Source organism: Stegastes partitus, unplaced genomic scaffold, assembly GCF_000690725.1.
Source record: "Stegastes partitus isolate 25-593 unplaced genomic scaffold, Stegastes_partitus-1.0.2 Scaffold20, whole genome shotgun sequence".
In the NCBI taxonomy this organism is placed as follows: domain Eukaryota; kingdom Metazoa; phylum Chordata; class Actinopteri; family Pomacentridae; genus Stegastes; species Stegastes partitus.
The window spans coordinates 1,161,871-1,304,937 of NW_007577751.1; the positions used below are offsets into that span (position 1 = coordinate 1,161,871).

At 39.9% G+C, this 143,067-nt stretch overlaps 8 protein-coding genes across 10 annotated transcripts; 6 read left to right on the forward strand and 2 right to left on the reverse strand.

The window, feature by feature from the left end:
- Window positions 1-366: 366 nt before the first annotated feature.
- racgap1 (Rac GTPase activating protein 1) lies at window positions 367-9,290 on the reverse strand. The gene is made up of 17 exons (XM_008293558.1): window positions 9,168-9,290; window positions 8,684-8,791; window positions 8,372-8,574; window positions 8,096-8,238; window positions 7,748-7,817; window positions 7,594-7,647; window positions 7,410-7,487; window positions 7,053-7,170; window positions 5,888-6,030; window positions 5,338-5,502; window positions 5,130-5,225; window positions 3,991-4,189; window positions 3,491-3,596; window positions 3,005-3,137; window positions 1,818-1,944; window positions 1,588-1,687; window positions 367-1,345 (listed from the first exon to the last, which is right to left on the reverse strand). Exons 2-17 carry the CDS (start codon window positions 8,766-8,768, stop codon window positions 1,270-1,272), a joined length of 1,896 nt encoding a protein of 631 aa, XP_008291780.1. The 5' UTR covers window positions 8,769-8,791; window positions 9,168-9,290; the 3' UTR covers window positions 367-1,269.
- Window positions 9,291-12,451: 3,161 nt separating this feature from the next.
- Window positions 12,452-38,982, forward strand: LOC103366188 (inactive dipeptidyl peptidase 10; the record flags this gene model as incomplete). The annotated part of the gene is given in 27 exon segments (XM_074465730.1): window positions 12,452-12,497; window positions 12,500-12,566; window positions 12,568-12,622; window positions 18,774-18,888; window positions 20,327-20,422; window positions 20,577-20,671; window positions 23,761-23,832; window positions 29,062-29,114; window positions 29,699-29,780; window positions 30,262-30,382; window positions 30,490-30,644; window positions 31,731-31,828; window positions 32,012-32,135; window positions 32,526-32,567; window positions 32,676-32,780; window positions 33,467-33,558; window positions 34,366-34,413; window positions 36,132-36,250; window positions 36,370-36,417; window positions 36,693-36,791; window positions 37,097-37,163; window positions 37,303-37,497; window positions 37,591-37,645; window positions 37,728-37,827; window positions 37,937-37,995; window positions 38,601-38,673; window positions 38,765-38,982. Coding segments are annotated over 27 exon segments (2,499 nt in total), but the record flags the coding sequence as incomplete, so codon positions are not given.
- A 2,244-nt stretch (window positions 38,983-41,226) lies between these two features.
- Window positions 41,227-54,502, forward strand: cs (citrate synthase). The gene is made up of 11 exons (XM_008293562.1): window positions 41,227-41,389; window positions 44,647-44,697; window positions 44,975-45,082; window positions 46,324-46,389; window positions 47,058-47,189; window positions 48,156-48,344; window positions 48,589-48,788; window positions 49,816-49,945; window positions 51,151-51,252; window positions 52,095-52,304; window positions 52,401-54,502. Exons 1-11 carry the CDS (start codon window positions 41,339-41,341, stop codon window positions 52,569-52,571), a joined length of 1,410 nt encoding a protein of 469 aa, XP_008291784.1. The 5' UTR covers window positions 41,227-41,338; the 3' UTR covers window positions 52,572-54,502.
- A 727-nt stretch (window positions 54,503-55,229) lies between these two features.
- coq10a (coenzyme Q10A) lies at window positions 55,230-61,606 on the reverse strand. The gene is made up of 5 exons (XM_008293568.1): window positions 61,024-61,606; window positions 59,184-59,333; window positions 58,891-59,083; window positions 58,602-58,703; window positions 55,230-57,728 (listed from the first exon to the last, which is right to left on the reverse strand). The coding sequence occupies exons 1-5, from the start codon at window positions 61,158-61,160 to the stop codon at window positions 57,561-57,563; spliced, it is 750 nt and encodes a 249-aa protein (XP_008291790.1). The 5' UTR covers window positions 61,161-61,606; the 3' UTR covers window positions 55,230-57,560.
- A 1,597-nt stretch (window positions 61,607-63,203) lies between these two features.
- ankrd52a (ankyrin repeat domain 52a) lies at window positions 63,204-86,063 on the forward strand. Of its 2 annotated transcripts, XM_008293581.1 has the most exons (28): window positions 63,204-63,396; window positions 63,986-64,069; window positions 64,194-64,272; window positions 64,482-64,552; window positions 64,749-64,949; window positions 65,040-65,127; window positions 65,371-65,513; window positions 65,705-65,917; window positions 66,626-66,704; window positions 66,813-66,927; window positions 67,130-67,212; window positions 67,321-67,438; window positions 67,554-67,622; window positions 67,765-67,905; window positions 68,356-68,418; window positions 70,123-70,234; window positions 70,440-70,511; window positions 70,606-70,807; window positions 70,931-71,018; window positions 71,153-71,270; window positions 72,221-72,440; window positions 72,547-72,634; window positions 72,765-72,848; window positions 73,337-73,482; window positions 73,695-73,777; window positions 74,033-74,115; window positions 74,577-74,668; window positions 76,170-86,063. In XM_008293581.1, exons 1-28 carry the CDS (start codon window positions 63,370-63,372, stop codon window positions 76,439-76,441), a joined length of 3,234 nt encoding a protein of 1,077 aa, XP_008291803.1. In that variant the 5' UTR covers window positions 63,204-63,369; the 3' UTR covers window positions 76,442-86,063. The 2 variants fall into 2 exon arrangements, with proteins under 2 accessions (XP_008291803.1, XP_008291813.1); XM_008293591.1 differs by lacking the exon at window positions 70,440-70,511.
- Window positions 86,064-87,289: 1,226 nt separating this feature from the next.
- Window positions 87,290-92,082, forward strand: rnf41 (ring finger protein 41). The gene is made up of 7 exons (XM_008293602.1): window positions 87,290-87,396; window positions 88,299-88,396; window positions 88,946-89,055; window positions 89,151-89,422; window positions 89,660-89,795; window positions 90,372-90,475; window positions 90,558-92,082. Exons 3-7 carry the CDS (start codon window positions 88,966-88,968, stop codon window positions 90,910-90,912), a joined length of 957 nt encoding a protein of 318 aa, XP_008291824.1. The 5' UTR covers window positions 87,290-87,396; window positions 88,299-88,396; window positions 88,946-88,965; the 3' UTR covers window positions 90,913-92,082.
- A 2,031-nt stretch (window positions 92,083-94,113) lies between these two features.
- dgkaa (diacylglycerol kinase, alpha a) lies at window positions 94,114-112,638 on the forward strand. 2 transcript variants are annotated; one of them, XM_008293623.1, is made up of 24 exons: window positions 94,114-94,252; window positions 101,004-101,107; window positions 101,477-101,553; window positions 102,783-102,912; window positions 103,107-103,181; window positions 103,269-103,318; window positions 103,410-103,484; window positions 103,814-103,930; window positions 104,970-105,087; window positions 105,271-105,359; window positions 105,474-105,593; window positions 105,912-106,010; window positions 106,490-106,570; window positions 106,690-106,763; window positions 106,843-106,917; window positions 107,070-107,155; window positions 107,244-107,327; window positions 107,502-107,662; window positions 107,754-107,818; window positions 108,208-108,298; window positions 108,408-108,594; window positions 111,080-111,197; window positions 111,413-111,473; window positions 111,606-112,638. In XM_008293623.1, the coding sequence occupies exons 2-24, from the start codon at window positions 101,032-101,034 to the stop codon at window positions 111,684-111,686; spliced, it is 2,190 nt and encodes a 729-aa protein (XP_008291845.1). In that variant the 5' UTR covers window positions 94,114-94,252; window positions 101,004-101,031; the 3' UTR covers window positions 111,687-112,638. The 2 variants fall into 2 exon arrangements, with proteins under 2 accessions (XP_008291845.1, XP_008291835.1); XM_008293613.1 differs by lacking the exon at window positions 94,114-94,252 and having other exon boundaries at window positions 100,261-101,107.
- Window positions 112,639-113,982: 1,344 nt separating this feature from the next.
- On the forward strand, window positions 113,983-125,180 carry tamalin (trafficking regulator and scaffold protein tamalin). Its single transcript, XM_008293635.1, has 8 exons — window positions 113,983-114,323; window positions 116,131-116,183; window positions 117,283-117,337; window positions 119,525-119,627; window positions 120,805-120,898; window positions 122,356-122,422; window positions 123,152-123,218; window positions 124,219-125,180. Exons 1-8 carry the CDS (start codon window positions 114,126-114,128, stop codon window positions 124,698-124,700), a joined length of 1,119 nt encoding a protein of 372 aa, XP_008291857.1. The 5' UTR covers window positions 113,983-114,125; the 3' UTR covers window positions 124,701-125,180.
- The last annotated feature ends 17,887 nt before the right edge of the window (window positions 125,181-143,067 follow it).

The window sequence follows — 143,067 nt, forward strand, 5'->3', positions numbered from 1 at the left end:
TTTTATGGAATGATCTATCAGTAAAACTATTGTTTCATATAGTTGAAATCATATTAATGGTTATTGCCAGTGCATACAATCATCTTCATGTAAACACACCTGTCATGAACATCCCATCTCCATTATCTATCCCACATGTGAAAGTGGCATTAATACTTGGGACTCACCTGTGAGAACTGCAAACCCCCTTAAAGAATCTAAAGCAAGTCCAGTTGCCTTTGACTTGGCAGTTTTACAACAGAGTTGATTTTTTAGATTACTGCTCATAAATTAATGCAGTTCTGAGGTCAAAGAGTATCAAGACTGAGCATTAAGATTCAGGAAGTAAAACCTCATGAAGCATTTCACAGACAGGACAGGAGACACTTTTGTAAATGTTAGAAATGTATTTTATAAGTTACATGAATTTCAGAGAGAGTATTTGTGTACAAAAATTGTGCTAATAGTTAATGGAATAATGCCACGGAAACTGAACTGGCTGATATTACAAAGTAACTGCCTTTTGCATGGGAGTGCTCATAAGCAACTTCCTACAGTACAAACAATACACAGAGCAATTATCATGGGAGGAGCAAAATAATCTGGCAACGCAAAGATAACAACCGGTTAAGCTCGCAGACGATCACTGAGAAGATGCTGCCAATGAAAAAGGTCTTCTTTGTGGTCTTTCAAAGTTAAAGTATGAAAGGTTAAGGAGCTTGTACAATTCTAAACATTTACATCACAAAATCACTGGGGAATCAAGACAATCCAACTCAAATAGAAACAGAAATAAAATACAAACATCAAAACTAAAAGCTACAAGCAGCCACACATTCAATTACAACCTAGAGTGAAATGCCAAACAATCGATTCTTCAACTTCTGAGTGACACATGAGCTGAAAAACTCTTAAAAGAAATGATTACGTGCAGAAGCAGGTCAAAATAAAACTGCATATACAGTACATATTTTCATCTATAAGCACACTTCTCAAAACGAGTGAATATAAAGTACATTCTCATGATCTGAAATGAGAATGACAAGTTAAGCATTTAGTAAAAGCAAAGGTTCTAAAGACACGTGTGCATAGACAGAAAAAGTTACTATTTGGTTAAAAAACATACCATTTTACAAACATGCAAAATCATCAAAATGCAGCTCTTACCATTGTAAAATATTATTAAGTATAAAGACTAAAATGGAAGCATTCATAGCTATTATCAAATGCTATGCATAAATGCAAAAATGTTTGGGTTGTTATTGAAGGATTAAGTGTAGCTGCTTTGTACTATTTGAGGAGCGGTGAAGAAAAGAACTTTCCTTGGCGAGAAAATCCGACCGCTGATTTGCTTTTGCTCCCAAATCTGCAACAACCAGAGCACATAATGAAATTATTAATTAGGAGTCGCAGTCAGTAAAACAGAGTCAATGAAGGATAATGGGATATTGCACAGGAGATTAAGTCCTATGAAAAATGTTCAAAGGAGCCAGCATTTGAGGAAAATAAAACGCATTACAGCTTTCTTTGCCTTCTCCATTCAATGACTGATTATAAAAACAATGCTAACGCTGTGCAGGAGGGGGGGCTGTGCTTGTGTGTGTTTACCTGGGGGTCAGAGTGGACTTCATGCGCTGAGATAGGGAGCTGGAGGAGGGAGTTTTATTGAGCTGGTGCTCTGGAGTGGTCAGAGGTCCCAGCATGCTCGCTGCAAAATTACAAAACAGTCAACATTACGATCTCGGGCTCCTGTGAAATGTCAGGCAGTGAACAAATGTGCTCATACGCATACATAGAAACACTGCAGCCACAACAAAGACAGTTTAGAGAGGCCGTACCTCTCTCTGGGGTGGCATAGCAGTTTGCGTTCTCGATGATCAAATGGTTCAAGTTGGGCTGCTCGTTCTCCGCCATCACAAACTGTCCCCAGTAATCCACCGGCAGAGCCAGCAGACGCTCCACAACCTGAACACAGAGGGATTAGAAAAAATGCAAAAAGATCAGAGTTGTTTCAGCGTATTGCCTCATCTTCTTCCACCAGTGCTACGCTGGTTAGGTTCGCCTTGAGCAACACAGAGGGGGATTACTTAAAAACAGAAGATGGCATTATGATGATTTACTGCCGTGTAAAATGACACAGTAAAGAGATTTTTGGTGGCCTTTAACTGTTGTGGGATTCAGTGTCTCAGATTACGCTTATTTACACAATTTGAATACATTTGCTGCTCGACATTGTGCTTCTGATCTGTTCACAAAAATGTGTCAGAATTTGGGAAAAATAATTCCTTAATACATTTCTACATATTAACACCTACTTTTCACGCTTTGTCTTATTGTGTGATAAAACAAAATTACATTCATAATCCCTGCCATTTAATTGAATCTAAGGCAGCTTAAAATGTATTTATGAGTTGCATTTTTTTTCACCAATAGCCAATATTTACATTACTTAGATTATGCAATTCTCTCTACGTAATAGTTTTACCTTCTGGTGGCAGATGTCTGCCATTCCTGTGCTGGATTAAACACCCACATGAGGGATTCGCAGGAAAACTGCGTTACTGTGTAATTTTATTCTACAAATATCAGCCTCAATGTTTTCATTAGTTAATTAGTTATTTCACACTTAAAATATTCAACTGGCAAAGCACAGAGAGAGGGCTTTTATTGTCAAGTAATCACAGAGAATGAAATGTATAGCACAGTTGCAGAAAAATGTGACTACCCCAGAGCAATTCCATTTTATTTGCTGATGCCTGCAGAATACAGACGTCCAAATGAGCCAACTGTATTGTCATAGACATGAGTATTTTGGTCATTTTTCTGTTAGTGGATCAGTTGTAAATATTGCAGGAACAAGTAGGTTTTACGTGCGGCACACCTTTAACTCCTAAGATAACAATTCCAGATATACAGTTTCTCCTCTTTAGTATTTCTGATGAAGTAGCTGCTCAACCAGTGTTTTCTGCCAACAGAGTATTAGGACCTGTATGCACAAGAGCCATGACAAATTGTTCAGGCCTACCTTAGGCTGTCGTTTGGTGTCCTGTAGGATTGTCATGGGCTCTGGGTTGGGAACTGCATGACCCACAATAGTTGGACCAAAAACACGGGCCAGGTTATTGATGTCCATCTTAGTGTCCAAACTGTCAGCGACTCTGAAAGATTTTATTGGATTCAATTATGTGCATCTGATGTATATGAACTCAAACACAGACAATCTGAGGTATATTTTAAGGTAGAGACTGATAGCTGAATATCAAATCAATTGTTTCCCTGTCTACAAATCTGGAAATCAGATATAATTAGGCTGATTACAAAATTCTTAGCACACTTTTGCCTAAAGCAATTTTTCCCAATTAAATTCAGACAAAAAGTTCAGTTACAGAGAGAATAGAACATTCTGTGTGTATCAGCAAATCCCTTCAGAGAATTTGAAGTACGAATATGCAAGGCATCAAAGATCAAATAGGTATATAGCCAATATAACTAGAAGATTGTACGTGCTAACCTCTGAAGGTGAAGGACTAAGAAAGCCAGCGTGTCTCTGTTGGGCTGTGGCAGGTCACCAATGGTTTGGTACATCAGAGCTATGCTGTTATCGTCATCTGAAACCTCTGCGGGGGAATAAAGAAAACACTTCTGTCAGCACAGCCTGAGAAATAGGATGTGTGTGTTTATAAGCACCTTGAAATAAAGTGTACCTGACTCCAGTAACAAAGACTAAAAAAAAAAAAAGGCCAACAGGCTAAAAGATCAATCTCTTTTTTGGTTTCAGGCAACTTCCTACTAGAGGTTTTAATCACTGCTCAGAACACATTGCAAAAACAAAGCAGTGGCACTTATGAAACCTGCCTTTAATGGCTGTGTTGGGTACATTTCTGGTCTCTATTAGGAAGTTACAATGCAGTTATTTCAAGGTCTGCTATAAATTTATTTTATTAATGTGCTGTTACTTTTGCTGTGGCGCTCTGCACATTACACTGAACACACACAGACACAAACACACACCGGCTGCGTCCATGAAGGGACGGTTGAGGCGGAAGGTGAGAAGAGGCTCCTTGAGGTTCCTCAGGAAGTCTTTGAGGAGGCCAGTGATGGCGTGGATGTCGTCCACCTTGCTGAGCACAGGAACAGTTTTGCTGCGGAGAAACTTCTCTTTCAGCTCCTTCACTGTGCGGTCAGCACCAGACAGACGGTAGAGTCCAGCCTTATGGAAAAATAAAACATTACAAATAATTACTTTTTAATTATTCTTTGAACTTAGACCAATTAGGGACACAACAAACAATAGTAATTTTCAGTTAATCCTCTGGTTGTGTTTACAACTCATAGATTTTATAGTGAACAGTAGTATTTAAATTTATCACAGGCCAGGGTAATACATTTGAAATGATAGTTATTTTGTGTCAGCAGTACAGGAGCCATACATCACTATTATACTATGAGAAGAGACAAAGATGTAGCACTTTTATGGTTTAAGACTTAAGATGCTGACCACGGACCAACATCTCCAGTTTAATTTCAACCAGCGGTCTTTGCTAGCTCTCTCCCTTACATTTTGTCATCTCTTCACCACTACTACATTATTAAAGGCATAACACCCCCATCCCCCCACCCCCGACCCAACAATATTCATTAAAAAAAAAAAAAAGAAGAAGCAGAATATGACAAAAAGCACTGAATACTAAGAAGCTGCAAGCAACAAAAATGTGGCATTTTCCTCCCATCGCCAAATGGTCCACACAACAATATTCGACAGGATGATATTTGTCAGGTTAAGAGTCATGAGGACAAAGCATATCTCATACAAAAGCAACAGCTGAAAAGGCTAATTTGTTGTAGATGGAAAAAAGCCAACAGCAACTGCAGAAAAGAATGCTACGGAAGGGAAGAGAGAAAGTGAGAGAGGATCAAAACAGAAAGCAACAGACAGAAGAGACAGCAGCACAGTCATACAGCAATCAACAGATTTGGAGTCCTTCCACAGTCCAATTACACATTTAATCTCCTGGGAACAGATTGTAAAATCTTAGTTACAGCTCTCTGTCTTGGCTTAAAGGGAAGACATTAAAAATAACTACTGAGATGAGAGGCTTTACGGTTGTTCAAATTTCTGCACGCTATTAAGACAGCAAAGCACTACTCACCTCATGCAAGCCCCTTTGCTCAATCTCACTGACACAGTGGACCACAAGAGGGGGAATCATGGGTGACATGTCAGGGACGTAGTCAGCAAGGACACCCTAGAAATAAATCGGAAATGGGGTAAACTGTCAGCGCTGTGATAAAGTTTGAGTAAATGCAAACATTTGTCTGGACATCAAGAACGCAATTAGTGATAATGTAATCACACACCTCCCCAATTCTGACTGGTGTGCCACCCAGGTTGGGGATGCACGGCAGAGGACAACGCTCTCGACATTCGGGGTGCGAGACAACCCTGCAGTCACGGCACTTCAGTGAAATCTTGCCAAACTTGATCCTCTTCCCACAGGGCACGCAGGATTCAGGCTTAATGACCTATAAAAGACATTGGACAGGAGGCCATAAAGCTTTGGATGTTCACAGCTAAACCAAGAAATTACACTTTGCTAAATGCCCTGCATAAATAGGGCTCCAAACAAGCAATCAAGAATTTTGGCACTGGTGCCAAAAGATTTCTGTACAGACAACAAAACAAGTCCATGAAAGTGTTCAGATTTAATCCTGAGAAAATATAAAGAAACTTCCAAGTTTCATGAAATTGTCATCATCCTCTTCATTGTATGAAAACAACAACAGCATAACAGCAAAGAAAAACATTCAAGCTAAAGATAACTAGAAGTCTTCATAAACCCAAAAAGAAAAGAGGCTTTTCTTGTCAAATCAAGTCAATGCAGTTCTGTCACGCACATGTCATGCTTACAGTTTTAGAGACGAACTCATGAAGACGGACACCGCCGTTGCTCTGCGGAGTGCTGGGCTCAGCTTTCATCTGTCCCTCAGGGTTGCTCGGCTGCTTGAAGACATCCTCAGACTTGACAGATTCAGAGTCCCACTCCATAGCAGCTGAACAGGAGAGATAGACAATAAACACCAGTTTGTTACAAACCACGAATATTCTGCATGATGGAGGAAAATGAACTGTTGAATCACAGCTTCCACACATTGAAGTTTATTCAAGACATCCATCAGGGCAATTACTTTTCACTAAACTATGTTTTGATGAACACTTCAAAATATGAACAAGATCATTTAAGTTAAGCTGTTACTCCCGACCCAATAAAGCCATGTAAAAAGACAAGGTTTCTGCATAATTAAATTAGCTTTTAAGAGGACACAGAATGCAATTTCCTATCCCTTTCATGATTATAGTGCAGGGTTTTTCCTTCATGGAGGAATTTCTGGCACCCCCCCAAAGAGGCTTTAGCTAGCCCCTGAGGAAAAGAACTGAGAATAAAAATAGCAAATCAATTTTATAACCAGTTTTGTTAGTTGGGATTTCATTCACTCAAACATAATACACATTTTTATTCATCAACTGGTCAGAAATAACAAGAAAATGCAAAGATATAGCTTGAATAAGGCTACATAGACTCAGCACCGTGACTGTACACAGAGCCACCATGCTCACTGTTGTGTGTTGTTTCCCTCTCAAAGGCCTATTCAAAGCCAGGGAAAAATGTGTAGCAACCAAGTATGAAAGCATGATAGACTAGTAGGAGGAGAGGGCTGAAAATTACATTATATTACATTTTCTCTATGTACTGAGCAACAATATACAACAATGCTTCCTAACAATGGACTCAAATGAGCTGCAGAACATAGATGGATGAATAAATCAAAGAAAAATCATTATTTACTTAGAAGTTTTTTGTGAAAACTAAGACATCATTGAATGTCTTAGCTGGTGAAGCTAAGAATAGTGGCAATGCTGAAAATAAAACTGACTACCACTTTTAGCTGAAGTCTACAATTACTCCCACAACCTTAAATTGGATACACCATTTTAATAAGACTGTGGTGAGCAAGGGGTTAGATAGATGAACCACTGATACTGGACACATATTGCCTCAAAACAGAAATCTTACTGGTCTTTCTCCTGCTGCGAGTCCAATAAGGAACAGTCTCAATGGTAGAAACTGCTTCAACAGGTCCTCCATTCACAGGAACAGTCACTGTGGTCTTCGTCACAAGGGTTTCATTTGCCTGTCACAACAATAAAATTAGTCTTGAGTCCTTTTTAGATATTCATTTATTTTCATCTTTAGTCAGCCCTAAGATCTGGTGGCAACAAAAACTTACTTTTTTTGTTGCCAAAGGTGACAGGCTAGTTGCTATACCATTTAGAGTGAGTGACTGTGGTCATGTGCAACGATGGCACATGTTACAGTTATTAAAAAGTAATAACATCCAGACTGAAGCAAAAACAAACAAGCCAGTCCTACCTTCTCCGAAGTTCTGCCTGTTGATCGAGACCTTTTGGAGGCAAGCGGAGGACCGTCAACATGATTTCTTGAAGAACGCTAAAATCAAAACAGAAGACATGAAATTCATACTTCCAGTGAAGATAAAGCAATTTTTTTACTTCCCAGTATTTACACAAAAAACGGGTGCATGTACTTAACGCACCCTTTTTTCACGTTTCTTGAGTCGTACTGTTCTAACAGTGGAGGAGTCCCAATCCTGTCACAAATCAAGCACATTAAAATTAGATTCAGAATTAACTTTACAGTATAATAATGGTACTTTAACACTAGATGATGCTGAAAAGGGAAGTACTTACAAGAGAGTCATCTGTTTTGTCATAGCTGATATCTGACAAGATGGAGGCAGACTCATCTATCGTCATCAGTCTATCAAGAGTGACAAAAAAATACGTTAGGCTCACCAAGTTGTTTCTAATGTCTGGAGTTTATTCACTTTTGTCTCTAAGAAGTACATTTCTGCAAAGTGAAAATGCAGGTAAAAGTTAAGAGTGATTTGAAACGGTGACTGTGTGTGATTAAGTTTACAGATATCACATCTGACCCTCAAGTGTCCTTCAAGGTCCCACATAGATAACCACCAGTAACACTGGTCATAAACAGAACTGTAATGCACCATAAGCATTTTGCATTTGTAAGTGTCTTACCTTCGGCTGGTGTTCAGGTTGGCTGTTGCCTGACAGTTTGTGTTCAGGAAGGCCAAAGCTGAGCGCTGCTCTGCACTCAACTGGATGCTGTTGGTGGAACCCTCACTGGTCAGGAGATCCCGCATCAACTGAATTTGACGATCCTGTATAAAAAAAAATAAAATAAAATAAAATAAAATATCCAAGCAAATCACAAATAAGAACCAAGTGAAAGAACTTGGCAAACTAAATCAGCATCAAACAGGGGATGGCATTTTAGTCAATCATTCAACATACCAGTTTGTCGCAGTCAGCCTCCGCTTTTTGTCTGCGCCGGATCTCCACATCTACTTGGTTCCGGGCATGTTTCAGTTTGACCTCCAGGGCACCTCGCTCTGTCTCTGTGTTTCTGAGCACCTCTTTGCAGGATCCCAGGTCCTGCTCAGCCCTCAGCCACTTGCGACGGCAGTCCTCAAAGTTCTGTACCATCTGAATGAAGTCTGGGAAAAAGGTCACACGTGTTAATGCGGCAGAGAACAGTATAGAGACCTAAATCATCAACGTGTCAAATAACAGAAAATCTGCAACCAAGACCTATGAGCTACTCACTGGGTTCAATGCTCTCGTTGAGAACGTCAACTTGCATTCTCAGCTTATCATGTAAGCCCTGGAGGCTCAGCACCGCAGACTCCATGGTGTCCTACAGTTGAAGACCCTCTGAAAAGAAACACAGTGTAGGTTAACTGCGGTATAGTCATAAGGCTCTTCATGCTTTAGATTGTGCTGTTGTTTGGTTGTATTTTGATGTAGCTAATAATTAGCAAAAACAGCACATCGAAGAAGCATTGTTGTATTCATAGGTTCACTTAAATATCCGTTCTTTCTAAGTTTGGTTCATCTGTTCAGATCTGCTCCTTTTGTTTTTCTCCTGACGCCACCTCGTTAGCTTGTTGCTAAAATTACACTCACTTTGACTGTAAAACAGAGAAGTAACACACGGCAGTCACATTAGGTCAAACTGTAGCTGCTAACGTTAACTCTTGTTAATTTTTCTTTGTTAGCAACCGTTAACTAACAACAGTCAGCTACGTACCTGGAGAAGCGTTGTGCGGGGAAGCCTTTCGGTTATTTCTAGTTAGAACAATGTTTTCTATAAATTCCTTTTTCTGATTTTTAACAGCCAACTTCCTGCACCTTTGTCCACATCCTCGCGCAGCCCCCGCTACACTGAGCGCGTTGCATTTCAAATTTCGCCGCTGGCCAATCAGAGAAGAGCACCGCGACGACGAAAAAACTCTTCAAAATAAAACCTCTGTAACGGCAACAAATCCCACAAGCGTTCTCAAAAACACACAGAGATAATCTTTTTTTTTTTTTTTTTTTTAAATGAATGGCAAAACAAAATACACAATCGAAAAATAAGATAACAGTAAAAGAAAAAAATTGATTTTAAATAACTACAGACTTAGCCAGAATAAAATCAATAGACTTCCAGTTACAAACTTTCAAAATAAAGTCCATACTTGTGAAGAAACGGTTACTTATTGGAGTTTGTAAGTGGAAAAATAACGACTGTTGAGAGTTTAGCGGTGAATGTCATCATACAGCAGCGGCACTAAAGAAGTGCCAAAAACTGTAACTGTCCTCGTTATAGTAGTAAATGCAGGTATTGTCTATTAACAGCCATGACAACACTGTGAATCCCAACTTACTCACTGTACTTAAGACACAAGACACAGATCTTTTCCTAACTATCAGATTGAATCCTTTCCTTGGATGTTAATTTCCTTGTTAATCTTGATTAATTAGCTTTAAAATCACGTAGCTGGTGGAAAGAAATCAAAATAAGTGGTTTCGAGGTATGTCGATATATTATGTTGACAGTACAAACTAAGCCTCTGTGTCGTTTTATAGGAATATACACATACAACCGGTTTTCCCCACTGTTAACAGAGTGCCTTGTGGAGAGTAATCCATTAATTAACACTTTTTCTGTAACACCTTAAAGTATAAGAGTAGGACTTTTGAAGGCCTACTGATATGGGGTAAGATGCCCACCATGAACATCAATGATCTCCAGTCTGCTATCCTTGCCAATGTCAGATACATAATAAGTTCTGTGCACACACCTTTTCAGCTCTGCCCGCAAATTTTCTACAGGATTGAGATCAGGACTTTGTGATGGCCACTCCAAAACACTGACTTTGTTGTCCTGAAGCCACTTTGTAGTTAATCTGGTGGTATGCTTAGTGTCATTGTCCATTTGGAAGACCTGTTTGTGCCCAAGTTTTAACTTCCTTGCTGATGTCTTGAGATATTGCTTCAATATTGCCACATAATGTTCTTTCCTCATGATACCCTACAAATGTGCAATACCATGATGTGCAATATTTTTCTGTATATATAACTTATCTGATTTTTTATACTTAAATCTCCTCTATTTTTTCATTTTTTGCTCTTTATTTTTGTACTTATTATGTATGGCACTGAAGGAGCTGCTCTTAATCTCATTGTACTTGTGTATAGTGACAATAAAGGCATTCTATTCTTCTATACCATCTATTTTGTGAAGTGCACCAGTCCATCCTGCAGCAAAACACCCCAACAACATGATGCTGCCACCCCCGTACTTCACAGATGGGATGGTGTTCTCAGGCTTACAAGCTTCCCCCTTTATTCTCCAAACGTAACGATGGTCATAATGGCCAAACAGCTCAGTTTTGGTTTCATCAGACCACAGACCATGTCTCCAAAAATGAAAATCTTTGTCCCTGTGTGTATTTGCAAACTGTAATCTGCTTTTTTATGTTGCTTTTGGAGTAATGTCTTCTTCCTCTCTGAGTAGCCGTTCAGCCCATGACAGGACTCGTTTCACTGTGGAATGACACTCTCTTACCAGCTTCAGCCAGCATCTTCACAACGTCTTTTGCTTTTGTTCTGGGGTTGATACGCACACTTCCACCAAAACACTTCATCTCTGGGACACAGAACCCGTCTCCTTCCTGAGCTTCCTGAGGGACATGATGGCTGGACATTCCCATGGTTTTCATACTTGCGTATGATTGTTTGAACAGATGAATGTGGAACCTTCAGGCATCTGGAAACTGTACCAAAGGATGAACCAGACTTGTGGAGGTCCACAATTCTCTTCCTGATATCTTGGCTGATTTCTTCAGATTTTCCATGTTGTCACAAAAGGAAGCAGTGTGTTTGAGGTGTGCCTTAAAATACCTCCACAGGTGTGCCTCCAATTGACTCAAATGTTGTCCAAAGCCATTACATCATCATCTCGGCTTTCCCAAATAGTTTGAAGGCATAGTCATCTTAGTGTGTGCAAACTTCTGACTTTGAAGAAAGTAATACAAAAATCCTCTAAAAATGATCTCTCTCATTATTCTGGCATTTAACAAATAGAAATAATTTTGGCAATCCTAACTTAAGTGAAACAAGAAAAGTTTAGTCTGAGTTAATGTCAGACAGTGAGAAAAAAAGGATTATATGTCTTATATGGTGTATGTAAAGTTTTTGTTATAACTGTTTATGTCATTTTCACAGTTTGTGAAGACAAAATAAAAATAATCAAATTTTGCTCCAAGCTTTGGAGGATGATCGTGCACAAATTTGTTTTCAGTTTTTCTCTAATCTTGGATTTTTGGTGAGATATTGAATCGTTGGGACTTTAATTGAAATACTGTAAAACCACACGAGAAGTTTAGAGGGATAATCAATAGCTGTTGACAACTCACAGTGATCTGAAATATGACCCTGACTACATAATGCTTTTTGTGACAGGGCAGAAGAAGCAATAAAAGGTTGTAAACCACTGATTTAACTATGTGTTGATTTAAAAAAAAAAAAAAAAAAAGCTTGTTCAGTTAGCCATTATGTAAGCTCTTCACCTTGAAAGCGACTGAAGCTGTCAAATAAATGTAGTGGAATTGAGAACATGGAAATAATCAAGTAAAGTACAGGTACCTCAAAATTGTACAGTATTTGAGTGTTGAGTAATTCCTCCTATTAGGCTTTAAGTGTACTACAACAACCTGTAAAATCTCATTATAAACAGCGATCATGTGGAATAAAACATGCAGGTGCAGAATATTGAATTACGACTCTGCAAGCTACACGTGTTCCTTTCAGTTAAACTGGCTTTTCATCATATACTACATATTCTGTTGCGGTATAATTCCTCATTTTTGACTGGGAAAATGCTGAAACAGCTGGTCGTATATCTATACTCATACAACACCTTGTCATGATTAATTTCTGACTTAATCAATAACCTATAAACAGGTTGGAATTGGGCGAGTGAATGAAGGAGAGTCGCCCAGCCAGAGAGAGAGAGAGAGAGAGAGAGAGAGAGAGAGAGAGAGAGAGAGAGAGAGCGTCCAGCCCACTGAGGACAAACTTGCAAGAAGCAGAGCAGCAGAAAAAGCTCCGCAAGACAACAGTGCAGCTGCTCGGCGGCTTCTGAAGCTACACAGGCAGCACAGCTTGTTGCGGATTACCATGATTGCCACAACTCAACAAAACATGACCACGGAGCTGGTATGTGTTATTTTTATTTATTTTTTCATTGTTTCATCCCTACTTTTTTTTCTTTTTTTTCTCAGATTCAGAGCAGATGTGTATTATCCGTGTGAGGTGTGAGGGGGGTTTTCCGATTTGGTGTTTTAGTCTGTTCGCCCATTCACACTTTGCCTCGTCAATACCTCTCTCCTGGACGGGCTTGACTCAGTGCACTGCGGTGCAGCTTGAACTAACTCGACGTCCAGTCTTGATCACTCTTTACATTTCTGCTTCTTTTTGTCCCATGCACACTTTTGCTGCATACCATTTGCACCAGTAACAAAGCTCATTTCCCCCCTCCCTCTCCTCTCCCAGTGTTCAGATTTGAGAATTTGTCCCAGCTTGCTGTCCCCTCCAGCATGAACCTACACAGTGACAAAGGGGCTGCCTGCACTGTATGATTGATTAGCCCTCTGCTGCATAGGTGTATTGTAAATGAGCAGAGATTATGAACCTCCATCTACAGCCCTTACTGGTGGTGACACATGCTGATAGTTAAATATCCACAGGGCTGTCTAAATTGTGATTTAACACAGATCTTCTGTTCAGCTGAATGTCTTTTTGCCTCTATTTTTATGCCAGCTTGAGCACATGCTTATTTTCAAATGTTGCATGAATAAGAACTGCTGTACAGTCGCTGCATTTTACACAAGATTTATTAATATGTTGCTCCGCTTGAATTTCTGTGATGGATTGATGTAATCTTACAGATAGTGGTACAGTCTTGCATCAGATTAATCATCACACTTTTATTTTAATCAGATTTATGGGTCATAGCAACCATGCAAAACTTTCCCCTGCTTAATCAGTCACTGCCCAGATTTTTATTGTATTTTTTTATTTATTTATTTTTTTAACTCTGGCGCTTTTCTTTCTCTTCAGTGCACTGCAACAATTTCAACCCTTGTCAAGTCACATAATTGACATATCAAACTGTCAGCCTTCTTGGGAAAGAGTTTCAATCATGCGATCCTGGAGGAGAAAGTGTTGGAGAGACTAGATTAAGCAGTTAAATTAGGACTAATTGAATTGTGCTTTGAGCATAACAATGTTTGACATTCAGTGACCCCCTCGTCGTTAGGTCTTTTACTTTCACGATGATGTGATGAAATCTTGAGGAAACTTGTCTAAAAGGATCTGTGTGATTATCCTGCAGCACTATTGTCTCCTTGAAAGGGCCACACAAGCCTGTGAGGCTCATAGAAGATTCATTATACCTGCAAATGTCGCAACGTCACATGCCACAGTGTAATCAATTTGCTTTACACTGTAAGGCAATTACAAGACAAGTCCTATTTGCTCATTTTCAATAAGAGGCTTTATTGCTGCTTCACTGGGTTCACTTGTGCGTCAAGTCAAGTTGAATTTTATTTAGCTCATTATCACAAAACTACAATCTACATTCTGTGCAGTGTAGGGCCCCCTCTGTTTTTTTGACCCTCGGTTCAGATAAAGAAAAAGTATGTTGTCTCAGTTAGTGCTTAGAGACCGTGGTTGCTACCAGTGTTGTATTTTGTTTGTAATAATATTAGACGTGTAGAAGATGCAAAGTGGAATGCAGAATCACTTTAAATGCTTTGAGATGCCACTTATTGCCACAACCAACTAAGAAAGCAATACCACAATTACATGCCAGAAAAGCATAATGCTTTGGTTCTGGTTCAGTTAATCCCTGGCATTGAGGAAGAAAAGAAACAGTGGTTTAAATAGTTTTTTTCATATGCAATATTGTTTTAATATTCACACTGCTAAATTGACACTCTGGCACAGTGAATTCTTCGAGCGAGCATATTATACGCATATTATTTGCTGGTGGAGTATCAATGTAGAGTCTGAGCATGATGAAAAATGGCATTTGCTTCCCCATATTTTACTCTAACTTTATATCATGCCACCCGAAGCTCTCCCACGTGTGTTTTCCTGATGCTGCTTATTTCCTAAGGCAGGAACTCAGCCACTTTGAGTGGCTGGACATGCTGTGGAAAAGCTCCCTCGTACAGGACCCTTTTGTACAGTAAATTTGTTGCGTGTGATGGGGAGCATGAAAGGAAGATAGGGCAGCCTTGCAGCAGCAGAGGCTAAAGCAGTTGCTCTTTCATTTCACTAAGGCTTTTGCTGCATTGTCTGGCAATAGCCTCCAGGGCAAAAAAAAAAAATCTGCCCAGTTAGTCCCTTATGGCGTTTGTACCACCTACTGTTTTCTTTTTTTTTAAGATTAGAAACATAAAGGGAGAAATACTGGTGCAGTGAGTAGGAGCACAGAAATTCTTCTGGATGTGGTGAAAGATAGCCTGGATATGAATCAATACTGAGCTGTAGTATCTCATTACTACAGCAGTTGGGCCACCATTTATTCTGACCGTGCCAAAGTTACAGTCCGCTCTAATGATGACCTTCATTTTTAATGAGGCAGTGAGAAATATTGACAACGTAATACATACGTGGGTTACTTGCTAATCTATAGTTTCCCTTGTGAGCAATTACAGTGAATCTTTAAAATCGGGAGCCTATAGGTTATATTGAGGGCTGTATGTGTCTGCCAGTAGATCTCCCCCCTTTTTAATGTTTGTAGTCATTCTCATTGATGTCTCTGCCGATGTCATTTGTGTGATAAACATTATCGGCCGATGTTAAAGGGGGTTAGAGTTATGCAAATCCAAAACCAGAATCCCCGAACAGCCTGCTTTGGTTCCCTCATTTCTCTGCATGTGATTTATTGTCGGATGCCTCAAAGACACAGAAGATGGAGTTAAGGAGGTCTCCCGAGCCTAATTTATGAATTCTAAGCACCGCCTGGATTCTGCGCAACCTACTTGTGGTACATGCTGTGCAGATTGAGTAATTGTGTTTGGTGTGACTTGCTTTTTTTAGTGTTCAAACTCAATCAATACAGTTGGGATTGTTTGATTTCCTGTGCAGTGCTTTGAGAAAAAAGGAGCCAGTTAATTGGAATCAGTTTGTGTGGGGTTTAATAAATAGATCCAGTCTGAAATTTTAAGTTGAAATGGTAAAAAAAGGTGGTATTCCACTGAGAGGTGTAATACTGTGCAAGAAACAGTGTTCAACAGAGTTTCTATCTAAAAGTCTCCTTCATGGCTATATTCCCACTATTAATTGTTTCACCCTGCACTCTGTACAACTGTACACCTTATCGATTCTCTCATTTAGTTGAGTGAAAATCCCTCGGCTCCGCTGGCGAATGTAAGAGCTTTCTCAGTTCTGCATGGTTTGCCAAAAAATCCTCTCAGGGGGATCTCTTCACGAGAGTTATCCATAAACATAAAGACCTTTGATTTGCATCCTCGTACCCTTTGCTGTTTGACTGACACCTCATCTAAGTCCTGTGGGATCACGCAGGCTGAATAAAAAAAAAAAACATGGATCACTGAGGAAGGTCTATGTGCGCTTCATTTTTTGAACTTGGCTCAGCAGAAAACCTGCTCGGAGATATCTTTGCTTGTCCATCAGGATGCTGACTGAGATAAACCTGGTCTGTCACAGAACCCAGGCAGCAGTTTGCTCTGCATTAGATTCCCCCACATGCATTGTGACCAGCAGCCAGTCGGCACTAACAGCTCCTCCAGTGTTCACTCTGGGGACTCTGCTCAGCGCATCTGCACCTCATTTGCCAGTGTGACAAAACTCCTTATTCGCCCAAGTGTGGGATTCTCTCTGTCTGTCTTAACAATGATGTGACCTTAATTGGAAGTGTAGCCTGGTGTCTCGGCTCGGGGGAATGATAGGAGCTGTGCATCTCGTTAGGAGGATCTTTGGTCTCACGTTGCTCAAATAATTGCAGCGAGGACTTGCAAATGAAAACACTGTGTACTGGAATCAGTCAAGTGACACATTTAGTGTCTCCTCCCACTATGAGATCCTGGAATCACAATGTAATTTTACTTTATAATAAGTTTTATGATAAGCTCATAATACACAACCATCATTAATCATGGATTGCAATTTTTTTTCCAGCATAAGCCAGTTTGGTATGCTTAAGTCCCTCTGCGGTTGTAGATTTAACCCCTAAAAACTCATCTCTGTGTTACAGTGTTACATATTTATAAGGTTCCTCCTAGAATATATGTGCTTCCTGCCTTAAGATGGCTTAGATGTAACTACACAATTGCTTCCTCTGGAATGCGTGGATTCATAAAGTCCTTGCCGCTCTCTTTTCCCACCCCTCCACCACTCGCTTCATCACAGGGCTAACTCAAAGCCAGACAACCATTCATGCCCATTCACATCTGAGGCCAATTTAGACTCATCGGTTAACCTACCATGCATCTCTTTGGACTGTGGGAGGAAGCTGGAGCGCCATGCAGGCACAGGGAGAACATGCAAACTCTACACAGAAAGAGAGAAATCCAACCAACCAATAGGTTCAAACCGTCCCCAGGTTTTTTCTTGCTGTGGGCACAGTGCTCACCGCTTCACTGTTGCCCTCTGTTTAGGAAGCACTATTCAAAATTCTCTGTTTTTCAAACTTGTAATTGGAAGTGCTAAAGGTGCATGGTGGTTCAGTGCTGACTGTAGCCTGCAGGTTATTTTATCTGATAGAAGCATAATGGTGGTTCCCTGAGAACTGTGCACCGAGAGGACAGGAGAATGAGATAAAACTGAGTGTTAGAAAGGCCAGTAGATACACAGCCTCGGACATCAATCACCCAGCTCTGGCCTGCATTGAAAGTTCAAACATCACTTAAAAGTTGTCCCTGCAGGTGCAACTTGTAGTGCTTTTTAATTTGTTATGATACTGCAGCCAAGAAGATCTATTAAAGATGAGACCTTGGCAGGAGTTCTGTTCTGGCGGACCTTGTATGTCTTGCAGTCATCTCGGGGATAAAGTACACCTGCTCCCTTACATCAAGAAATGAAAACATGTGAAATGTTCTTGAAATTGATACAATTTAAAAAAAAAAATCTGTATCAAAACCACGGCAAAATAAAAATAGATGCACATAGTAGTATAAAGAAATTGAGAAACCCTGCTGCTCCTGGTTTCACTGCAATAGTCTTTAATCTTCACTTCCTGCAGAATTACCCATGTTTCCCTTTTCTAAAATGGGGTTTTAGACATCTTGACTCCAGTTATGTAAGTACATTTTCCCTTTCCAGCACTTTAATACACTCCGGTGCCAGGGAACTTTGAGTCAGATGGTGAAGGGAGGTAAAGAAGTGTATGGCTGTGGAGTAAAAAACACGGCCAATAGCGCAGAATCAAGGACAGCTGGTGTCACCCAGGGAGTACGGAAGAGCTGCAATCTGTTGACGAAGTGGAGCGCGTGTATGCCCTTTTTCCGCTGCCCGCCTCTCCAAGGCCTGGAGGAAGGTGATCGGGCCCGGTGAGGTTTTGAGGGTTAGGCCAAAGGGGTGGGCAGCCATTATGAAGGCTGAGTTTTATGGCTGCTCTGCGACTGAACTCTCACACTCCAGCAGGCGTGTGGCTCCAGCAGTGCCAGCCACTCATTATGAGGGAGCAGAGCACAGCCTGGGAACGGCACGCAATTGTGTTTAATTGTGACTGATACCGATGCAGGCTTATTCCATCAGTTCCCCTTGATTGCATTCTGAGGATGTACAAGGACTTGAGTGGAAACCCAAAGTTTTTCTCTCCTGGTAACTGTGGCACCGGCTGTAATTCATCTTATGTCTATATAGTCCCATCTTCTGCTTTGTTTTTTATTGCCTTGTTAACAATCTCATCCAGAGCTGCTGAGTAAATCTTGATGCTACTTTGAAGATGGAGCTTTCTGTATAAACGCACACTACAGTTTTAGGCTTTCCCTTCTGTTTTGGCAGTACCACATGGCCCATCAGTCACGTAACAGGTGAAATGAGGCGAGGGCGGAGAAAAATGATGGGGCGGCCGAAATTCTTGCCGCAATTAAAGACAGAGCCCCTCGTATGCCACAATTTTACGCAGTTCTTAAATGGAAAATTAGTGTAATCCAGCGAGGTCTCTGTGATGCTGAAGGCTGGTCTCAGTCCCCCAGTGGCCTGCTGTACTGATATGCCTGTGAGGGAGATATTTCTGTGAGTCTGTGGAAATGAAGCTGCACTAATGTCCTCCTCATTGGCTGTGCTCGCGCCGATCACTGTGTTTGTGTGTTTATGTTCTCTTCAATGTCAGGACCTGGGGAGTTCAGATGGTCCCCCGCGGAACTGGAAGGGCATCGGGATTGCCATGGTGGTGATCCTGGCTGTTATGTCTCTGGTTATTCTCTCCGTCATCCTCCTCACGCCTGGTAAGAACGTGGAAGAAGAGAAAGAAAGGACAAGGAGGGCGCAAAGAGCTGGAGGGGAGAAAACACATCAAAGCATGGAGGAGTTGTGATGTGGGAAACTAAAGGAATAGTTTGACATTTTGGGAGATTTGCTTTCTGGTGGTGAGTTAGAGGAGAAAATCGATACAGCTCTAATGTCTGTAGGGTGTATATATGAAGCTACAGTCTAGTAGCTTAGCACAAAGACTGGAAACAGGGGGAAACAGCGAACCAGGCTCTTTCCAGATACAACAAAATCCTCTTCCTAGCTTTACTAATGAACACTTTTTATCCTCTTTGTGCAATCTGTACAAAAACCACAGTGCAAATCCAACAACTTACCATTTTATGGGGTTATGATCTCTGTGACTATTCCTTGGCTCCGAGCAGTTGCCAGGCAACCAGGGGAGAATCATAAAACAGTGACTTCTTGGTTTTACAATTTGGTTTTAGTACAGATTAAACAAACAAGAGATAATGTGCTAATTAATGAGCTATAGAGAAGGTGCTGGTAGATGGATTTTGTTATTGTTGAGCCCTGCCTCCAATCTTTAGCTAAGTTAACTAACTGCAGGCTGCAGCCTTTCATCTAAAGGACTGATTGGAGATCGGTATCAGCTTTAACAGAAGACAAAGGAACTCTTCGCACATCTGTTTTATGAGGCAGGTGTGTAGTGGACGGTGGGCATTTTAAGAAGTTCCCGCACACTGGCAAACATGCAAAAATCTATTCATTTTTTGATGTTTTGGTGCTAGATCTTCATGGGGCAAATAGTTTTTTCTTAAACAGGACATTGGTGTAACTCCATAACCAATCACATTCCCCACAAAGCATAGAATAGTCAAATAGAATATTATTCTACTTAATGATAATTAACATCAACTTACAGAAAGTCAGAAATTTAAAACTCTATATAGGAACAAACATTACTGTACCCCAAAACCGTTTACATTCATTGGGTAAATAACTATAAAGTTAATGCTTAAAGCCTCTGCTGTGGATTAACTATCATAAATAATATTCTTTTACAGCAACTTAGGACTAAAAATCCACAGATTCAAATGCACCAGCAGTATTGTGATAATGAAACAGCTTCATTGGCATCAAAGCCAACTGTATTCTGAAAAATGACCTACATCTCTAAAATCTTTCAGCATGCATATGCATATACGATAAGTCCTGCCATCTAACTCTCCACCAAAAACATATCTTCCAAACTGCTTTTTGCTTAAGGGGAGATATAACATGGGCAGGCATCTTGCAGTTGCTGAAAATGTTACAGAGCTGCATGTATGATGAATTCATACAGGATGAAACAGAAATGTAGGCCAAGCTGCAAAAATGCTCAGATTTTGCATTTCTGTAAACAAAAGGAGCGTTCCTGATCTACTGGTTAACTCTTTTTCTCTGCTTTTAAAGACGAGTCTCACTTGTTACTCCGTTCCCATCTCACCATGGAGGATCTGGAGAGGGAGGAGTTCAAAGTTCATGACCCCTGCGTGGCGTGGCTGAACGGTAAGGATCCGTGTTCGGACTTGTAATTTACTCCTGATTGACAAAGTGCTCATGGCAGCTTAACAACCCTTTAGCGTCACCTGAAACTGCATTTAAGTATTCACTCTAATACCTCTAACAACCTCCTCCCTGAACTGTCTTAAAAAAATGTCAGAAAACGAAGTGGCTCTGCGCACCAGAGAGGGGCATGTCCTGTCTTTCAGCCTCACCAACAACCTAACCGCAACTCTGCTGGACAACAGCTCCCTGGTGAGTAACAGCAACGCAGCTTATGAGCACCGGGGACAGATTTCAGTATTGACCAACTCATATCCACAGACAGCTGGACAAATTGATGGGCGAACAGAGAAGGAGGTGCTTCTAGATTGAGAGAGAGAGAGAGACAGAGAAGCTGTACAGTCCCCCTGTTTCACATCCCACAAAAAAAAGACTTGGCAGAGTGACAGTATCGGCTCATTTCCCCCCCAATCTGGCTGCTCTGTGAGCCCTCAACATGTGCCTTCAAAGAGAATTTTCCAAGCAAGGGCATCATTTTGAACACCGCCTCTGCGCGACACTGACAGACTTATATGGGTCATCGCCGAGGAGCTTAAAGCAGGGTTGTGTTGTCAGGTTGAGAAGTCTCTCCTTGGTGCTGTGATATGGTTTGTCATCTCTGCTACTGTTTCCAGTTCCAGAAAAAAAGAAAAGATATCTTCTTGTATGAACGCCAAGAAGCACAGGGGATTTCCCTAAATAAATTACCTGCGGAGACTATTTTACCTAAATATAGTGTCATCCTTTGAGATTAAGATGCACAGTAAGTAAGTAAAACACAATCCATATCACTTTGCGAATCCAATGTTACAAAGGGCGTCAGAGCTGCGAAAAAAGACTGAATGCGTAAATCAAACTTGAGAAAAAATGGTCAAATAGTAAGAAGAAATAAGGGTTTAATAAATTCCAAGGCAGCAAAGCTTAGATCACTGCGAGTCTTAAACGCTGGGCAGGAGTGCTTGTTCTGATGACCTTCGTGGATCGACTGTATATGGGCCACTCACTTATACATAATGGAGCCAGACTGCCTTGTAATTAGTAATTCTGTCATAAATTTGAGAGGAATTGCATTACAGAGCAGTCGACAGGGTGATAAGAACACTGTAGAGTTTGAGTGTGTAAATGTGCAGCAAAAATTTTGAACTAAATCATCATTTTATGCCACTGCTTCTTGGCTTTAACAAAAATAAATGCATTAAAATTGTCAAAAACAAATTATATGTCTGAGCTTTGGGAGGAGTGCAGTTTGATTCTTTCTCCAACGAGGATTCCAAGTACCTCATGTAGTACCTCTGTAGTGCCGAGGTCATATTTTCATTTAACGAGTATGTCAGTAAGATGCTGAAAATGATAGCTGTCAATGTGCTATGTTACTGTATGGCATTATGTGACATACAGTAACAGTTAACACATGTCCTTAAACTCTAGCAACAAAAGCAAACTGCACAGAGTTGTTGTTGTGTGTCTTAAAATATAAATTAATATAAATTAGCATTTATTTAACAAAAAAAATTAGGAACAAAATGACATCACATGCAGAAAAAAATTAAACACAATGTTACTGAATTACTACTGTCTACATAAGATGAAGCATTTTTCATTTAACCAAATATACATGTGTGGCATTTGTAACAAGCCAAAGTGTTTGAAAATCAGTTCACTGAGTGATAATGATTCTTATTGTAGAGAGACTTTCAGCCTCCACAGTATGGCTAAAATATATGCCCAAAAAAATCATATTGTGATTATTTTAACATTGCGATATGAGTCACAATTGCAGTGGGAGTGGTAATATTTCCAATTCTTCTCCACTGGAAAAAATAGAAATATGAAGATTGTGATTTTTTTAATGACAGGCCTGTGTCCTTTATATTGGTTAGCTCCTGTAGTTTTCACAATGCATGTATCCATTTTGAGATTTTGGTAGTATTTCGATTAATCGTTCGACCCCACTCAACAGATATCCATGCATTCCGGGGTGCGGCTTCCCCCTGACCAATAAGGCAGCTACACCGAAACATTGCTGCAATGAACAGCTGCGACAAATTCAATAGTTAGCCAACCATAATGCTCCATTTATGGTCAATTTTGGCTGTATTCTGAGGTTAATTTTCTTTTATTGACCTCTCCGAGGACCTAAATAGATTCATTATCTTTGATTAAAATGTTTATACTGTGTGGGTTAATACACTGAACAGAAATATACACAACATTCTAATGCTCTTCTTTTCTGATTTAGAGAAAAAGTAAAAAATAGATTTATATTGTTCACCTTGAAAAAGGAATACATTTAGCCACTTGTGCACGAAAAACTCAGCTTTCTGTGTCTTGCTGCACAATTCTGTGTCAGGGGCAAAGAAAAGACCTTCAGTTTTGTTTTGTTATTTAACTGCAGGAATCCATTAAACGTGAGGACTCAACTCAACATCACCAGAGACAGTGGGAAAAGTACATTTTCCAAACACTAACCCTTTACAACACCATATTCTGTTCTGTTTCAGTCAGCTCCTGTTATACTCCAAATATGTCAGAAAACCCTTTTCAGTATGTTTATTACAAAATGCTTCTCTTTCCTATTTGTACAAAACAAAGGAATAATATTGATGCCTAATCTTGAACTTGAGTGTGTTCCACTTCATTTGGAATCACATTAATAATTATTAAGATTAGGACACACCAGTTTGACTTGCTGGATGGAGGCTGCGGGTGTAAGCCTACCATTCGCAGCTCATTTCAGCCAAATTCGTCCCCCTCAGCAACAACCGGCAGGCAGCAACCTGCCACACTGAAAATTTCAAGTTTTGCAGAGGATTTGGATCGTGCAGTAAGACAGCCCTGCTAGCTTTTTTTCTGTGGATTATCCATTTTAATCACAGTGATTGTCTTTCTGCCTGCAAATGTTCCACCAAAACAATTCCACCTGTCACTACATTGAGGGAACTCCAAAGCCGCATCCTTCGCTTAGCTCTGCCCGAGAAGATTGTGATTGGTATAAAGAAATCCAAACAAGCTCGAGCATTTTTCCACCTATAGCAGAATGGTCTGGCTAAGTGACACTAAGGATACACTAACTCCTCCTTCACTCTAACAGGAATGTAAAATGGCCACATTTGCCAGTCAGATATCACAAACAAAAAAAACGTAAAGCCAGACATCATCGGCATAGAAATGAGAAGAAACGCAGCCTAACTGACAGGTAGAGCGCCTTATAAAGAACGTGCAAAGCAGGAGAATGAGACAGGGATTGACCCTCGCAAATAGAATGTTTCTGACAACATGATTTTTTTTTTCTTTTTCTGCAGGATCTGACCATGACTAAATTCCACGTGTCTGCAGACAAGAGGTTTGTCCTGTTGGCGTACAACATTCGACCGGTAAGTTTTCTCTGAATGTCAAGTTGGCTCACATTTGCTCTTGACAGCAGCGTCAAGCATTTTACCCCCAGAAAAAAATCCAGGGCCATAAATTATCCACTAATATCAAAGAGCAGCTATTACGGCTCACAAACCTCCTCCACATGCCCGACAGGCCACTAGTGGCTGTGAAACGACAGTGACGTGCATTCTGATCAGAACCTCAATAAAGCAACGGAGAGAGGGAGCAAGAACATGGAGGAGAAGGTGTGTGTGTGTATGTATATGTGTGTGTGTGTGTGTGTGTGTGTGTGTGTGAGCTCATTTCTGCCACTGCAGCAGTCTTTACCTCTATAACACCGCCCGCCAAACGACTGGGATACCATATGAGGAGTTGAATATTTAAACTGGCTGATGGCGGAAGGTGCGCATGGGGGGGTTGGGGAGGAGGTTGAGGAAAGTTTAGAATGAGTGATCACTGTGAAGCGGATTGCGGTAAGGTGCAAAAGGGGGGAAGGGGAGATCAAGGAGATGGAGAGGTAAAGTTGGAGCTGCAGTAATGAAATCGCCCTGCCAGTTTCGGGGGGGAATTTTAATGAGGAGCTGACGGGAATCACAATCGCAGGTGGTTTCAGATAATCGCCGAGGTAGACGAAACACAGATCTTTCGCTCACTTTGCCTTAACGCCACACCGCTCAGTTCCTCCACCCTCCCACCAGCCGTCTCGCTCTGTAAATACCCGCACCGTTAATAAATAGTTGACTCTCTCTCTCTCCTCAAAGGGCAGGCAGGCTGTGTAATGTGCAAGTAATCGGCGAGGGGAGAAAACAGAATTAGGACGAAATGAAGGTCCTCAGCACATTTGCACCCACATTTTTATTAAAAACGTGGAAGCAGATTTTGCTGCTCTCTTTCACTCTCATTTGTTCAGCCTTTCAGTCTCTTCTATCTCTCTGGCTTTCCTTCAGAGACCTGCTTTTGCTCTAATCACTGCGTATCATATCTCTGTGTGGGGGGGGAACGAATGAGCCTGTTGCTGTGTTACAGCATTCGTCACACATGGTGCATCCATTCTAACTGAATTATTGAGCGGTTAGCATGTATTCAATCAGGCTTCAGATATCTCTGTAGAGAAAGGGGCTCAGATCTCTGCCCAGTTTGTGGGTTGCTTTGGTTCAATTATACTGTGTCATTAGCATACTTTCTTTGATATCAGCATGAATTGTCCGGTCTCATCTGTATGCTCGGAGCGTGTGCACACTCAAGGAAACCTGAGCCAGTGGGGATACCACCTGGCATCATTTGTTTATTTAGAAATGGATATTCGTGTGTGTGCACGGCTGGCAATTTGTGTGCGTGAGGGGGTTGTTCCTCCGTTCTCCCCTTCTTTCAAGCTGCCTCCTTCGCTCTCCTGCTTCATCTTCCTCACTCTCACTCACTTTTTTTCTGTCTATCTCTGGGGGGATTTGTGCTGACTGAGGCAGTTTGCGCCAGGCACCAGCTTTGCTGTTCGGAAGAGGAGCGGCACGCTGCTGAGAGTGGCTGAGAATGCAAGAGGAAAACAGAAAGCAGCGGGGGAAAGACACTCACGATGGAGGGGGTTGAGAAATGGGATATGCACCGTTTGCCCTCAGATACACTGCCCAGTTAAAATCAATCAGAATGATTATCAAAGAATGTCAGAGATGCTGGAAACGAGAGAGCTGCAGTGGAGAGAAATGGATGAGCAGGCTATGTGTAAAGTTAAAAGCCTTCTCAGGATTTTGTATTAGCTCAGGAGGTTTTGTTGTGGGGGGGAGTTGTGCCTGGTGGGTGAAAATAAATGGATTTTGATAAGAGGGTATACATAGAAGTGAGTTAGGGATTTTGCCACAAAGGAACAAGAGAAAGCAGATTTCCTACAGGGAAATGCCTTTCCTTAAAGCCTGTTTGAATTAAGCAGGTTTGCCTTAGAGTTTGTGTTGTGAGCAAAGCAACAAAGAGAGCATATTTCCGAATGAGTGATGGCGAGATAGTTGAGCGGGACTGATGAGCAGAGGCAAACGAGCCAGCGCCTGCCAAGACGGTGTAGTTTAGGGACAAATAAAATGCCAGGGGAGTTGTGTCCGCACTCTGCAGCAAACGATGATGGGTGCCCGTATCAAAGGCAGCGCATTGTGCAGCGGCTAAGAAGCGTCTGTGAACAATGTTGAGAAGGAAGCATGCTATTATCTCTGCATTGTGAATTTCACGTTGTACAATAGATCCCAGTATCTGTGCTCATGCAAAGGCTCTTGTAATCTCTATACATATCCTTTGTCACATTATCCCGCGCTGTCTTCTGAGTGTTTAATCTGTGTGTTGTGCCCCCACCCCCCATTTTGGCAGCATGGAGGGGGTGGGTAGTAAAAGTGTGTGTGTTGGGGGGGTGACAAGCAGAGCGATCTGCAGGATTTATGATATGTTACTGGCAGCCACATTAGAATTCACTCTGCCTCTCCAAGACAGATGCTCTCACTCTGTCTGCCTGTTCATCACACAGACACACACAAACACAATAACGTACAGCCGCTGCCAACGGCTCCATAATGGTAAATCACAAGCAAAATCATTGGGTTCCTAAACAAATCATAAACAGCTGATTGAACATGGTGCTGACGGCGATGCTGCCCTCTTCGGTCTTGAACAGTGATATTCCCTTTAAATCGTCACTGTAAAAAAAAAAACATCCACCACTAGGGGTTCCACAAAAATCGTTTAAAAAACAGTGGATTACTGTTACATTCAAAAACTGTAAAAAGAGTAAAAAATAACTGTAAAAGCATTTTTAAAAATATGTGTTTAATGTTTTTACACACAGTAAAACAGTATAATTTTATGATCAAACATTTCAAAATCACAAACTTTGCTATTAATTTACTATTTGGAAAAAAAAAACTGATTCTTGATGCAGACTTGTTTTTTTTCTGTAGTTGAACATGACAGGTAGACGTTTAATAATTATTTACCTTTTTTCAAATATTTTTACTTTTTCTTTAATATTCGCAAATATTTGGGAATAATGAAAATTATTTTTGCTGCTTTAAATACAGTAAAACTGTGTAAATATAATGCAAACGTTTTAAAAGAACAGATTGCTGTTTTGTTGGCCTGTTTTTTGTTGTTTTGGTCACTATGTAAATTACCACATTTTGTTCTTTTGATTTTACTAGTTATTAGTGTTTATACTTTTTAAAAAAAACAGGAAAAATATATATAACATCGGTAAATTATTCAAAGAATGACAAAAACTTTGTCTTTTATTTTTATTTCTATCTCTTTCTCTCACTGTTTCCTTTCGTGGTTGACCAGTTCTGGCCTTCTTCTGCCTGTTCTTGCTGCTCTTTTTCTGCCGTAAAACAGCTCTTGTCCTGTTCACACTATTTCCCCATCATGCTCAGACTTTACACCGCAATCAGATTTCGATTTCATTTAGATAGCCTTAGAATTTATTTCCCCTCCTTTATCCCCGCAGCTTTAACCCTGTGTCACTCTATCCGTGCATTTTCGAACAACAGACAAACAACACTGTAGAAAAATCCAATTTCACTGCTAAGTGTGCTGTATAGAGGATGTGACATTTAATTTCTTTAGGGACTGGTTTTTCCAGGTGGCTGGAGCTTTCAGAGGCCAGTGGGCAAATACGCTGCTTCCAACCATTTGGTCGAAAAAAGAAAAAAGACAGAATGGTAGAAATCAATGTATTACCTAGAATTCATCAGGTAATGCTCTGATCAATGGCGGTTAACACGCACACAAATACGCACGCACACATTCATTGATTCTGGTCTTCTTCAGCATGTTAATTTAATTATTCAGAGCTGCTGATGCTTGTGTCAAGGTTGCGACACAGCTGCCAGACACAATAGAGCTCAGTGGGAAGGATATTAGCCGTAATGATGCTATTTAATACAAATGTCTGTCTTGGTTTTTGCACTTTTCTTTCTCGTGTCACGTCGGTGGTGTTGTCTCTCCTATTCAATCTCACTGTTATTCACTTGTGATCACAATAGTGACATAATATGGAGGAAATTGCTTCCAGTGGTTTAATGGCTCGTGTAAATTAGGTGTTTAGCATGAAGACGGGGAAAATGTGATTGGCTCTTTAACAATCCAAGCAAAGTTAAAATACTGATAATAACCACATAAATAGACACTTAAAGTATGAGCGACCTTGCTGTTTTGGGTGAAAGGATTCTGGCAGCGCTGAACATTAATCTGTTTAATTTAGTAAAATAAAACACTCAAAGGGGTGGAAGTCAGTTTTTTCAGTTTTGAGGTACTTTACTTGAGTATTTCCACTTTTATGCTAATTTACACTTCCACTCCACCACATTTCAGAGGGAAATAGTTTACTTTCTACTCATCTACATTTATTTATTTGGTTTCACTTACTGGTTGGTTTGAAGATGAATATTTTGCCCACTAAATAATATAGCAAGTGTATAAAATAGAACACATTGTTATGTTGTAGATAAAAGTTTTCTAATCTTTTTGGCTTCCAGCGTTGTAGAGACAGCAGTGTGTAGTCACATTTCAGATGTCTACGAGTTGTTAACAGCTTCACCAGATAGCGTTTTTTCCTTCTAAACTTATCACATGGTTTTATTTCAATAAATGTTCAAATGATCCAATATCCAAGAAGAAATCATGGATTGGAGAAAGCTGAAAACAGATCTGTGTATCAGAACTCTGTTTCCTCTCCCATTAATCATTCGACGACGCTTCAGATTTATCTGCTGCCCCTGTATATTAAACTGTGTGTAACGTAGTTCAAACCTCCAGGAGCTACAGCACTAACTTGCTGCTGATACACTGATGCTTTATTGCTATATAATTATATAGGGAGCAAACCAGGACTTTTACTTCCATACTTTAACATCATTCTGCTGCCTATACTAATCTGCTCTACTACTACTTTTTTTCATTTTTTTACTTGTTATGGTGTTTCTAAGTACTTATGTAAAGCATCAGAATACTTCTACCACCACTGACCACTTGACGCAGTGCTTTGCAGCAATTTAAGAAGTAGCTCAGAGAATGCAAACACAGCCGCCTGTCGCTTATTGCTTAATGATAAGGTCGACCTCAGCAGCGTCCTTCATAACATTTGTTTCATTTGCACTTACCTTTCCTTATACATGTGTAGGAGCATGTGTGAGCACTAAAATATGTGTGTTTACAGCTATGTGCTGCACACCTGTGTGCATGATATCCTCTACCTCTTTCAGGTGTTCTCTCAGTCCTTCACAGCCTCCTATGCTATCTACAATGTGGCTAATGGGTAGGTGGAATCATGAATGCTAATGCATGGGCTGCACTGGGCATGAGCGTTACCAATGCAAGCAGACCTGCGGATTGATAAACTTCCTCTAACGTGTGTCTCATTGATTCAGAACTTCATGTTTCTGTAAGACATGCATTCATTCATCAGTGTTCCTTCCAGGCTCCGTAAACCAACATAAGGTTTGTGCTGTACTTCAGATTTCACTGCTTGAGATTCATATCGGCATTATAAATGGGACAACTCTGTGGTAGCTGTGGATGATCCCTGGTACTTCTGAGGAGTGATTCCGAAAAGGATTTCAGGAAGACTTGCAATATTGATCATTGCTTGCCTTAGAGGGAAATGTTTGCCTGTCCTGAGGAAGATAAAAGTGTGGCTAGACATATGGAAACAAAAATGTTGCACTCTTGCATGAAGCAACCCCGTTCTCTGTTTCGTTTTCCCTCTCTGCATCTTGCTCTTTTGTCCTCACAGTGCAGTAACTCTGTCAAGGGCAGGGCATGGACGGACCTCACAGGGCTTCAAAAGGGACAGACGTCCCTAATGGAGGGCTTACGTCTGGGTTTTTGTGTGTGTTCCAGGGATCTGCAGGAGCTTAACCCTCCGGAGAAGGAGAAGGCAGTGATACAGTATGCTTCCTGGGGACCTCAGGGGAACCAGCTGGTACGTGAGGCGCTTACTCATTTACCGGATCTATGTGTTGTAAGCTGCATCGGCTCAAACTGCCAATACGATAAGCAGATTTTCACACCCCTCACAATCTATAATAATGCCGTCTATGTATGAACGCGTCATCCATTTGACATAATTTACATCATGATAACATCAATGGTACCATGTCATTATGAAATGAACTCCAGCCGCAGTGCCTATAGTTTACTATAATGGGGTTGTTTTACACTCATAATATAATTCATCTACCTCTGCTGTAATGTAATTGGCTTTTGCTGCTATGTCAGTGCTCATCTGCAGCATATTAACTGGCAAGTAAAGATGTATTGGCTCTCACTCGTGTATGTTGGCCAATGATTCATTCATTCTTGGATGGCGTCCGCCGCTCAAATCCGGCAGCCAGCTCTGAAGTCTGCAACCTTGCTGTCTTTGATAATGGATTGGAGCTGTCTTTCTGTGCTGCTCATGCCAGGCCTATGTGTTTGACGGCGATATCTACTACAAGCCCAGTGTGACCAGCAAATCACTGCGCCTCACATCTGCTGACCTGGAGCAGAATGTGATGAACGGGCTCTCTGACTGGACCTATGAAGGTAGGATGTGGTCCAGCTTCACACTCAGGCTGGTTTACAACAATAATCATGAAAAGTAGAGTTAATGCTCTGAGTTTGACAAGACAAACTTTCTGTGTTCTATACAGAGGAGGTCCTCTTGACATACGCTGCCCACTGGTGGTCTATGGATGGTGCCCGGCTTGCATACCTCAGCATCAATAACTCGGCCACACCTGTGATGGAAATCCCTCACTTCTTAGGTGGTCTCTACCCATCCAATGTGCTCTTCCCCTACCCAAAGGTGACAACTAGTTAAAAAACTGTCATGTTTTCAGCTCTGTGAAGCTGCGCTAACATGCTCACAATGACAATGGTAACATGCTGCTGTTTAGCAGATGTAATGTTCATTGTAGCTTAGCATGTTGGCATTTTAACGTTTATCATTTCGCACAAAACTTGACATGATGGGGATGCCTTTAGTTTTGTAGAACAAATTAAAATGATGACCTTGAGATGAAAAATGAAGGAAAAATCTATCCATCCATCCATTGTCTATACACCGCTTAATCCTCACTAGGGTCGCGGCGGGGCTGGAGGCTATCCCAGCTGACTCAGGGCGAAGGCAGGGGACACCCTGGACAGGTCACCAGTCTATCACAGGGCTACACTTAGAGACAGACAACCAAGCACACTCACATTCACACCTATGGACAATTTAGAATCACCAATTAACCTCAACATGTTTTTGGACTTGTGGGAGGAAGCCGGAGAACCCGGGGAGATGGGAATGGGGAGAACATGCAAACTCCATGCAGAAAGATCCTGGTGCCCCCACCGGGACGTGAACCTGCGACCTTCTTGCTGTGAGGAAACAGTGCTACCAACTGCTCCACCATGCAGCAGGAAAAAATCTAATTTCTTACATTTCATCCAGAAAGGAATGCGAATTTCCTTAAAAAATTTAAATAGTCATTAAAATGCAGTCGCTTCATCAGGTTTGCACACTTTATTATGTTGTACGTTTCATTTGAAATCCATAAAATTAGCATTAGAAATCGAAAACTAAATCTCTTTCTTTGTAAAAATATTCAGACCCTTAATTTAATATTGTGTAGCAACTAATTTCGCTGCTGAAAGGGCTGCCCAATTCTAGTTTTGCAAAGCCTGTAAAAACTTCCTCAAGAAGACTCAAAGCTGTAATGACAGCTAAAGCGTCTGAATAGTTTTTGAAGGGACTGTATCTCAGCCTGAACCGAGGTGATTTATGGACCAACTTTGCAGCCACTAGACTCTTGCTGCTAGCATGGCTAAAAAGATTTGCAAGGACTTTATAAGTTTATGAGTTTATTTGATCTTTTTTTTTTTCTTCTCTCCTGCATCTACTCAGGCGGGCTCAAGTATCCCATCAGTCAGTCTGTTTGTGGTGAATCTGTATGGTCCGGCTCACACTCTGGAGATGATGCCTCCTGACTCCCTCAGGGCCAGGTAGTACATCTCAGTGAATGTGAAAACAGAATAAACCTTTAAGGCTTCCGACACCACCTGTCAGAAATGATTACGCACGTGCAAATTTTTCTCCCTTTTGCTGCTTCTTGTTCTTTTTTTCCCCCCCTTTGCATCACTTTCCAATACTTTTCTCGTGTATCATTTTCTGCATCGCCTCTTCAGAGACAGCTACATCTCCATGGTGACTTGGATCAGCAGCACTCGGCTCGCGGTTCGTTGGCTGAACCGAGCTCAGAACCAATCAGTGCTCTGCGTGTGCGAGGCCACCACAGGGGCATGCTCAGAGGTGAGCGGACATCACTTGTTCCACATTAGTAATCTGAGCGGCCTCCGCTGCAGTATACAGCTTTAATAGAATTTGTGCTTCATTTACACAGTGTTGGGAGTTAGGATTGATTTCCTTAAGCTCCCAAATCTCTGCTGGCTGGATTAATATTTAAGGTCATTTGCTGCATGAGAAGAATTTCCAGCGATGTACTGCAGTGTTTTATTGCTGTGGTCCTTCTGTAAATGCTTTCAGATTTCGGTTCAGCATTACTACTATTTTTAATAATTAATAAACATAAGTGATATTTATACATAGCTATTTAAATTCACTTTGGATGGTGATGTAAAATGGTTTGCAAGTAGTGTGACTAATAATTTCTTCTACGTTGTGTGAAATTGAAATCAACAGAAACACAAAATGACCATGGACATAATGCAGAACCAACGGCAGGTATGCATCGCTTGTTTCATAATCTGTTTACAGCTATTTATTAGTTATCTATGTTTTTTCTGATTATTATTTATCACTCCTGACTTTCTTCTGACTTTACTTCAACAGGATGTGCCACTGTTTTCTGCTGACGGCTCGGTTTTCTACACGATCCTGCCGGCAAAACAAGGCGCTCGGGGAGAGTTTCACCACGTTGCGGGTGTTACAGCCCAGGTCAGTTTTTGAACAATTAATTTCTTATAAAAATGGCTGTTGGGGGATGGAGGATGTAACGTAAAAACTGTGTGTGATTACAGATCTCAGCAGCACAGAGGATAAAGTCTGTTTTTCCTGACTATCTCCAGCACCTTTTTAATTAGCAAAGCAATTTGATTGCTTTTACTTCCTCCCGAATTTTACAAACAATTGCCACAACACAATTTTCTCTCAGGAGTCATTTCACTGATTAATAATATTTTTGGTCCTTTTCTGTTCTCGTTTTTGAAGAAATTCATTTCACCAATTTATTCATCCTAAGCGGGGCAATTAAAAATGTTTACTGGTGCTGTTTTGAAAGAACTATGCAGAAGGGAATGACATCTGTTTCTTCTTTTCTCATTTTAATTTAAGAATTAAAGACATGTATTGGGTAGAGAAGTCCCACATCTTTGTGCTCATGTATGTTGCTTTAACTCTCCTGTGTCTCTCTGACTTCAGTCCCAACATCAAAATAAACATAATAATCCAAAAGTACTTTTGCAGAACCATCACTGTCTTTATTCGGTTTAACTTCATGAACCTATCTCCATTTTTGTGCCTGTCCTCTGACACAAACTCACTGTATCGCTGCACCTATTTTTACTCTGTATCTGTGACTGCTTCTACATTTCTCTTCATCTCTGTTTCTCTGTGTAACGCAGCCTGCCATCCCCTCCGTCCCTCCTCGCTTCTTGACATCAGGGAGCTGGGACGTCACCTCACTCTGCGCTCTAGACGAGAAGGCTGGAAAAATGTATGTGAGAGCCACAGTGTGTGGAGCTGACTTAAATCACCCTTTATCAGCTCTCAGCCTCTTACTGCGAAGACACGAATGGCAGCAGGGGTAGAGTTGAATATTGGCCATCATTAAAACGATCATCTCTCGAGAGTAAGGTCTAGATGTGTCAGCTGCCGGAGAGCAAATTCCTTGATTAGGTCAGACTCTGCAGTCGGTGAACAATAGGGACATAATTAAAAATAACTTCAAAAATGCTATTTTAAGATGTAGCATTGAACTTATTTAAAAGGCCAAAGGAAATCACTTTAACTCTGAATGTGAAGAGAACAAATGATTACTTAGACTTGACCAGAGCAGATTATTACTTAAATCTGTCTTTATCCTGCTGGGGGCAAAACCCCCACATGAAACGATTTACTGGGGTGTGACCATCGCAGACAGGCAGGCAAAGTCGATTGTAAATCTAGTCAGTTATCTTCAGTCCCACAGTCCTTGGGGTGATGCTGCTTTCTGCCTCCAGACAAGTAATTCTGTCTTAAAGTATTTATGCAGAGGTGGGTAGTCAACATGACTGATACCATGAGGCACATCGAAAGGACCGAATTCACCATCCCTAATGCTGCTTCGGGAAGTAAAATGATTCGAGGCTGATTTTGTTAACATGCTCAAGTATGTAAATAAGTGTAGATAGATTCTTGTCATGAATAATTGATATCTGGCATAATTAGGATGAAGTTAAGACAAACAAGTATGATGTGCAGTGCTTTGAGCAAGCTGCGAGTTACTTGCTGTGAATGTGTGGTTTGTTTTTCTCGTCCTCAGTTATTTCCTGAGCACAGAAGAATCCAGACAGAGCAGACACCTTTACAGGTACGTCACCTCCGTGTGAAAAATGGCCCCTAAGCTTGTAAGTCATTTTAACATTTAATAGCTCCAGTGGAAATGTATTGTAGATATCTGTAATTCAGCTCCTCCTCGTCAAAACGAGCATTTGAAATATCCACAGTGACAGTCCTCCTGTCCACAGCTGTCACATCGGATATCCAACACATCATTCTTCCTTTCAGATTCTTGACTGACAAATATCCGGTGTGCATTTGTGACAGTGACATAATTCAGTCATTGATATCCACAACTGCATTTCTAAAACCAGTTGTAGATATACAAATGACATTGTTACTTGTCACACTGTATTTTGGATAGTAAAATGAGATACATGAATTTTTTATTTATTTTGCTTTGAATCCCTGACATTAAAAATAAGACAAGCAACAACTGAGCTGAAGATATCTGAAATGAGAGTGTTTTCTCTAAGAATTTAATTGAAATGCATGAAACTGTGAATATCAGAAACTGAGAGACCAATACATACGAATAGCATCTTTTCTTACGGTAAGGATGACGTTGTGAATATCTGAAAGGACAAGCGTGAACAGGGAATCTTCAGTGTTCATTTGGACTAGGAGGAATGAAGAATCAGATATCTGCTACAGCTTTTATTATCTTAACTGTCCATCTCTTATTTTGTCTTATTCAGTTTTCTTGTTTTGGTGTGCATTAAAATCTATTTTTAGAATACAACATTTTTTTATAAGATGTATTTGATTTATTTGAAAAGTGCTATATAAATACATTTTCATGAATTAACTGTTTTATACTTCCTAAAGAATTTAACAAGTACAATCAAAGTTGTAGATATATTGAAATGTAATTTCTGCTGACAAGTAAAGTAATAGTTTCATTTTGTAAGAATATAGTTTTCACAAGGAAAAATTCTGCTATGGATACCTAAAGTGCAGTTACACATAGCACAGGTCATCATCGTGGTGTCAATGTGCAGCTGAGGTTGATTAAAATGTCATTAATGTTGTAGAAATCTGATCATAAACCGTATTTAATTTACCTTTCGCTTGAGGATTATGCTGAATGATAAATCAGGAGATGACCAAAGTTAAGTCGTTAAGATGTTTCATTTAAACCCAAGAATATGTAACTCGTGGAATATTAGGAGAAATGTCAATAGGGTGCATCATCTGGTAACCATGAATATCTGTAAATCCTATAAAGCAATCAGCAATGCATTGATGTGTGAAGCCCAATCAAGCCAAGAGCTCACTTATGACAGAAAACTATCATCTCAGTGGACAAGGTCGGCATGCGTTGCTGTAGCTGAGTCACTTGAGACTGATGGTCCCGCCTGTAATAAACACACTTGTCTGTTCCCTCATCAGCCTCCTAGCTTTCATATCTTTTTATTAGCTTACACAGCTTTAGGCTTCAGGAGATTGTTCGCTAGGAAGAGGGAAGATGGTTTGTTTAAATTTGGTCTGTGATTAGTTCTGTATGAAATTTGTAAGCAGCGAAGTGGAGAGGGACATTTAGAAACTCCACGCCTAACAGAGCAATCTATATAATGACTTTTATGTCTAAACTTATTGAACCCCATTTGTTTCTGAAGAGTCAACTGCCAGAATGGGTCTGTCTCTAGAAACTATCATTTGACCTTATCCTGGAGTAAATCAAGCTCCTTCAGACCGGCCCGTTTCTTTCAAGTGGAGCCAATAACGCCTTTTCTGTTATTTTCCAAGTGTGGACCTGGACGGAGTGTTTCAGCGCCAGTGCATCTCCTGTAACCTGGTAGACGGGTGTCGCTTCTTTAAAGCTCTTTTCAGCCCTAATCAAACCCACTTCACTCTCTACTGCCTCGGTAAATCGCACAGACACCCAGTCGCCCAGACATGTATTCAGACTTGTGAAATAAATGTGAAAGCTCCACATTACTCAGACAGTTGGTTTTATAATGTTGTCATTTGAAAAAATCCCCAGGCCCAGGAATCCCTAAAGTGACAGTTCACAGTACAAAGGACCCCTCCAGTGAGTGTTACATCTGCTTGTCTGACTAATGGTATAATAATATACACACACGCGCACACACACCAGGTTTCTGCAGTTTCCCCTGACAGCCTGCAGAGAGCAATCCATGCAAGTAGACCAGACTGTAGATACTTGTGAACACTGCCCTCTGCCTGTGGCTCTCAGAACGATTTACATGGAGATGATGAGGATTCGATCCACAGGCTTATGCTGCACTGTGTCTGTCTTGAAGTTCGGAATAAAAAAATAACACAGTGGTGTTTTGATTCTTGCAGGATATGTTGTTTTGGAAGACAACAACCTTCTGTCTAAAGCTCTGGAGGATAAGAGTCTCCCTGAGACGTTGTTCAGGACGCTCCCAGCAGACAACCACGGTAAATCAAAGAGAAAACATTTTTGTATGCTTTTACCTTAAGTAGCATTCAGGGATTCATTCACAGTGTCTTATCGCAGAAATAACAATGGAACACTGATAACAAATATCTTAGTCTGGACTCCAGTTAAGTATTAACCAAAGCAGTAATTTATTGTACGTGGTGCTTAGATAATGATTGTAAATCACAGTGAAAGATAATTCTCTGTGGTTCAGGGGATCAAATGTATGTCAGGCACAAGATATAAATGTAGTAGCAATTCTGACCCATCTATAGACAGTTCAAGCCCTGTTTACTTTTCTTAGATCTGCACCTGAAACTATCTCTACCTCAGGGTTACGAGGCCAACCTGCACCCTCTCCTCATCATTGTGTAAGTGTCATTGACCGAGCAGCTGAGGGCTCTTTAAAGTCACCTGCTCTGCGACCTATGATCGTCTAGCCCTTCCTTAACTCCTCCGATCTTAACAACTATCGACGCACGGGCTGATCCTGTTCGTCTTGTCTCACAGTGACGGCATTCCTGGCAGCCAGTCTGTGACGGAGGAATTTGCCCTCGACTGGCCTCAGGTCCTCTCCAGCACACACAGCGTGGCCTTGGCCTGGGTGGACGGCAGGAGCGGGGTTGGCCGCGGGCAGAAGATCACCGCTGTGGATCCACGCAAGCTTGGCTCACTGAGAGTCAAAGATTATCTGGGAGTTGTCGAGTCAGTGCAGTTATGCAACAATAAAAGGCAATATAATATGAGAATAAAGCCTGTTAATTGAAAAACTGAAGGGCTTTTATGATGTTTCCACAGGCTGTTGATGCAACTGCCTTATATTGACGATCGCCGGATGGCCCTCTATGGAAAGGTTACAGCATTTTTTAAATTTAAAAGCTTAATTCATTCCAAAGCTGAAGCACACTTTACCACTTTTCTGTTTCTCATTACAGGCATTTGGTGGTTATTTAACGCTCAAAATGTTAGCTGCAACTGATAAGCTGTTTCAGTGCACAGCTGCAGTGGCACCAATAACTGACTTCAGGCTTTACAGTGAGTTGAGATCATGTCATTAACTATTCATTGAATGAGGATATAAAAATTGTGTCGAAACTCAGAGGCAGTTTGTGTCATAAAATAAAAATTAATCCACTGTTTTCAGGTGCTGCATTCTCAGAGAGGTATCTAGGCCTTCCAGCAAAAGAGGAACACGCTTACTCGGTGAGGTTCTAACGCTAGTGAACTCAGCTTTTCAGGATTTGATGTGTTAACAGCAATAACTGCAGAGGATATACACTCAGCTGCAAGTTAATCATCCAAAACGAATGCACTGTAATCCCACAACCTTGCATTAAGTGTATTTGTTTTTGTTGAAACTGTTTTAGGGAGGTTCTGATTCAACTTTATGGTCACTTTGGTATTTTTAATTTGCAGAGCTGTTCTGTTACACTGAGAGGTGATACTTAGCAGTCCATTCCATTTATATCAATGAAGGCACTAATATAGAGATTTCCAAAGTAATGCATTACAGTAATCAAATTACTTTTCACTGTAATGGAGTAATATAACACATGACTGTTCCTGAATTCACATTACAGTTACTAATCAGTTAGTTATTGCTCTTATTCTGAGGTAACAGAGTCACCTGTCAGTGCCGACTTGATTCTGTTAGACATGCAGCTGTGCCTTGAAGGCATTTTTCTTTCAAGTGCTCTTAGCTGTTTGGATCTGTGGTGATACTTTATTGCAGTGTTCTGATGGACTGCATTAATATTTGCTAAGTGTTCCCTTTAAACCTCTCACATTGTGATGATATATGTTTACAGACTGCATCAGTGCTGGAGGAAGTTAACAAACTAAAAGAAGAGAACTTTCTTATTCTACATGGAACTGCAGATGGTGAGATTTTGTTCAGTTTATCTAGACTTGACTCTTGCATTCATGTCTCTTAAATAATACATATGTCTGTGCATCTGTGTGTGTTCCAAAGCAAGGGTACATTTCCAGCACAGTGCTGAGCTCCTGAGCCGACTGGTGAAGGTGGAGGCCAACTACTCTCTTCAGCTGTACCCAGATGAAGGCCACATCCTGAGAGAGCCCCGCAGCATCCAACACTTCCAGCGGACAGTGGTGAACTACCTCCAAACCTGCCTGAAGCACAGCGCCCTCATAGATATCGTAGAGGATGAAGAGGAGGAAGATGACTGAGCCCCGAGTTCCCCTTCCCTTCTTCTGGAAGGACTCTCTTAGGACTGTAGGCCATCTTATGCATTACCTTGGGTTGGATTACCAGGGCCAAGAGCACAGGAGTGGGGACCAAACACATCATATCACCTCCTGCAACTTCTGGAAAAATTTATGTACTGTATAATGTGTTGCACACAATTATTTCTGCTGTTTTATTGTATGTTCGAGGCTCTGTTTGTTTACAGAATTCACATGACGTGATGTGAACTAGATGGCTACTGATTCTGCCAAAAGTTTACAAAGATTTTAAAACATGCATGTCGTAATGGCTGCATGATGTGGATTAGTTTACATTGCATTTTGTGTGTTTTGCAGGTTTTAAATATCACCCATAAGGGTTAAAAGTGCAAAATCTGCCAACAGCCGGGAACGCACTTGTAGACTTAAAAAAAATACTTAATTGATGCTATGATAAGACTTGGGCCTTACATGTTTAATGATTGCATAAATTGCCTGAAGTTTTCCATACAGGTTTATGAATAAACCAGGACCACCTTTTAGGATGAGGCAGATTCAAGTCTTGTGAAACCAAAACATTTCGGACAGCTCTGATGGAACAGATTCAAATCCCAGACTGGATTAAAATACCATTTAAACTGCCTCTGTTGGTTATTGGCCTGTGCATGCCCTGCACAATCATAAAGATGCCATTGTGAAAGTGGAGTTTAGGTCTTTTTTACAGTGTGTTCCCAGCAAAAATAAAGTTATATGAAGCATAAGGATCATTCTAAATGTGCCAAATACGTTTTGTGGACTTTATCCACTGGTTTTATTTGCATTATGTGATTAAGAATGAGTATGCAACTGAGACTATTTACCACAAGCTCCAATTCAAGAATGGACGTCGACATAGGTGTCTGTGTACTGTATTTGAAAGTGCACAGTGTTTCTGTTTTGATACATCTTGGCATTTTCTTGTGTATTGCAGAATTAAATTATTTCTTTGGACAAACTCTTGAGCCATTATGTTACAGTCCACAAAGCTAGTGGGCCTGCCCATCAAACTATCAACCATGCATGCAGTTGGTTTAAAAGAATGCCATTGACTCCAGACAACCAGCTACTCCTTTTTCCAGAAATCCTTGAAAATAAAGTTTGAACATCTTGTTATACAGCGAAATATTATTTTGTATCCTTGCCTAACCATTAGAGCTGTCGTTGAACAGAGCCATTTGTAGGGATGATGGGGAAAAAAAATCGTGCAAACGCTTCAGCTCTGCAAAAGTACTACTAATGCTTTCACAGCAGTTATTGTTTGAAATTGAGGGTTTTCAAAATCTGAAACTGTTTGCCTTTCCTCAGACAAAGCTTAGAAAAAAAGACAATCCCTCAGTTTACATGTTTAATTTTGCTCGATTCCTGGATATTAATAGGAATTTAATTGTATTATTTGATCTCATAGGCACTCAATAACTGGGCCAAGGTAGCCCAAAATTACTGTTTGACATTATTCAGACTACACAAGATACTTGAAAAACATCTGTCCTGAGGCATTTGTGAGTTTTTGGCTCTGGGAAAGTGGGGAAAACTGTAAAAGTCTCCAAACTATTGTATCTCTTTAACCAAATAACATATTTAGGTAGTCATTTGTGATCTGCTCTTATAACTAACATAAATTTTTTTCACTAAGTCACCCAGAAACGGAGCAGGGCTTCACATTTGCTGTAGATAATTACAAAGACCATGGCCATCATAATTTTTTTGATATCCTAACCAATATGCAAGATGTGCCATTTCAGATGTACATAACATAATGCACCTTTAAATAGTTTGCATCAGATAATAGGCATAATCTTATTTCCGTCAGAGATGGGGTTCTAAAATGTAAGTAATCATGTCTTATTACCATATTTTTACATTGTGGAGACTTCAGTTTCCATTTAGTTTGAGTTCTTTAGCTGTGCTTGTGCAGAGGAAGCATAGAGAGGAGTATAGAGGAGAATCCATCCTGGATTAGTCAAATAACGTTCGTTGGCGCAGAAGTGCCACAATAGTTTCGCTTCAAGTAAACGATCATGAAGCGACTTGATAAATTCTGCTCTTGAACAAACCCTGATCTTCAGCTGTCGTCGTAGAACGAAGGATAACCGCTATCCAATCAGGATGCACCCTATCCCGCTTCAACCAATCATGTTCTTATACGCTATTGTGCCCATCCGGCCCACCGTCCAATCAACACTGCTGGTAGTTACAGGCCCGAATCCCTCTTCAACCTTCTGCTTTCCGGAGGGGCACCTTCAACCAGCTCCGCGGTGCACTGGCAGCGGCTTCCTTAGTTCTAAAGAATAAGTGGAAATAACACTTTGACACAGACACAATGTCGTTTCTTACTGTCAGCAGGCTAGCACCCAAACTCCTCAATTCAAAGGTAAGAGAAGTAGAAACGGCCTTCGATGCCACTTTCTTAGTCGAAGATGTGGACGTTACCTTTAAGCTAAGGTTAGCCGGCTAACGACGTAGTGGCAAGCTAGTTAACGTTTAGCTAGCTTAGCCCTGTCAACCACATTGTGAAATGCAGTTGAGAGTGGCGAAAAATTGCTCAAACTGCATGAAGGATTTTAATAGTACGCTAAATGTATTGTTGTTTTATACGGGAATGGGAAAACGGTGACTTGTATTGTTTGTGAACTTGTCTTGTTAGCTATCGTTAGCTTTGCTCTTTTGCTGGCCTGGTATTGTCACAGCCTGTACATGTTTCTTGAACCAGTAGTGGCCAGACCGTGTTAACTTAGTGTTACGACTTCATCATCCCATTTATTAGTTAATAATTAAGCATTGCAATGTTTCACCGGTCAAAATCACTCATCTTGGCTTTAAACTCCGCTTCAACTTGGTGTTTATTCACCACCCTCGTTGACCTTCACGTGAAGATTTTAGGCAATTGTCTGATGTCTAATTATTTGATAAGGTCCTTAATATGTGCTATGTGGTCCCAATGTTTACAAATAATTTAAATATGTAGAAACGAGCGTTTTAATGTGATTTAGACACCTAGCATCAGCTTCCACCCGCAGTTGGTAGATCTTGCCAAACCAACGTGTGGGGAAAATGGGGACCGATATGAATCCCCATTTTCTAATCACCTGAGGTATGCTTTGGCAAACCTCCTGAAAACTGGCAGGGAGTGATAAAGTCAATTGATATCTTCGCTGGCTGCAATCTTCTAGTGACTATAACCCACTGGCTTACTCCACTGACCTCTCAGCATTGTTTGCTTATACTTAATTACTGTCATATCATCTTCTGTCACCTACTTCTAAAATACTTCTCATAAGTTTTTAGATAGTCCTGTTCACACATATAGTGGGTGACTAAAGGGTTTCTATCCTTCCTTGAACTCGAGGGTATCATGCATGTGTGTATATATATATTTAGTATGTACAGCTAACCTATGTCACACTCACCCTTTCCGTCTTATCATTTGTAGTCTTTGCTCAGGAGATTCATTAGTAAGCTGTATTTTGTAGTTATATAACGTCTTGTGTCTTTGAACTACATCTGAAAGTCATGTGATTTACATTGAGAGTAGAACATTATGAAAGTGGAGTCTTGTGACAACATTGTGTGAGTTTGCTTTCTTCTCAAAAGCAGGTTGCATGTTTTGTTTGCTATAGAGAATGTGTAGTTACTGATCAGTCAATTTCCATATGTTTTTTTTTTTTTTTAAACATGCCCTCTGGGGGTTGACTCCTAGAGTCTTCCTTGCAGAGTAATTTCTCTAGCTGCCCTTTCCCCCAGGCTGGTGGAAGTTGGGAGTGACTGAGTGAAACTGGTGCTCTATATTTAAGACCCTGAGCTGTTACATAATCTTTCTCTCAGCTGTGTAAAGAGTGTGCAGTGACGCAAGATCCTACCTTTTGTTTCGGGAAGCCTTGGCGGTCTTATACGCCCAACGGTTGTGGTTTTGGTTAGGGGATCCCTTTGGGAGTCCCCTGCCCCCCAGACTCCCCTTTCATCCATTGATAATTTTAATAAGGTGACAGAAGTTGTGTTTCGGTGTTGAGCAGTAGACTCGACTTCTCTCCACAGCTATCAGGCCACCAATAAGATTACTATCCTCCCAACACTTTTATAACCTCTGCCAATAGTTTTTTAATCTCTTACATCCACTCATCTTATCCCCATTCCAGCAACAGTTCAAGGCTTAAGAGCCCAGTCACCATTAATTGCACACAAATGGTTGCTTTTGAAGTGTAATTCTCACTTTTAGACTGTTTGTAATTATCTCAGTCATGCAAAAGTGGTCTCAGTTTTTTTGAGTCAAATTCCAGCATATTAATACACAATGACACACATGGAAAACTGTCAACCTGTATCCGTTCATGTAGTGACATATCAGGGATTACAGGGTTTTTCCTGGCTCAGGTTGGGCCTTTGACAGGGCGACTACGCCTGTAGCAATAATAGGTCTGTGTACAGTAAAAGCAATGAGTTTCTTACCTTATTTGACAGAAGCCTTTTTTCATTTTTCCAATCAGTTCATTATCCTTTTATTTGTGACTGTTTGGGTATCTGATATGCTTGAGAAAATGAAGCCAAAATTAACGAAACTGGTTAAAAAAAGTTAGAATTTTTTTTTATTTTCTATTCTTGGCTCAAGCTTCTTTGGAAGGCACCACAATGCCTTTATTCTGGAAGAACCCTGGTTTAGCAGCAGTTTAACCTTAAACGACTAGCATGAAATTAATTAATTGCTAAATCAGCTAACTCTTTCCAGCTTTGAACCCAAATTGCCTATAATAGTAGGCATATATTATACCCTTAGTTCAATCTGAAACAATAAGGCTAGGAGAATTTATAACTGTGTTCATATTCCAGTTTAGGGAATCAGGGGATGCTTTGGGTTAGAACAAAAAAATTTGAAAATTATCTAGAAAGGCATTCTGTGGCTTAACAAATTAGGTTTTTGTTTCAACATCAGAATAATGCAAGCCTGGAAATTATATGAGCAAATGGATCTGTCATTCATATTGATGTTGTAGACAGGTGAACATTTTATTTTATTTTTTAAATGGCGCACGCCATGCTGGTGGATAGAAGCTGAGCAATACTTGTATGATTTGGAACATCTTCACAGCTTTGAACAGTACAAACCCTCGGCTTGTGAATGTTTTTTGTCCTGGTATAGCTGCCATCAGTAGTGACTTGTTGCAGTTGTTCATAGTCACCTGCCAAGACACCTCATCTCAGTTTAGTTCAGTGTAAATTTTGGATGACTTGTGTACAAAATAAAGCATCAACCAATTCAGTACAACAAGTATAAAAATGGAAACAAGTTTTAACTTGGATCGATAAATGATGTACTCACTATTTACAATAATTGCATGCCAACCATGTTCTTTTTGGTGAATCATCACAGTCACACCTCATTGTAAAATGTTTGAAAAAATCTGTGGTAACATATTTTGAAAAATGTTTTGTTCTGTATACCTTTAGGGGTTTCAGACTACCTAAATAAGAATGATTCATTTAAAAGTGCTTTTAAGGTGCTTTAGCATTATTTCAGTACATACGTTAGGTTGTAATTGTCTAAAAATGGTGCCGTTGTCTTTCTGTTTCCTTAACAAGGTCTATTTTTGTGGCTCTATTAATCACAATCTAATTACTTCTTTGTCTACTCCACAGAATGCCACTTACTTCTTGCTGGCTGCCAGAAATGCCAGTGCAACATCAACAGTAAGTGCACTTAGGTCACTCGATGATTGTCTGCTTGCTTCAGATTGTCCCGCATTGTTATTTTGTGGTTTAAGTAGTAAAAGGTGTGCAGCAGTTGAAAAAATGCACTGCTGTGGTCTCTTGAGTGTTGACAGACCACACTGACCTTTGTGGAGCTACAGATTGATTTTTCTTTTTTTCCTGAAATGTTTACATAAAGACTGTTAACGGGTCACATGAAAGGAATGTGTTTTATTTTAAACCAAGGCATATCTAATTAAATATTGTGTTTTTGCAGAGTCTGAAGGACGTCCTGACAGACCTTATCCCTAAAGAACAGAGCAGGATTAAGAACTTCAAACAACAGTATGGCAAAACAAACATAGGACAGATTACTGTTGATATGGTGAGTAACTCCTGAGATGTTCAACAAAATTATCTGCTTGTCACAAAACTGTAATGATTAGTGGATTAGTTCTTAACTGTTAAATTAATCACCAGCTGTTATGATAAAACGATAATTGTTTAATCAAGTATTGTAAAAAAAAAAAAAAAAAAAATCTAAATTCTCTATATCCAGCTGCTTAATTTAATTTATATTTTTTGTTTCTTTCTCAGCAATGACTAAATAAACTGATTATCTTTGGGTCACTACTGAGGATGTTCTCTTGAGCTGATCTGTATTGTTCACCATTCTGTGACATTTTGGAGACTTCAAAGTATCTAATCAGTAACAGAGTAAATAATCAACAGTGAAAATAACTCAGTTCATTTCAATTCAGTTATATTTATGGAGTCCCAATTCACAACATATGTCATTCCATAGCTTTTAACATAGTTAGGCAAACCCTTACAAATTTTAAAATAATGATTAGTTACAGCCCACATGTGACATATGTTAATAGAACATTTTAAGAACAGAAAATGAATAAGAAAATGAGTTGGATTCCTCCGATCCATTATAATAATTTAGGAGGACTAACTCAGGCCGTTGACTATGACGCAGATTAGTCGCAGCATGGTAGCTGCACATAATCCATTTGGGCCTGCCGAGCTTTATTTACTGTGTCAGGTATCACTGCTCGGTCATCTCCCTCAGAGGTCACAATATAAATGCCGACAGAGATATTTTAGCTGAGTCACTCAAACGTACAGTAAACTGTCAATGTCAGACTGGCACATATGCGCTCATATACATACACATACACAGACACATACACATACCACTGCAACCAAAGCATCAGCCTCTTCTGTTAATCACTCACTACACCTCTGACTTCTGGATGGTTGCCATGTGGATTAAAGAGGAATTTCTTGTGTCACCGGGTTCTTGGGTCACAACAAATACATTCAACGGTGGCCTGTTCATATGGTGTAAAATGATTTATTATTAGTGCATGATATGACCTACTTGAATAGAATCAGGGTTATTTCTTGCTGTCTTTGTAAAAGAACTGACAGGCATTGATATCTTAAACTGGAAGCCATTGTACTTCAAATGCATGTAGTTGTTTAAAAAAAAAAAAAAAAAAAAAGTCTGTAGATTTAGGCTTTAAAAGTCCAGTAACATACACAATTGCACATATATACAATTTGCAGATTTTAATATCTGTATCTGCTTGTATTTTTGTGTGTTTTCATCCACAGGTCTATGGAGGTATGAGGGGGATGAAGGGTCTGGTGTATGAAACTTCTGTGTTGGATCCTGAGGAGGTCAGTATTAAAGCTAGACTGATATTTATTGCAGATGTATGAGTATTGGTGTAACCCAGCAGATAAAAGGACAGAGTTGCCAAACTAGATCCAAGGTCATTGAGAAGCTGCGTTTCCATTGCATAATTTGTCTGCCAGTACGCTCTGCAAAGGTGATTTTGGTTCAGCTGTAAATGTATCTTGGTCACAATTTATTTATTTATTTATTTTTTAAGTTTTCAGTTTTAAAATTGTGATTTGCTTTGAATTGTTAAAACAGCATAACATTGATAAATGGTTTCTAGACGTAATATTAGGCTCAAAAGATTTGGTGGTCAGGCTGTAGTTAGTATACTGATAGTCAGAACACAAAACATCAGTATGGTAAACATTCTTTCAGTGGTGGTTTTATAATATGAACTCTCTTGGCCACCTGGACATAAGCCATCCTTGTAGGCACTTACCTTGATTACTGTCTGGCTGAAGCACAGAGCTGTCATTGCCAGAGTGGTATTGTTGTTGCATCTTATTAGCAGGCATGTAATGAGATATTGAATCATCAGCGTTCACAGGTGGAGCCAGAGCTTGTGTTAGAAGCTTGCCAGTGCTCACTGGACTGTGAATTTCAGAAAAACTTGAATATGTATTGGATTACATTTTTTTTTTCCTCTCTCTCCATCGATACACAGGGCATCCGCTTCAGGGGCTACAGTATTCCAGAGTGTCAGAAGTTGCTGCCTAAAGCTCCAGGAGGTGAGGAGCCACTGCCCGAAGGTCTCTTTTGGCTTCTGGTCACAGGACAGGTCCCCACTGAGGAGCAGGTGAGTGGGAGAGGCTATGAGTCCGCCAAAGCATCTTTTGTTTTTTATTTTTGTTGTTGTTGTTGCTGTCATACAGAATATCCACATAAGTAATGTGCTGCAAGTACCGATCAGCTGACTGACTCAACTGACTGCTGCTTACCCAGTAGACCCATCACAACAGAAAGGTCCCTCCAAATATTATATGTCACATTAATATTGTGGTAATTAAGGAGTGGATGCTGGTAGGATACTGAGAAAAAAGTAGTTTTAAATTCTTAAAACCCATTCTTGAGTGGATTGTTAATATAAGTAGTGTATAAGTAGAATGTGACAGTTGTTTGGTGTAGTATTTTGGCTGGGTAAGAAGTGACAATGACAGTCACAGCGTTTCACCCAAAGTTGACCATCATTCAGCCGTCACTGACCTGTAAAAAAAGGTCGAGCATGCAACACTAAGCGTAAAATATACATTCATTGCAATTGGCATAATGTAAATACGGGGTGTTGACGTTGAAAACAATTGAAAAAATACACTAACCTCCACAAAAAAAGTGATTTGTCACAACATGGGAAGGTATGAGACAAGATGCATGATGAATAAAAATAGGTTGGGAGAGTGACTCCAGAAAAAATACCTTATCTAAAATAACAGATTTTATAACTGAGAAACAAGACACGGTGTGTCGGGCTTTTATTGCTGCCAGCTATCTCCATGACAAGTTAAACGAGGACAACCTGACTGATAAGCTTTTCTCTTAGAAGAATAGCTTTCACCTCTTTAACCCTGCGTTCTACGATGTTCTGAAATGTAATGCATCTGCTACTGACTCAGCCAAGGCACACATTTTAGATCAGTCTTCTTCCTCTCAAATAAATATTGGTCTACATTTAATAAAGAAAACCTGCTCAGTGCTTGACTTAGAAAGAGCTGAAAAGTAAATATTTCACATCACCCACTTACACTGTGTGCTTCTTATCCCTCAGGTGAACTGGGTGTCCAAAGAGTGGGCAAAGAGAGCAGCGCTTCCCTCTCACGTTGTCACCATGTTGGACAATTTCCCTACAAACCTGCACCCCATGTCTCAGTTCAGTGCTGCAATCACAGCTCTGAACAGTGAGAGCAGCTTTGCACGGGCCTACTCTGAGGGAGTCCATAAGTCCAAGTACTGGGAGGTGCGTTTATATCAAAACACACTTTATCTCCTTGACATCAGGGATGGGAAAACGTGGGTTAATATATGGGTTGGCTTCGAATTTGTTACAGGAATCCATTGTCTTCAGATGATTAATCCATTTTACAATAGTTTTGTTTCTTGCTACATGGAGAATTGCAGCCTCAGTAAGCTGCTAGTGTAGCTTTACACTTTTACCTTGGTTTTATGTACTAATTTCTAACATTTTGCACTGATTGTCTTAGTTTGTCTATGAAGACTCCATGGACTTGATTGCTAAGCTGCCCTGCATTGCCGCAAAGATCTACCGCAACCTGTACCGTGAAGGCAGCAGTATCGGAGCCATAGACTCCAACTTGGACTGGTCCCACAACTTCACCAACATGCTGGGCTACAGTGATGCTCAGTTCACTGAGCTAATGAGGCTCTACCTCACCATCCACAGGTGCAACCTAAAACTCCTCTTCACAGATCATAAATTTACCTACATTTTTTAAATGAGCGTTTTTTGATTTATTCCCAGATTCTGTTTCCAGACATGCTTCGATCAAAGTCATGCAGTTTTAATGTCAACTAAATGTCATGCTTTAAACAAACTCAGATGAAGTGTTTGAAGCACTGGGCAGCGCTTTAAACAGCTAGAGTTGTTTTCTATGCTCCAGGGCAAAGGTGATATTGATTTTATTCATGCGCTTCCATTCTTAAGTGAGTCAAAGAGATAATGTGTTGAAGGGAGAAAGCTTGTATTCTATGTGGTTCTAAGATGTTTAAACACAAGATTGATAGGGGCATATAATGTATACATTTTTTTGAAGGAGGAAAGCATTCAAGGTACTCTAATCAGTTTAAATGAAATAAGATACCCCGATTTTAGGCCATAGTAACACTAAACACTAGCACGGCTGCAAAAACCATCTCAGTTCAGAGAACATTACAATAATTTAAAGCCCGTCCCATGAGTACACACAGATGGGAGTGGTGTAGCTACGATGGAATGTGCAAGTTGATTGACAGGTTTTTGTAGATCTTTACAAATGTGATGAAACTTTTGTTGTGACGTCAGTCCCACAATTACTTGACTCAACCGGAACTAAGTTTAGTCATCAAACCTCAAGCCAAGTAGGATGTGTGCAAAGAACACGACACATTATGAGGGTAAACACATCACCATGTTGTCAGTGAACTGGTGTTTTGTTTTGGGGCTTTTTTTTTTTTTTATGTCAAGCTGAGACTGGACCTGTGGTGGTTCAAAAATGTGCACTGCTGCTATGATACAACGGGTAGTTAACTGTCCATTTTTCCAATTTCAGTGAGTGCTCAGACAGCAGTATCTAACAGTTGCCACCTAGTGTTGAAGTGTAGCAGATGTCAGTGCAACGCCAGCAAACAATCTCAAATCCCAGATTGTTTTAGAAATATTACTACTGTTTAGTTAACATATTCGTTTATAATTTTTATTTGTATTGTCACAGTGATCACGAAGGAGGCAATGTCAGTGCCCACACCAGCCACCTAGTGGGCAGCGCCCTGTCTGACCCCTACCTGTCCTTCAGTGCTGCTATGAATGGTCTGGCTGGTCCTCTGCATGGCCTGGCCAATCAGGTTAGTTCCAAGCAGATGACATTAGATATCAGTGGAAAGAAGTGTTTCTTGGAATTCACAAGTAGTTTTTGAATAAGCTTTTCACACAAAAGACATGTGATTTCACAGTGGGAGACTTACTGATGTTGCTAATAATATTCATGTTTAAATTCTGCTTTACTTTTAGGGTTCTATTTTTGTGTTTTCTAGATTACTTACACTGTCATGTCTTACCACAAGTAGAGATCATATGTGTTGTCCAGGACCAATTTGATTATTTATAAAGAAACTAATATACATTTGTAGTAAAAAATCAATATTAACCAGTCAGATAAGACTGTGAACAGCGTTGCTCAAGACCACAAAGTCACTACAGATAGAGAGGCAACTGCATCAAAGTCAATGCAGTACACATTTAAATTCATTTATTTGATCAGGAGTATTTTTTATAAAAAAAGAACAATACAGGTAATTGGAAAAATGCTAAATATAGGACCCAATAATCGTTCAACTCTTAAGCTCCACACTGAACGTTATCAGTAACACCTGTGCTTTTCCTGCTGTGACAAGTCAAAATGTTTGCTGTGACAAATACTGTTGGCACATATTTATCTGCTCTTTGAACTCATGACCCACTAGTTCAGAAGTGAGTAGCTGTGGGGGTTTTTCGTCCTCACTACAGTGGTCAGGGCAGCAGACAAATGGCACTGAGGATAAAAGTAATGACACAAAGGAGGACAAGTTCTGCAGGCTGCCTCAGCATTGAGTTAGAAGACTTATTTTGCAGTTGAATGACTCTTAATCAGCACCGCTTGTTTACCAGTGCTTGTGTGAAGGTGACCGCTCCTTTAGTAAGCCTGCTGTCAAAATTCCCTTTACCACTTTAAATAAATGTTGCCATCAATTTTGCTATCAGATTTAGTGCAGTCATGACACACACTTTACAGTAAAATTACTTTTGTATTTTTATTTTTTCAAACACCATGCTGACATTTAAAATTCCCAGAGCACCTTCAGCGAACAGGGTTTACAAGTTTCTGCTTCAAGCCTCTCTGCTGTGATATTTTCACTGAAGAATAAAACAAGCTTGGCTAATATCAGGGAAAAAAATCTCAATGTTGTTTATGTTTTGTAATTTTGAATAACTGATATGATGTATAATGACTGCATACCATTTGAAATTCCCATTTATACCGTAATAATGTGTTTTCTGCTGGGTCTTACAGGAAGTGCTGGTGTGGCTCACTGCCCTGCAGAAGGAGCTGGGAGGAGAAGTGTCTGATGAGAGGATGAGGGATTATATCTGGAACACACTCAAGTCTGGAAGGGTAAAGACACACACATTCCCAACAATTCTACTTATAATGGTTTCTTTATTTTATTTTTTTATTTTAAAGGGACTGTACGGCTCAAACATTAATGTCAGCAGTATATTTTGCAGACAGTACAGAATTGTAACAAAATATGAAATCATACAGAAAATAACGCACAATACAACAAGTACACACAATAGCACGTTACAAATGTGTGCCTCTCAGATAAATACAACTTATGAAGTGTGTAGATATATTAACGAAGTCAGTGAGTGCAGAGCTGAGGAGCTTTTAGGAGTTTTTATGTTGGTTTTGAAAGTGCTGATAAAACTGCAGCCTGTCACATTGTTGGCAGGCTATTCCATTGATTTGTGGCTGCACAGGAAAAGCTGATTTCCCAAATGTAGTGCGGCAAGATGGTATGGTACAGTCTCGCACAGAGGGTATCCTGGAGCATCTAACAGAAAATATAGAGCAAAAGTACTTGAAATGGCCATTTCAAATTTAAGAAACGAGGCACAAACCTGAAAATTATCTAACGTTCTCTAAACCCAGTAAATTGTATTTCTTGAGTACCCTGCTGTGATGGAGGTGAACTCATTTTGCTCTCACGTTCAGTAATTTTATAATATGGCCCTAGTTTTATTTTCGAAAAAATTACAGTTTTACACTTGACAGTATTATGCACTTGGTTTTTATCTACCTGCCATCCTCTTACTTTACTGTCTTGACTTACTGTGTAGCTCAGTGTTTTTTGCAACACTTAATAACTAACAAATTCTACCATAAACCATAAGGTACCACTATAATGGTAGTATTTTGCACAGGTTACATTTTTGTCTTTCTTTTGGCTGTAGGTGGTGCCAGGCTATGGCCATGCTGTCCTGAGGAAGACTGACCCACGTTACACTTGCCAGCGTGAGTTTGCCCTGAAACATCTGCCCAATGACCCCATGTTCAAGTTGGTCGCCCAGCTTTACAAGATTGTACCCAACGTGCTCCTGGAGCAGGGTAAGGCCAAGAACCCCTGGCCCAATGTGGACGCTCACAGCGGAGTGCTGCTGCAGGTAAGATGCACCTGGAGATTTTAATCGTACGTTTGACATATGCAGTCGTAAATGCAGTTGTTGATGTGACTGACTCTGCTCTCCTTGTGCGCGCAGTACTACGGCATGACCGAGATGAATTACTACACTGTGCTCTTCGGTGTGTCCCGTGCTCTCGGCGTGCTGGCTCAGCTTGTGTGGAGTAGAGCTCTCGGCTTCCCCTTGGAGCGCCCCAAGTCCATGAGCACAGATGGACTGATGTCTTTGGTCGGAGCCAAGTCAGGCTGAAGCACCTGAAAGGAGCTGGGGGTTAGTGTTAAGGGTGGGAGGAGGTGGAAATATCAAAAGGCAGACATAAGATGACCCCCTGTCATTTCCAACCCCAAGGATTTAGTGGGATTCAAAGAGACAGTACACTTTTAATGTCATTTCACAAAAGAAGGGCCTTTTAAATTGTCACGCCATTAGTGTTTAAGTGTGTTTAGTTAACCACTGACGTGTTTTCCCTCCATGTCTCCATGTTTGAAGCATGAGAGGTGCAAACTTCAGACACACATACTTGTAATCCAAAGTAGGCTCAAACTATGTACCATGTAATGTCTGCTAGCATCGCTAAGATTTCCTCCTGATCTGTGCCTGCGTGTTTCTCATTGGGCACCTGATCTGGACTATGAATAGGCAGTGGCATTCAAAGGGAATTGTGGGAGTGAACGACACTTCCTTTGTATTTGTCTAAAGATCTACAGTTAAAAATAACCTGACTCAACCTTTGCTGCTTTTGGCTAATGCAGTGATTTGTTTTAGTGGACATCCCCAATCAAAAGACCTTTTTTGTCAAATAAGACTTAATTTAGTTTTTCTTCTATGCAACGCTGTCATCCCACCCAGTTGATCCATGCATTTCACTCCCACTTATGAACACTCCAGTTTAGGAAAATTAAAGGTCCTTACCAGTAAAACTACTAGCAAGCTGTTCAAGAAAAATATTCAAAAAGTATGAAAATCAGTTAAAAGATACTGCCCCTTTAAATCTTTTGCCTCCCCCTTGTTCCTCAACTTGTAGGGTTTTTTTTTTCTTTTTAAAATGACCTGTATTACCTCTATGATCAAAATAACTGTCTTGTTTATATAGAAATTAGTTTCTCCTGTCTGTTTTTCCTCAGCAAGCTTTCCTATTTTGAACGGGTCTCTCTGCTCGAAGGGTCTTATGAATGGTAGAGAATCAAAAATAATGTACAGTAACAGTAATACAGATTTTAGCAAAGGGTGTTGTAATTGGCAGCCTGTAGTAAATCCTTAAGAGCAAGCTTGAATAAAAAGTGGGATAAGGGGGCTTTGTACTTGTTGAAGTCCTGTCTTATTTGAGTGTGTGTTTGTTACTTTATCCCCACAGGAGAGCGCTTTAAACATCAACTACTCCAAAATGAGCACTTGCTTGATTGGATTTCCTAATTTGTAGCAGTAGACACCCTCCCAGGCTGATTGTGACCCTTTTACTGAGGTTTTTTTGGTGTTGAATGTGTATAATCTTTGGGTTCTCATTTTGTGGTTTTATTTATACTTTGTGTACATAGGTATATATATGTATAGCTTGAATGTATGAGCTCTGTGCGATCACTTGCTTGTAATAACCACAATGAGTACCACAGTTTAACAACAGTGGAATTGTGTCCAGTGTCGCTGCAATGTTCAGTGTCGCTGGTCACTGTGAAATTATGACAACGAACAAAGAGGAAAAACTGCAGCTATCTTGTATATACACAGTTTCTTGCCTAGCTCTGTGGGCTTAGCTGGTGCTGTTTTTCAGGTGTTTCACTTGAATGTTTCAAGCTTGCTCTTAAGTTCTGGGTTCGTCAACACTCCATTTTTGTGTAGTTTAAGTTCTTGCATTTATTTTTTTTTTCTCCAAATCGATGCGCTTGCCCGTGTTAGTCAGTAGTTCACTTTCTGCTCTGCTACCATCTTCCTTCTGGCTTTATCAGGCGTGTTTTTGTGTTTTATTGTCGTGTTCTTCCATGTGGCCGGTTGTTGAACACACGTGGTTATTTTGATCGTAGAGGAGCATAAAGGTTGATAGCTGGGAGGATTCATTGCAGATGGATTAATAAGAGAAACACTTGGGGGATGGGGCTGGATGGGTCAAATGGGCAAGAAAAGCTTGAAGAGAAATTATTGGAAAACCTAACAAAAAATGAAAATAATAAAGGTTTTTATTAACACTTGTTTGGTCTCATTATATGTGTGATTCAAGGTAAGTGCTTGAAAAATAAATTTCAACAATTTCCCTGAGGTTTCCACCAAAGGGATCAATAAAGTTCTGTTCTATTCTATTCTATTCTAATAAGGGTTGTTTATTCTCCCAATAGACTGGAGATAATTGCAGTTATTTCTAAATTAAGAAATATGCTGAAGAGTGCAGTTAGTATCATGTTATCCAGCTGATTACTAATTTATACCTCTTTGGCTTTTAAGAGAATCGTTTTGCGCCAAGAAGACGACAGTACAACCAAAAATTAGTATTTGCTCAGTAAACCTAAAGTCGCTTGAATTCTGATAAGCTCTCACACAACTGCAATTATGTAATTTATGACTCCTGCTGCACTGCTTTGATTTAAATTAGTCTTTATTGAGTTCTGTATCTTTCTGATCATGAAAAGAAGATGATCCAAATACCCACCTCTGCCATGTGCTGTTTATTAATAACTGGCCCACATACCATCACCCCACTCTGGTTTCTTGTTGGTCAGCTGTGTCCTGCACTCTTGGCTTGTGTAACAAAGGCAACCAGCACTGAGGATCTCCAACTTCATGCCATGCTGTGGCACACAAACTCAATCCAACAAGATTACCAAGCTTCATTTACGTGCATTTAAAGTGCAGCTGCTGGAGGTGAATCAAAACAGTGATCAGACATGAGTGATGATTTAGTAACTGCACAGACAAAAGTATGTGACACCTCTTTTTATTTAAATAAAGCTTTATTATACACCCACAGTATTTACAAAGGTGCGATTTAGCTTGCAACATAAAGTGATTGAATTCCAAATTGTAGCAACTCAAGTCAACGATAGATCTCCGTGGAAATATACCAGGCTGCCACCGGTAGACCAATGGTCCTTGTGAAAATATACAGTGGAGGAGATGAGCTCAGGTTGTCAGATAATACTTTTAAAATATTTCTTCTATTTATAGTTTTGTATTAAAGTGTTTACAATGCGTATTGGCACCTACAATAGCAAAATCGAATTGAATCTCCGTGCAATGTACTTCAAGTAACGCATTGCTCTATAAAACAATAAAATCCAGCAGTTAGGAGGAATTCTTAAAGATGCAGCTTCACTAACAATATGAACACAAGCCCAAATAGTATAAAATAGATTTGATCTATTTTATTCCCTAAAAATGCAGTGCTTGAAAACACCATTCAGCAATCTTTTACCAACGTAGTCTGATCCTTTCTTTTTCACTTCAATTTAATATACATTCCTCATGCATCGATGGTAACTTTCTCATTTCCAAATCACCAAGAGAGAAAATAAACCACATCAGCTTAACCCAGAGTTTGGTTCTAATGAAGTTTGAAACTTAAGCATTTGGATAAAATGAACGCACGAACATGAGGATGGTCACACACTGAATGACTTCCTCCCTTGACCTTTGAAATCCTCAACTCTTGACCACCTCCAAACTATGGTAATACAATCAGTTAACTGAGTGAGCCCTTTATTGTGGAATAAAGTGATGGGCTACTTTGTTATGAAATCGAAATTTAACAAGTTCAATTCATGCCCTGACAGTGCAACACTAAAAATGTCTACATTTTTCTTTTTGTTACTTACATCCATGCATCAAAATGTATATAAACAAAGGCTAAAAGTCCACAAATAAGCATGAAACCCACAGACGATGATAAATGATTTGCAATATTTTATTCTACAGCCCACCAGTGTAATTTTTATTACGAATGTACATGACAGGAGATGATCATCCTCACCTTCAGAAGATAAATCACAGAATACTCAAAACTGAGTAGGGAAACTTCTACATTTGTTGAGAAATTATTCTCACCACAGTAGTAATCAATTAGGTTATTATGACTGTGACCTCATCTGATTCTGACATCTACCTGGCATGTCATTTTTATTTTGCCGTCTATTCAAAATATAAAGCAGCATTAAATGTGATCATACGAAATGCCATCTCTTAATTTATGAATCCGTAACATAAATCTAGAATAGACTATTTATCCAATTTAAAGTTGTCGTTACCTGACATAATCTGTGACAGTTTTGTTGTCAGCGCAGTCACAGAACCCTCCAGCTATTCTGTGGAGTCACTCAGGTGTGCTTGGTTGTGCAAAGTTTGATTGCTGGGCTGTAAAATAAGGCATTATGAAAACTGGCGGGCTAAGCTTCAATGTCCAAAAACACAATTCTCACAGCACATCAACCAGTTTAAAGCTAAACCTCCCAAACCTCAGTCACCTGAGGCAGCACTTCACTAGTGAAGAAATGACATTTTTCCTTTTACGAAATGTTGCACTTCATAACGTACAGCAGCAACGCTCTTTTAACGTTCCAAAATATGGCACCTTTAATTTGAATCCCATTAAAACTGTAACAATTTGCATAACCGCTGCTAAATAAATTAAAAAGAATGAAATGAATTTTGCAGCTATAGCACTAGTGTATGTCAAACAATATATTAAATCTTGCATTTGAAATAAAAGCAAATGGTAAAAGGCAAAGACTGTGCTTTTCTAGTCTAGTATAACCAGCTGATCCCAGTGCTGAAGTTTACAAGATAACGTGTCAGAGAGGCGAATAGAGCAGCCTCAAGTGACAGTCGGGCTCAAAGGGCCTCTGTGCCTTTAAAAAACATAAAAGGGTATTTTAAAAATAATAGTCGACTCTCTAATACTGGTAACATGGCGTTGCAATGATTTACTATTCTGTTTACATAAATACAGCTTGTAACTGTCAAGAGCAATGGCGAGTTCCTTCTGCTGAAAGAGGACACCTGAAACTGGAGGTAGACAGAAACGGAACACATAACACAAGGAGACGGGAAATAAGCAAGAACTTGTTGTGGCAGGAATTCCGACATTATGCTAACGAGAGTTAAATGTCCTACATCTTCAGTAGCCGCTATGACGTCTATGTAGCAGTGGAGACTTGATGTAGGGGCTGTCTAAGCCGCTTCATGCAGGTTTGGGTGTATAAAGGGAATAAAGGTTGGTATGGTTTAAGGCCAGATGAAGACATACAGTTGCTGAGATCACGTCTGGTGCACCTCGTGAAACATCAGCTCTCGTGGGATACGAGTCTCTGGGCCGTAAAGCTTGCTGGCTCGCCGCTCAAACGCAGCGACGTTCTGCTTTACAACTTCATCGAAGAACATGGTGGCTAACTGGGAGTGCAGCAAAGAGCGGAACTCAAAGGATATCTGTCAAAGATACAAAATGTATTATTTTTTTAGAGAGAGACAATAGGGGAGTCATGACATAACATAAGTAGAAGCAGGGCTTTTACTGGATAGAGAATTTTTGGTTTGAAAAAATATATTAACTAAGAATTGAGACATATATGTTTAACCATTTTGTTAAATTAGCATTTCAATTACTCAGGCATCATGGACATTTGTGCTTATCAAAAGGTCTGAAATAACAGGAGAATGCTTAGATTTAAGGTAAGGTCATATAAGGTAACACAGATTCATTTCTTTCACTGTGTTAAGTCACCCCCCAAATGCCCACTATGAACCAGGAAAAACCTTGAGAAGCTGGATATAATAGTTGAAACAGAAACTGTCTGAAATTTTGGAAAAATATGCTTATTTGGTCTCTTGACTGATACCGTTCTAATATCTATGCAATAACTAAGAATTTTAAGCTTAGCTTAAACCATGAAAACAGTGGGACCAAACATCATGTGTGGAACTACTATCTTGGTATCCTGTTGACAATAGTCTCAGGAAATAGTTCCACACATGAAACCACAACCTGTTGTTTTATACTTCAGCTTTTGTACAGATTAAACAAATTGAATTTTGTGAGCAATTAATACTTAGCTTTCTGGACTGAGCCAGGTGAGCTGCCTCACTGTTTTCTAATCTGAATGCTAAACGGAGTCAGCTGACTTATTTACTGTACAGGCTTGAATGGTATCAATCTTCCGAGCAAATTATAAGAAAGAGATTTTCCCGAAATATCCAGCTCTTCCTTTAATCAAGGTAATTACAAAACATGCATCAAGAGAGACAGAGGGTCTAATGACCTGTCAGCAAACCACAGCATGAAACAAGCTCCAGGCTACTTACAGAAAAGTCTACCGTGCAGGTGCGAGGGTAACCGGGAATGCCAGGACTAAAGCGCCATATCGTCTCCAGGTGATTAAACAGCTTTCCATCTGTACAGACTGCCTAAAATTTAAAGACACTCCGTGATTAGAAACCAGAATACAGAGAATTAAGTGCTCGCTGACATCAAACATTTAAACTGTTGTCATATTTTAGCAATATAAAATCCATTTCTATTCAGATATTACAAGAAATATCAGATGTACTGTCATCTACAGGACTAACAGTCACCTCGGCGACTGGTACTTACTTTGACGAGATGAGGCCTAACACTAGTGATCATAGACGTGTATCTCTCCACCACTGGAGGGAATCCCACTTCAAGCTGGGCTTTGGAGTGACCAGCTCTTTTCATGATGGTCTGGGACTTCTTACACCAAGGTACAAAATGCTTGTATTCGTCAACATTAGCCACCACATCGTACATTTCCTGCATAGAAAACCTACAATAGCAAACATTAAAAGGTTAAAGGATTATTATTTTAAAAAACAAACAAAAAAAACGTATAAAACAGAAAATGCTGCCTCACACTGGAAACTTACCCAAGTATCCTACGCTCGGAGTACTCCTTCCTTTTGTTGGTGAGGCTGATGAAGTTTCTGCTTTGAGGAACAGTTGTCATTACGTCCCAGTCTTGAAGGCAAAGCACCCTGGGAGTTCTTGTCATCAAAATGCCACATGACGACAAGTGTCTAAAAGGTAAGGGGAAACGTTCTGTCAGACACTTTCTGGAAAGAGCACAATTTGCCACAGGCGCAGTATGAAACAAAAAAAGGCCCACTACATTCCAGCTTCCAAAGTCAGTGATCACACACAGCACACTGGACCAGGAGGTTATAGAAGGTCTATGTTGTGAGTGTGCCAGTACTTTCTGAGTTAGGCCTTTTATATGACTAGCAAAACACTATGTAATGTAACTTGTGCTTCTTAAAACAGTCAGCAAAATTGTTCTAGTACATCACCCCTATAATCTGACCTAATGTATTTAGACCACTAATGCAAGTGATCAGAAAATGTCATCATTAGTTAATGGGGGCAATATTGCCTTAAAACACTTTGACAATAGGACAGAAACAATGGACTTTCATTGTCTGCCAGGGTGGAAAGCTGCTTTTAGCTCACCAAAACATGAAAACATCCAACACATGTTTCTAGTAAAGCACTCCACCCAAACAAACACAGTAATTAAAAACAGGATTAAAAACAGTGGATGTGTAGGGCTTAAACCTCATGAGTCACTTTGTAGAGTTTAGTGGTGCATATAGGAAAAAGGACTCCTTAAATCCACAAAATACATGATTTATAATGATGTGATTGAAATTCTAAAAAAAAAAAATCCTTTCTGACTCACTGTCACCATAAACAAAGTCTGCTTGTTTGGAGATCAAATAAACTGCCTCTCTGCTCTGCTAATGCCATTTCTGCTTCTTAGTAGTCAGTTGTTACTAAATACAGTAAATAATGTTCGTTGTATTTCCCCGTTTTATATCCAAACCATAACCACACTTTACAGTATACAGAATACAGTATGTTTTTTGATGCATGGTTTTATTTGGAGGTATTTATTTTCCACCTACTGGTTGTCCTCCTTTGTTGATTACAATGGGGGCACTGGAATTTCCCTGTTTAATGGATTAATGAACTGAACTTTAAATCAGAACTGAAACATTTTAGCAATGCTTTTTGCTGTTGTGTCATTAAGAATGTAATACCTCAACACATCAGATTATCATTGATATCATATTACATACTTGTTTTATTTGTACAAACATCATGAACTATATGATATCAATGTTGTGTTTTTTTATCAGCAGTAAAACACTCACAGAGCTGCAATGATAAACCGATGAGTTGTCAACAATTTTGATGATCAATTTATCAGTTTGAGTATTTTATAAGAAAAAGTTCTTGATGATAACATTTTCTGGTTTATTTATTCCTTCATGACAGTAACTAAACATCTCTGGGTTGTGGACAGATCAAAATGTAAGGACTTCATCTTTTTTACCAAACAACTAGTCAAATAATAGAGAAAATAATCAAGATTAATCAACAAGGTAAAACAAAAAAAATCGTTAATTGCACCTATATAATTTTATCCAAGAAAACAATGAAGCACTTTATAATTGTAATGCAACTGTGAGTATTTTGTCAGTATCGTGACTCCACATTATACAGCTCCTCCTCTAAGAATCGTCACACTTTCGACATAAATACATAAAAACATAAATAAAACGATCGATCCCGGTAACGTTAGCTTGTGACCTTCTCGATATAAATCATATGACTCAGTGTCGTCGGTGTCAGTGCCTGTGTACTGAGTGACCAGCTGTGTGCCACTAGCTTTAATAATAGCCTCTGCTATCTCCTTGACAGGCTCACCTGATGTTTTGTCGCAGGCATCCTTTGGGCACCGTCGTCCGACACGAGCGAGGAGAGCCCACGGTGGCGATCTGGAGAAAGTCACTGAATGTGCGCACACCCATGGGTAACCTCCGGGCACCGGCTGTGGCTGCCATCAAACCAGCCACTCGAGGAAGGGAGTTGCTGGGTTTCAGAGGCTAAGCCCGGGATCTGGTCCAAGACCGAGGGAGGCAGAGAGATTCAAGGTCCCAGTCTAAACCCCTTCTGCCTCAGCGCGGGTGTATCGATAAACACGTAGCTTTAGCTAATTGATTATCTTCACTTGGACGGCGTCTCCTGCCGCTTTCGCAGCTGCGAACGTTGCTAGTGACGGTAGTCAGCCGCTAACGTTAGCTTGGTTTCATAAGAGCCCGACCAACGGCGACGTACGGCCGCGTTCTTCTATTTTTTCAGCTCTACTCACATCACTCCGCGTCCCGAGTCTCAAACTCGCACCAAAGTTGAATTATTTCGTTAACTTTTGCCTTTGATGTTGTCAAATTCCGCCTCGCCGCGGACGACCTTCTGCTGCTAAATAAAACGCCGGTGGGACAAATTGTTCCTTTCTTCTGTGGGCCGCTCGGTTCAGCCCAACGCCTCTCACAGGAAATGCTGCCTCTCGCTGTGCTGGAGGTTAACAGCAGTTCAAAAATAGTTTTCCTTTTCGTTTCATTTTTATTTTGTTTCGACACAAAGTAACAAAACAGAAATATAATTTTATTTTCACTTAACATAATATTCGATTCAACCAGTTCCTGTACCGCTACATTAGCAAAAATGCAGTGACTACATATATGGTCAAAACTTAGATTGAAAGGGCAAATCACATAAATGCTGTGCTGTCTTTACATATGTATTTTATATGCTTATAAATTGTATGAGTATTTTTTTATTTTCAAAAACTTTAGGGTGCGTGTGTTGCCTGAAAGTTTCAACACAAATAAATTATTATTATTACTATTTTTATTATTATTATTATTAGTAGTAGTAGTAGTAGTAGTAGTAGCAGTATTACTTTTCACTGTAGCTATTTTGACACAAAATTGTAGCCAAACACAGGTGTTAATAATGACATTAATTAAGGCTCTATACCTAAATAATGTGATTATAAACACCTGTTTTTGCCTACTGTCTCATGTCAAAATGGCTGCTGTAAAAAATCTGGTTACTGCTACTCTGCTAAGGTTAACAAGTTAGACTAGCAGTATTACTTTTCTACATATTTTATTTCTAAAATAATAATAATGATAATAATTAAGCTTTAGTTGTCTTGTTAGGTGGTATAATATTTAATTTTTTAAGGGTTTTGAGTTTTTAAATTTCAGAAAACCGGAAAAATGAGCTTTACCTTAGCAAATGGCTAGTATTAGCTAGCCTGAGTGCAATATCGCCTTAGTTTGTTTAACCATGCTGTTTGTATAAATAATTTTTAAAACAAAATAAAATATGACAAATTCAGATCTTGTGGGTTTATTTAACATATTTAAACTCATATTTTAATTCAAAATGTAATATCTTAATTTAGCAAGTTAGGTCACGTGCTGCCTGCTTTAGTAATGTTTATTGCAAGATTTTTAAAAAGAGAGAGAGAGACAAATCTGATTAAAATCGTTATTTATTACTGTAATTCATTTGTTTGAACAGGCCAAAAATGGTAAAGAAATAAAAAGAAGAAGAAAATTTTGTAAATTTGTGATTTTCCCTGTGGTCATTAGATTATCCAAAGACAGTCTCAGGTATTTGGCATTGATTAATAATAAACCTACTATAACTTTCTATTGGTGTCATAGCTTTGTGTCAAAGTCAGTTTGAATAATAATAGGATATGATGAGCTTTGTTGAATACCATTACAGGGAAACATTGACTTTGCTATTTATTGCCTAGTAGTGCGCTTTCTAGTAATATGCCGTAGTTCAGTTATTCCTAAATTTAAATAATTCTGCTTCGCAACAGCTATACTTGTTAGGATGGGTCCCATTCTCAAGACCTGAGCGCTCCACTTGACCTTTTGGACAACCTTCTCCATTCATGTTTACGCCGCTGGTGTAAATGCAGACTGCTTTACCGCTTCCCGCCACACGGTGCCGCCATTTCAGCCGAGGAGGCGACCACAGACCGCCACGCCTGTAGGCGGACCAGCACAGTCGTAGCCAGTATCGTCAGACCAGACACTGGATACAGACAACAACAGTGACAGATCAAGACCGCATTTCTGTTTGCAATCAGCTATGGGTGTAGTCTGAGAAGTGGACACAGTAGCGCACCGCAATATACCTCGAAGTTTTTTCCTCATGAAGGAGCTCCGTCCTGGCTGAGTTTGGGAGATGGGAGTACTCAACATTGCAGACCAGGTACGATGAAAGAAAGCGCTCCGTGTTTGTGCTGTGGCGCAGTCTATTTGCTGGGAAAGACCTGCTCTTGTGCGCAGCATACTACGTCTACCTCACCGAACGACTTGTTTTCGTTCTTAGCTTATTGGTGGTGCATGTTTATTTAAATGAATATCTGCACGATAAAGAAAAAAATACTTTTGGTTAGCAAATGCTCGGAGTTGATAAGTTAATATGTGCGTTGTTAGCGCGGTAGTCTAGGCCCTGCGCTGGGTCGGAGCCAGCTCTGTAGCAGAATTAGCTAACAAGCCGTTTGGCTAGCTGACGTAAGTAGTGAGAAACGGGCCTGTAGGCCTCAGCCAAGGCTCTGTGTATCTACTGGAGAAAGCAAGAATCACATCCAGTTTCTTGCAGTAAATGCGTTAAATGCAACATTTAACATCATTAATCGTTTCTTTACATTTTCTGCTGGATAGTTTAGGGCTTTAATTAGGATTGGGCCTGCTCAGATAAATCACAGATGTGTGATGGTCCCATCCGAATCGTCGGTCCAGATCAACGTTAACGTAATATATGCAACGTTAACTAAACTGGTATTTTTATATTGCAGCCTCCTCTGGTCCAGGCCATCTTCAATCGTAATGCTGAAGAAGTTCAACTATTATTGCACAAAAAGGAGGATGTCAATGCACTGGTATGTTGGAAGTACAATCGGTTACAATGCAAAACGGATCCAGATCCTGAAGGACGTTAGCCTCAGATAAATATGAAAATCAAACGTCATTTTCCACTTGATTGATTGCATGTCTGTTCCGCAGGACCAAGAGCGCCGTACGCCACTTCATGCTGCTGCCTGTGTGGGTGATGTCCATGTAATGGACCTCCTCATCGAATCAGGTGCATAAGCTGCATGAATTCCTAATACCTGGTTATGTGTTAAGAATTTAGCCATCTCTATGTTAGTAAAGTTTTGTGCACACTGAGCATTTGTCACTATCTCAACAAACGTGTCCCTTATGGCCGATTCACTGTGCAGCTGCATTGCACTTCTCACTTGCAATGTCTTTGAAATCCCTTTAAAATAACTGATGTTTTTTGTCTTCCAGGTGCCAGTGTAAATGCTAAAGACCATGTATGGTTGACCCCTTTGCACAGGGCAGCTGCTTCCAGGAATGAAGTAAGCAGCAAACTCGTCTCTATCAAAGAGTCAAATTGTTTCTCAGTTAGATGACCTCATCTTCTAACTCGATTATGCATCCACACAGAGTGATTGTTGTACTCATTTAGGCTTCCTGCACCCAAATATTGCACTGATGGAAGGAAATGCAATAAGATATATGCTTTAAGCCCTGGTGATTGCTTCCTCTCCCCAGAGGGCAGTGGGTCTGCTGCTGAGGCGTGGAGCCGAGGCAAATGCACGAGACAAGTTCTGGCAGACACCACTGCATGTGGCTGCTGCCAACCGTGCCACACGCTGCGCAGAGGCCCTGTTAACCCAGCTGAGCAACCTGAACATGGCAGATCGCACTGGCCGAACTGCCCTGCACCATGCAGCTCAGAGTGGGTTCCAGGAGGTGAGACTTGAGTAGTTTTCTTCCCATTTGAAGATTTTTGACCCTGAGTGTGGCTCCTCTTCATTTAATTTTTTCACTTTCTCTTCACAGATGGTGAAGCTGCTCCTGAACAAAGGGGCCAACCTGAGTGCCATCGATAAGAAGGAGAGACAGCCTATCCATTGTGCTGCTTACTTGGGTTAGCAAATTTCACTTTCCTGCCAGTGCTGCACTGCCCAATTTTTTTACTATTAAATTGCAGTAAAAGCCACTGTCATTCACAACAGTGTTTACTTAGATGAAGAGCAATGAATTGTGCCTCATGTACTTAAATCTTTCCACCTGTGGTTGTAATTGCTTTGAATTTCTCAAAATAGGTAGAATTTTTGCTAAAGATAACACTGCAAGTCTCCCCCCCCTTTTTTTTTCTTGTTTTCTACAGGACATGTGGAGATTGTGAAGTTGCTGGTGTCCCGCAGTGCCGACAAGAGCTGCAAGGACAAGCAGGGCTACACACCTCTCCATGCTGCTGCTGCAAGTGGTCACATTGAAATTGTAAAGTACCTACTGAGGATGGGGGCAGAGGTGAGTAATTATACATTCATTTTAGACTAGCAATACAAATATACTTTATTGTCTGTTTTATTTGATGTCACAGCATTGCACCAAGAGTTGTTGGTCATGGGCATCTGAAATCTGATCTGAGGTCCTTTTATTTTAAAATTTCCTTGCTCGGTACAGTCTGATTTTGTGACATGTTTGTGTTTTACACTCAGATTGATGAGCCCAACGGCTTTGGAAACACTGCGCTCCATGTGGCTTGCTACATGGGGCAAGAGGCTGTAGCTACAGAGCTGGTGAACCATGGAGCTAATGTTAACCAGCCCAACAAGTGTGGCTACACTCCTCTGCACCTGGCTGCCGTCTCCACCAACGGTGCCCTCTGTCTGGAGTTGCTGGTCAACAATGGGGCAGATGTCAACCAGCAGGTATGATATAAATTGGTTTTGTACCTCTCACTAATGTTCTGTGATGTGGTGATTATTAAACATTTAAACAAGTGTGTGTTTATGTTGTAATTGTTCTCCAAAGTAATAAAATCCACATAGGTGGATATGGAGAAAGGATAAAGATTATACACATTCTATTCGTGCCTATAGAAACCCTTGGTTAAAATGTAAATGTGCAGGAGTGTAGAATTTATCTCACACACACATTAACTGCCAGAAATGACAATATTGTTGTGTGTGAAAAGGGAATACATGAGAGAGAAAATGGCAGAATGAATCTAAGGATTCACATGCTATTGATCATTCCTCTATTTATAGCTGATGACACCATAAAAATGATATTGTATGAAACAGAAAAAATAAAATTGGCCAGATATGAGAAGCAGTATACGCTTCCCGTTTAGTAAAACTGGAGTTAGTGCAAAGTGAAACTGTCACTTTAAATATATGTTAATTTCACTTAAGAGCCGAGAGTGAGGGCATTTGGGAGGTTAATACTTTTGATGCTGGCTAGAATCTCTTTTCGGGGGTTGCCTAAAACCTCTTTAGGGTGTGCCAAAAATTTCCACTATGCAGGAAAAGCCTTAATTGTTTCAATCAGTGACCTGGAGTTTTCTCATTATATTCCATTCAATATGACTAATATGAAATTATATGATTTTGTATTCTGTTTGTTACCTTCTGCAGAGCAAAGAAGGGAAGAGCCCCCTGCACATGGCAGCCATTCACGGACGCTTCACACGCTCTCAGATCCTCATCCAAAATGGTAACGATGACTGTGTTCTCTCACTGAGCTGCAGGAGTATGTTGGTGCAGCCTTTTCTCTATTCCTAATGGATCTTTGATTCACTCCTTCTTCCCTGCTTTCCATCAGGTGGGGAAATTGATTGTGTGGATAAGTATGGCAATACTCCTCTCCACGTTGCTGCTAAGTATGGCCATGAACTGCTGATCAGCACTCTGATGACCAACGGAGCAGACACGGCCAGGTATCAGAAAAGCTTTCAGTGGTATTTCTGATATAAAATATAATAGTGCCATGAGGTTGTAAACAAATAGAGCAAAGTGCACACTTACAGTCAGAGATGCCTTGATGTATATCCCTCATGCTGTAAAGCAGTTGGGTGTAAGTTGAGTTGCATCTTTCACATTGACGGTTTGATTGCTAACACTTTGTTTTTGTATTTTCAGACGTGGGATCCATGGAATGTTCCCCTTGCACTTAGCTGTGCTGTACGGGTTTTCAGACTGTTGTCGCAAGTTACTCTCCTCAGGTTTGTTTCATGAATATGTGCACTTTGATTTACTTAATCTTCTGTGTCAGTGTTTATGCACATTTGGACATCACTGTTACCTGCAGCTGTTTCTTCATCTCCCTACAGGTCAGCTGTATAGTATAGTTTCATCTATGAGTAAAGAGCATGTACTATCGGCTGGGTTTGACATAAACACCCCTGACAACTTTGGGAGGACCTGTCTACACGCGGCTGCCTCTGGAGGGTAAGATACGTAATCTGCTTTAACACAAGAATATTAAAATAAGCAAAATGTTGCACTATCACATGTCATCTGTTACTTCAGCCTAATTTATTCCCATGCTCATCTGGCTTTACAGAAATGTTGAATGTCTGAACTTGCTCTTAAGTAGCGGTACTGACTTGAATAAGAGGGACATTATGGGAAGGTGAGTTCCACTTCATTTTGTTTAAATCTATGATTTTCTTCTTTTTTTTTTTTTAACAGTGATTGAACGTAATCTCCTGGATTCCCAATACAAGTAAGAATTAAAAGTGACTCTTTCTCCTCTCCTTGCTTACTTTCTGTAGGACACCGTTGCACTATGCGGCTGCTAATGGGAGGTACCAGTGCACTGTGACCCTGGTGAGCGCTGGCGCTGAGGTCAACGAGCCTGACCAGACAGGCTGCACTCCCCTGCACTACTCTGCCGCCTCCCAAGCCTTCAGCAGGTTGGAGTCTTGTTTCTCTCTCCTTCTGTGTTCTCTCTGAAACAGCAGAATCAACACAAGGCACTAAATTCTGTCCAAGTTTGGCAAAAAAAAAGTCAGCTGTTGTTTCAGAACACTGATTCACTGATAGAATTTTGAAATTCATCAACAGTTGGTGAGCAAAAAAAAAAAAAAACCCAAAAAACTTTTTGACGTTATCTGTCTCTGCTTTTTGCATTTCCCATTTTCTCTCATTACTCATTTAGTTCAAACAGTTTGCATTTTGGTCTCATTGAAAATTTTGGTTGCTAGTTAGAATTGCATTCAGTTCCGGGTAGCAACTGACTTTCTTGGATAGCAGCACAACTAAACAGCATAACCAAGAATGGGCAGTATTGCAGTAATGTGCAGTGTATGTAACTCTAAACTCAGGAAGGTTTATTGAATTAGAGCATTTTTTGTTCTTTTCAGAGTCGATCGTCATTTTTCTGGGAACCATCAGAATGATGAGGATGAAGCGAAGGAGTCGTACTTGTGAGTTCCCTTTCTCTTGTTTTCTCGCTTTTATCTGTGACCATATTGAGTAAAGCTTGATTTATGCTCCTGTGATGAATTGACACAAAGCCTGTGCTGTTGCCTGCAAACAGGGCTCCAGACTGCCACCAAAATGGTTGCATTTTCGACCTTAATTTTGTGTGTGAGTCAAAACTTGAAGTGGTCAAATTCCTGCAAGTGAATGATTAATTTTAGGCTGTATTGATGTCGCTCTAACCAGCACATGCAGCCACTGTGTTGACCACAGTGGTAGAAAGTAGTACTTTAATAACTTCTGAGGACTTGTCAGTGGATCCCTGCCAACAAGCTGTTTGGCAGCTGTGTGTTAAAAAAAAGAGAGGTATATAGCTGATCATTTAAAAAAATAAAATAAATAAAAAATTAGGAAAGAGGAGGCAGAGAGGGAAATGTCCAACTCAGACACACCTGATGGTCAGAGTGCAGGTGCAGGCGGGACTGACTGAGGTGGTGAAGGAAACAAAGCAGGGCATTTAATTACAATGGCAAACGCAGTAGTAGGGCTACAAAATTAAATGAACATTATTCACAATAATGATTTTAGCTTCCCACCATTATATGAACACAATTGACTTCGGTAGTTACACTTCACGTTACAAATCATGCGATTTCATCTTGGACAAGTCTGGCTTTATAACGCCCTATTTTAGTCTTTTCAAAGTAATGTTTGGTCACACAGCTGTCTGAGCAAACTGCAGCCACCTAGCAGCATCTACCTCAGCCTGTACCGTGAGATATTTAGGAAACACTGGTAAATGTAGTAGCCTTTGATAAGCAGGTGTTCAGCAGGTGATGTGTTTCGCCTGTGACAAGGTGGGAGGTGCGACCAAATAAGAAAATTGGTCATAAAAGTTAGTCTGGAGCCCTGTACAAAGGTGGTCTACGCCGTTGTGAGCATTTCTACTTATGTAATGGCATATCTGCATTTCTCTGCAATTGCACTGCCAAGCTACTAGTTAATGGTGGACTTTCTGTGCCACTGTGTTAATCTTCTTGTACTCTGAAGAATGATGACCGAAGCGGAGCAGATTATGCTGAAGCTGAACCTAATGAATGTTGAACAACAGTTGCTTTTACTGAAATTACTGCAACGCAGCAAAGAGATGCTGTTGGAACAGATTGAGTCCATATAGATTGGTAGAGCTATGAAAACAAAAAACAGCGTAGTGCTACGTTGACAGAATGCTGGCTCTAGCATTTGCATTATGCCAAGCCAAATACAATTACAGCCTATTAAATTTAGTTTCACAGGAGCGTTATACATGAATCAATATACCATGTTTACACAGCATATTGATTTGTGCAAATACAGCAATATGCCATGTAAACATGGTATATTGATGCAAGTCTAAGTGCATGCGGCAGTACAGCTGCGAATGACTCCTAACATGCCAAACAGGGCATATTGTAATACAGCATATTAAGACCAAGTGGGCCTATGTTTTGTGGTTTGCATCGCCATGACATGTAGCAAAATTTTTAGGGAGGTTAACACAAAGCCACAGTGCAGATTCAACACAAATTTATAACTATAGCTTTAAAAGACCTAAAATTCAACAAAATTACAGAGTTTGATTTTGGTAAACAGCATGTGTGTGGAGGCTCTTGAATTCAACACTTTAGTTTAAATTTAAAAAAAAAAAAAAATTTTTTTTTTTATAACAGCTGCTTGGAGCATCTATTGGACAATGGTGCTGATCCGTCGATGGTCAACTCAAAGGGTTACAGTGCTGTTCACTATGCAGCTTACCATGGCAACAAACAGAACCTGGAGCTGGTGAGTTTTCTGTTTTATGTGAAATCACTCCACAATGTGACACATGCAATAGCCATTCATATCATATGCCACAAATATTACAGCTTACACTTCAAGTAAAGAAATAATTAGTGGGATTGTTTTACAGGTTTTGATATTTGTGCAACATGTTTTAGCTCTTTTGATTCTAAATTAAACTAAATCCACTGCTGTGCTTTACTTTTAGCTCCTGGAGATGTCTTTTAATGCACTAGGAGACATAGAGAGCAGTATTCCAGTCAGTCCACTACATCTTGCTGTAAGTGTTACACACAGGTTTTCCCTTAGGTTGGAGTCAGCCTCTCAATCTTGACTATATGCAAATTTGTGACTGCCTTCCTCCTCTCCTTCAGGCTGATAAAGGCCACTGGCAAGCACTGCGTGTGCTCACAGAAACTGCAGCCTATGTGGACATGCAGGATGCTGCAGGCCGTTCTGTACTCTACCTGGCTGCCCAGAAAGGCTACGCACGCTGTGTGGAGGTGCTTTTGGCTCAGGGGGCTTCCTGTCTCCTCAATGACAACCGTCTCATGTGGACTCCAATTCATGTTGCAGGTATATTGCTCTTGGCTGGAAGATTTAATGGCAGCATTGCAGATTTCCTCCCATTGGAAATTTTATGTAATAGAGTAAACGTTGTTTTTGTAATTGTCTTTTTTTTGTACCGTTTCATACCAGCTACCAATGGTCACTCGGACTGCCTGCGCATGATGATTGATTATGGGGAGGAAGGTGATCTCACCAATGTGGCAGACAAATTTGGCCAGTAAGTTGTTATCTTTTAAAAGAGCAGCTTCAATTTGTTCATTAAGCTTTGAAAATACTTTCAGTGCCTAAGGTAGTTTAAACAATGAGCATACAGTGAAAAATACATCCTTATTTTTACTTTTGCTTCCTCAGGACCCCTCTCATGCTAGCAGTTCTGGGAGGTCACACTGACTGTGTCCACTTCTTGCTGGAGAAGGGTGCCTTGCCAGATGCCAAGGACAAGAGGGGCAGCACAGCTTTGCACAGAGGGGTAGGTCAGAACACTGCATGTGGCTATCTTGTGTAGCAGAGCATCATCTGTGCTTCGAAGACTCTAGACAGTTGGTTGGCAAGGTTTCACAGCAGAATTTAAAATTTACAACAGACAACAGCCTAAATGTTTCATTTTTATGCTCACTTCCAAAATTTATATTCGTTATTTAGTTACTGGGAAATGGTGAATTTGTAAGAAAACCCTACCTGCTATATGCTGACTTGAACAGTGTTGCCATGTCTGCATGTCAGAAAAAGAATAAAATATTAAGGTTAAAAAAAAATGACAGTGAAAGGTGTAAAAGTGACCTGAGGATCAGAGCAACAGTTGCTAAAGCATGTTAGGTAGCCTGTTTTCTGGATTGACTCAAAGCTTAGTCATAGACTTCAATAAATTTTGATCAAAGAGTCCATATAATGTTTTTTGGCTTTTTCCTTTCTTTCAGTATGTCATAGATTTTTTTTCTGCTCCTTTCCTGCCTGACATGCTGTGTTTCAAGTCGTTTGCTGTGCTCTTCTCACAGAGCTCAATTATGTCACCATGTAACACATTTGCATAACATCTGCCTAGTGGCTAGTTTGGTACACCTTCAAATAAGAATGAACAGCTTCTTCACAATCCCAGATTATTTTCTCACTAGAGCGACTTCTATGGCAATGTACAGTATAAGAAAAATAATGTGATTTAAATAATAAAGCATGTAAACTAGGAGACTCCCAAGAATACAGTTAGAAGCTTGTGAATGTTCATATTATGTGCTCTTTAACATGTTCATTGAAAGAAAGTCTTGATTTCTCAGTAGACATGACAACTCACCAGGAAACATGCCCAGATCTATTTTTAATACTGGAGTAGAACACATAAGAGACAAATGTGAATGAAAATGATTTCTTTCCAGAAAATATCAGTGGAGTTAATCTAATTACCCCTTGCTGGTCTGTGCTCAGGCGGTGTTGGGCCATGATGACTGTGTGACAGCCCTCCTGGAGCACAAAGCTTCTGCATTATGTCGGGACATCCAGGGTAGGACACCGCTGCACTACGCTGCATCCAGAGGCCACACAGAGATCCTGGCTAGTCTGGTGCAGGCCGCCATGGCAACAGACCCACAAGATAAATTGCTGGACAACAAACAATACACCCCATTACACTGGGCTGCTTACAAAGGTTTGCTCAGTTTGATCGACTGGAAGTGGCTAATCCCCAAACCTTAATGTTGCAATTCATCACTTTAACATCTGTTGTCTATAATGCTGAGTGTGTTTGTTCTCAGGGCATGAAGACTGTTTGGAGGTTTTACTTGAATTTAAAACATTTATCCATGAAGAGGGAAACCCTTTCACCCCCCTGCACTGTGCTCTGTGAGTATTAACTTGGCATGTCCTCTTGTCTTGTGTCTCAGTGTGACAAAATGAATTACTTGTGTCAAAAAAAACCTACTCATTAGGTTTAGATGAAATCATTTCATTAACTCAGTCATCTGGTTTGTAGGATGAATGGCCACAGCGGTGCTGCAGAGAGACTGCTGGAGTCTGCTGGGGTCCAGATGATTAACACCAGAGATGCCAAAGGAAGGTGAGGCTGCAGAACAAAAGACTTGAGTAGATTATGTGGGAACAGAGAGAAGGCATGTGACCAAAAGATGGTGAAGTTTATTTCAGAAAATCAAGTTAAGAAATAGGATATAGTTTAGTAACTGGGATAATGGCAGACATTTTCAGAAACTCCCTCCAGGGACACGTTGATAGTATGGCGCTGGGACACATAAAAAGTCCCACAAATAGTTCAGAGCCACTTTTTTTTAAATAAAAGGCAGCTATAAATAGGAGGACACTAGCTGACTTCGCTCACCTTCCAAAACTGGACGCTCACAGTCTGAAGTGGATGCAAATTTCAGATTGTTCATTTCAGAAAAATACCAAAAATCTGTGACACAAAAACTCCCTATTGAATATCAGAAAGGAGCTGAAAGGTGTTTCCTGCTTATCCAACATGCAGTTCAGACAGATCAAAAACACTCGTCATGCAGTAATTAGTTGGACTGTCTCTGTCTTTTCCTGTAGAACTCCACTGCATGCTGCTGCATTTGCTGAGGATGTCGCGGGACTTCAGCTGGTGCTTCGCCACGGGGCAGAGATCAATGCAGTGGACAACAGTGGATGCTCTGCTCTGATGGTAGCTGCTGACAAGGGACACAGTGGCACTGTGGGTAAGTGTTACACCTGGTGTTCTGGTGGGATTCTTCAGAGCTAGCACTTTCTTCAGGACACAGCTTTATTTTACAGCACTTTGCAAGACAAATGCCAAAGTGCTTTACAAAGCACTCTCTATAGTTGTAGTGCATCTCTCCTGATATAATTATCAGATCAGGACATGTGTAGTCACATATAATACATGTGTTTCTGTCTTGGTGTTGTCCAGCCATCCTCCTTCACCGGGCCAAGGCCGACTTGACACTGCTGGATGAAAACAGGAACACTGCCCTGCACTTGGCCTGCAGCAAGGTACGTATCAGTTATTAAACAGATCCTAAAGTCAAAGTTTAACTGTTATGTGCTGAGTGCCAGCACAACGGCAGTTAGAAAGAATCTTAAGCAAGTACAGTTTCTGTAAGAAGTGTTTTTTATGTTAAACGATATAACATCAGTGTATAATGAGATTAAAAAAAAAAAAAAAAAGAAACACTTTCTTCAAATGCTAAAGAACTGACTGTCACAGAAGACTTTGCATTTTTAACTGTCTGTTTATTTGGTCTTCAGGCCCATGAGATGTGCGCCCTGCTGATTCTCGGCGAGATCCACAGTCCCACTCTCATAAATGCCACCAACAGTGCTCTGCAAATGTGAGAAAATAATAACATTTGGCAATAGACTGGAAACACTGCATTGGCCATGTTTGTCCCAGTGTCAGTTATCCCACTGATTTTAACAAAGTGTGAATGTTTTAAATCATCTCTGGTAATTTTCCAGTCTTTCACCTAATTTTGGACAAAATCAAGCATTTTTTCCAACTGTTGGCTTTGTTCACAGCAGACAATGTCACAGTAGGTAAAACACAAGTGAAAATAATCACATGAATAAAGGAAGAGCAAAGACACACTGTTGTGCTGTCATTCATTTTATTAGTATTCTCTGTGCTAGAAATGTGTGCTGGGAAAAAGTCTACTACACTACTTGTAGATTGATTTTGTTTTTAAAGGAAAAGTTAGGGTTTAATAACTATATAATATAGTCTAAGCTGAGAATTGCACATCAGTTAATTGTCTGCTAGCTGTCTTTCAGACTCTGCTTTGCTCTCCCCCAGGCCCCTCCATCTTGCAGCACGTAATGGACTGGCTACGGTGGTGCAGGCACTGCTGAGTAGAGGAGCCACAGTGCTGGCTGTGGATGAGGAAGGTGAGGCACTCTTAAATTCAGCACATTCTGTTAATCCAATCTGCTTACAGATAAGGTGTGAAATTGCAGTGACAGAATGTATAGAATTTTTAACTCCTTTCACTTTTCACTGTAACAACTAATCTATACTTACCTACTTATGTATTTTCTGAGCACACCACATTTTCAGTATAAGTTGAAAATGAACTTGTGCAGTAAAGTTAAAAACACATATTTCAAGAAGTCATGTGATTGTAGACTTTGAGGAATTGGCTTCCAAATGATGCCATGTCACAAAATATCCCAATTCTATTGTTGTTTGTGAGTTACATTTTCTGCTGCAGGAGCTGTAAGTGCAGCACCTCTTGACTCAGTATCTGAATGCTTTATACATGTCAAAATCCTAGTATGATTAATGAAACCCATGATAGTTTTTTGCCCACTTAGGTACAGATAACAAGCTGCAAATGCAATTGACTTTTTGCCTTTAAGAGCTGATGTGGTACACATTCAGCCCAACAGTGGCTTATTTCATTAAGCAGATAGGGAACATTATCACTCAAATAGAGTCACGTTTGTCACAATCTAAGTTCTCTCCTTGTAGCTGGTTTTTAGTGTCACGCTATGTCCACACTGATCTGCTTTCATTTTAAAATGCGAAACCTCTGCTACATTTATGAAAGTGTCCACGCTACTCCAGCATTTAAACACCCCTATAAGGAAGAGTTTAGACAGGCCTGGACTGCTAATGGTTAATTTAACATGGATAATAAATTTCAGGCATTGTTGACTTTGTTGTATAAGCTAGCATCTGTTGTGCAGTTACATTCTGCTGCTGCTGCCTACGTTTTTCTACAACAAGGCAACCAACTCTGTGCTTTCTGTTTTGTGTTTTCAGGTGTGTTAGTACACAGATTATTTCTGAAATGGCACCACAGTGCTCATATTCATTTAAAAACACCATCTTAAAAAGAAAACGTAGGGGTGTAGATGCAGCCTCAATTACCGTCTGAGAAAAATATCTAGCTCTAGCTCCAGAAAACACAAGAGTCCTTCCTAACTGTGATCTTCTAGTTTTAATTCCTCTTTATGTGAATAAAAAATGTTAGATTTCATTTTTTCATTTAGTTGTAGCTTCCACAATCTCTGCAGCTGCAATAAAAGACTTCTCAGTCAAGGATGATAAAAGTTCTTATTCTTCTTAAATGCTCCAATATTTTACTAGCTAGTCACTTTGGGAAGCTTGTTGCTTATTGGGCAGTGTACTAGGAGTTTTTAGTCATGAGTCATGCAAGCTGGGAGGGAGAACAGTGACCAAAACAACTAGAGATAGAACTCTGTAGAGTTGAGGGACACTGTGAAGTTGGGGGTTAACTTTCTGCAAGTTTGTCACTGTGAGTGATACCTTTGACATTACACACTGTTATATGATCTGTTGTTCATATCAAAACTCTTGATGAGAGCAGCTTTACAATCTAATTCTCCTGTGATGCACTAATGTGAACATGTTGATGTTGGTCAGGCCACACCCCTGCTCTGGCCTGTGCTCCCAACAAGGACGTGGCTGACTGCCTGGCTCTGATCCTCTCTACCATGAAGCCTTTCCCCCAGCGGGACCCTTCCTCCTGCTCCTGCTCCTCTCCCACAGTCTCACCCTCACCGGGTCTCAACTTGCTGAAGCACTGCGGCATCACCGCCGCCTGTGCCCCCCTGCCCAGCAACGGCCTCCACAACGGCTATGTCAAAGACCGTCACGGTGCACCGGTCGGCCTGGACGGGTGTCTGTCTGAGTGAGGTCGCGTGCCCCACGCAGTCAGCTGCTATCACCATCATCACCACCAGGGGGCGACTCCCTTTAACATGGCCCAGAGGACCAGGAGAGCACCCACCCACATGTCTGTTTCTGTGTATGTATGTGTCTGTGCGTCTGTGTGTGCGTGAGTGTTTGGTCTTCTCTTGAGGTGCAGTCAAACCTAATATGCAATTAGATCCCATTCCTCCATCTCCTAGTAGTGCTTAATACGTAGAGGCAGATTGCTCTACAAGGTCACTCCGATGAAGTGTGGCATTCAAAACAAACTCTAGCAATCTGGCCATCTCTAAATCATTTAACCCTTTAAAACCATGTCAGCATAATTATATAACCAACATCTAAGAGCATGGAAATGTCTTTATCCTCAACTGTCTTTCTCTTCATATCATTCAGTATAAAAGTCATATCATGTTTAATCATTTGCGGTGACCTTGTAGAGGAACATACAGCCTTCCCAAAAGAATGATCAAAGAGTTTCTTTGTTTGTTTTTTGATAATTTTGATCTTTTTTTTTTTCTTTTGTTTGTTTGTTTTTAATTGTCCGTTAGCTTAGAATTTTTATGAAGGAACCACACAAGGGAAAATCTAAATTTTGCTTAAGAGTGCAATGCTTGTGTACTACAGTACAATCTGAAATTTGGAAAAGGGTCACAAAGATGTTAATTCCATAGTGTACTTTAAATGTACGGCCTAGAGTTGTTTGGCATTTTAAGATAATTTGGTAATGCTGCTGAATACATTAGCATGTCTCCTTCCAAAGGAGAGCCATGTTCGGGTCAGCATCGTATCATCGATTTGTTCTTAATGCTGACTTCATTTTTTAAAGATGCTAAATAAGTGTTTGTTAAGCTAGAATGTTTCTAAGCATATAAGTTATGACCAAAGTTGATCAACACTACTATGGCTATAAATTATTTATTTGAGATGAACTGTACTGTATAGAGAAAGACAATAGATCTTGATATACCTCGTCAACTCGTTTAGCAGCTGCTTCATCTTCACCCAGGGTCCGTAGGCCTAATGTTCTCTTTTTGTAGGACTAGAGAACTACTGTAGGATAGTGACTGACTGAGGCCTTGTTTATTTCTAGATGAAGGCTTTACTAGTAATATCTGCCAACAACACCTCATCAAAGCATCATATATCTGAGCACATAAATGAACAAGCCATTTCAATTTATTTCCCATCTCTTTAACAGTGTTTTTTGGAAAAGATTTCAGAATTTGAATGGCCTGATTATCGAAAGAGAGCAATCAGTTCTGGTTTTTAAGCACTAACAATGTTTTTTGTTCTTTGTGTTTCTGAAGTTGAACCGGCCATCAGCATAGTGGTTTTAACAAGCTCTCACTAAAGGAGTATTTCATGGAGCTGGTGAACTAGTCTTAAGCCTCTAATAGCTTATATCTCAACTTCTCGGTGGTGAACTCTGATCAGTTTGAACAGATAAAGAGTATTGTCTGCTATTTTTATTGGGCAGTTTTCAAGCAATATTTTCTTTTGGCCTTTTTTTTGTTTAGCGTTATTGAATAGACAATCACTGTCACAAGGGCTTTTGTTTCCCTGGAATGTGTTTGAGTTTTCTTTATTTTTTCTTATTTCATGACAAATTACCTAAAGACTAAACGAATGGCTCTGTGTGTGCCGGGCATTTTACTGTCAGTGTCAACACAAATGCACTGGATTGCCTTTATGGCATCTCATGAAATGCCTTTTGACCCATGCCTTCCGTAACACATCATTTCAGTTGGATTGCTTAATGGCAGAGTATGACGAGCCCAGAGACTGATTATGTTTCCACCCATTTGATAGCAACAATATTGAACCACAGTTGCACCACAGTATCTAGTGGGGAAGAAAAAAAAAATGCCTGGCGTATCTTTATGACCTGGCATCATCAATGACCAGGGACTTGATATCCCTAATAGAATCGAATAGGGCTAAGAGGAAAAGGAGAGGGATCTTTGCTTAGGCCAATACCTATTGTTTAGATTTCAGGAATAGCAGAAATCCAAATATGTGCTTTTTGGTGTTCATTTTGTTGTCTCCTCATCCCGTTTTCTGGTACTAAGCATACTAAAGATGATTGTATCGGACCACTAGAGCTGTTTGTGACTTTTAGATGTTATATCTATGCTATTTTGTTGTTTTTTTAGACCATCTGCTGGTGGTTAAAATTACACTGAGTCAGATTGTTTTCATTGGCGCGATAACTTCATATCCACTGGTAATGAAGTGGCACAATTGCACACATTAGTTGACTGGATGAGAGATGAGGACCTAGACTAGGCTGTGTCGTTAAATACCCCTGACAGAAAGGCTTTTGCATTATTGTATTTAACTTGAAATTTCTGAAATTTAAGAAAATCCATTTCAGAGCAGTGACTTCTATGAGTTAGCGGTGTGGATTCGTAGTCGACATTTCATTTGACCTCCATAACTGACTGAAATGGAACTAATTAGTGAACCCCAGCCTTTGTTCTCTTGATCATTTTATAATTTTCATGGGAACTGATATATTATTAATACTGGGGATAGGTACATACTTTTTTTTTGTATTCTCAGGATCTGTGCTGAAGCAGCAGGCAGAATTTATTAATCCAATCAGATCTCCACAGAATGATTATGTCTACAGTTTTTGATGGGATGTTCCATAATTTAATTCCTTTTTAACCCTAATCCCACAGCACTTAATTAGATAGTCAAGCACGCACTTTAGTACATTCAGGTTCTAAGTGTGCAAAATAGAGCAGATGTAATGTATGTACTTATGTTTACATGCATGTGTGTTGCTGCTGAATACAGGAAGGTAGGGTTGCAAAGACAAGCAAAGGCTGCAACAAAATTGTACTCTAACAATGCATTATTTAAGAAAAAAAAAAAAAAAAAGGAAAAAAAAGTGTCTCTAAGCACTTCGGGACAGTGTCCACTGCCCACTGACTTGTTTGTGTTATCTATTCTGGGCAGGCGGCCCGGCAAAGTGACAAGGTTACATTACCCAGCCTACTGTTAACAATACAGACTGTGGCCTAAGTCACTAAAAGTCAGTCCAGTGATTCAACAGACACCTCAGGCAGGCTCCTCATAATACTCTACATACTCTTTCTGCCATCTGTAGGTGCTGTCAGGCCAGCCTGTTCAGGCAGGGATTTTTTTCTCTCGTGATGTCCTTATCTGACCAGTAAACGGAGCCATTGCCCCTTGCAACTATACAAGTTGCAACTGAATCCTTTTGTTGTATCACAGTATTCTTATACATGCTTTTTTATTTGTGTGTACCAGTGATAAGTGAGTGATTGTGCATGGAGCAAGATCACAATTTTGATATAGCAACGATTAAACAAATGGAGCATATACAATATATCTGGAGTCAGAAACGGAAAGCAATGAAAGGTCCAATTGTAGCAATAGCGCGTGTGTGTAATAGTGTGCAGCACAAATATTGCACTGCCATCCATTTAGGCCAATTCAGTAAATCATAGCATAAATGCCAATGGAAGATTTAAAAGCGGGTTAGATGTCATAATCTTTGGTCACAATTGAGGCCTGTTTGCCAAAATGTGTTGAGAGGGGAAACCCTCTTAGTAAAGCAGCAATGGATTTATGCATATGTTCAAGCAGTTTACAGTCTGACCATCAAATCTGAGCCATGAATTTTCTGACTGAAATGAATGTAGGGTCAGTTTAGAGCAGGACAATTTGCTTTCTCCCGACTTTAAACTGTTGCTCTTCATTTGTCTTGCATAGATATGATTATACAGGTAGCATGTAGTTAAATGATTCTCTACATATTATACAGTACGCGTAGTAGTCTTCCTGCATCGAAGGTCTGGATATGTTTTCTTCTCTCTTTTTTTTTTGGCATTATCGTTGGCGTATAGGCCTGCTGTTGCGAAATATCACTTTTCTTTCTCTATACATATATATTTGTGTGGAGTGTAGCCTACAAGGTAAACAGAGGACAAGAGTTCAGATGAATTTAACATTCATGTTCATCCATTCCATTGAGATTGCCTTACAGTACAGTAAAACAAGAGGGACAAAAAGGTCTACAGTAGATATGATCACACATACTCGTAAATAGCCTATATTTGACAAAAATGCACCTAAGCTACACCCATTTAGTGCCATAGAAACCTTGATTTGCCTTTAGACATGAATCATATTTACTTGGTCAGTAACATATTCAGACGTAGGCAGGATTATTACAGTTTTGTGTTTGGAGCTGCATGTCTTTTCGCCAATTATATTAGTCAAAGAAAAGCTATATACATATTTGCATGGGATATTAGTACTTAAATGCAAGTATTCTGTTAAAATTTGGTGTTGGTAGAAGTCTATTTTATAATTGGACATTTTTAAAGAGTATAGTTAGTCCCTTTGGTATTGGCAAAGCAATCCCTAGGTTGTGTGTGTAACGAGATGGTTTATAATGTGTGTTACCATTTAAAAAAAACTAACAGTTTTTGATGTCCAAAAAAGCATGGTATATACAGTATAGAATTGATTTGCCTCAATGGATGTCTTGGTTCTTACTTGAAGTAAATGGCAAATTTCAATTCAACTCTCTGATCCACTGTTGAGCCTTTTGCCTTAAATGCTGAAAAAGAAAATGATACCTGGCACTACCTGATGAGTTGCATCACCCGTAGAGTTATGCTACTTGGTTGGATTGCTTACAAAAATTGGCTTATTTTGGTCTTACAGACACCTTTGGGTGTCAAGAAGCACACAAATAAATTGAGGTAGCACATCGCTCAAGGTTGCCATGGTGCAGAGATTGTTCTGAGAGGTTGGGATATCGCCATATTTTCCACTGTGAATGAATGAATTCAGAATTCACTCGTAAACAATCAACTTTGGCTTCTCTGTCATCCAGAGCCAAATGACACTGGGGATACAAGTGGTGTACCTCAAAAAAAAGAAAAACAAAAAAAAAGGATTCAGACGGAAAAGAAATTCTTATGAAAAATGCTTGTACAGCTATGCTAGCAAAGAGTTCAAATCTTGTGATCCACCTTGTTGGGGGTAGTGTAATTCTGCTTAAACCAGCCTAAATCAGATGTATCTACGCGGAAGTGTTTGATTAGTGTTGGCAGATGTCTCATGTTTCCTACCTTACGAAGGGGCAGCCAACTGCACCTTGTACTTTTTATTGGACCTGCAGTTTTACCTCATCAGTGATCTTTAGTGTGACGATGCTGACACTGATCCTCTGTGATCTCTTCTTGTGTTTCCTGATGCCAGTCGTGTAGATTTCTCTCTTGTAGTGTGTGTGAGTGACTTTTCAACATATGCATGTCAAACCTAAACATGCACAAGCCCATTTTTTTTTAGAAGAGAAAACCATAGTTATCCTGTTTGAACATGTTTCTCCTCATTACAATCAACAGACGAATCTGTTATCTGGTGCAAGTCATATGGAGTGAAGGGTACAGTCTAATTTTAAGGTGGGAAATGAAGGTAGCTAAAAACTTTACCTCTGTAAGTCAAAACAATAAATTTTACTGTATGACTAATGCTAGTTTGACCACCTTCCCTGCCTGAACACTTGGTTATTAATTTCCCCCCCACCAGTAAGACCTGTGTAATATCGAGCACAGTGGTGGCATGGTGCCTTTTATTTGTTACTACCGAAAGGTACGGTCTTCCATTTGTATTTCCCAGAAGCCTTATAATGGGAAAAAGAAATTACACAGAACATACATGACCACAGTAGATAGGCTCATGCTCCCTCTGAGCATTATTATTTCAATCCTGTGTGATCGGAGTTAAAACAAAAAAAAAAAAGAAAAAAAAGAAGCCTAAATAACTCCTCCTGTATTAGTCTGGATTGCACTATGTGTTTCCAGTGACTGAGTGCTCCCCCTGGGTGGCAGAATAAATTGCACATAACTGATGCGATTTAGGGCACATCAAACATAGAATGGATGGGGATCAATAGTATGAAAGCACAAATCCAAAGAAGGCACCTCGGGGGCTCATTTAGCTCCCCCAACAATAAGAAGCGAAGGAGCCTATAGACCAAATTTAGGCAAAGATGAGAGGAAAAACATTCAACTCCTGAGTGCAGACACCATGAAGTTTGATTGTCAGTAACACATGAACTGTAGAAAGACCATTGTCTGGAATTTCAGAGCTTCTTCTGATTGTTCTTCTCAGCTCTTGGGTATTCATCGACTATTAGTAACTTCGCAGTGCAAACCAAGTTGTGAAATGATGCGGTACCTGCATTCAACATCAAATTTAGGTAAACTGTTTGTTGTGACTGTGTTGCAAATTGATTGTGGAGATTGTTTTGTGTTATTTAGGGTAGACTGACTACAAGTAGGGTTGCAGTAGTAGCTGTGTGCAGTGTTAATAACAGTGTGATCATATTATAGAAGTGACGTAACATTTGTTGTCTTACTACGACATTAAGGCATGAATCATCTTCTCTCAAGCTGACCTCGTTTGAAATAGACAAAAGATACAAGTGCAATAACCTTTTGTTTATCATTGCTTCCTCAGTTAAAAAAAAAAAAAAAAGTTTTTATTTAATATGCCCTTTTTGTTAACACCAAAAGTCACTCATCTGTAGCAAATGAAGGATTTCAAGTGGTCCTCTTGTTTGTGTTCAGAGGTGGCGTTTGATAGTGGAGTGTGTGATATTCCATTCTTAAAACTGTGATCAATATCCAACTTTAGAAGCTGCCTGCTCAGACAAAGGACCGTGCACAAGTTGACTGATAGATTTGAGTAGGTGCTTTTTTTTTTTTTTTTTCTCTTTATCTGGATGGACTTTGATGGTATTGTAGTTTGGACTTCTGGTTTATAGCCGGTAGACATGTTCATTTGCATGTGTAGATGTGTATATGCATCCTCTCTTCCTCCTTGAATGAAATGTTTTCTCAAAAATATTTAGACCTGCTGTCAGTGATGTATGCGGATAAAAGGAAATATGAAATGCCTTATATTTGTTTTCAATGTTAAGCATTAAGGGTTCTTACGTGTCCCTCCCTTTTCAGCGTGTAGCCTAAAGCTTGTACAGTTAAGAAACTCTTGAGATTTATATCTACTGTATAGCCTATGTGTTTTCAGAATTTGTTACTTGGAGGTCCTGTGATTGTGGTTTTAGAGAAACATTCCCCTTGAAAGTGCCGTTTGTTTTCACCAGCAGAAGATGTGTCTTGGGGGGGAAATGTATTTATACGAAGGAAAACAAATGTTCGAAACACTTTCCAGTGTTTACTTTTGAACCTGTTGAGCTGAATGACACAAAGTATTTGTGCAGGTGAAATAAGGCAGCAATCTTCTGATGGAGCACCTTATAGACTTGCTCCTTCTGTGAGCCCACAATGGAAGTAGTCTCTTACCAAGCTTGATTACTCTAAAGCAGAGCCATATCAGAGAATTTGCCCATTAGGAGCCCCCTTTGAATGTGCTATTAGGAATAGCCTACTGTAGGAAAGGATGTATACTGCATGTTCTGTGACATTTTGGTAGTGGTAGTCCCTTTACATGTTTTTATTTTTTAGTCCGCTTCACTGTAGATGTTGCCACCTCATTGCAACTCACAAGCTATTAACAATCCTCTCACAACTGGACTTAAAGCAGGCATTGATCTGCTGCTAAGGCAGCCTTAATTCACTGCAAATTAAAAAAAAAACAAAAAACAAAAAAAAGAGAGAGAGATGATAGGTAATGGGTTGCCTGTTTTGTTTTTGAGTGGCTTATCTGAGGAAATACAAAGGAGCCCTTTTGAGTGGAAGGACTCTGAATCAGGGCATGTGATGAGTTACAATCAAATAGTTTCACAGTGCACCTTCACAAAAAATATAAAAAGAAAAAAAAAGAAAAAAAAAAGTTGGCTCGTCCACCCAACATTCCAAAGTTGATTTAATTTTCCACAGTCCTGTCCCTCTGATTGAGGAAATCTTTTTGCTTTGCTGGTGAATGAAGTGGGCATGTGTGTAAATGACAGGGTTCCCTATTTAGCCTAACGCTGATTACCTCATTTACAAATCTGCAAATATACTATTCTACTGTGTGTAAAGGAGTCAGTGCCATCACCAGCAGCGTGGTCTCGAGACCTGTGATGACAACAGGACCAATGAAGTTACTCTGTTGAAATTAGCCAATTTTAAAATAAGACCAGTCTGGAAATATAGGGTTAAGACACGATTTAAATTTCTTTGTAAGGCCTAACAAGCCGCCTCTAAGATTTCTTCAGTTAGTAAATCACTACAGCTGCTACCCCAGTCAGCATCAGGAGCCATCAGTAAGGCTGCAGATACAGTTTTTGGAGATTTCAAACTAATGCTCCACATCGTTTTACAAGCTAAAGGTGTAAAATCTAACACTCGTTACAAACCGCTCCTCAGACTATGACTGGAATAGCAACTGTTGTCACTAGCATGGTTCAAGAAGCCTGGTGTATCTCACGATTATTTAAGTGAACGATCATGTTAGCACCACTTGCTGTTTTTTCAGTAGCATTTCTCCTACCTCCTTGTTTTGCAGCCTTGACTATTGTTTGTCTCTCCACCTGTTCTGACTTTAAAAAAAAAAAAGGAAAAAAAAAAAGTCTATTCACAGTACGGGAATACAGATTTATCATAAGCAATGGTAGTTATACATAATGTGTGCTTGGTTGTGCTGTATGTGTATATGTCTATTTGACGTTGGAAAAAAATATTTATGAGAAGCATTTATACGACAAAATACCACTGGAATGTGAAGCCAGATAATGTTATGATGCAGATTATGATGATAGTCTATCCCCTTTAACATTCAGTGGCGAATGGTCAGAGGAATCATCTTTTAGAAAATTGAATAACCGTGCATTGGCTTTTTTTTTTTTTTTTTTTTTAAAACACCATATATTTCTTTGGTTTCCTCTTATGCATATACTTCCCTGTCTAGCCCTATAGTATACAATATTTCAACGTTTACAGCTTCAGTCTGGGTCAGCCATTGATTGCCCTGCAGTTGATATCACAGCTTGTCACATGGAGGATAGTTAGGTGGATTTGTAATTCTGTACGAGGGTGAGTTAGAGCCCCTCGAGCCGTATGCCTTTTGAATCCATCTGTCCACTCTGAACCAAATTCTGCTACATAGGCGTCTGTCTCCACACTGCCCCGACATTTTACATTCAGTTTGATTACAAGGGGTACAGGACAAGGTGAAAGGTTTGAGGTTTTCTGACCAGGGCCCCCCAAACTACCCGCCCACACCCCTCACCCACCCATGCCTACTCCTAGACAGGACCAGCCCTAGTCCCCGTCACCCACCCACTGTCTCACCTAAACCTCAAGCCATTCATTTTTCAGTTTTTTTTTTTTTCGACAATGCAATCCTGAAAGCACTTTGCCTTGTTATTCCTTTGTGTGAACATGTGAATGATAATTTGTTACAGAAATGTTAAATATGTAAAAGATCATTCACTGTTTTGGAAAAACCTGCATCTGTCTTTCTGACGTTAAAAGAAAAAAAAAAAAAAAACAATTTAGTGACATTAAACCTGAATCTATTTTATAAAATGTTTGCTGCAGCCAATTGGTCTTGTCATTCAGTATTGTGGCTTAGGGTTGTTTGTGTTCAATAAAGTGCTATTGCTAAATATTTCTAGTCTGGTGTTTATTTTTGACATTGCTGGTCTGATATGCACATGTTTATTTATCTACTGCTATGTTGAATTCACTGGAAAACCTAAATAGGTCAGAGCGAAATAAAGTTTATTACATTAGGTTTAAAAAAATGAATAGGTTTAAAGCTTCTCACTGAGTTTACATTTGAATGCAATAAAACAGGTCTTGTTTATTTGGACTGATGACTAAACTATACTTTTTAATGGATTTACAAAGTATTTTGCAGCACTATCAGCCCTCATTTGTACGACAGAGTATGTTACTTCCAACAACTCCTGTGTTTTAATTAGCAGGACCATAATTTGAGTGTTTGACCAAGAAACAAATGCACAATTCAAGTGTGCCCTTGATTCTTGGTCAAACACAAAGACAGGAATAATATACTGAACCAGCGAAGCCCAACCAGGATTCCAAAACACTAGTTGCATTACATACTGAAGCCATGAGAAAAAAAACAAAAAAAAAAAACGACAAAACAACTTAAAGATTAAAGTACTGGTTGCATTTTAACTGTGCTAACGCCACCACTCCTCAGAGCTGGATTTCACATTTTAAACAACAATGTTGGCTCAACATTGTCAATGTTTGAGCATGCAGTCACACGAGCAGTGAATGCTGACATATGTTTTCAGTGTGTTCCTCCATATGTTTAACTGACTCTACATGGAGCATTTACTGTCTGCATGCTGTTCATTTCCTTCCTGTTTACAGGCTGTCACAGAGTGTTGCAACAGTGTATGGCTTGGGAAGAGGAATTTCACACTCACGTTGAATTAATTAAATATATAGACAACAATACGAGATTTTAATAATTAGGAAATACATGCATAAATACACTGCCCTCACTGTTATTTTTATGGCATGATCACAACAAACTGATATTTGTCTAGTAGTTCAAGTCAGATTTTTTCAGAAATGTGTATCATATTCTATTTTTGCACATAGATAGATAGATAGATACATAGATAGATAGATAGATACATAGATAGATACATAGATAGATAGATAGATAGATAGATAGATAGATAGATAGATAGATAGATAGATAGATAGATAGATACATAGATAGATACATAGATAGATAGATAGATAGATAGATAGATAGATAGATAGATAGATAGATCGATTTATTTCACGGACCAATCAAAAGCTCCTGTCCTACGTCATGACGTCTCCACCCGCCTGCGTATCGACGACGCAAAAGTGTAGGATGTAGCACAGGACGTGGCTAACAAGCGGCTAGTTACAGTAGGGCGTCCGAAAATACATAAAAATCGTCATAGGGATCTGTTTTACTACATGCCCACGTAAGTATATAAGTCAGCTGTGATATTTTCTTCTCACACGAATGAGTGTAAACACGTATTTCTCGGTGTAGTTTGCCCAGACTGAGCTCTGTCTGGTTAGCTCGATAGCTAACATCCAGAGGAAACCAAAGGTACCGAAGCTGCTAACATGGCTAGCTGACTACCAGGCGTCCGCTATGTGTAATTCGTGACTAGCAAGCTATGCTGTTTTCCGAACTCACACATTGGATATTTATTTACAGTTACGTCAGTTTAGCGCATTTTAAACCCCAAAGCATTGCGAATTAGCGTATCGTTAACAGCGAAATAGGATGCACGGAGCTAACGATAGCATTGAGGCTTAGCTAGCTTGTTTGCAAGGCATGCTGAGACCGATGAGAGAGAAAGGATATGAAAATCGTAGACCGGTGTGTGCTGCTTTCACTGAAATTAGGTCAGCCACCAGTCAGCTGGGATAACACAAGATACTCTCATCAGATGTTGAAGGTGTACTAGTGCAGTTTCACATGTAGGGGATAACATTAGAAAACCACACAACTTCGGATCAAGGGCATCGCTTGTGGGAAGAGTAGAAATATGGCTAGTTGCTAAATTTCTGGAGTCATGGTACCTTTACAACTTTGAATGATTTATTAATAGGACGAGTCTTTATTAGCGATCTGTTGCCATTGGTGGGTGATTCTGGTACAGAGTATGTGATGCCGGATGATGATGACAAAACGTTAAAATCACTGAGCTCAGTGCCTGTTGAAAATGTCTCCAGATGAGCTGCATCGATGTTGTATTTATGATGTGTGATTTGAATGCATTTCATAACTGGTCGATGTAACAGTCAGCTGCGTAATTGAAAACGAAATAATCTGTGTAAATATCGTCTCATTTTTTTCTTCTTCTTTTTGCAGGGAGTGTCTGAGTCTCTTTCTACAGAGATTATATCTGCTGCCAGATGTGACGTATCAGCAATCCATCAAGAGCTGAATGGACGCATTTGAGGCCTTTTGTGAGTGAGATGGGCTTAAAATTCATATACAAATTGTGCAGAAGATTTAGGCACTAAGCGTAAGGAGTGATAATTTCCTGTTCAGTACTCAACTAAATCAAATCAATATCTTGTGCACCCGTTTTCCTTGGTATAACAGTTTTTCAGTGGATTGGCTCCTAAGTTTTTCCAAGCATGTTGGTGAACTCACCACTGTCGCTCTACACATTTGGGCTGTTTCATTGCTTCTGTCTCTTCTCATAAATCAAGAATGAACTGATGATGTTGAGATCATGGCTCTGTGGGGCCATACCATTTGTTGCAGGACTCTTTGTTCTTCTTGTCACTAAAGAGAGCTATTTTGGCAGGGACTGTATCTTTACAGCCATTGTCATACTGCAAAATTAATTCAGTCGTAATCAGATGCTTCCTTAATGCCACTGGGTGGTGAAAGAGAATCTAAATTTCTGAAGTGTCTAGAACCTTGCATAATTCTCAAATGTTTGCAGTCATGTATTTGCACAGTAAAGTTGTGGGTAAATATAATTTTCTTGGTTGTGTGTTGCTCAGGAGGTTGAGGGTAATGTACCATGGGGTACGACGTTACAAGGTTCCAAGGGGAGGTGGACGAAGACCTGCTGTGCCCAATATGTAGTGGAGTGCTAGAAGAACCAGTGCAGGCAAGTCCCTGTTCCAAAGGTCACCCACCATTAATTGTATCTGCATTTTTCAAAGTTCTTATGTGTTGGATGGTATGTTTTTGTTTTCATTTTAGGCTCCACACTGTGAACATGCCTTCTGCAATGCCTGTATAACACAGTGGTTTGCGCAGCAGCAGATTTGTCCTGTTGACCGCACAGTCGTGACACTAGCTCACCTCCGACCTGTGCCCCGCATCATGCGCAACATGCTGTCCAAACTTCAGATCAACTGTGACAATGCAAGCTTTGGCTGCACAGCCACACTGCGGTTGGACCAGCTGCAGTCACATCTCAAGGACTGTGAGCACAACCCCAAAAGGCCCGTCAACTGTGAGGAAGGATGTGGGTAAGTAGCTTCTATTTGGCTGAAAAAATGCAAAATCCCAAGTGACAAGTTCAAAAAAGTAGAACACAACTAAGTGGCACAATAATAATAGTTGCTATAAAAAAAAAACAAAAAAAACTTGTACTGTTAAACATTATAAATTACAGATCTGAAAAATGTGTGTGACCCGTTCTTTGTGTGGTACGGTATTCATCTTCTATTTTCCTCCTTGTCATTCTGTCTCGTCCACTCGTCCAGGCTCGAAATGCCCAAAGATGAGCTGCCTAACCATAACTGCATCAAACACTTGCGGAGTGTCGTCCAGCAGCAGCAGACTAAGATTTCAGAGCTGGAGAAAACTGTGGCAGAACATAAGCACCAGTTAGGAGAGCAAGTAAGACCATTTTGTTGGCTCATTAACATATTAACCACAAAATACTTTTTATATTGGTCTAGCCCTGAAAAGTGCTGTTAAACTGGTTCAGAAATTGCCAGGAGCATGTTGCTTTTTCATAACAACCACATTATTCTGCACTGTGTACTTAGTATAATCCACTTGACTTCAAATTCTAAAATGCTGTTTGGGATCCAGGTTTTTAAAGTGCTTAGCATATTTGAGTACAATTATCATTTTGTTTTGCAATGTTTGCCTCTCAGTTGAATAGTTTCAGTGTGATATGTACTTGCGGTACAGAACAGTGTTAATTCATGCCTCTGTATTTGTCCTGTTTGATTTGTGTGGTATGTTTGGGTTTGATACGCCGTGCTACATTGACTGTATGATTACCATATCTATTAGTGGGGCATTAATAAAGTATATGTTTAGAATTAGACAGAATCTGTATTGTGAAAAGATGTTATATCCTGATATGTGGCCACCAAACTAGCTACCTGGACAGTCAGAAAGTTCTATTTAGTTTTAGGAAATTTTGTGCAGTCTGTAACTGACGGTATTTCTCCTACTGTCCAGAAAAGAGACATTCAGCTGCTAAAAGCCTACATGCGAGCAATCCGCAGTGCAAACCCCAACCTGCAAAACCTTGAGGAGAGCATTGAGTACAATGAGATCCTGGAGTAAGTGAAGTTTCTTGTTCTCTCCCATTTGTTATTGAGAGATAAAGACAGTTTCTAATTTTCTTTTCACATTTATCTTCAGGTGGGTGAACTCCATGCAGCCTGCCAGAGTGACACGCTGGGGCGGCATGATCTCCACTCCTGATGCTGTGCTCCAGGCAGTCATCAAACGCTCCCTCATCGACAGCGGCTGTCCTCTCTCAATTGTGAACGACCTGATCGAGAACGCCCACGAGCGTAACTGGCCGCAGGGACTGGCTACTCTCGAGACGCGGCAGATGAACAGGCGCTACTATGAGAACTACGTTGCCAAGCGTATCCCTGGCAAGCAGGCAGTGGTGGTGATGGCCTGCGAGAATCAGCATATGGGGGAGGATATGATCCTGGAGCCCGGCCTGGTTATGATCTTTGCGCACGGAGTGGAGGAGATCTTATAACTCTACATTTAGCTGAACGATCCAGAGACAAGTGGGGACGTTTTGCTTGGGGGTTTGCTGTGATGAGTTGGTTTTTCTTCTATGGAATGAAACCTTCTGAGTAAATCTGGCTTATTTAAAATAAAATCTTAGGCTCACTCCTAAGCTTGATACCTATGCCTTAAAGTAAGGACAAATACTTTATGAACCTGGCAAATATAAACTAAATCTGACTGATATCTAAGATAAAAGGTGAGATGTGATGTTTACAAGGTTTATATTTAGTGCATTATATGATCTGATTGTTCTGCTCCATGTCCTAATATAGTAATAAGCTTGAACCCCCATTTAATGTCCTCGGTTGTATAAATGCTTGTAAATACAAATACTATATTGAATTATAAATGTTATACTCCTCACTGTAATTAGATTGTGATTTTTGTTTATCTCAGTTTCGTTTCGTCAGCCTGAGCAGGGACGTCAACTCTGAAGATTTTCCACGTGCTTGCTTTAGTGTTTAGTTTCCTGTGAATATTTCACAAGACATTGTGCTTCTCAATTTAGATTGTCCAAACCTTCTGTGCCATTTGTTTTATTTATTGTGTTGCCTTTTACACAATCATGCTTGAAGATGTTACCATTTGATGTATGGAAATCTGCCTTTTTCGGTGCATTTGAAGTTCATTGCAGAAAGAAAAATTGATTTTTGTGTTTTCTTTGTTGCCTCAGTTGTACATATCGTCTGTATGTTGGATCCGTTTAAAGTGTTAAATTTGAGGTTTAACATTTGGGATTTAACTATATATAATGACTTTTATTTGACAAATCGTAATGGTTCACTTGTTCTGTGATCCTTATTTCATTTTTTTGATGATTGAAATATAGACATTGATCTTCTCATTCTTCATAGATATCAAACATCTTTTCACTGACATGCCACTAGAAGACACAGCTTGGAGATTGTACAAATACTTGTAAAGTCACTCTTAAGGCTTTTGAGAGGAAAAACTGCTTTACCATCAGTCACTTTTTGCTGTTGTAACCCAAGACTTCAGCTGACAGTATATAAGCCCACACAAGTGGTTTGTGCCCTTTACTATTTTCCTTGTTAATGTTTTTATTTGTTTCGTGTCTGTTATGTACCGTGTTGTACAGACAAGAAAGTAATAAAATGTCAAACTTCATCTTAAATTAATGCATTTTCTTATTGGGATAACCCGATTTTATATTTAGCATTTAATTAGGAAAAAATGCAGTTCCTTATTTTACCACACCATGTCATCAGAGATCTGTGGGGAGCTACATTTCTTGAGGGCATATCAGATGAAAATATCATCTAGAGATATCAATCAAGAGAAAAATGTTTCTTTTAAGAAATCAGGCCATTGAATAAGACATATGGGGTGTGTTTTGGTGCTGATCCAGTTCATGAAAACAGAGGAAAGTTTGATCACAAAACTCAGAAAGGACTGATTCCTCTGATCTGAGTCACTCTCCTTTTCTATGTCTAACCCAGACACCCACACGTTTTCCATGTCTGTTATTCTCTCTTGTCGGCCTCGTCCTCATTGTGGAGCCTAATCCCTCACCATTGTGGTCAGTGGAATGTGAAATCATGTGCTTTACCAAATACCGTGGCTTAGTTAATGTCAGCACACCGTTATGTGATGTGGTTGGATGTTACACAGAGGACACCAGCACCGCATACAGAATTGTCGCATACTCCTCAGAATACTCAAAGTACGTCAACATTTATACAAGAAAAGCTTTTAAAGTGCTTGAGATATTGTTCATATCAAGTAAAAGTATGCTAAAAAACTATGCTTGAATTAAAAATAATAAATGCAGAATGGAGGCCCTTGGGAGTCGTTGCACTGTTATAAATTTTACTATTAGATAAATATTGGTACATTCATGTGTTAAACTTATTTTAGTATTTCCTGTACTGCTGGGTGGTTCAACCTGGAAAACACTATTTCATAAACAACCACAGAACAGTGATGTTATGTAGGTGAAATTTTAATTTGTAAAGTGCCTGTTTGGACAGATATCAAATAAAGGTAGTGTAAGGAAGCAATAAGTGTAATATTTTCCTTTGCTACTTTGAAAAATGTACTAATTACGAAAAAGAAACACAAACTCGTTTGTTGATTGGCTGCAGAGGATCCATAAATAGTCCCTGTCACCTTCCGTATCAATGCGCAGTGTACGTTAAACTGCATGTAACCATAGTAACTGTACTCACGGTTGACTCATTGGTAAATAAAATAAAATAAAATAAAATAAAATAAATAAAAAATTACTACAGTCATCAAAGAAATCTAGAGGATATTCCTTTTCAATTTTGCAAAATATACTGACTGTAAAAAATAAAATAAAAAATAAAAGAATCCATAACCAAATACTCGGTTCTGATCGTAGATTATCATTAAATAGTCCCGTCACCTTCTGCATCAATGCCCAATACGTGTTAAAATAGCAAGAAATGACAGTAAAAACACTTTGAAGTACTTGTGACTCACAAAAAATATATAAATGTAGGCATTTAAGCTTCACAGAATAGCTTTATGCAGTATTAAATGTATTATTTGTTAACATTAATGTCAGCTTGCTGTAAATACAAAAATATGACTACACGAACGTGTCCCTGTTAGCTAGCTTTACATTACTGTACCTTAATCATTTTTTATCTTTGTGAGGCTTATTGTTTATTATAATTATTGTTATTATTATTATTGTTATTATTATTATTATTATTATTATTATTATTATTATGTTAAAACTGAGACTGAGGATGTTTAATAGGCTAGTTTCTACGGTTTTAAGTGGTGGTATAAGTTTGCACCCAAAGTTATTTTTGTGAAATTAGCTGTAACTCGTAAACTAGCTTGTAGCACTCAGCTATTTGTATGTAGGTTCACTGCAGCAGATACACTTCTAAGTTTCTGTATAAACATTGATAATAGCACTGCTACAGTTATTCGTTCGTTAAAAGCATTGAAATGTACACTGCATTGATTTCCTCTACGACAACAGAATGATAATTGCACTATTACCGGTCACGGCTGCATAATTTTAACGAGCGTGACTTTACAAGTTTGCAGATGGAGGCAGCAGCCCGGGCTGTGCATTGGTTAGCAGAGAGGGCGCTGAGCAGCTGAGGCGGTGCTTGACAGGAGGGATCCATTCCTCACTCAGTCTCTGCTCGGCACTAGTTCACCGCTTCCACTCCGTCGACCTGCTGCCGACATTTAAAGTTAACGGCCACTTTGCTTCCCGTCTGACAGCAGGATTTCGGACCGGCTGCTCTGCTGCACCGCGACGGTTCCACACAGAAAAACAGCCGAGAGCCAACTGAGAGGTAAAATGACTCAAAAACAAACAGTGCAGGTCCCGACTCGTATTGATTGAAGTTTCAGTGCAGCTCCAAAGCGTCTCTTAGCTGCAGATAAACGCCCGTCATACACGGGAGGGATCATTTTAGCTCGTTGATTTTTGCTGTCAAGAGTTGAATTGAAAATCCGACAGGATGCATCTGGTGATTGACTGCTTTCAGATCCGTGCACGCTTTTTTTTTTTTTTTTTTTTTTTTTAGATATAAAGAGACAGTACTGCACATAATCGTGTGCTAATAACAGAGTAATTCACTCAGCAAAACAACAACCAGCAGAGCAGGCCTTTTGCATTTTAATGCACTGACCTCTGCCTCGTAAGCATGCATCATTTCAGTTCTCTGTACGGTGTGAAATGATTGTTCATGTCAGGCTACTTGAGTTACCAGCGGGGAACCCTTCTCACAGTCTATTCAGAGAGAGCGATTTGTCTGTCAGAGTGAGCACTGAAGAATATTTGAAAATTTGTCTGAAGATACTCATTGATATGCTTTATTTACATTTTCCCAATACATTTAACAGCTAATTGTGCACTGAGCAAACAGTTTATTGTGTTATTGCTCCCAACTGATAGGGTCTTATCTGAGTGACCCCTGTCTGAGTATATGTGTGTGGCAACAGGGAATCCTGTAAAAACATTACATAGGATTTTCACTATGTTTTAGCCACTACTGGGATAGCAGAATTATTCATGGTGTGGAGTAGATGGTGGGCGTTGGTGGACACTGTCACTTCTGTGTGCTTGTTGTTTACGCTCTTCTTTCTCTGTCATTTGACTGCAAATGATGAGTGGGACTTTTACCCCTCATGTTAACTGGAAAAACCAAACATCTAGGATAGTCTAGATTTTTTCTAGGTTTGTATTTATCCCTTATTTGCATGAACTCTCAGTTTGAGAACCACTTTCTTTCCTGGTGATGCTTTCCATCAGCGGAGCTTCATGTATGTTATGCTATTGAATAGGTAGTTACAAAGCTGGAGAATCTCCACGGTATTCATTTGTTTTGTAGCCAGAAGAGAGTTTTCAGGCAGAGGCAATCAATACGGTAGTCAGGTCAATTGTGCCTTTGTTAATGTTTACATCAGAGGCTAGAGGCTGTAAATGTACGATAATTTGGCCTATTTTGGGATTTATTTTGTAAATGTTAACCGTTGCTCTGTGGTGTTGCAGTGTGATCGGAGAAGTGGCATCGAAACCTTTTGTTTGCAGATTATTTCACTTCTCCAAATACAGTAGTTGAATCTTCCAGTTACAGTTTACTTCCTTCGCTATATCGTCACCTCAGCCTGAATCATGGATTTCTACTGAAAATGACTGGCATTCTTAAATAAATGGTCCCTCTTTTATGATCACTCCATGGTATCATGCTGTGACTTATGACGCACCTTATTCCGTCTGAGTTCGCCTCATCCATTCATACTCAGAAAAGAATTCAAATTCGCAAATGTAATCAATAGATTTTAAATCCCTGATGAACTGATATGATAGTTGGGAAAACTATGTAATTGCATTTCGAGTCAAATTTTTGATAGAAGTGACATTCAGTGTTGTTTCATTTTCAATTGTGAACAGATCTGTGGGTGAACCAGGCGAGACTCTCTGTTATGTGCAAACAATTCCACCATAAAAGTGAGTGTAGCTGCTGAATGACAGTATGCACCCTCACAAGTCTCGGCAGGTTTGAGGTTTTTTTTCTTCTCTCTTTTTTTCTGAAACCAGCACGGTGTTCTACAAGGCTGCCTCCACACAAAAAAAGCTATTATATAAGTCACATTCAAGTCTGAACCCAGAGTGATTGGCAGTCATCACTTTGAAGCTGGGGAGCGAGCAAAGCCTCGCCTACATTTTCCAAGAAATCTGTGATTCATGCTGTGGTGACTGTATTTTTTTTCTTTTTTTCTTTTTTTTGTCTAGTTTTTTTGGTCTGATTTACAACCCATGTTTATTGTTTTCAGTTTCTCCAGTGTTCCTACTAACAGGAGACTCTTTGCATACCACCCAATTCCACAAATATCACCATGGAGTGGTGCAGACAAGGGAAGCCCTGTTTTAACAGAGCATGCTCGGCTGTGATTGTGCAGTTATTTTGAATCTGCTTCCTGCATTAAAACACAACTGTCATGGATAAATTATATGCCATCTGTAATAAAATCATCCACCTATCCAGGGCCTGTTTAGTCTATTAAATAAATTACATAAATTATATCAACAATTTGTCAATATTTCATTGACTGAAGCAAGTGAAGATGTATAAAAAACACACACAGGGGAAGTAGTGGTTAGAGGCTAAAGCTCCAGGGATACATAAACATGAAGAAGTGGCATTTCTTCCCCTGGCAGGGGTTTTTAGCTTCTGGCTTAACCTGCAAAGTGACCCCTTAAGCAAACAGTCCATTTATAGTAAGGGAGTATTCCCCTGTTCATGCAATGAGTCACAGTAGCATCTGCATGTAGAATGCAATTTAGAGCATGACCCCTGGTTCTGAAGGCCAAATGAGACTTGTGACATGGGAGGAGGTGCAGCTGAAGGGGGAAGACTCACAACAACGGGCCTTCCTTTCCCTTAGCTGACTACCTCCCTTTCTGCCAGTGGATCCTCCTACCTGTTAGTCACCCGTGGCAGCACTTTGACGGAGAGCAGCTGATGGAGGGAAACACTTTCCATAGCAACCAAGCATGTCTGTCCTTCCCCTTCTGTTAACCTGATGCAATCTGTACACACTTCAGTGAAGAGAACTGTTGTAGTTTCAGGAGGAAAACAAATGCCCAGCATTACATGCAGACTTACTTCAAAGAACCTACGCAGTGTTTTCCAACCACAGAATGACGGATTCAGTGACTTACACTCTGCAAGTGTTGCAAAACAGCAGATTTCCTTGACACAAGGCGTGGGCGTTATGACAGCTTGCACAAACATTAGCCTGCATGGAAAAAAGGTCATCCCCAAGTATACCTTAAACTAATACTGGTAAAGAGAGTGGTTTTGTGGTTGTTAACAATTTTACATCAAGACATTAGGAGTTCATTATTAAATGCCATCTGTGAAGGAAAATGCCAAGCTAACCATCCACTCTAATCCTCCAATTTTTTCACTATGTGACTTTTATGAAGCTGTTGCTTCCGTGTTTTTCAGTTAAGTTGCCAGAAATAAAAGTGAGTGTCAGGCTGTAAACAGATGGTTTTTCAGAAGTTTATTGGGGAATAGATGCTGCTATCATGAGCTGTTACTAACCACTTTAACATTTAAATTGTTCTTTAGTGCTATTTGAAGAACCACTCGTGGGGCTGTAGCTTTACTACATGTCTGCTCGGAATATGACTCGCACCATTTATTCTGCACTGATTATATGGAGCGACATTTTGTTAAAACAAAATTATACCTCAGACTGTCTGTCAGCAGAGCAGACCAAAGTAAATCACACTGAATGATGACTATGGGACTCCTGTTAGCCCACATTTAAATCTTTCTCATGTCTACACAGCAGAGACTCTTCCACATAAATGTTTCTATAAATGAACATAAACAGTTCCCTCATAAAGCATCTACCATTTAGCTTTAGCCCAGCAGTGTGACCTTATTGAGAGTCCAGTTAGTCACATGGTCTGTATGAAGTCTTAACAAACTTCAGACATTCTCAAAACCTCCTGAAATATGTATGCTTGCTTCAGTAAGCTCATTTAGTTGGTGCCACTGTTTTTCAGAAGTGCATCCCATGTTTGTGAGTGCAGACAACTGGCTCAGTATATATTACTCTATCCATCTCTCCTCTAAGTACATGAACGCTTCTTCCTGTGCTCCATGTTCTGAATGGCTCTGATTCCCTCTCTGCATTGTACATGCAAATCATTATCTAATAAGGAAGTGAGGAATCAGATTACTCAGATAGGCTCAAGATCTTGTTGAACCAGACAATAATGATGATGACGCTCAGTTGGTAAGGAGACAAAATAGAAGTGAGGCTTCGCATGACATCACGCTCTTCTGGAGAGCTTAAAGACAAGAAAGGATGGACGACACCCACAAGGTATCTGAAGTTTCACGTGTGTTTTATGTGCAAATAAACTCTGAAGCCTATTTTTAGTTTATTTATAAGACAGAGTTTGAAGTCGGAGTCAGAAGTATATTTTTAGAATAAACTGTTTTAGGCTGTAATCTGGTGATCAGTAGCAGATGGCATCTCATGATTCCTTCATGTGTCACTTTGCTGTCGATACAGACCTGGCCCACCTGATCGTCTGCATAAACAGAACTGCTAGGCAACACTGCTGACCTTTTGAGGGAATTAAGTGAGGACAGTATGAACCTTTCAGAGTCCAAAGAGAGCAAATGGATCCAAATGACATGTAGGGAGTGGGTGGTTTTTCAGATCATTTCATTTCTTTCTCTCAGTGCATTCTTTGTCATTTAAGCACTCTGATTTTCTGTTCAGTGGAGGCAGTCATCATTGGTACCTGCACTGGCTGCACTTTAATGTGTGAATAACACCTGTGGACAACAGCGTGAACAACAAATTTACAGTGAGGGCCTACTCATCATCCTGGACTGAAAACCACCATACAGTCTATTATGCACCTTCATTTAGCATTTGTGTCGTTGGTGATATAATGGTTAGTGATCTCAAACATGTCAGATCAAAGTCCGCGTATATAACTCTTCAGAACTGTTATGCCAAGTTCAGTATATTTATCCTGTTGTATTTTCAGCTCTTTTTTCCGTGTAATTCTTTTAATCGCAATCACATTGTTAAATGGATGATTACCAGAATTGCCCTTGGATTTTTGGTTTTCTGCCAATGAGATGCTCTTAAAGGCCTTTGTAGTTATAACTCTTTGACTGCACATCATATTACTGCTGACCATTTTTCAAAGCTTAATGTGAAGTTTGTTCTGCTCGATCTATCTTTACCATTTTCTATTCCAGTCTTCTGTTGCACTTCAGTTTCCATTTCCAAACTTTAATCAAATCAATTAGCATTGTTTCTCAACATGTGCACTGCAAGAGAGTAGTCTAAAAAACAATATTTATTGTTTCTGAATGTTCATTATTGCTGCATGATAAAGCATGATAAAGCAGATTGATTTAGAATGTGTGCACTACGTAACCTCATAATGGCAGTTTCATTTCTACAAAAAACCTCATACCATTTGTAGTGATTGAGTACACAATTAAAATGTTGTTTATCATTACAAAATATGGAACTCTTTAGCATGCATGACAAACAAACAAAAAAACGAGTTATGTGAAGTATTTTGGGGCTAAAGCAGGCAAAAGTACTGATGTGTTCCTTCAAGGCAAGACTAATTAAATTTTGCTAATTACAGTGAAGTGATTACAGGATAATGGTATGTGATAAAACATTGTGCAAAAGGAAGAAGTTTGCCAGCGTTAGCCACCGTAAGCCACAAGCCATAGCAGACCAAAAAAGATTAGAGTACCAAATCCCCTGAGATAAATTAATACAGCAAGGGTGCAATTTATTGCTTATTGACTCAACATTTTTTTTTTTTTTTTAGTCATTAACAGATACCTTTAGTGAATCAGAATATCGTGTGTGCTCTTTCTTGCTGCTAATTCTGTCCGACCTAATGGAAAGATCACATATCTTGCACACATAATTGCAAAACACTGAGTGGAAGTACATTAGGTATTCTATAAATTCTGTATTGATTGTCCATATATTTTGCCGTTGAACCGTTTTTATCGATGTGTTTTTACAACAGCAACATTAAACAGGATGTCAGGTTAGCAGCTTTCTCCTTCCATTATCTAGTTTCTCCTCTATCGTCACTGATTAATGAACTATATATTTGTCTGCTTGTTTTCCTGTCATCATAAAATCTCCGTCCATTATGTTTAAACAGCGTGTTTGCTTCTGATGAAAGTCTGCATAACATACCCATCAAATGGTCATTCAGGCTTCATGCTTCTAGCGATGTGCTAGGCCAATTTTTATTGCAATTACAAGCTCCTTTTCTGTGTCAGATTTAAATTTCATGGTCACTGTCAGCTTTGTGTGACATTTAAGTCTCTTCCTTTTGTTTAAAGGGGACGCCCCTTGACAGGCCAGTTTGGTTTTTGAAACCTCTCCACAGCAATGTGTCATTTATGTCTACATTTCAACACATCGTTGCACTTTTTGCACTAAATTAAACACTCCATGTATCTGGTATTTTGTAGAGCTAAAATGAGCCAGTAATTATATGGAAGGAGACAGTGGATGCACAGAATCCCTTGAGTCGAAGTATCATGGGTAGCTTTAGCCTGACATAATTTCTGCCAGACTTTTGGCCCAGTTTTTACTTGCTCGTTGCATGTACTGATGGTGTGAGATCTAAAACAGTCTAAAGGGATAAGAAAATGTTTCATGTTTGGCAGTGAAGCTGCATTTCAGAGCAGCACAATAAAAAACAGTTATTAACACACATGTTGAGGATAGACTGTCGGTTAATGAACACAGACCCTGCTATAATTTTCCCCTGATAAAAGACATTTTTACTTGTGCACAGCTCTGCGTGTTCTTGGTTCTGCTTCACACAAAGTTTGGATATTGAGCGTGATGCTCCTTGTCTACAATGATGGATTTTTACTGTGTGAGATGGAAGATGCTATCTTTTGCTTGCAGCCATGCTTTTATGTTTTACAAAGAAGCGGGCCACTGTGCACCCACCTTCTCTTTTCTCTCCGTCTGTGTCTCACTGTTTCTCTCGCCTGTACACAGGCAGGCAGTTAGTGCAGAAGCAGGCACCATGTCCACCCCCACAAACCCAGAGGTGAAGGAACTGAACCCTGTCGACTTTATCCAGCTACAACAGTACATTGAATGTGAGTACAGACAGGCAAGCGGGCGGGCGGGCGGGCGGGCAGGCAAGCAGCTTTCGCAGCGCTTAACGCCACCCCCCCCCCAACTTCCACTTCCACCCACACACACTCATTTACACTCGCTCATGGTTTCTCATATCAAGAGGAGGTAGCAGTCTACCACATTCTCTCTCTCTCTTTTTTTTTTTTTTAACAAAAAAAAATGCACGTATTTTGCTGTACTACAAATAAATGTATGTCTTTATTGTATAATCATATGAGTAATTATATGTGAGAAATGTGAATGGTTACTCACAGTAAGCGCAACGATTGCTGCACTACCCTCATTTGCAGAAGGGTATCCTGGTGTGACCTATGTGTCTTTACTTCCAGACTGCAGCCTGAAGGTGAAAGACGTACTGATGGAATTTGATGCAGATGGCAGTCTGGCCCAGCACAGACATGGAGAGGTGAGGGGAGTGCGTCCTGCTGTTCACAGTCAAGTCGACTCCTCCAAAGCTGACTCACAGTGATGTCAGCCACAAGGCACATAACTGAACTGAATAACAGCTCTCATTGTAGCTGTTCAGTGTGAAATGAGAATGTGATTTAACTACATTAGGAAGTTATTCATAATCCTATGCTGATTAATTAGACTCAAAGCTATCGATCATGATGACTAACTTGTCCATGAGAAATATATCTCCAGCACGTTTGAGCGAGGCTGCAAATGTAAATTACCTCCTTAGATTAGCCCACGCAGCAAGGCCTTGCTGAACAGTGTGCTGGCTGCCCTTATGCAGTGTAAGCTCAAATGTGATTGAAAAAAGGTCTTTCCAATGCTGCATCAGTGGTTGACACTGCCAGCTAATTTGTGCAGGAAGCCAATTCACTAATTTCTGATGGATTCTTTGGCTACATTCAGTTTAATTGGAAAATTGGAAGGAAATGTGGGTTTTTATAATGGGGAGAAAACAGAAATGCAGCCATAAAGTACCAGTTAATGGCAGTCAGAATACGCAGAACAATGAAATTATTTATTGTAAGTGTTGGTGTGTTCAGAATCGTGATGCAGCTCCTGTGGTCTCCCTCTATTTTTTTCTTTTCCTCTTGTGATCTGGCTTCTTTGCTATGACATTATTTATTACCGAAGCAGCTCTGCAGGGTATGAACCAGGGAAATGGAATAGTGTCAACAAAAAATGGGTTTGTGGTTCACCATTATCGAGGGACTACTGCTTGTTAGCCCTGCAGCATATTCTTCATGTGAGAAACACGGATACCACACCAGACAGATGGACTGAAATCTTGAATCAAGAGCTTTTTTTTGTCCAATTTAATGGTCACATGAAAACCCCACAATCACTCCAATTTTGGAGATATATATTTATTTATAAATAATGGAATAAATGTATCTTAGAAGCATCTTGGGCTTAAAAACATGTCAACCCCTTCTAGATACGCTTACATGACACTTGAGCTCAAAACAAGGATGTTTTTCTGAGAAAGTAACACTTGTCAAATGTGATTTTCACATGGTAGCAATAATCTGATGATCATCTTCCTTTATTTTTAGAAGGGGCAAATTTAAAAAAATGCAGAAGTTAACATGTATACCACAGTGACACTTTAGTCTTTTCATGTTAGCTACACCTAACCATTGTACACAAGATAAACTTCTTCCATTCATTTTTTCCCAGTGCATCAATGAAGAAGGCTTTCGTCTGTTCCTGAAGACATATTTAGAAGAGGAGGACTTCCCTGTGGATCTCTGCCAACGACTCTTCCGCTCCTTCCAAAACTCTGAACCCACCCAGGAAGACAGTACCAGTGAGATTATATATACACCATGTATTCACTCAGCTCACTGCCTTCACACTACTTTCAGCGGGCCCTTATCAATTTACACCATGGCCTATTTGGCATACATTCATTTATCACCACATGTCTGTACGGCACTATTTGTGCAGATATAGTTACCACAGTTTTTACAGCCCCCTCTCTCTCCTCCATCTCTCCTGTAGAGGAAGTCTTCCTGAAGGATGTTTCATGTTACTTCTCTCTTCTAGAGGATGGCCAGCCCCGGGACAAGTTAGAGTGTGAGGCCTTTGTTTGTTTTCTTCTAAAAATAGTTTGCGTGATGACTTGTTCTAGTAGTTCTACTATAGTTTCCATTCTCTCCTTAGTTGCTTTCAGGCTCTATGACAGAGATGGCAATGGAGTCCTTGACAGCTCTGTAAGTTTCTGAGAAAATTTTGCTGGAAAGATCATGAGTGTATCATATCAACTACAGTGCTAAAAGAAGTCTTTTGTTGCTTTTCAAACAGGAAGTGGATCGAATTATTGCTCAGATGATGCACGCTGCAGAATATCTCGACTGGGACGTGTCAGAGCTCAAGCCTGTAAGTTCTACAATGCACTACCCTGAAATGGAAATTCCTCACAAACACATGAAACCCTATAAATGCTGTACTTTGGCATGACAGTATCGTTAATGTATGCACAAATAACACATTTGTTTGCTCAAGATATCCTTTACAGTGTTACATACAATATATAGCAGTGCTTGTTACTCATTTGCTAGGGATCATAAATCAAATGATAAGCTTCCCTGCTACTCAAATTCACCAATTCCGATGCATGGCTAGTTACAGGGAAACATATGGCCCTTTATAAGTGATAGAAATGTGTGTGCTGATTGGATAATAACAACTAAATGTGATTTCATCAGGTTCTGAAGGACATGATGACAGCAATTGATGCTGACAGCAGCGGCACAGTGTCTCTGGAAGAGTGGGTAGAGGGAGGCATGAACAACGTTCCCTTGCTGGTCTTGCTGGGTCTAAAGGTGCTTAATAAGCAACATGTTTCTTTTGTCATTAAGTGTTGGCTCCAAAAGTCAGGTTCAGATATAATTCATTTTTACAGCAGGTGTCTAACAAAGTGCTAACTGCTCTTGCGAAACCCTGGCCTTGCGTGTCTCTCTCTGTCCTTTGCCTCCTCCTCCATGCCTGTAAGCGCCTTTTTGCCGACTCAGTGTTACAGGGTGTGGTAATGTTATCCCCTCTCATGCAAGCTCTGCACCATAAGAATGCTTAAGTGTTTTCCATTTACTCGGCACAATGTAAGTGCTTTCATAAAATAGCAGTCTTTAGTGCTGATGCACTCTATTTGACTAAGGAAATGAGTAATTTTAACATTAGGTATAGACGTAGAAATGATTATCTTAAACCAATGACAGAACTGCTTTGTGTTGTGGGTGTTGTTTCATGTGTTGTGAGGAACGTAAAAGGCGCTAGCAGCCGGTCTGCTGGCTCACTGTGGCGATCTAAAACCACAAACTAGACTCTGTAACTGGGTTTGGCCTCTACAACAATGCCAGGGACTTCCCCTTAGGCTATTTCTAGCCACCAATGGACATTTGAAGCCTGGGGTGCATGAATTCAGCCCCCTCACAGTTGCTGTGTGCTGCTACCCATAATGCCTCGTGCAGCAAGTGATAGGCTGATGCATCATGTCGTAAAAAAGCATTTAAATGTGTAATCTGGATAAGAGCGCTGGTCACTCTGTAAACAGATTTAAAGCAACCTTATAATCTTGTGAAAGATTACAGTTAGTTTTTGATTTGAATGTGCATGATGTTGTATAGTATGTCATATGTAGAGTCACTACATACTGCATAAGGAGCAGTTCCAATAAATCAAGGCTTGTCATGAGAGGGTGCCAAAAACAGCTGAAATGCAAATGTGTTGTTGTGTTGTTGATCCAAAGTTAAACAAGCTTCTTTTCTGACCAAATTTATTTTTTCTACTCTAAATGCAAACAGTAACAAATATCTTAAACCATTATTTTCTTCCCTTTCATGCATTGCCGTCTTCAACAATCAGATGACTCAGAAGGACGGGCAGCACCTTTGGCGGATGAAACATTTTAACAAGCCTGTTTACTGCAATGTGTGCCAGAGCATGCTGCTGGGTTTGAGGAAGCAAGGGCTGTGCTGCACCTGTGAGTACCTGAGCTCACCACAAGAGGGTGACACTGCAGTGACACTTATCACAAACCATTGTTGAGAATTGCATGATGCTTTTTGGATCACTTAATACTCATCTGGCAGCTTTACCTTTAACAGGGTAATTTGTTTTCGTTTAAAAATGATTGAACAGCTGGTTTGTGTATCCTATCATGCAGGTTGCAAATACACAGTCCATGGGCGCTGTGCTAACAGGAACCCGGCCCCTTGCACCAGGACATATGTGAAGTCAAAGAAAGAAACAGGGGTAAGCTGGTGTCTCCACGACAACCTTCACAGTGATACGCACAGTCTAAATTTGACTTCATCCTATATCTGAGTGTTCTTATATGGACATTTAAACATGCATCCCACTTTTCAGGTTGCAGCACACGACTGGGTGAGTGGGAACTGTGACTCCAGGAAGTGTGACAAATGCCAGAAGAAGATCAAGAGCTTCCAAGGCTTGACAGGCAAACACTGTGTGTGGTGCCACACTATGGTGAGGAAGCATCTTAGTGCGTGACTGATTTTTTGAAATACATAGCTTAGTAAAATAGTTTCTGAGCACTGAAATGATTTGGTTGCATTGCCTGCACTTTGGTTAGCAAATTGCCTGATTGTGGCCCATGCTGTTTGCATTTAAATACAATCTAGGAAGGTTGGTTTGCTTCGTTCTTTACTGTCCTGTCACTTACCTCTCTAAGCATCCAACAAAACAAATGCCAAAAAAATCTTTTAGAAGATAAAATTGGATTCTGTCAGTCATCACTGTTATTCTCAGAGTTTATGCAATGTGTCACGAATTTGTGTTTTACAGCGTCATGATGAATGTGCAAATCAAGAGCCAACAGAATGTACCTGTGGGCCGCTCAGAGACCATATCCTGCCTCCGTGGGCAATATATCCTGTTATAAAGGTACAAAATTATCTTCAGGCACATCTCAAGTGCATGTACAGTACAAACAGTGCCTGTCACACCAACGCAGAAGATAACATCAGCCCAGAGCTGTTTCTTGTTGTTGGTAAAGCCTTCTCACCTGTGTGGAATTTAACAGGTACAGTGTGTAGATGTTTTTTCCTGTCCTCAAAAGGCAAGAAAAGCTGTTAGATTTTCTCTGGTTTATTTACTCTGTACCTTAGTGAATGTGGTACAGGTGGTAGAGTGTCCACTGCTTTCAAGCTGATCTGATCCCTTCCACAAGCAGTAGTTTCCTTGAACACGACACTGAACACAAAGTTGCTCTCAGTGGCTGGCGAGTAGCCTGCTCCGTCATCACTGATGTGTGAATGTGTGTGCGAGTGAGAAAGACTGTAAAGCACTTTGAGTAACTCCAAGTTAGAAAAGCGCTACATAAGTGCAGACTATTTATCATTACTTTGTTTTTTTCCCTAAAGGAGAGACCAAATAATGTAAAAAACGGCTGCTCAGCAGAAGACAGTGAGCTCAATACTACTCCTGATGGACAAGTGCTGCAGGTGACAACAACGACTATTATTAATGCTGAATAATGACTTCTTGACAGCCAGTAGTATTTTTTTTTCTGTTTTAGATTTTGTCAGTATATAATTAATACCATTTGTTTATAAATCAACAGATTGCCCCTGTGCCAAACACCCATCCTCTTCTAGTGTTTGTCAACCCTAAAAGTGGTGGCAAGCAGGGAGAAAGGTGAGCCAAAAAATACAGTTTCATGACAAAAGAAATTCATTTCCATGCGCATTGCTAAGCTGTGAATTGTTTTTTTCAGAGTCCTACGTAAATTTCAGTATTTACTGAATCCACGGCAGGTATACAACCTTTCAAATGGTGGCCCTGGACCGGGGTAAGTGATTGGTACAACAGATTATGCCCAGCATAACTATAAAATTTCTGTCAAAATCTGTACATTGGCATTATTCCTGACCACATTTTAGGGAATACTTACCAATGTTTCAGGACTTGCTGTTATAGTTCTTGTCATCATCTCTCTTTCAGACTGAGTTTCTTCAGAAATCTGCAGGACTACAGAATCTTGGTGTGTGGGGGAGATGGCACAGTTGGATGGATTCTAGATGCGATAGGTGAGGCTGTTGAACCAGCTTTACTAGAAACTCATGTGGAAATTATTGTGAAACACTTCCTTATTATTTCCCCTTTTCTTGCGATCAGACAAAGCCAATCTGCTGGTACGGCCACCTGTTGCTGTGCTTCCTCTGGGCACCGGAAATGACCTTGCACGATGTTGGGGAGGAGGTGAGAAATTATTGAGAGTCGGAGCGTTGCCTTAAGCGCAATGTAAAATGGAATTATTATTATTACTATTATTATTGTAATAATTGAATAATTGCACTTCTACGAATTGCTTTATTTTGTATTTGTGCAAATGAAGGCGCTCAGTCATGTTGGTCTTCTCTTTGTCTTTTGCAGGATATGATGGCGAAGATCTGAGTCGTATTCTCAGAGACATTGAGGGAAGCTCTCAGGTGCTGATGGACCGCTGGAGTGTGCAGGTTATCACAGATGAGAGTCAGGAGAAAGGTGATCCAGTGCCATATGAAATCATCAACAACTACTTCTCCATTGGAGTTGTGAGTTTCTCAGAAATATGCCACACTAGAGAAAGTATTTTGTTTTCGGCTTTGGGGTTTGGATCATTGCTACACTGTGTTGTGTTGACAGGATGCCTCCATTGCCCACCGGTTTCACACAATGAGAGAGAAACACCCCCAGAAATTCAACAGCAGGTATTCTTGTTTGTTAGAACATTTCTAGGGCACTTTCTCAGGAAGTGCAAACAAAGAAAAAAGAATTTAAAATCCTACAAAAATAAATCAAATACAACGCTGTTTGACAATCATACCTCCAACAGATACACTGTTTAACAAACAAAACAGAGCTGGGGACACTGTTTTTCAATTTTCTGTCACCAGTCTTACTTGTATATCTTTTCCTGTTTGCAGTCACAGTTTTTTTTTAAAGCTGAGTAGCAATGAATGCAAGCGGTGACAGCAGATGTCTGTGGCAGCAAGTGTTGCCACTTGACTCCTGCTCCTTCTACAGAGCTGCGTGTGCTAATGTTCTGTGAAAGTGAAATATCACTTAATCCTGAAAGAAACACTTTTTTTAATTGCAGGATGAAGAACAAGCTGTGGTATTTTGAATTCGCCACTTCAGAAACCATCTCTGCTTCCTGCAAGAAACTGAGCGAAAGCTTAACAATCGAGGTGAGAGCAATGCACCAGCGGTACCGGCTTTGCAAATGTGCATTTTGTCTTTTATGCTTTCAGTTTTAAATGCAAAACTGTCTGTGTGGCCTTCTGTGCCTTCTCCCAGTGCTGTGGTACCACACTCGATCTCAGTGCTGTGTCTCTTGAGGGAGTTGCTGTCTTGAACATTCCCAGCATGCACGGTGGCTCCAACCTATGGGGTGAGACCAAAAAAGTGGACACTAAGGGACTGATGAGTCAGGAAGAGCCTGAGGTGATCGTCAACCCAGAAATCCTTAAAGTGACTTCCCAAGGTATTTTGTCATTGGCCTCAACCTTCAACTGAATGGTGACATTAAACCAGAGTGCACATGAGATTCTTGGAAATCTTATATAAAGACTAATAAATGCTTTTCAGATGAAAAATCCCCTCTACTAATTGTTTATGAAAAACTCAAAATCCAGATTTCCAGCTGCAGCAGCCAGCTGGTATCATTTTAAAAAAACTGATAAACTGTGCAAACTGAGCAAAACCTGCCCAACACCAAAGCACACACTGACTGAACTAGTGGCTGGCTGGTTAACATAGTGAAACATTTATTAACTCCCAGACAGATTATTTTACATTTTTTGGAGATCAAAACACAATAGTGGCCCTTAGAGCTCAACATACAGACACTAAAGAAACTTATGGAAATTGAACATACTCAGATGAATAAAACATGTTAATCAATTTGGCCACACATATGCAGCAAGACTAAACCAAATACAAAAAATACTGCATGTTGTCTACAGAGGTGTTGTCAAAGTCGTGAACATGTTTTCTTCATTTACTACTGTTGCGTTTATTTGCAGGCCTTTCCTTAAAGATAGAATCAGTGACGCTAATCCAACATATTTTTTTTGACAAATTCAGTGAATGTGTTCTTGCTGCCTACTAGCCGTTTGTTCTGTGTGCGCTGAAAAAAGGCAGGTGTTTGTACGTGGTGCTGTCTCTGTAAATGGAAAATAAACCAATCGACACAACACTATTCCAGTGTGTCCTCCGCACGTTTAGCTCATGCACACTACAGGGGGAAAGGGAGGAGGAAGGGAGATGGGAGGAAGAAGGGCAGTGGGAGTGTAAGGGATAATAAACATCTAAATGTGCTAACTGGCGAAAATCCAACATTCTTCCACCAGAATCACAGACTCCACCTTTAAGTGGCCATGTTTTGCACTGTCAGTGCCACTACTAAATAGAGCTAAAAGGAGAATAAATATTGGACTTAAATTCAGCAAGTGGAAACAAATGAATGTTAATGTTGCTCATGTCTCCTGGATGGATGAAAAGATAACTGTTTAATTAATTAAAGGAGGAGTGTGTAGGATTTAGTGTGTTCAGTGGCGTCGCAGTTTGCAACCAAATAAATACCCCTCACCTCACATTCCCCCTTCAAGTATGTGAGGGAACCTATAGTGCCTGCAAAAAATGTGAAAAAAGTGGCCTTTCTAAAGCCAATGTTTGGTTTGTCCGCAGTGGACTGCTCTACAAACGTGGCGATGCAATATGCTGGACTCGTGGAAGAGGACTCTCCCTTTTTAGTTATAAAGAGCTCATTCTAAGGAAGCAAAAACATGATTCATATTTTCAAGTGATTACACACGAGTGAAAACTAAATTATAGACATTATATTCCATTTCTGTCAATAGATCCTGTGTTTGAAATCTGTCAACAAAAAATACAACCAAGCAAAAGTCTTTCTGGTATTTTGCTCCACCATTTTCAAATGGACTCATGAGTATATGAAGATCAGAGAGCTCCACAGCAAAGAGCAACACAATACAACACTTACTGTAGTTGACAGTTAAAAGTCCAAGGGAGGAGAAGTGTCCCGCACATTTACTGTTATAGTTCAATCTTTGTCATTCTTATCTTTCTCGTGACTGAACAAACAGTTTCTATTCACCCTGGACTCTTACCCGGAAAGAGCCCAAGATCTTTGCCCACACCTGCATGTCATTGCACATAATAATTATTTTTCTTCACAAAGATCCACCTAAACCCCGCACACTTGTACTTTCGTGCAGTGTTAAGAGGGTAAATTACACAAATTAATAATGAAACTTGCACTCATGTGATGACACGTTTGATTTGGATGTACGACTCAGTTACAGTTTTTTTCTGGCCACTTGAGGGCAGCAGAAACTAACAGTAGACTCACTGACAACTAAAATTTTTTTCCACCTCGCTGACAAACCTGCCTATTTACACATCCAGGACACAGACTACTCATTTGGAGCTGTGTTTGGAACCATGTGACAAATTCAAATCCAGTGTTGACTCTTTTAGCTCTGATTTTGGTCCTATGAGGAAAATATGTAATTGCTTGATGCGCCGCTGTGTTCACCAGCTAGTTGCTAATTTTTTCTGTCTGGGTTGGTAGTGTTCAGTCAGTTTATCAGTGATAATTTTACTGAAAGCTGCTGATGGAAGCCACATTTACATTCAAGTGATCCTTCCAGATGAGCCACAATAGATATGTGATTTCTTGGTAATATAAAATATTGATCATAATCAGTTCAAACTATATATTATATTTAACAAACTTTGAATTGTTCAATTTAAGTTTTAGTATCGATATAAATGTATCCAGGAATGGATGTACATAATGTGTCCAGGTCATTCACAGTATGTGTTACTTTTATTTATTCCCTCTGTGATGCAGAATAACTATAACTGACATCAGGTTTTGTATACGACTGATCTGTGTTCCCTCTGTGTATGGACGCCTCAGTATGTCCCTGTGTTCTTGTCAGATCTCAGTGATCGTCGATTAGAGGTCGTCGGCCTTGAAGGAGCTATGGAGATGGGGCAGATTTACACAGGCCTCAAGAGCGCTGTGCGGCTTGCGAAAACTTCGCAGATCACCATAAGGTGAGAATCAGCTACAAGACTTGTTGAGACATGACTGTCTTGCGCTCTGAGTGTCGACAAGGGCAATGGCTTGTAGTTGACTTGACAAGGGGATAATCGTTAGTGGCTTCTTTACATAAGATCGTACATTTGCATTCACCTTTTGGTATTTTAACTGCACCTGAGGGTTACTGGTATAGTTGCATGTTGTTGATGCCTTTCTACTTTGCATCCAGGACAAAGAAGGCATTACCAATGCAGATAGATGGAGAGCCGTGGATGCAGCCTCCCTGCACGGTAAATCCTGCACAGACACAGACACGCCACAGCTGCCTCACAATTACAGCTACTTTTCCTAACAGTGAAATTGTTTGGTTTGATTCCACTGTAACTCACTGGGCATTTTTGCATTTCATATTTTCTTTTCAGATTCACATCACACACAAGAATCAAGCCAGTATGTTGATGGCTCCTCAGGCCAAATCATCTGGTTTTTTCAACTACAAATAAAACCGACCGACTAAATGCACGTGTTTGCTGTATATAGAGGACTGACACTTTTTTAAAATATAAAATCAGTTTGATTGTGTATGTTGTATAATAATCACGTTGTAACAGTCGAAGTAAGCATAACTGTCTCAGAGTTTCTGCGTCACTGTAACACATAACCGAAGCATGGCATGATACCAATATCAACTTTATGGTAGGATATATTTGCATTGTGGCCAAATGATTTTGACCAAGTTTTCCTTAGTGTTTTTATCAATACTTAACACTTTCGCTATCTCAATGCTTCTTAGTGGAAGTGCAGTTCTGTAGGAACTTAAAGTAAGGTTAAAGTAAAGTTAATATCATGTTACCAGACGAATATTCAGCTTTATGTGCCTTTACAATCTGTTTTCTATGGTTATGGCTTAGGTAGAAGACATACAGAGCGCTGTGTAGACATGCACTTTGAGCATAGACCATGTAGTATTGCTGTTTTTTTTTGTGACTGTGAAGATGCTCTGAAAGTCAGATAATATGTTCATGTAAATTTGGAGCCGTAAGTGAAGGAAAGACAAGACTACTTTATAAACATAAGTTTTGTTCCTTTTTTTTAATCATTTCATAAGATACTTGAAGGTGTTTGAGGGAACAGTTAAGGGACAATTATTGCCAATAGGGCTGCAGCTGTCAGCCTGCTGTTCCTGTGCGTGTGTGTGTGTGTGTGTGTGTGTGTGTGTGTGTGTGGGCAGAGAGCTTATTTTCTTGAGAGTGGAAAGCTGAGATATATTCACTTGTGACCTATAATTTTTTAATTTGTGATGAGTTGGATTTGATGTCGTCGGTTTAGACGAATTTTAATGTATGTAGTCTTTATTTAAATGCTCTATCAGTCATTTAATTTCAGTATATCTGGAGAATGTTAATGTAATGTGTCTGAAATTACTCACGATTTTAATAAATCACCTGGGCTTCAGTTTTTGTTTTACTTTTTTTTTTTTTAAACACATCACCTTCAGTTTTACTTGTGGTACCTCATGTTTGAGCCACAGGGGGGCATCATTGACTGCTGGCTGAAACATGAGTTGGTCCACTGACTCAAAATAATTGTCTGCTGCGCCTCTGTTAGATTTAACTTTTTATTTTATTTTTACAACTCAATCTGTTTGTTGTCAAAGAGCAGATCGAATCTGTATAAGATTTTGCCCTGGAGAATATTTCTGAGAAACAAAAACACTAAAGCTGGAGGTCCTTCTGCAAGCAACAAATGCTGCCTTCACATGCTGTCGGACATATCATGGCTCCTGACTTGATCGCGTACAGTATGTGTGGAACTTTGCCAGCAGTAAAAAGGATTTACACATCTGCTTGAATATTACAAAACTTAGGCCACTAAAGAATTACGTAATGCCTCAGGCTTTACCAATCATGGTTTAGCACACAGAAAATACTTCATCTGACTAATAATGCCTGAGAGATTTAATAATTATAAAATTACATCCCTCTTATTGGAAACATGTAGAGAATACTAACGGTAGCCTGTTATTCTCTATGTGTTATTCTTCAAAGTGAAGGTCAAACATCTAAGTGAAATAAAACAGAGCAAAAACAGTTCCAACTTAAAATCTACCACGTAATGAGCATGTAAAACCATCAGCTAGATACAGGACTGAATGTAGCACTCAAGTTCACACAATATCTTCAATAATCAAAAAGAAATCAAAACCTAAATCCCTTTTGGATACAGGAAAGGCGTCATAATTGCAAATATTGAAAACCGAGATGAATTTCGAATCCCCGCCTATACTAATCTGCTGATTGTTTTATCTGTTAATCTATGTGCAATTTGGTCATTAGAAATGTCAGAAAAAGTTGAAAATGCCCCTAAATTTTCAACATTTTCAGTTTGCTCTAATATAGAAATGAGAAAAATTCTCACATTTGAGACATTTTTTCTTGAAAAAAAAAGTCAAAATCATTTATCTAAATAGATCTCCACCGAGTAGCTACATAAATTTCACTCAGCTAATCAAATAATCGACTAATCGCTTCAGCTGTGCACTGATCACATGTAAGGTGTTTTTGTTGTTGTTGTTGTTGACTGTTATAACACAAGGCAGATTTAAACCGTCACATGTTGCTCTTTACAGATTTTTTATTTATTTATTTATTGCTAAACACTTGTAGCCTCTGGTTTTCTGCTGTCTAAACGTGAAACAGAAAGTTCCGAGGTGTACTTGAAGGCACCGCAGAGGATGCACGTCAACACGTCTATTGGCACTCATTTGTGTCCTTCACAACAAAGTCTCCGCCTCCAACCTATTGAGGGGAACTCTCGCTGGAGAAGCGGTATTTGGCTCCACGCTGAAGCCCTGAGCTCGGTCAGCATCTCTAAGTGCCGGAGGACAACAAGGCTTTTCGTTGTTGTTCTGTTTTTTTTTTTTAGTTCAACTTTGAACAACAATGACGTTCAGGAGGCTGAAGAAGGTGAACTCCAGCGGGCCGGAGTCTGGACCCGCACCTCAGGATAGCGACATTTATTTCCCCTCGTCTAAGTCGGACAGCTGCAGAACTGTGGACTTACCGAGCAACTCCTCGGAGGTTTACAACTACAAGACTCTGGCTTACTCTGGAGGGACGCTGCCCAGAAACTTTAAAAAGGTAAGAAGAACATTTAAACTTCAGCTACCATCACTTTATCAGATGAATGTACCTGCAGCTGAGATTGTATTCTATGTTTTAATCTTGTGTCCTAGATCTTAACTTTGAATCAGTCTGTTAAATAATATTAGCTGCATTCTTGGAGTTATTTAATCATTTTTAAGTTTATACTATATCAACCTAACAGTTCATTTACTCATTCAGTAACTTTTGGGATTATTTCACAATAAAAGCCTCTCTAAGTCCACTGACTGTTCATCAGTGTGAGGCTGCTCACTGTGTTTGAAAACTTGTGCTGATAGTTGCTGACAGTTTATCTACAGAGGGCATCTCACTGGGAGCCAACAGTAGCACATCCAGGGGCAAGTGTGGACCACCCAAAAACTAAGTCTGATGCATGTTGTGTCAAGTAGCCCACGGCCCAGCTCCTCATAGCTACATTTATTGCTTTAATTGGCTTTTAAGTAAGTGAAAATTGTTGATACGATAATGATTTTACTTGAAAATGTGGAGTTATTCAGAATCCACTCCAGACTTGTGTTTCCTTGTGCCTCTCTGGCAGCTTTACCACAAAGTTAAACACTTATTTGACCAGTAAAATTTGCATTGCAAAGTCCATTTGGGATGCTCATTTATTCAAAATTATTTAAATCAGGTGGACGACCGATCTCACTGTGCTGAAAACTGCACACACAGAACGGCTGATGTGCTCTGTATTGCCTTTGTATTGAAAATAACAACACACTAACTTCAGCCCACATTTGAAGAACAGTTTCCAGGAAAGATAAGCATGGTCAAGAATGACATCAGCTTTAGCCGGTGCTCCAAAATGTCTTAAGTTAGTACGGCTCCAAAGTCACACAACAGTTCCTCATAAAGCTCATTTGACACAATTCTAATTATTTTCTTTGGAGTGCCTGACATTAGTGGACGTCCCACTTGGGAAGCTGCTTCCAAACACACATGTGTAACAGTGAGCTGTGAAGTGACACACAGTTATCCACAAACCCACACACTGGAGGAGCTACAGCGAGGGGCTACAACACTGCATTGTGCAGGCAAAGGGACGGAGGTCCTGCCACCCCCATCAGGCTCTGTGGGTATGTGGGAATAAATGCACTCATTGAGAAGAGTGCGGGACAATTCTGTAAGTGTTGGGACATAAAGAAAGCAACATTTTACTACCCAGAGAGACTGTAGCACAAAGCAGCCTTTCATTGGAGCAACATTTGAAAATGATTGAGTTGGAACAGAGGTGGACTGATTTAAGTGATTTTTAGTGGAGCTTTTTTGAACAGATACCTTCCTTATTTACACAGTCAGGTTGGGCAGGGACCTGACCTGCTGCTGACTGTGGTTTCACTCTCAATGCAGTTATTGTGGCCCTGTGCTCACCACTGTATCTTATTTGTTTCTTTCAGTAGACTGTGTTAACTCCAAATGTTAAAAAATTTCAGACAGGTCAGGAGTTTGAGTGCCTGAAGGTGGCTGATACAGCGTGGCATTGCATTTAGCTGCAGATCTTTTTCTGACGTTGTGACTGCTGGTAGTAAACAAAGAGCAGCCAGACACGCATTTCTGGTTTCAGCACTAATATTTCCAAGCGGGCTTAATGATGTGGTGGTTTAAAAATACAAACACACTGCATGGCACGCGTGTGCGGTTTCAAGGCCTGATGGACTGGTTGTTGCTCTGTTGTGTACCTGGGTGTGTTTAGGAAATGTTGGGGGAAAGCCCTTTTGAGTAATCTGTGACCTCACACAGGTGTCTGACACGCTTCATGTCTTGTTTCGTTTTCTTCTGGCAGGGTTCCGGGCTGCAGAAGTGGAAACCCCTAACGCAGACACCAGAGCCACAAAGGTACAATCTCCCTCATCACTCTGGACTTTTCTCACCTTTCTCTTTCCTACTCTGCCTCCACATGAATGTTTTTACGACTACAATGGAGAAGAGGCATCTCGGAGTGAACGATCCCCATTCAAACACTGATCTTTTGTGATGGCAGCCATTGTTATGTATGATATTCTTGAGGGTCGTCATGAATTTTCATGTATTTAACTGCTTCTGCATGAGACGTCTCGTATTGACGTCCTCCGGTCCAACAGACTGTTGTACTGTATGTCTGTCTGTGACGTCCACACGCTGCTGCTGGAAACAGAAGAAGTCCTGTGCTGCCAGCAAAGATATCTCGTTATGCAATTTAGATAAGGATGCACGTGAATCCAGACATTAACCCCCTGTTGACTTCCAACCATCTGGGCTCATTCATTTAGCATTTTTATGAACAGAAAGCTGTTCTGAATATAGATCATTTTCATTAGCCTATTTGCTAATGGATTGACTGTACAACCCCATAATTAGTTCCTTTAAATGGCAACTACACTGATGTAACTGGGACTACAAGACCTACAAGTTTGAAAATAAAAGAAAACAAATCTGGGATTGTGGGTAATGTAGGCATCAGGTTTTGACAAAGATGAAGAATGCATGGGAAAGAAAAGGCGACATGAGTGCTTCTACTGCTTCAGAAAGAAGTGAAAAATGCTTCCAGCCAACAGTACAAAGCCCCCAAATTACATGACATAAAACAGAGAAAAATTGCCACATTTGAGAAGTTGGCTGAGAGTTTTTGGCTTAAACAAATAACTAATCAGTTCTCCAAAGACTTTCTGGTTCATTCTATTGAATAATTGTTACAGCTTGTTATTAATTACACGCCTTTCTACGACTCTACCAGATGGTGAAGGCCAAGAAAAACAGTGATTTGTCACATGAAAAAAAACAGCAAATATTTGCTAACAAAATGAACTATTGGATTAATTTGTGATCAGAATAGTTGCTGATTCATTTGCTAATTTATCCACTCAGACAATCAGTTGCTCAGTTGGAAATCTGAGACTATACACAGAGAAAAGTACTGAAGTAAAAAAAAAATGACAATGTCTTTCTTTTCTTTTAGGAAGGTGGTGGTCCTGGAGAAGAAAGAGGAGGAGACCTTCGGTTTTGAGATCCAGGTAAGAAGATTAACAGCGATATAAGAAGAGGGGGGATTTCTGAAGTGCCTTTTAATAGGATTTCAACTATCGGCCATATCTCTGTCAGCAGATGATGAAATTTAAGTGACTGAAACATGCACATCTAGTCCTGCATCTCTTAATCCCAGGAGATAAAAGGTCACGCATCAGTCAAATACCTCGTTGATGTTAATCTCGTGACCGGAGAGATGAGGAGATGGTTTTACATGTTTTTTCTCTCGGCATCTGTATTTTAAGCCTCATGGTTAACTCACACACTTCCCATGTAATACCTTGTCCACTCTGCCGCTCAGCAGGCCGACGCTCTACATGCTTGACTCGGCTCCATTCTTTAAGTTTTATGAAATGATTAAAGCGTGTTAAAGTTACTTGGATATCATGCTGCTGTGGCGCTCAGCTGAAGTGCTTCTTTGAGGAGAACACATATTGTTCTATTTACGGTTTTGTTGAGGGTTTCCGCCCTTCCTGCCGGCCTGACGGACGTGAGATCATGAGGACCAGTTTGATGGTCAGTACAGAAGGAGAGAGATGGAGTCTGGTGTTTCCTGGTGGCTTTCCTGCCTCAGTATCTGCCGTGTTAATACGGACGTGGCGCATGTAAATGTGATATTTGCATTTTAACAGTATTTGCATTGGTATATGTTTAACTTTCAGCCTGCTGAGATAGAAACCAGCAGCCAACACAGGCACAGGCAAACTTCTAAAAGGCACACTCATGCAAGCTGTAACTGACAGGAAGCTTGATAACTTATTTTACTCCTAGTTTTAAGGGTAATAGTCCTTCAGCAGCAGTGTCACGCTGACTGACTGATGTCTACGTGACAAGGGGAAGTCTATCTGTGGCGTGCAGCGCTATGACCTTCTGCAGACACACTGTGATGACTGAAACAGGGAAGAGCATGCAAATACATGTGGAAGTAACAAACAATGTCTCCTAGACAACACAATGTTTTCTGACGGTTGGTTCACTCAGATCATTTACTTCAGTAAAACTAGCAAATAGACGTAAATATCCTGCAGTCAAAGTATTACTGGAGAAAAAGAGAGGCTTGATCTGTCAATTATTTTCTCAATTGTTAGATTAGATGTTTGATCTATAAAATGTCAGAAAATGGTAAAAATGATTACTGTTTCCCAGAGACCGAGATGACAATTGCTTTGTTTTATCCACAACCCAAAGATATTCAGTTTTCTGTTACAGACAAGAAAATACACCAGAGAATAATCACATTTAAGAATCTAGTCTTTCTATTCTTAAAAAAATACTCTCAAACACTTAATCAGTTATTGGAATAATTGGTAAACTAATTTAATAGTTGACAACTAATCAGTTTTTCAGTGTAGCTCTAGTAAATATACTTGAAAAGTCTTTCTGTGGAGGCACTTATAAGCAATACATCATATTTAATTGATAATTTTTGATAACTGAATTGTCCTTTAATTCAATGACAGCCACTCTCTGGTTTCAGCAGCAAATTGGCTGCTTTTATTTTGTTTATACCGTTGTAAACCAGTGATATAAATCTGTGGGTTTTGGGCTGTTGTTTAGTCAAACTCAAGACATGTGACAAGGAAGAATTTGTTATTTTCACCCCTCATCTTTATCCACAAAGTAACTTGTAGCCAAAGCTTTCAGTTAGTGTAGTAGAAGTACAGTGTTTTCCCTTTAGATATGATGGAGTAGCAGTAAAAAGTGGCATCTTTGTCTTTCTACACAGCTTGTATTGAAATGCAATGCACAAAAATGCTCAAAAAGTAACATGCTTATGTAGAGTACTTAATTGTAGTAGATAGTATGTAGTTATTTCAAACATTTTTCAGCATTTGTTAAGCTGACCTACTGTTTCTTATTGAGTTTTTGCGTGAGTTGCACGGTTATAAAAGGGCAGTTTTCAGATTTACTTTGACAAAGTCACCTGTGGTTTCAGATTTTTCAGATAAGAACAGAAAAAGCACCCTGTTCACTTGTTTGCATCACATTTCTGCATGTTCATTGATAAGATCTTCTTTCCTGCAATGTCTGTCATGGCTTCCTCTGCATGTTATTCAGTGTTTTTTTCAGTGTTACAATGTTACAGCTGACATCAGTCACGTTGTATAAGACGACTCCTTGACATCAAGTATAGAGTTGTCTTTAATTCAGCGTGGTTGTTCTGTCACTTTCAGACTTATGGCCTCCACCATCAGGACCAAAACTCAGTGGAGATGTGTACATTTGTGTGCAAGGTGCACGACGACAGCCCGGCCCAGCAGGCAGGACTTAAAGTTGGTGAGTAAACCCTTTTTCCTTCTGTGTGTTTTGCTCTTTTATATTTGTATCCAATCCTGAAATAACCTGAAAAACAATTGAAGTAGACATGAGGAAGTGAGCATCACATGAGGTTTAGGTTCAGCCGGGCCTCTTTTGTGTTTGCCAGCTGACACTTGTGCACCGTACATCAACAAAGCACTCATGAATTCCAGCCCGCTGTTTAGGGAAGTACAAATACGACTGTTTGCCCACTCATTTTTCCAGTCAACAAACAACTTCGTGAGCGGCTATTTCAGCCAACACATGTCTGCCAGCTCTTCTCACCAGAGTGCCAGATAGAGAAAGGCCAGCCAGTTTTAAGGGGAATGATATTTTTATTTGACAAACATGTCTGGCTTCTTTTTTTTTTTTTTTTATACACTTCTTAAAAAATAAATCCTTGAAAATAGAAGCAGTTCAATAAACCAGTGTGTTTTTATCGGGAAAGGATCAGTGAACGAAGGGGAAATAATTTCTAAAGCGAGCTGAGGAGAAGCATCTTTTTTCCTTGATGTCATGCTGAAGACCACTGTGGCGCTGGTTCACTCTGCTTCTGTAAAATGTCTCTGGTTTTTAAAGTCATGACAGCTCAGTCACAAACTCTCAGCGTTAAGTCTCCATCAGCGCGTCAAAAAAGGGAAGGTGATTATCTGCTGCTGCCGCCTCCTATTTCCTTCATCCAACCTGCGTATGTCACTTCAGTTTCACTTCCTACATTCCTCACATGCTCGCTCTATTGTTCCCTGCGTCTTGCTGCGAACACAATGACTTCATCGCGACGGTTTTTGAAAGAGTAAAAAAGGCTTTGTGCTGAAGCCTCACAAAGGCCAGACTATGAGAGTCCACAACTAATCACTCCTCTGAACCTGAAGTGGAACTGTGCAGCTCTTAAAAACAGGCCAACATGTATAACTTTAACACATACATGCTTTAATACTGAAATTTCCTTATACATGAGGCAACTGCAGCTCAGCATCGAACCTCAGCCGCACATGTTCGGCCTTCCACATTTGTGCTGCATGTGTAGAGGTTGCATTTAGAATCAAACAAGCCTCAGATGGCTGCAGCTTGTAGTAATTGAAGCCGCAGTGGATTGATGTGCATATTGATCCTACGGCTGCCGGTTAACACACATGTTGTTCGTGTGTGTGTGCAGGGGACACCATTGCAAGTGTGAACGAGGCCACCGTGGAGGGATTTCGACACAAGGAGATCGTTCAGCTCATCAGGGCCTGCGGAAACACAATCAGGTACACAGACAATGAGGACAACAAAAAAACAACAGCAGCAGCTTCAAAACTTCTGCTAACAACGTGCCTCTCAGATTTTAATTTATTAGAAATGAATTGATTAATAGTGCTGTTTTGTTTTAACAGAGGAGAACAGGTCAAATTGAAATACAAAATAGTACTTTATCATTTGTTCAACTCAGGTTGTCTTAAACGTTCTATGTAAATAATTTGATGAAGTCTGTTTTGTTTTTGAGGCTACATCTACACAGTTCTTGCTTTAAAAGTGTGTTTTCAAATATATAAGTGTTGTTGTACATTGAGCATGCGAGTGCTGCTGTGAACTGCAAGGGCAAAATGTAAGTGCACAACAGCTGCTAGCAGAGACAGCAGGTCAGCAACGCCTATAAAACGCCCGTCTTCCTCTGGAAAACAGTCATGTGACTGGGGCGTGATGAATCAGGGAATGATATAGTAACAGCGAAGGCCAATCAGACATCAAACATGGGTGTCATCGTTTCTGCTCGTCCAAAATAAACACAATCCAGGAGTTTTCTGAATAAAAACAGCTTCTATATGCTTGATGTACGTATAGCAGTTGTGTGGATTTAGCCTGAGTTTAATGTGAGTGGCACAGGAGAGCCTGGTGTCTAAAACAAAGCAGTTTATTAACATAGCAAATGCCACACATTTGCTTTTGCCTCAGAAATGGGAGGATTTGCTGCTTTTAATGTTATAAAATTGTCAGGTGCATATATTTGGCTTTTTGTTGTACACATAAAACAACCTGAAGATGTTGTCTGGGACTTTAGGAAACTCGATTCTCCTTTTTTTCACCCTGACAGACTAAAAGGTAAAACATAATTGAGGTTATGTAAGAATTCAGCCTTTTTTAAAATGTATTTTATTCAGTTGGAAAAACTCTGTCAGCCGTCGCTCGAGTATCTCGCTGGGATTTGATATTCGTCAGTTTGCTGAGTGGGTCTTTAATTTAAACCACTCTTTTCCTCGCCCTCCTTCTCTGTTAGTAAAAGATTAAAAGGACAATTAGCTTGGCCCCGTCTGTGAGCTTTCAGAGCTCCTGCAAAAAGACGTGAGGTGAACCGCATCAAAGTGCCAGTGTAGGCACAGATTTTATAGACTGACATCATCAAATTATACTTACAACTCGGGTCTGTATAAACTGTTAGAGTGCAAACGAGCTCTATAAGTTGTTCTTCCACTCGCGTAAATTCAAAGGATTTGCAGCACTCATGTGTCTGAGTGGAAACTGTATATGTTTCTTATCCTTCCCCTCTGCTTGTAAACTGTCGCTTGACACCAGTTCCTTTCCCGCCACTGACTTATGAAAAGATCCTTTCATATGGTCGAGTTTTTTATCGCTGCCTTCTGCCCTTGTAGTTTTATAACTGCTAATAAGCGTAACTGCATCCTGTTCTGCTGATTAACTCTTTTGCCTTCTGGTTTTTCGCTTGAAGGCTGGAGACGGTTTACAGTGACTCAATCCGAAAAGCCGAGCTGGAAGCCCGACTGCAGTATCTGAAGGTGAGTTGTTTTGGTTTTTTTCTTTTTCAGTGTTGCTGCAAGCGTTTTTTCACAGTTTGTCAGCAGTGAGTCAGCCTGATTGTGTGTCCAGCAGCCTCACACACACACATTATGTTATATTCTTGATATAGCCACCACCTCCCCCTCCCTCCACACCTGTCTCCACCAGCAGCACCACCTGTTGCATCAGCAGTTTGTGCAGCAGGCTTGCTGGACGCTGCAGACATTCTTAACTCGAGCTGCCTGTGAAGTGGCTCGACTGAGCGAGCTTTTCCCCAAGATTACAGCAGCTGTCCGGCTCTAATCCACTCCAAACACAGCCGCCTTCTGGGATACTAATGCAGCTTTTTAAAGCTTAACCTGCTGCAGAAAACACTGCATTTGATGTAATCTGAGATGTGGATGATGCTGATTGCTCACGAAACACTACGTATTTTTGGACTCAATCCGTGTGTCAGACTTTAATGCATTCATACAGGCCAGAACCCTTATGTGTCATTTTCAATGCACTTTTGGTGTCATGATTTTTCTCTTATTCCAAATATTCCTCTAGTTGCAGTACATATTTGAGCGGTTTTGTTTTTGTTTTTTAAATCTAATACAGATGCAGTGTTGTTGTTTTGCTTTGAAAAGCTACATGTGTAACTGCTCCATCTTCCCTTGTTCTATTGATTGTATGTTTGGTTTTCTTGTCACAGTCAATTCAAGTGTCTCTGTCTTCCTTTGCAGCAAACTCTTCATGAGAAGTGGGATGAATATCGATCACTGATGGTGCAGGAGCAGAGGCTCGTTCATGGTAGGTCATTTGTATTTCTGTTGTAGCTCGACTGGATTGATACTGGATGTTTTGTAGGCCAGTGCAGAGTTTAAAGAGTCCACTAAGAAAAACCTGGCTGATGCTTTTATTGACATACATGCACAACAAGCAAACAACATTGATACGGTTAAGAATTCTTAAATAACCTTCAGTGTGCAATGTGTTCTGTTCACATTTTTACTCATTTTGGGCTCATTTCACTTCAATGTTAAGTCCTGCTCCTCTATAGAAACAGCACAACCAAAGCGAGAAGTAGAGAGAAATGAAAATTGTCTTCTGTGCAGCATAAAAAAAGTTAGAATTCCAGAAATCCTTAAAAGAAATAATGAAAAGTTTAATTTCTTTGATTGGTTTTGGGGTTCAGAGAGTTTGTTGATCAGAAAGTGTAGCCCTCCATCAAGGCCAATGTCCTATCTCACAGTTTTAAAGAAAGTGATCCAGATCTGCAGTTTAATGGGTGCTTCCTCCAGCCAATGCTCCGCGTGTCCACCCAGTTTAATGAAATTGTGCTGACAGTCAGACAAACACGTAGCTCTTGCCTTGGAAGAGAAGAAAATCTACTTTCTAGTTCCTACTGTCTTTCTGAACTGCCTTTAACTTGTTGTATTGAAGATTGTTTGCACTAGTGAAATAAATCATTTCTCAGTACTGATAATTCACTTACCATGTTTCTCCAAGATAATCTAATATGAATCTGCACTACTTTCCAAGAAGTCCTGGGTGCATACTTTACAAATAAAGAGTGTCCAGACTTTAAATCACACAGTCTTTCATTTTTAAAAGCTATTAGTTTTGTTTTGCTCCTACACTGGGTTGAGACATTGAGGATGAACACCAGATAAAACTAGTACAATGTAAACAAAAATGTGAAAAATGCTCATGTTCTCAAACCAAGATGATACTCAATTCCCTCCTTTGTGATCAGTGATATGCTTCAGGTAAAGTCGTTGAATGCTCACATGGCCTTTCTCTCCTGCAGGCATAGTAATGAGTGATGCTGCTGTGTACGAGTCCCTGGAGTCAGCGGGTATATATGGCAGCCTCGGCGCTCCCAGTCCTGCAGCTCAGCGAGCTCTCCGCTGCACTGGCAGCACCAGCAGCAGCGCCAGCTTCCTCAGCACGGCCACCGAGGATGACCCGCTCTACCAGACCTGCCTGTACCAAGCAGATGGCAGCGTGGACTCAGAAAATGCAGACAAAAAGAAAGAACAGCAGCCGCCACAGAGGCAGCATCGCCTCCGACCGGCCAGCGAGCTCTTCACCACGGCCAAGACGCAGCTGACCCGCAGCGCCAGCACCCGCAGCTACATGAAGGGATCTTCATCGTCCAGCTCGGGGGAGAAGCAGGGAGGATTCAACTCACTGCAGAGGAAGCCCAAACAGAAGAGCTTCCGCAGACGCCTCCTCAAATTCATCCCGGGTTTGAATCGACCGCTGGAGGAGGAGGAGAGCAAACTGTGAGCAGCAAACTGAGCTGTTCACCTAAAGCTTTGGAGGAAAAGACTTAAAGCACCAGTGACTGTCAAACTAAACTGCCAAAGAAAGCAGCAGGCAGACCCAAAGAGTGAAGAGTTTGAGACCAAAGTGTATTGGCTCTGTACCTGCACCTCTCCCCATTTAAATGGGCAGACCAATGAACATTTGGCTACGTTCAGTAGCTTTCAGTGTTTCTCAGCTGTACATAACTTTTGTCTTTGTTTTGAACTTTAAGTTATTTATTTATTTTAACATGTTCGGATTATGTACAGAATGAAGGATTTTTCAGTTTTTACTGCATGCATGACGTTTATTTCAACAGCTGAATAAATCGCCCACAGTAACTGTAATCGTGCAATGCACCGTTTTGTAAGAGTTTGATATCGACCTTTAGTTGATTTATTGATCCTGTTTTATTTTTCTGCCCAAGTTCATGGTTCCTAAAAATAAAATATGTGGCATTTACTGGTTACATGCTCATTATTTGGTGCAGAACCTGCAAGAAAAGCTATTTTGTTCCACAAGCCACAACTGTCTGTGGGAATTGTAACTGCCAACCCTAAATTAGCGCTCAGACCTCGAGTGTACGCACAGTCTGTTTTTTATTTCCCCGTTGGAGATGTTCCATGTGATACTTTTAAATATAGTAAGCCTTTATAGTTCCACAACTCTTGCACAGTTTAAGAATGCTATCTCCTGAGTTTCCGAGGTTAGTGTGCGGCTTTGGATGCTTTGAGGCTTTTTATGCTGCGAGGTATCCAGAATGGAGGCTGTTGTATCGGCTCTGACACAGTTTATTGTTGGGAGAATGGTGAGGAATTTGCGGAGAAAGGCATGACCCAAAATTCCAAACACAACCGCTTTCTTTCAGCTCCTGAGTGCTGATTCCTCCTCTTCCACGCTCCCATATTCCCATGGCGGCCTCAGTTGTCCGAGGCCTTGCTGGGTGTGTGTGTGTTTGTTGGGCGGGGGTTGCTTGGAGTCTTTTCATTCTTGGCTCCCAGCTGACCCATGAGGTCATGGTGGTCACTCTCTCCGTTGGCCGTGCAGCGTTGATCCCTTTTGTCCTCCGTCGCTCATTCACAGATGCGTCAGGAGTGTCGATGGTGAGCGATGGTATGTGGCCATGTGTTGGAGCCGGGCCCTCTTCAAGCAGTGGAATGGGAGGGGGGTGTTGGAAAGGATGCTGATATAAGGGATTGTTATGCATGCTTACTGGTGCTTAAAACAGGGGTTTAGAGTGAATGGGCTGAATGCATAACGAGGGGATAATTAGTCAAGATGATGGTGCACTAAAAAAATGTGCGAAGGGGCCATTTAGCAGAGACTGAAGCCCCAAACAAGGAGGGTGCAGCTGATGCTCAGTAATTAACACAGTAGGAGATTAGCGCAGGCGTGTGGCTACTGTTGCAAATATTTGGATGTCGCCCGCCTGCTAAAACGTCGTTGTTGATTCAAGGACTGAGAGGTGAATTTGTGTTCGTCTGCACACCAGAAGGTTGCAGCTTCTTGCACTGTTTGTCCGCCGTTTAACGTAGAACTGCTCATCAGCTTCTTTGATTCATACTTGGCTGCACTGTCACAACACTAATTATAGGATTATAGTTTTAGCTCTATTACTTTGACAACAAAAGGTGCAGCTTTAGGATTAATTAAAAACACAATCAGCATCAACACACACAACAACAGCAAAGGTTGAACACCTCATTGTACATAAATGCATTAAAGTTTAATTTCCAACCTGATCTCATTTTTGAAAATTAGGCTGCAAATAGTCATTTTTAATTAATTGTTCAATCACATGACTATAACGTTTTAAAAAAAAAACAACCAAAAAACACCATAACCCTGAGCTTAAAGAGATGCCATCAAACGAATGATCTTGAAACTCAAACCCATCAGAAATTTGGCATTTTGGTTGGAAAACTGCTAGTTATTCAGGCTTAAAGCTGCTGATTAATTGTCTGTCTGTGGACTAGCTGATAAAAATGAGACAGTATTGTATTGATCCATGTTTGTCCTGTTACCTACATCAGGCTGCATCCCACCTGCTGCTGAAATATCATCCCTGCTCAGAAGAAAATCCAACTTTAAGTGTAACTCTGACATAAGGTTGTGCTTCCATAGACTTGTGCTTCACTTCATCCACACACTGATCATTAGATGACGGATCACTGGGAAGCACTGGAGTCAAAGTTTGCAGACTATAAGTTTTAAAATGAAAAAGAACCGCTGTAGCATTCTACTCATCTCTGCTCATCACTTCTTATGAATTACTGGCATAAAACACCCAAATCTAAGACTCAGCTGTCAGCAGTCGAGTTGCATTGTAGCTAATTTAGGTTTCAGGATTAGTGGAGTAAATTTTGTCCCTGAGGGGAAACTTTCCATTGTGCACACAGTCTGTTGCTTTGCACAAACGCATAAAAGAAACACAAGAGGGTATTAAACTATAGAAACGAAGCTCTGTAGACTGTTTTGTGTTTGTGTATATGTTACACATTATCATAGTCTTTAGCACTGGAGCTCAACCAGCTTGACGGAGGATGGAGCATTTGCACTTTGGTACTTTGAGTGTTCCTCCTGATGTCAGAGATTCATATTCAGAGAAAAGCAAATGCTGTTCTATCAGTGGAGTAATCTTTTAACATTACACACTCGAGATCAGGAGAGATAAAGGTTCCTGTGATGCCTCAAGCCTCTTACATGCACACATGACTTCCTGGTGTGTCTCTTTGCATGCAACCTCAAAGTAATTAGAGAGGCAGATATTTGTACATCAGTGGATGAACTGACAGAACAGAAACAAAATATTGTGAGCTTTTTTCTTTAAAAGAAAAAAATCTGCTCCCAGTGTGCAATAAATGATCTGCAAACCATTTTTCACTGTAGTGTAACAAAAAAGAACTCTCTAAAAGTTGAGAGAAGTTGTGATGACTTAATTTGGTAAACAAAATATGCATACATCCCTCTTAGTGATGACAAAGAAGCTTTGAGAAAGAGGAAGCAGGAGAGCTGGTGGGACAGAGTTGAGTCTCTGCGGTAAAACAGTTCAGGCCAAAGTACTATTTGTCAAGCGTGACATGCGTCACAGTTTCTCGTCGGCGGTTATTGCCTCTGGTTAAATTAATGGATCAGTTCTTGTTGGTTACAAATAAGGAAGCAGCGGGATGATTGGCTCAACACTAACACAGTTCCTTGTGTGCATAAAAGAGACATCAGACAAAACCAGAAATGCTATTCTCACGCAAGAGATCAACCAGTCTGGAGCAGAAATATCTCTAAAACGGGAAGTTTTGGGGCGTCATAAAGCGTGGGTGGCCAGTGTGGCAGGCTGTGTGCAATAGGAGCTTGTGTGGGTTGTCAAGGCGCAGGATGTGTGCGACAAATGTGCCGGAAATCCACCATAAAGATAAGATAATACAACTGACTGTCAGGTTTAAAATAAAAGGCAGCATTATAAGTGTGCATGTTCCAGTGAGAGAGAGAGAGAGAGAGAGAACAAATAACCTGTGATTACATAAGTAGTCACCAGTGTGGGCTGGACACCTGCCTTTAGGACAGAACAGGTGTGGAATAAAGAAGACCTCAGGGTCACAATTTTACAGATGGAAACTGTTCTTTACTTCTAAAATGTCAACAGAACACTGAAACATGTGGCCGAAAAAGAGGAATCTGCCCTGCATGACATGGATGAATCAGCTTTACATTCAATTTCTACAGAAAAGTGCGACAAGATTCCTTATAATTTGCATTTCAGATTAAAAACAAATGTTTGCATTTGGTTTCCCAGTAACAGCAACTGTGAGCTGATACCTCAAAGGTTGTCTCTGTGTGGCTTTAACAGCCTCTTTCCTGGAGCTGCTGCTGCTCATAATTTCCACCCAACAGCTTGTGTTGAACAGCTCAGGACCTAAATGTAGAACTGGACAGATGTGTAATTTATTGAAGACTTTATGCAGTCTATAAAAAGTGTTGCAGTAGCAGCACTGTAAAAAAAAAAAAAAAAAAAAAAAAAAAGTGTAATTTGTGAAATAATATTTGTAGCTGATGTAACTGTATAATTTTATGATCACACGTTGTAAAAGACTAAATGTACCAAATGTGTTTTTACAGTCAACATGTTCCTGTGATTTTACTTGTTATTATCGGTTATTTTAACCAGATAGGGACAATCTGTAAAAATAAATAAATAACTAAATAAACAACTTAAGAAACTATTTTTAATTATATATATATATATATTAAGCAATAGCACACAGCTGTAAAATTACAATATTTTTTGCTGATTTGAAAAGAGTAAAAATAGTGTCATTTTGCTGTCAAACACTGTAAAAAGAACAAACGACCATTTCTTTAAAAAAAAAAAAAAAAGATATTTTATTTTGACATTATTTACAGTTTTGGCCAGTTTTAGCACAGTTAACCTGTAAATTAATACATTTGACCTGCAATTTTACTAGTTATTGTCTGTAATTTAACAAAACAGGGAAAATCAGGAAGTAATTTTTTAAAAAAACAACAGTTAAAATCTGTTAAACATATTCTTTACAGTGTGCACGGGTCAAACAGTTTGGAAAAAGCAATACATTTTAACATACACTGAATGGTTCCTGATAATAAAAGCAGTTTCCACATTAAGGAACATCTTAAAGTCACTGATATGAGCGATGGAGTTGTACAAGAACACCGAATTTTCTACCAAAATCAAAAGAGATCTTTAGATTTGTATCTTCGCCACTGGTTTTCTCGCTGGTTTGAAGTGGGCGGGCCGCGGTTGGAACAAGGTGATATCGTGTGTTTCCATGCCCGAATCAGTGCTCGACAGCATTAGAAATGAAATCTGATGACAGTTGTTAGTGCTTGTTGCCAGCAGCTGTCAATGAAATCTGATCAAACACCCACACAGGCCTGATGAAGCAGATAAGCTGAGGGTTTGAATGCTAAACAAAACTTTGCTTTTTCCTCCTCTGGTCGGTGATATGCACCTTTACAGACACATGAAAGGAGCTTTAACATGCACCCATTTGCTAAACAAAAAAAAAGAAAAAAAAAAAAAAAAGAACCACTTCTAGTGTGTTGTGTGACTTTATTGTTGGAAATGTGTGTTTTTCAGAGCTGCTTCTGAGAGCAGCTGAAACATCTGCAGACTGCACAAACAGAATGGTGCAGAATAAAACATTTGTGACAGACAGTAACGCCACTGGACTGAAAAGGGATTCTGGTCGACTCCTGCATTGGAAACGTGCTGTTGGCTTATATCATTTGTGCAGTTTCATCAGTTCTATTGCAGCATAATGATAAGTTAGCTGGTCGCACACTGGAGCAACAAGCTACAAGGTTGTGGGTTTAATTCTGCAGGTCAGATGGTTTGTTTCTGTGTTTGTTTACATGTCTTTGCTGTGTATGAATGTGGATGGTTGTCTGTCTGTTTGTGTCGTCTCAACCAGGATCACCAGGACAGACTGTAGCCTCCGCTGACCCCTCACACAACACATGGTTATAGCTGATGGATGGAGGGTAAATAAGCTGATGTTTAATGTAATTTAAAAGGCATCTCACCAGATTTATGCAGTGTTCCTGCAGAGAAGATCAAAACACCACTTTGTGTTGGGTGTGGCTCTGAAGCAATTCTATTCATTTTAATTTGATTCATTTAGTGGCAAATGACAACTGAGGTCATCTCAAAGCACTTTACATATCAAAGTGAAGACCTTGCAAGAGAGAAAGAGAGAAATAAAACAAATCCAAAGATTTTTTTTAAAGAAAGCACTTGGCAGTGGGAGGATAAAAACTCTTTAAGAAGCCTTCGACAGAACCAGGCTCAGGGAGGGCAGCTGTCTGCCTTGACCAGGTAAAGAGAAATGATAGTAAACAAAGAAACAATGCATGGGAAGACAATGAACACTGGGGAGGTTGGTGAGGCCAGTAGCCACAGACTATGAACACGAAGCTGCAGATCCAGAGATATGTGCAGAAAGAACAAAACATAAACCACGGAAAAGAAAAGACACAAAGTTGGTGTGCTCAGTGCATCATGGGAAGCCCCTTTGTCATCTAAACGCATGGCAGCATAACTAAAGGAAGGTCCAGGTGATCCTGAGCAGCTATAAACTTGATCTAAAAGGAAAGTTTTGAGCCTAATCTTAAAAGTAGAGAGAGTTTCTGCCTCCTGAACCCAAACTGGGAGCTGATTCCACAACAGCAGAGCCTGATAACTGAAGGCTCTGCCTCATATTCTGCTTGTGGAAACTCTGGGAACCACAAGTAAACTAAATATGATGCTAAAAACTAATTTGGTACCATTAAGATATGATGGAGGTTTGTCATGTGAGGATGATTTTAAATTACTGGAAGCCAATTAAAAAAAAGAATAATATGGGAGAATGCCGGTTTGCGTCCCGGTGGGGGCACCGGAATCTTTCTGCGTGGAGTTTGCATGTTCTCCCCGTGCAGTGTGGGTTCTCTGCGGGTTCTCCGGCTTCCTCCCACACAGTCCAGAAACATGTTGAGGTTAATTGGTGATTCTAAATTGTCTGTAGGTGTGAATGTGAGTGTGCTTGGTTGTCTGTCTCTAAGTGTAGCCCTGCGATAGACTGGCGACCTGTCCAGGGTGTCCCCTGCCTTCGCCCTAAGTCAGCTGGGATAGACTCCAGCCCCCCCGCGACCCTTGTGAGGATTAAGCGGTGTATAGATAATGGATGGATGGAATATGGGAGAAAAGAAGCTTTTTCAAGTCTGAGAACTTACTAGTCTCATAATCAAGTCCATCTTCATACTCTTTTTACTGGAATTTTGACCTCTTAAGTTGTTTTTCTTCTTTATGCACCTCAGAAGAAGTGCTACAAATGAAGCCCACCGTTATGGGGCAATAAAAACGGTTTGTGGAGTGTAAAGGACTTCTACCAGGCAGTCATGATGCTTTCCCACAGCAGAGCAGGTTACTGAAGGTGAAACTGTGGTGAAACTATAAAGATCAGTCCACAGAAATAAGTCACGTCAGTGTCATGCAGCAAAACCTCATACTCTTCAGCTCCCATTACAAAGTAAGACCTTAAACGACTTCACCTCTCACCCCTACACACACCACACTGCACTGCATTCTTATTTTAAGGAGCGACAAGCGTGAAAGTGTGCGTCACTGAATATGCTTTCATTTCCTTTTGCTGCTCAGATGTCACACAGCTATTTAGCTTCACTGCCAGCACAGGAACCAACAGCTGCATGCAGCTAATCTCACTATACATGTGGGTGTGAATGAATTCATCATTTGTTTCATATTTTGTCACATATTAGCACAATCTAACATGATGCAATGCAGGCAAAGTCTCAGTACAACGCACGTGTGACTGTGTTTGGGTTAAATTCTGCAGTTGTCTGATTTTTTCCTTTCCTGCTCTCTTAAGCATCAGCAGATCTGGAATAAATCTTTACATCCGGAAAGCTGAGTGTGGATTAAAGCTAATCATCTGCAGGTTATTTGAGACGATGAAACAGAGTTTGTGTCCAGATGGCCTCGGAGTGAACGTTCAGTTTTTTAACTGGTTCCTCTTTCTCATGATGGTTTTATGATGTTTGAGAACACAAAGTGAGATAGGGGGACACCTGTTAATGCTCCACCAGGACAGACACACACACACACACACACACACACACACACACACACACATGTGCGCTTCGTTCAGTGGAAGGTTATTATAATTAGTTAAAACTTTACTTAAATCAATTTTGGGTGTAAAAAAAAAACAAAACATTTTAGTTAAGTGAAATAAAAATAAAAACTACACTTAAAAACATCACAAACTAAAACAATGTTGTGTAGTTACAAAATTATCCATCCATCCATTATCTATGCACTGCTTAATCCTCACTAGGGTCGTGGGGGGCTGGAGTCTATCCCAGCTGACTTAGGGTGAAGGCAGCGGACACCCTGGACAGGTCACCAGTCACAGGGCTACACTTAGAGACAGACAACCAAGCACACTCATATTCACACCTACGGACAATTTAGAATCACAAATTAACCTCAACATGTTTTTGGACTGTGTGGGAGGAAGCCGGAGAACCCAGAGAGAACCCATGCTGCATGGGGAGAACATGTAAACTCCACGCAGAAAGATCCTGGGTGTCCACACCGGGACTTCTAGCTGTGAGGCGACAGTGCTAACCACTGAGCCACAGCCCTAGTCTTTGTCAGTTTAGTCAAATTTGTCAACACAACAGGCATAAAGAGGCGTTGGAGCATAAGTTTATTGAGACATGACTGTTATCACCTGCCTGTTTGTACTGAAATACCTATTTTATAGTATTATTTTATTAAATCTTGCCTCTGACGCCCCTGATTTTTATTTTTCAAGCAGTACCAGATCAATATCATTTTCAATGTTATTTTCTCAATTGAATGTGGTTCATCAGTTCAGTATTGCGTGCAGTGTTTTATTATCAACTTGTTATATTAATTTACTATTGTCTGTATTACCTCCTACTCATCTATTCTAGCTTTATCTAAACAATATGTTTGTTATTATTTTTATTGTTGCTCATGTAACGTACGTTTATCTTAGTGCAGTTATTGCTCATGTTCGTGGGTTATTTTTTCCAGAGAAATAGCTAGCACAAGAATCAATACAGTTGTCTGAACTGTAAACAATGAAAATTACACTGAAGGGAGCAAACCCACTCTGGAAACCACCTGATACTACAATGAATTGAAAACAAAAATGAAATGAAACTTTATCAAAGTTCAGATTTTCCCTCCTGTCTTCAAATGGCTCAGATGTAACTCTGACTGTGGCTTGAGTACACTGACGTACTACTCTAAAACTCCCGTACGCTGCACAACGCGTAATACTGGAGTAATTCAGCTGTACATGTTGGAACTAAAAACCCATTCTGAAGAAGAAGTTCCACCCTGAAAGTTGTCCACATTGGTTTTTTTTACGTACGAAACTCCCAAAGTCTGAATCCATGTTTTTGGGACTTTCATTGATACTCAAGGTGGAAATTTTCCACCAGAGTGGTGACGGATTAGTTTGTTCATGATGTGTCTTCTGGCATATAAAAAACCCCATATTGAGTGTAGCTCAATGGGAAAAACTTAATCATTTTAAAAACAAGCACAAAGTGAATGAGTCTGAATACTTTTTAAATGACTGTATTTTAACAGCTATTGGACTGAATGTTGTGCAGACATACAGTCTCCCATGAATTGTGATACATTTGTTTTTCACTTCACTTTTCATCTAGGGCCAACAACACTTTAATTTGTTCTGCATAACTAATGACATTCCCATCATCCCCCAGCCTTGTGCTTAGCACGAAATGGTAAATGTTAACATTCCAACATGTTAAACTAAGACGTTCTGCATGGTAAACATCATGGTTACGTTCCAGATAAGATCCTTTTTCTTTTTACTGCAAGTGCATTCTGCAACTGCCTTTACAAAGTACATGCTGTTGCATCCAGCAAAGATCAGATTGGGACATACTAGTTTGTCATAATATTGCACGTCAAGTTTTGACTGTTGCAGTCTGTAGTGTGAAATCAGCTGTCATCTGTTTGTGTACTCATAGCGGTACGAAAGACACCACAACATATTTGACAAACCTGTGCAGGGGATTGTGGGTCAGAATGGTCAGAGAAACATGTTGGCGCGTATACAAAATCTGAGTGGATGGAATAGACATCTTGGTATTTTGGGCATACTGCGAAATCTCTACATCTCTTCAAATACTTTTATTCAGAAGCAAGCAAAAAAAGTCCAGTACATATACAACAAATTGTACAAATCAGAACTTCCTCGATTTTTCCTTATTAGTATATAACAAAACAAACATACATACTAACAGAGGTGAGCCCTGAGGTGTATTGCCCCATGACACTTTATGTTAGCGCTGTATGAGTATCGAATAGTCTACTTTCCCTTTAAAAAGGTGATCATTGGCCCTCAGATCTTCTTATATTCCTCCAATCTATCTATCAAGACCTATCTGATTTTCTCTAGGTGGAGGGTATCTGTTAGTATTGTTATCCAGTGGCTGAAAGACAGAAGTTCTGCCCCCGTCCAATGCTGCAGAATCAGTTTCTTAGCACAAACAATTGCATAAGAGAGTAAACAATGTTGAGCTTTCGAGAAATGTTTTTAAGTTTCTGAGACGCCAAATGAGATTATCACCGGATCTGGTTTCATTTGCACCTTCAGGACCTTTGTCAAAAAAGAGAAGATCTCCAGCCAGAACCCTTGTAATCTTGGACACCAAACAAAGCTGTGCAGTAAGTTTGGTCCTGCATAATTGTATTTTTCACAGATAGGAGACAGATCTTGGTAGATTTTGTTCAATTTCTCTTTTGAATAATGCAATCTGTGAAAACATTTATCAGATGTTGTCTTGCATTCAGAGTACACTGGTTAACAAATTGAATGCCCTCTCCCAGACCTCTCCTGATATCAAAATCTCTACATCTCTACTGAAAATACATGCCATCTATATATATATAAGACAAAAAATAACTGATAAGGATCACAGACTCATATAAATTTCTATAGAAAATGCATGCATGCAAGCTGTTTTAACTTCCTTAAAAAGTAAATGAAGGGTAAAGTTTGAAATACAAACTAATGTTTTTAGGAATACTTGATAAATAAAAACGTGAAAGAATGTCGCCAAAAACTTGTTTATGACCCAACTCGTGCATCTAAGGGTTAAGCACTGAGCCCCTGTTATATAAAACCTCTGACAGCTGTGAATGTGCACACAACGACAGAGAAAGTCCTCAAACACAATGGCAGGAAGTGTCATGGGGTGATATCTTTGAACGCTCCGAGACCTCAGCCTGTAAACTTTTCCCAGAAACTGCAATGAAAAAAGAAATGCTTCAGTTTCAGATTATTTGCCAAAGCAATCATCTATGTCTCTAAAAGGGGCCCAAACTATAGATTCTTGCAACCACCGACATCATTTTAGACCTGCAGATGCTGCACTTGGACTGAAAGACGGAGAGCGGCGACAGTAGAGTCTTCCTGTCTCCAAACAGAGGAAGTGGTGGGGATCAGCCTGTTCTGAACGTCTTTTTTTTCAGGAGATGCTGAACAAACACAACTTCAACTGTCTGAACAGCACAGCGGACGAGATCGCAGCACATTGTCCTCATCTCCCACCACGTCACAGCAAATGGAAGCAACATGGCTGCCTGAGAGCTCAGTGTGTGGAGCAGAGAGTCTGGCCTTCAGGAATGCTGGAAGCTCTGGTGTTTGTGCGAAAGGAGAGAGGATGTTGACTCACCGGGGCTTTTCTTTTTCCAAGAGCCAGCTCCCGGAAAACAGTGAGGATGGAGCCCAGAGATACTGTACTGTGTTCCCAGAAAACATTACGTTTGCAATTAGTTGAAATTCCTAGGAAAGATGATATTAAGCTTTTCTGGGATGATGATGTACAGAAACGTCACAAACAGCTCCTCTTCCATGTTAAACTTCATCTACCCGTAAAAACTCACCTCCATGTAGAAATGGTACATATTTAGAATTATTTTAACCAATATACCATTTCCTGTAAAACTATAGTAAAGAACTGGCAACCACAGCTGTCGATATTTTACTGTAAAAAAAAAAAAAAAAAAGTTAAAAAAAAAAAATATATATATATATTTATATATATATATATATAAAATGGTAGAATACTGTAACATTCAAACATTTTAAACAGTAAGAATTAAGGGCAAATATCTGCTAAATAATAAACCTTTTTTTTCTGATTTAAAATTAGTCAAACTATGTAATTTTATGGTCACACAGTGTCGAAGAATTAATCACTGTTTTTAAAAATACAGATTTTTTTTTTTTACCTTTACATGGTCAATGTAAAAGAAAGACTTGCCATTTATAAAAATAAACAACATTTTTGGCCTATTTAAATGGCTAATGTGTACATTTCTGTGATTTTACAAGCTATTATCTGTAAAATACAGTTAATTCAAAAGAATTTGACAAATTGTTTTTTTTTTTTTTTTTTTACAGATATTTTAAAAGTTTACTTCACAGTGTCAGTTTTTACCTTGGCCTGCTGTTAATGACCATTATATTCTACTGTTTTCAACCATATTTTGGAAAAATGATACACTACAGAACTTGGCTGTATTTTTACAGTCGTTACAGTATTAAAAATAGTCCTTTCATGCCTTAAAATGGTTTAAATTCAACTCCGCGCAGTTGCTTCCTCAAGAATATACAGATCTAAGACTGCTCAAACTCTGTAAAACTCCTCCATGCTGTACAATGGTGAGGTGTAATATCAGAGTAAATCAGCTAGACATGTTCAAGCCATGAACCAAATGATGACACAGATAACTCCACCCTGCAAAGTCCCAGGATTGGTTCCTTAAGCTTGTTATATAAGAAGTCTGAATCTGTGTTTTTGAGACTGTCGTCAGCACTCTTTAGATTGAAGCTGGAAATGCTCAGCCATGGTGCTGACTGCTTATTTGGTTCATGATGTGTTTTGTAACATATAAAAACACCGTATGGACATGATAACAAGTGAAAAGACTAGTTCTTTACCAGAAGGAGCCTTTTAAACAAACTGAAACTGATGAAATGTGCTCTCAGTTGACATTGTGTATCTACAAAGCTCAATTACATATCATATTTATACAGTGTGTGGGTACATATTGTACACAGACAGGTGCTTTTATCTGACACTGTTTAGAATATTCTCAGATTTCCCCCCACACTCTCCACCTCAAAGCCCTTCACTGTCAGTCCAAGAAGGCAGAACTGACTCATCCTGCAATGATGACAAACACACACTTGATACGAAACTAATTTTTTTGAGGGGGATGTGACAATGACGACTGTGAGACTCCACAGGCTGTGATGTCACATCTCTAAATGCATCTGATCTGTTTGGTTTTTAGTATTGGAAACCAGGAAGTTTGTCTCGTCACATTGTGGTTGCTTTTTCCGCTTATTTTTTGAAGAATTATTTTAGAGCCACACACTTCAGCTTTAGAGTCACAAATTCGCTTCTGTGTTTGATCTTTAACAGCTAAATAATTCTCACATTACTCACTCCTTTCTTTTCAGTATGAGGCAGTGTGACTGTAGTCTGATGAGACCGGGGAATTCAAAAGAGACCAAACATAAACACATCGGTGCAAAGCTATTATCCATTTCCAGCTGAATGGCAGCTGTGGTTCTTGCGGCTGACATTTCTCTTCCACCCTCGACACTTTTCTTCTATTCCAGTGTAATACCGAGAAGCGGGCCTTTGTATTGTGTGGGGATTTCACCTGCATCGGTGCAATCAACCCCGTGACACCGACTCTTTGTAAAGTCCTCCTTCTCGCTCCTGAACAACTGGTTCCTGACCTTGAACAGGTCCAGGAAACTTTGAGACAATAACACCACTATTTCATCCAGAGACTGTATCTGGAAAAACAAGAGGAAATTCATTGAAAAAAAAAAAAAAGAGAGAGAGAGTTTAAGATGAAAAGGAGCCAAAGGCAACCAAGAGCCAATATAAGTGAGTCACTGATGGCGACTGTCCCAGACCTGGACAGGAATCAAAACAGAGCAGCAGCAGTCCACCACGACTGCAGTGAGGAGACTGAGATGCTGCTTATGGGGAGTTCCTGGAGGGGTTTCTGCGCCGCCTCCAGCTTTCTGGCCTGACCGAGCAAGGCCTCGTGTAATGCTTCCTGACTGTGTTCCTGTGGGACCTGTGAAAACATTCCCCACCCTCGTCCACGCCTCCGTTCAGAAACGACAGCAATGAACGCAACCGTGACGACGTGCCCCTGAAAAGGGAGGTGTGAATGAAAGCAGAGATGTTTCCCGTCTGAGGCTATGACCTCGTTATTGAGTTTCTAATTATTTCTTACAGTGGTGACAGTGTATTGACTAAAGCACTATACTTAGCAACAGCTTGAGCCTTTTTATCTTATACTGCTGCTCCACTGAAGTATTCAGCTTTTTATTTCACCACATACAGGCCTGTAAAAAGTATTCACCCCCTTGGAAGTTTTCCCCTTTTATTACTTTTCAGCATTGACTCATGGTCAATTAAATTTGGCTTTTTTGACAAGAATTTAGGAAACAAAGACACTTTCATGTCAAAGTGAAAACAGATTTCGACAAAGTAATGTCTATTAACTGAAAATATAAAATGCAAAATAAGAGATTGCACAAGTATTCACCCTGTTTAAAGAGACTCGCCTAATTCAACACAGGTGCAGCCAGTTGGAGCCAGAAGTCACACAGTTAATGAAATGGAGGTCATCTGAGGGCAATGAATTTGAATCAAGCAACTATAGTATAAAGACACTAATATCTGGAAGGTCCAGTTGCCGGTGAATCAGTACACCACACCACTACACTATAAAGACGAAAGAACATTTCAAGCAGCTCTGTGTAAAGGTTCTTGGAAAGTCTAAGTCAGGGGATGGATGCAAGAACATTTCCCAATCAATGAATATCTCTTTCAGTACAGGAGAGGGCTGTCCTTTAAAAACTGAGTGATCTTGCAAGACCAAGACTAGTAAGAGAGGCCACCACAACACCTATGACTCCTCTGAAGGAGTTATAAACTAGTGTGCATCATCTTGTTTCATGATGGGGATGAAGTATTTGAGATAATGTAGATTGTTTGGTGGCTGCCATGTCTACAGTATAGCTTGATGGTCAAAAGGCTTTATTTTGGTCTCGTCAAACCACAGAATCTTCTTCCAGTTGACTTCAGAGTCTCACACATGTCTTCTGGGGAACTTTAGTCCAAATTGAACATGCCATTCTAAAACTGTCATTTAACACAGTTTCAATGTAATAATTTAATAAGTTTTTAGTGCCATATACTTATGCCCATAGTTGTCTATGAGTTGGTATTAGAACCACCAATAGAGACATTAAAGAGGCTTAAAATAGAATAGAATAGAATAGAATAGAACAGAATAGAATAGAATAGAATAGAATAGAATAGAATACCTTTTGCATGGCTACATTACACAACAACTGCATTGGAATTCTTTGTGCGTTTCTCAAACTTAGCTTTGGAAGAAAAAAAAAAAGGTAAAGAATAAAAGTAAGAGCAGCAGCAAAAGTGAAGCTACATACAAATATAACATCTTAGCAATAAAATAGATACACATCATAAAAATCACGAACAGTAAACACCCTGAGTAGGTCTTGCACACATCATATAGTGTACATGAATAATTTTACACAGGTCTTTTGCTGTTATTTTACATTAAGCCTGTTTAGTTTTTGTAATTTTACTAAAATTTTGTATATCTGTAAAATAAGTATGGAAAAGTCCATTGAAAAAAACTTTTTTTGTAAGTTTAAAAAAAAAAAAAAAACTTTTACAGTGCAGTTTCTCCTACAAAGCAAATAGGCTATTTCCCCCAAATTGTTTAACTATTTCTTTAAGCGATCACTAAGTAAGATGTGGTTACTTCTTCTATCACTGTTTTCTTACTGTACTGTCCATAACTCACACCTAAAACCTTGTGTTGGGTTGAGCTTTAATTCCTTGTTTCTGTCCCTGGACTTTTCTGATGAGAACAGATGAGAACGAGCCAGTGCCGGACCATCTTACTGTGTGTGGCCGAGTGCATGTGGGCAGCTGATGAGGCAGGAATGTGAGAGTGGGAAGCTCAAAGGGGGGCTTTCTTGTGACCTACAAACAGACGACAGAAAAGATTTTGTCCCCAAAGACAAGCATGGAGACAGCTTGTTATTCAAAATGTGGTGTGATGAAATGGCTCTGATGACAGCAGAGCCGGGCCCTACGTCATTTCCACTTAATGTAATCTGAAGAGCAAGTTATTGATCAACGCTGGCAGCCACATGACAGACAGATTTTGAAGTCCACATTAAATCTATTTGCATCTTCCAAGAATTCAGAGAACTCTCTTTCAATATCTGGGAAGCTCAGCTGTGTCAAAAGCACCATTGTATTGCAAAACAATCATCCTTTCTAAATTTATTGAAAACGTATTTATTGAGCAGCACTGCTAAAATCTTGAAAAAAAGAGAGAAAAAATCCAGTTCAGAAGAATGGAAATCTGGCTTCTGGTTTCAACTTAATTTTTTAGGTTTATTGAACACGTTTTCTCAAGTTTAGCTAATTTAGCTCGGCTCGTTTTACACTTTCAGAACTCATAGAATGACTTGAAATTCAATAATTAATCAACCAAAATGCAGTTAACTCACATTGTTAATGCAGAGGGGGAATGTAGGTTTCTAAAATCAATTAACTTAAAATGGTTTGCGATGTACTCTCTCTCTCTGTCTTATCTTGGCATTCCCTGCATTTTCCCTTAGAATCTACTTTCACGTATGTAAATAGTTCACTTGAATAAATTACTTTCTTTCCATCATGTGTGTTCTCTCCTGTGCTTTGTCTGAACTTTGAGTCAGCTCATGACGCTTGTTACATGTGCACAATTAATAAATACAGGCTGAGTATGTTGCTACAATCTATGCCATGCAACCAAAACCAAGAAGACAATTCGCTGCTGCAGTGCCAAAAAGCTCCGTCCTGTCCAGCCCATCTTTACTTGAGGAGAGAGGCTTGTTCAGTCGTGGCGGGATGCTGCCCTCCAGTGGAAAATCTGTTCAAAGAAGTTTCTATGCAGTGTTGGAGCTTTCTTTTCCTTAAAAAAAACCTCATGTTATTATTTTTTGTTTCAAAATTAAGTTTTAATATAACTCATCTTTATTTGTAAAGCATTTTTCAAAATCTAACTTACAAAGAGCTTCACAAGGCAGCAAAATGCAACAAAGTCAGAAAATCAACAGAATCTGAACAACTTATAAAGACACAGCATGGGGTGCAGAAGTGTCAGAAAAGGTAAGAAATCAAAGATAAAATATAATAAGGGAAGTCTCTCTGATTAAATTAAGTTCAAATAAAAAACTCTGTTAACCTGATTTTCCTCAAGCAGATCCTTCCAGAGTCTCAGATCTCCGACTCTAAACTCTTTGCCTTCTTTAGGTTTTAGCTCCTGGAACAGACAAAGTCACAAACAAACAGACAAATCAGTAACATCTCTAAATCCATCCTAAAACACAACGGCTGAAACAGGAGTGACATGTTCATGTCAGTTCTGGACTATCTGGACTCAATCAATGGATTGTTTTTGTTCAGGCAGGTGAAAAGACGTTTGCAGTGATTCAAATATGAGGATATGAAAGTGTTTAAATTAGTCTCTTTTAAAGCTAGGACAGCCTGTATTTTTAAAATATTTCTGGGATGATAATAACATGATTGTGCTGCTGAAAACTCAGATTACTATCAAACAAGACACAAAGGTTCTTTACAACAGGTTTGACATGATCTAGAAGAGAACCAGCTGATGTCTGAATGGGTAAAATATTTTTCTGTTTGAATTTTTTGTTGCATGTTCAAACAACATCTGTAATAAATACAAGGCCATGTAGTCTTTTGTCTTTACTTACGCTATCACTAATACCGGCACCCTCCTCTCCTCTTACTCACCTGTTTCCACTCAGCTGATCATCACTCACCCCTCTGCTCTGCCACATTGTCTTTTTCTTAAGTTTCTGGTACTTTCCAGCATTCCTGATCTGGTTTGTCTCGCCTGTTTTGTTGGACTTTTTGCTTCTCAGTGTTTGTCTTTGTTGAATCACAAGTGAACTACAGGTGAACTCAATCTGCCAGTTTTGGTGTGGGCATTTTTAAAACTTGAAAAATAGATGTTATTTAGAAGTAAATATATGCAAATATAGAAAACAAGAAAAAAATACATATGCAGTGAGCATACACACCATATCCACACATGAGACCTGCCCAAACTAAATTCATATTGATGTAATTTAATGAAATAAGTTTGATGCCTTAAATTTTCTTCACCTTGAATTTAGGATTTAAATGCTTGATCAAATCTTCTTTGGACAATTTCAGACTGTTAAGACTGATAATTAAAAATACCTTTGATTGTGGAGAAAAATAATTCCTAATTTCTCCAAGTTGATGTAGTTTTTTGGTTGAGCATAATTTCAACAGAGGTTCTCCTAATTCAAAACAGTTGATGAAAACTCCTGCATAGGTTTTTTTTTCTTAAGTCCAAACATTATTTTTATACATGCACATGGTTGTTTCTCAAATATAAACATTGAATTTGATTTAAATGTTTCAGCTGGATCAGATGGAGCTCATTTTACCTGCTTTATATACCACCTGAAAACAAGGAATCATATTTTATAAACTGACTGAGTGCACAACTTGAAACGTAACTGTGTGGAGCCAAGACATTATTTTTTTAGGAGTGCATTCATCGGACCAGGCCGCGTTTCTCCAGTTCTGTCCAGCTGTCCAGTCCTGCACAGCCTGTACC

Coding starts and splice junctions, on each gene's coding strand:
- racgap1 (XM_008293558.1), bottom strand. CDS start 8,768: ATGGAGTCTGCGGTGCTGAGCCTCCAGGGCTTACATGATAAGCTGAGA. Junction 7,488..7,593: donor TCAAGAAACGTGAAAAAAGG/GTGCGTTAAGTA, acceptor TTTTGATTTTAG/CGTTCTTCAAGAAATCATGT. Junction 1,688..1,817: donor CTATGCCACCCCAGAGAGAG/GTACGGCCTCTC, acceptor GTAATTTTGCAG/CGAGCATGCTGGGACCTCTG.
- cs (XM_008293562.1), top strand. CDS start 41,339: ATGTCGTTTCTTACTGTCAGCAGGCTAGCACCCAAACTCCTCAATTCA. Junction 44,698..44,974: donor ATGCCAGTGCAACATCAACA/GTAAGTGCACTT, acceptor GTGTTTTTGCAG/AGTCTGAAGGACGTCCTGAC. Junction 48,789..49,815: donor CTCTACCTCACCATCCACAG/GTGCAACCTAAA, acceptor GTATTGTCACAG/TGATCACGAAGGAGGCAATG.
- coq10a (XM_008293568.1), bottom strand. CDS start 61,160: ATGGCAGCCACAGCCGGTGCCCGGAGGTTACCCATGGGTGTGCGCACA. Junction 58,704..58,890: donor TTAGGCCTCATCTCGTCAAA/GTAAGTACCAGT, acceptor TTTAAATTTTAG/GCAGTCTGTACAGATGGAAA. Junction 57,729..58,601: donor CCTGCACGGTAGACTTTTCT/GTAAGTAGCCTG, acceptor TATCTTTGACAG/ATATCCTTTGAGTTCCGCTC.
- ankrd52a (XM_008293581.1), top strand. CDS start 63,370: ATGGGAGTACTCAACATTGCAGACCAG. Junction 71,019..71,152: donor GTGGCAGACAAATTTGGCCA/GTAAGTTGTTAT, acceptor TTGCTTCCTCAG/GACCCCTCTCATGCTAGCAG. Junction 71,271..72,220: donor GCACAGCTTTGCACAGAGGG/GTAGGTCAGAAC, acceptor GTCTGTGCTCAG/GCGGTGTTGGGCCATGATGA.
- rnf41 (XM_008293602.1), top strand. CDS start 88,966: ATGGGGTACGACGTTACAAGGTTCCAAGGGGAGGTGGACGAAGACCTG. Junction 89,056..89,150: donor TGCTAGAAGAACCAGTGCAG/GCAAGTCCCTGT, acceptor TTTTCATTTTAG/GCTCCACACTGTGAACATGC. Junction 89,796..90,371: donor AGCACCAGTTAGGAGAGCAA/GTAAGACCATTT, acceptor CCTACTGTCCAG/AAAAGAGACATTCAGCTGCT.
- dgkaa (XM_008293613.1), top strand. CDS start 100,858: ATGATGGATTTTTACTGTGTGAGATGGAAGATGCTATCTTTTGCTTGC. Junction 103,485..103,813: donor ACGTGTCAGAGCTCAAGCCT/GTAAGTTCTACA, acceptor TGATTTCATCAG/GTTCTGAAGGACATGATGAC. Junction 107,156..107,243: donor ATGGATTCTAGATGCGATAG/GTGAGGCTGTTG, acceptor TCTTGCGATCAG/ACAAAGCCAATCTGCTGGTA.
- tamalin (XM_008293635.1), top strand. CDS start 114,126: ATGACGTTCAGGAGGCTGAAGAAGGTGAACTCCAGCGGGCCGGAGTCT. Junction 119,628..120,804: donor GCAGGCAGGACTTAAAGTTG/GTGAGTAAACCC, acceptor GTGTGTGTGCAG/GGGACACCATTGCAAGTGTG. Junction 122,423..123,151: donor CCCGACTGCAGTATCTGAAG/GTGAGTTGTTTT, acceptor CTTCCTTTGCAG/CAAACTCTTCATGAGAAGTG.